The sequence below is a fragment of the Ascaphus truei genome, chromosome 14 (assembly GCF_040206685.1).
Source record: "Ascaphus truei isolate aAscTru1 chromosome 14, aAscTru1.hap1, whole genome shotgun sequence".
NCBI lineage: Eukaryota > Metazoa > Chordata > Amphibia > Anura > Ascaphidae > Ascaphus > Ascaphus truei.
The window spans coordinates 7,339,120-7,483,298 of record NC_134496.1 but is presented as its reverse complement, the minus strand read 5'-3'; the positions used below and the strand labels follow the sequence as shown (position 1 = coordinate 7,483,298).

At 46.2% G+C, this 144,179-nt stretch overlaps 4 protein-coding genes across 7 annotated transcripts; 1 reads left to right on the top strand and 3 right to left on the bottom strand.

Moving 5' to 3' along the window:
* Positions 1–14,793: 14,793 nt before the first annotated feature.
* LOC142466250 (uncharacterized) lies at positions 14,794–16,484 on the bottom strand. 2 transcript variants are annotated; one of them, XM_075571183.1, is made up of 3 exons: positions 16,360–16,484; positions 15,092–15,994; positions 14,794–15,037 (listed from the first exon to the last, which is right to left on the bottom strand). In XM_075571183.1, exons 1-3 carry the CDS (start codon positions 16,454–16,456, stop codon positions 14,886–14,888), a joined length of 1,152 nt encoding a protein of 383 aa, XP_075427298.1. In that variant the 5' UTR covers positions 16,457–16,484; the 3' UTR covers positions 14,794–14,885. The 2 variants fall into 2 exon arrangements, with proteins under 2 accessions (XP_075427298.1, XP_075427297.1); XM_075571182.1 differs by having other exon boundaries at positions 14,794–15,994.
* A 22,845-nt stretch (positions 16,485–39,329) lies between these two features.
* Positions 39,330–106,215, top strand: WDR33 (WD repeat domain 33). Of its 3 annotated transcripts, none has more exons than XM_075569638.1 (22): positions 39,330–39,525; positions 55,427–55,666; positions 57,417–57,485; positions 63,440–63,544; positions 63,691–63,786; positions 64,800–64,951; positions 82,013–82,110; positions 87,196–87,322; positions 87,757–87,911; positions 88,001–88,079; positions 88,164–88,274; positions 88,373–88,467; positions 89,320–89,406; positions 89,493–89,626; positions 89,993–90,145; positions 90,795–92,468; positions 96,662–96,776; positions 97,178–97,595; positions 100,128–100,291; positions 100,380–100,475; positions 100,899–101,105; positions 104,852–106,215. In XM_075569638.1, the coding sequence occupies exons 2-22, from the start codon at positions 55,463–55,465 to the stop codon at positions 105,061–105,063; spliced, it is 4,551 nt and encodes a 1,516-aa protein (XP_075425753.1). In that variant the 5' UTR covers positions 39,330–39,525; positions 55,427–55,462; the 3' UTR covers positions 105,064–106,215. The 3 variants fall into 3 exon arrangements, with proteins under 3 accessions (XP_075425753.1, XP_075425752.1, XP_075425751.1); XM_075569637.1 differs by having other exon boundaries at positions 89,487–89,626; positions 100,383–100,475; XM_075569636.1 differs by having other exon boundaries at positions 89,487–89,626.
* Positions 106,216–122,837: 16,622 nt separating this feature from the next.
* Positions 122,838–124,859, bottom strand: SFT2D3 (SFT2 domain containing 3). The gene has a single exon (XM_075569634.1). It carries the CDS (start codon positions 124,709–124,711, stop codon positions 124,097–124,099), a length of 615 nt encoding a protein of 204 aa, XP_075425749.1. The 5' UTR covers positions 124,712–124,859; the 3' UTR covers positions 122,838–124,096.
* An 8,828-nt stretch (positions 124,860–133,687) lies between these two features.
* Positions 133,688–140,937, bottom strand: GPR17 (G protein-coupled receptor 17). The gene is made up of 2 exons (XM_075569633.1): positions 140,834–140,937; positions 133,688–135,457 (listed from the first exon to the last, which is right to left on the bottom strand). Exon 2 carries the CDS (start codon positions 135,450–135,452, stop codon positions 134,424–134,426), a length of 1,029 nt encoding a protein of 342 aa, XP_075425748.1. The 5' UTR covers positions 135,453–135,457; positions 140,834–140,937; the 3' UTR covers positions 133,688–134,423.
* Between the last annotated feature and the right edge of the window lie 3,242 nt (positions 140,938–144,179).

Here is a 144,179-nt window from a genome sequence, read left to right as displayed (position 1 = left end):
ACGGGCCAGGGACCTCAGCCTGAAAAATGTGTCTGTAAAGCGCTGTGTACAACTAGCAGCGCTATACATGAACATGCTCATATTATAATTATTATTATTATTATTGTTACATAGTTTCGACAGTCATACGTTCCATTACACAATAGAATTCACAAATGTGTTAGCAGAGTGGGAATGGTTGTTATATATAAAACACACCATGCCATAAAATGATAGTAGTCATTAAAGAACACTCAATAAAAATTCATGAGGCACTATTTTGCAACATCATTATGTTAATTAAGTGCTTATGCAATATAGGCATAAGGGTATCACATTTTTAATTGTTTGTTAATAAGCGCTGCAAGCAATATAAAATTAGTTCCATATGTAGTATAGTAGTCGGTGGCTCCTCCTCACAATCATCTCATATAAAGGTAGACTCTTCTGAAATCATACATTGATCCGATTGTATCTTCCCCGACATCTCTGAAATACAGCAAACACATGATGGTCAAATATGGCACCTTACTATATATGTATCCGTGACAACGCATTACACAGCTCTATATGATTGTGTACATACACACGTCACTCACTTATATGTTAGAAGTACAAGTGTACATCAGTATGTAATGTTTCTTTAAATTTGTAGCAGGCATAACTATGTATATGATGTGAACGTTGCCTGTATACTGAAAAATGTGCGCGCACATCTTAGTGTGCGCACGCACTTCACGCTTGGCTGCACTAACTGTTAGCGCATGCGCAAAACAAAGCGTACGTTGTGCGTTCAATACATCTTGAAAATACCATTAAACATAAAATCTTTATTTCAAATACAATGAATACGAAACTACATTCGTTCTAAACGAGTACATCTGTATTCTTTTTAAACAGACGTGTTTGGACAGAAAGGACGGCCGATAACACAATGCGCAAATGCAATACGTGTGACGTCATGTTAAACCAGCGTGAAACGCACGCTAACTCTCCTCCCACTCAATTAACATTCTGCTAACGCCCACTTTACGGCTACAAACACTGAGCCGCACACATGACACACTGCAGTTACCGTTACTATAACAAAACATGACAGCCAATAGGCTTTGAGGCGCGCACGTCGCTTGGGGGCGGGACTTACATCCGTAATCCTTTTTAAGGACGCCTTGGGCCATGACAAGGGTCCCACGTCATACGTGGTGGACCCGCTTTTAAATGTTGCATGATAACAAAACAGGTATGTGTTAGAGTTATGTTAAAATGTTGCTACTATGGTTAAAGGGATAGGAAAGTACGTATATTTATTCCGTCAGCAATGTGTACTACTCTTTCAGGTTATACTATATTGTATTCGGCAACAAATTCTTTGTGATCGCTACATGTTATGCAGTCTGCAATGTTACGCTGTATCCACGCATTGAAAGGGAAAATGGTGGTTAAAAAAAAAAAAAAAACATTTAAACGCACAGTCAACGCATAACGGTTGTTATATTTACCATTCTTCTAGAATTAACTGTTCGTCTGGCTGCAACTGGTCGCTCCAGAAATGCAAGGCATTTTCATCCACGCTTGACCCACCCGCTGAATCCAGTATGACACACATCTCCTCCATGAAGCGCTCATAGGAATCGCCACTGCTTTCTTCAAACAATTGGTCGGGAGGTAGGTTCATTTCTTCTGGTTCCCATTCCAATGCATTTTCAGCTGAAAGGCTTGGTACATAATCATAGTACTTTTGTTGTTGTACAATGTGGGTTTCAGGAATGGAGGGTGCAGATATTGCAGCAGGTATCGATTCACACGGAACAGTAGTAGCGGATCCATTGCTATTGGCATTAGGAATAAATATGCCTTTCACAACAATATATGTGCCCTCTTTCAGGGTAAAATGCTTTTCCTTTGCAATCTTCCAGAAACCATAGGTGTGTTCTAGCTTATCCTGCACACGTTCAAAAAAGTCATTAGTTGATAAAGTGAATCTTATTGAGGAATTAAAATTCCGCGCATGCCTACGGTCTTGGTAATAAGGATATTTAGCTCGAATCAAATCATAGATTTGGCGTGTGCTTGCTTTGTGTCCGCGACTGTTTAAAATTGCTTCTGAAACCATGTACTTATACCCTAAAAGGGGATTCATATTGTTAACGAATTCATCAGCCATGTCAGAGTAGCACAAAAGATGTGTGCAGTTCTGTCTTCTTTGCTCATCAAAATGATTCTGCTCAATGGCTAACAAATTCCTGTGTTTCGTTTTCAAGGTCAACAAAAGTAACTACTTTTACTCCTTATTTCAAACGCCAATTGGATGTGTCCTTTTAATTGGGTTAAGTTTTGTGGTTAGTGATAGGCGAATGTGGGAAAAACATGTATCATTTTTTTATCTCGTTTGTGAAAATATTCCTACACTTATTTCAGTAACATTGAGTTTTCTAGAAAAATGCCCAGAAAAAAACATATACATACAGATCATGGTGTGGTATGAAAATAAATATGAGTCAGAACTCTGGAAAAACTTGGCTCTTATGAATAACCTACTTACAAGAAGTAGGATTTAAACCAGCGTTTGTATAGGTAAAGATGAGTATATTGGCTCTTCTACTTGAGATCGCAGACTGCAGCAGACTAGTAGTTTAAATGATATGCTTGCTGGAACTTTCACTTTCACAGTACAGCAGTCGCATTCGTTCAGAGAAGAGAGGAAAACATAGTGTTTTACCAGGTAACACCAATTTTTATCGTAGTAGCATAAAAGATATGTACTCACAATATATCATGTGAACACAGTCACATAAAGGTATCTTTAGGGCAACAGCGGCTCGGCAGATGGAAAAAACGAAAGGGTCCTCCACTCAAACTTCCCTCCGCGAGGGTGCCCCCTCGTCCGGTGCCGATGGATGGCGTCTGTCGTCACTTCCTGGCCTGGTGGTGACGACTTCCGGTACGGGCGGGAAGATCGGAAGGTTGGAGGGCTCGCCTGACCGTAGCTGCGCCTCTGGGGTAGGAGCAGGTTAACAGACTGCTTCCTTCCTTGACTCGGCTCAACGCGTTTCACTGCATCCGCAGCTTCCTCAGGAGCAATGATTGTGTCCCATAATGGGTGTTACTTAAATAGCATCTTCAATTAAGACACTAATTGAAAAAACACTTAATTACATTACACACAGATTCTCCCACATGGGTACATAATACTGTGGTCAAAAAAATATACGGCGCATTAAATACATATATTAGTTTTATTCACTCTCATATGAGAGGTTGTAAAAGATAAAATATAAATTAAAACATATTAAAAAGCTAAAAATCATCATTAAAACTCGGATAGTTAGTAATTATTAGAGATGGTCCATACATAGAGGGAGAGAGAGAGAACATAGATTAGCATAGTAAATGCAGTATATATAAAATCTAATAGCAGCATATTTATATTTAAAATTAATAAAATTCAATTAAATTATTTACATATATCAAGATAATTAAAGTGCAAGTGCAATAATTAGAGGAAAGGTGCAATCTCAAAATCCACATTAAGACCGTTAGGTATCAGTGTATTAAGTTTATGTACCCAGTACATCTCTCTTCTACTTAAGTCTAGATTTCTATCTCTTCCTCTCCAATGTTGTACTACATGCTCGATTGCAGTAAATTTCAATCCTGCTGTATTGGAGTTGTGAAATATAGAAAAGTGCTTAGAGACATTGTGGGACTGGATGCTTCTTCTGATATTGCTCAGGTGTTCTAAGATGCGTATCCTAATTGCTCTTGTGGTTTTACCCACATATTGTAGCCCACATGGGCATTCAAGGAGGTAGATTATGTAATTTGAAGTACAATTCATATATTGTTTTATTTTATATTCTTCATTTCTATTGTTACTCATAAATTTCTTTTTATCTTGATTTTTGTGTCCGCAGGCTTTGCATGAACTGCAACCATAGAAACCCTCCAATTTTTGGAGCCATCCATCTTTCTTTGTTTCCAGTTTTTTTAAAGCACTTGGAGCTATCATCCCCTTCAGGTTTTTTGCTTTTTTGAAGATAACCTTGGGGTGCTGTGGCATGTTATCTTTCAAAATAGGGTCATTTAATAAAACATGCCAATGTTTATTAATAATTTTCTTGATATTGTTTGACTCTTTATTAAAAGAAGTTAAAAATGCTGTGTCGAAATTTATATTCGGAGTTTTGTCTTTATTTTTAGGTACTATTAAGTCCTGTCTATTTAGACAGTTAGCCTTATCAAATGCTGCATCCAGGAGGTCTGTCTTATAGTGTTTCTCAGCAAAGCGTTCTTTTAGTATATTGCACTGATCACTGAATACTACAGTATCAGTGCAATTACGACGCATCCTCCTGAACTGATTATATGGGACATTGTCCATCCATAGATTCTGGTGACAGCTTGTGCGTAAGATGTAATTATTACTGTCCACTTCCTTGAAGTAGGACCTAGTTTTTAACGTACCATTCTCTATGTAGATAGTAAGATCTAAATAATTAAGGGAGGTTTTGCTTGTAACAGAGGTGAATTGTAAGTTATAATTGTTTATGTTTATACTTGATAAAAAGGAGTCCAAACTCTCCTGGGTACCTCCCCAAATTAAAATGACATCATCGATGTAGCGCCGCCATAGGACAAGATCCGCCCCCAGGACGCCACCGGGCCATATGTGATGTTCCTCCCAGAGTCCCATGAAGAGATTGGCGTAGCTGGGAGCAAACCTCGTACCCATGGCGGTACCACATCTCTGAATGTAGAAATTGTTGTCAAACCAAAAATAATTTTTATCAAGTATAAAGCATATACTATCAAGAATGAATTGGACTTGCTGATCATTCATATCTTGGTCTTGTTTGAGAAAGAAGTTTACTGCTTCACATCCTAGGTTTTTCTCTATAGACGTGTACAGAGATGCGACATCTATAGTAGCCATAATGAACTTATCATTCCAAATGATACTTTCTAATAAATGTAACACATCTGTGGTATCTTTCAGATATGATTTAAGATTTTTAACATGGTTTTGGAGAAAGGTATCAATATAAGCCGACAAATTTGATGTCAATGAATTAATACCGGAGATAATCGGTCTTCCGGGAGGTTGTTGCATACATTTATGGACTTTAGGCAATATATAGAATATCGGTAGTTGGGGATACTCATTGAACAAGAATTTGTACTCATTTTCATTGAGTATACCCAATTCCTTACCCCGATCTAGAAGTGTTTTTAGATCGTTTGTAAAGGTAGTAGTTGGATTGTATTTTAGAATTTCATAGGTCTTTTTGTCTCCTAAGAGGCGGTTAGCTTCCTTTAGGTAGTCATCTCTATTTTGGATCACTACCCCTCCTCCTTTATCAGCCTGTTTGATAACTATATTGGTGTTATTTGTTATTTCTTCTAAGGCAGCTCTCTCTTCTTTATTCATATTATTCCTCATTTTTGATTTATTATTTTTTGAGAGCTCTTCGAATTCTTTGACAATTAGATTATAGAAAACCTCTATGTGGTTACCCTTACAATAGGTGGGATTAAAAGTAGATTTATTTCTGAAACTCGTGTGTTTAAATGTATCACTTTCTGTCTCAATAAGTTGTTTAGGATTGCTCATTCTTGACTCAACATTTTTACTTAGGAAAAATCTTTTAACTGTTAGTTTTCTAATATATTTATTTGCGTCCACAAAAAGTTCGAAATTATTTGGGCCACAAGTTGGAGCAAAGGACAAACCCTTGGAAATGACACTTAATTGTGAGGATGTTAGTTCTACATTACTGAGATTGAAGATGTTTTTAGTTTTATCGGGGTGGGGTTTTCTCACTGTTTTCTTTCTTCCCCCCCGTTTTCCTCTCTGTCTCTTTCCCCTTTGGGATAATTGCTCCCCTCTTCTTTCTCTAAGAGGGGAGTAAATGGTTTTTTTGTTTCCCAAATGCTTATATCTAGGAGATCACTAGTCCCTGTTGTTCCAATGGGTGAACGAGATCTACTAGCTTTTGCATATTTAGCAGAATCATATCTCTCTCTTTCTCTTTTTCTATCTTCTCTGTCCTTTCTTAGATCTTTTTCTCTTCTTAGTTCTTTCTCTTTTTGATATTCACGCTCTTTCTTATCTCTCTCTTTGTCCTTCTCTTTTTGTTCCCTGTACCTTTTTAGTTCTCTCTCTTTTAAGATCTCTTTTTCTCTCTGTAATTCTTTTTCTCTATATAACTCTCTTTCTTTATATTCTCTTACTCTTCTCTGTTCTTTTTCTCTTTGTAATTCTCTTTCCTTATATTCTCTCTCTCTTCTCTGTTCTTTTTCCCTAATCATTTCTCTCTCCCTACGTCTTTCCCTTTCTAATGCCTGTTCCCTCTCTCTTTGGGGTACTCTCTCATTGAGATAATCTCTTTCTCTATAAAGGTCTCTCTCTTTTAATTCTCTTTCCTGATTAAAATGCTGTTTAGGTGTGAGATCTTTCCTGGAACTATGGTGTGACAGTTTGGAATCATAATTGTCTCTCCATGGTAACCTTGGTATAAACATGTGTTTGTTATTATCAGGGTATGATTTATTTCCATATTTCCCTGAAGTATTTTGGGGTTCTCTAACTATTCTTTCCTCAGGTCTACTCTGCGGTTTAGAAATCTTCTTTTTCTTCCAGTCTCTTTGTTCCCCTCTGAGATAATCTTCCTCATCTCTCTGAAATTTATTTGATTTGCTGGTATAAAGGTCTTGTTCTAGTCTATCAATTTTCTTTTTTAGTTCACGATCCTTAATTTTAAATTCAATGGTATCTTCCATATGTGCCAATTTTTCCTCTATTATGACAACCTCTTCATCAATTTTTTTAATATGCTTTTTATGTTGGTTTATCAAGGATGTCATAAGATTAAAGGAACAATTGTCTATTGTCTCATGCCATTTTTTCACAAAATCCTCATCATCCAAATTGGATGATGGGTTTTTTGTGAATCTTAGGCCTCTAGGGATGCGCTTGCAGTCCATGTATCTATTTAGAAATTTAAGGTCAAGCCATCTCCTAGTGTCTTTAATCAAAAGTCTTTCTAATTTGATGAATTCTTCATCTAAAAAATCATCTTTCACCGGTGTGTTTTTTACATTAGTGTCACTAAATAATAAGTGTCTATTTTGTCTTTTAGCAAAAATGTTTGGTGAAACAACTTCCATAATATCTGAACAAAAAAATAATAATATATAATAATATTAGTGTGCTTAATCAAATAATATAAATCTTATTACTGTGAAAAATATAGTTGCATATAGTGTACAGCAGCCCCTAAATCAAGTGCAGAGAAACAACGTGAAACCCAGTGATTTAGAGTGGCGCTTTAACACAGTGCAAGTGATCTAAAAAAATATAAGAGTGGTGAAACTGAAAAAACTCTCAACCTTCCAGGGAATATACACTGATTCCCTCGCAAAACGTGTGGATCCAGGGGGGGGAAGGGAGCAGGATCGTCAGGAACACCCAGAAAAAAACATATACATACAGATCATGGTGTGGTATGAAAATAAATATGAGTCAGAACTCTGGAAAAACTTGGCTCTTATGAATAACCTACTTACAAGAAGTAGGATTTAAACCAGCGTTTGTATAGGTAAAGATGAGTATATTGGCTCTTCTACTTGAGATCGCAGACTGCAGCAGACTAGTAGTTTAAATGATATGCTTGCTGGAACTTTCACTTTCACAGTACAGCAGTCGCATTCGTTCAGAGAAGAGAGGAAAACATAGTGTTTTACCAGGTAACACCAATTTTTATCGTAGTAGCATAAAAGATATGTACTCACAATATATCATGTGAACACAGTCACATAAAGGTATCTTTAGGGCAACAGCGGCTCGGCAGATGGAAAAAACGAAAGGGTCCTCCACTCAAACTTCCCTCCGCGAGGGTGCCCCCTCGTCCGGTGCCGATGGATGGCGTCTGTCGTCACTTCCTGGCCTGGTGGTGACGACTTCCGGTACGGGCGGGAAGATCGGAAGGTTGGAGGGCTCGCCTGACCGTAGCTGCGCCTCTGGGGTAGGAGCAGGTTAACAGACTGCTTCCTTCCTTGACTCGGCTCAACGCGTTTCACTGCATCCGCAGCTTCCTCAGGAGCAATGATTGTGTCCCATAATGGGTGTTACTTAAATAGCATCTTCAATTAAGACACTAATTGAAAAAACACTTAATTACATTACACACAGATTCTCCCACATGGGTACATAATACTGTGGTCAAAAAAATATACGGCGCATTAAATACATATATTAGTTTTATTCACTCTCATATGAGAGGTTGTAAAAGATAAAATATAAATTAAAACATATTAAAAAGCTAAAAATCATCATTAAAACTCGGATAGTTAGTAATTATTAGAGATGGTCCATACATAGAGGGAGAGAGAGAGAACATAGATTAGCATAGTAAATGCAGTATATATAAAATCTAATAGCAGCATATTTATATTTAAAATTAATAAAATTCAATTAAATTATTTACATATATCAAGATAATTAAAGTGCAAGTGCAATAATTAGAGGAAAGGTGCAATCTCAAAATCCACATTAAGACCGTTAGGTGTCAGTGTATTAAGTTTATGTACCCAGTACATCTCTCTTCTACTTAAGTCTAGATTTCTATCTCTTCCTCTCCAATGTTGTACTACATGCTCGATTGCAGTAAATTTCAATCCTGCTGTATTGGAGTTGTGAAATATAGAAAAGTGCTTAGAGACATTGTGGGACTGGATGCTTCTTCTGATATTGCTCAGGTGTTCTAAGATGCGTATCCTAATTGCTCTTGTGGTTTTACCCACATATTGTAGCCCACATGGGCATTCAAGGAGGTAGATTATGTAATTTGAAGTACAATTCATATATTGTTTTATTTTATATTCTTCATTTCTATTGTTACTCATAAATTTCTTTTTATCTTGATTTTTGTGTCCGCAGGCTTTGCATGAACTGCAACCATAGAAACCCTCCAATTTTTGGAGCCATCCATCTTTCTTTGTTTCCAGTTTTTTTAAAGCACTTGGAGCTATCATCCCCTTCAGGTTTTTTGCTTTTTTGAAGATAACCTTGGGGTGCTGTGGCATGTTATCTTTCAAAATAGGGTCATTTAATAAAACATGCCAATGTTTATTAATAATTTTCTTGATATTGTTTGACTCTTTATTAAAAGAAGTTAAAAATGCTGTGTCGAAATTTATATTCGGAGTTTTGTCTTTATTTTTAGGTACTATTAAGTCCTGTCTATTTAGACAGTTAGCCTTATCAAATGCTGCATCCAGGAGGTCTGTCTTATAGTGTTTCTCAGCAAAGCGTTCTTTTAGTATATTGCACTGATCACTGAATACTACAGTATCAGTGCAATTACGACGCATCCTCCTGAACTGATTATATGGGACATTGTCCATCCATAGATTCTGGTGACAGCTTGTGCGTAAGATGTAATTATTACTGTCCACTTCCTTGAAGTAGGACCTAGTTTTTAACGTACCATTCTCTATGTAGATAGTAAGATCTAAATAATTAAGGGAGGTTTTGCTTGTAACAGAGGTGAATTGTAAGTTATAATTGTTTATGTTTATACTTGATAAAAAGGAGTCCAAACTCTCCTGGGTACCTCCCCAAATTAAAATGACATCATCGATGTAGCGCCGCCATAGGACAAGATCCGCCCCCAGGACGCCACCGGGCCATATGTGATGTTCCTCCCAGAGTCCCATGAAGAGATTGGCGTAGCTGGGAGCAAACCTCGTACCCATGGCGGTACCACATCTCTGAATGTAGAAATTGTTGTCAAACCAAAAATAATTTTTATCAAGTATAAAGCATATACTATCAAGAATGAATTGGACTTGCTGATCATTCATATCTTGGTCTTGTTTGAGAAAGAAGTTTACTGCTTCACATCCTAGGTTTTTCTCTATAGACGTGTACAGAGATGCGACATCTATAGTAGCCATAATGAACTTATCATTCCAAATGATACTTTCTAATAAATGTAACACATCTGTGGTATCTTTCAGATATGATTTAAGATTTTTAACATGGTTTTGGAGAAAGGTATCAATATAAGCCGACAAATTTGATGTCAATGAATTAATACCGGAGATAATCGGTCTTCCGGGAGGTTGTTGCATACATTTATGGACTTTAGGCAATATATAGAATATCGGTAGTTGGGGATACTCATTGAACAAGAATTTGTACTCATTTTCATTGAGTATACCCAATTCCTTACCCCGATCTAGAAGTGTTTTTAGATCGTTTGTAAAGGTAGTAGTTGGATTGTATTTTAGAATTTCATAGGTCTTTTTGTCTCCTAAGAGGCGGTTAGCTTCCTTTAGGTAGTCATCTCTATTTTGGATCACTACCCCTCCTCCTTTATCAGCCTGTTTGATAACTATATTGGTGTTATTTGTTATTTCTTCTAAGGCAGCTCTCTCTTCTTTATTCATATTATTCCTCATTTTTGATTTATTATTTTTTGAGAGCTCTTCGAATTCTTTGACAATTAGATTATAGAAAACCTCTATGTGGTTACCCTTACAATAGGTGGGATTAAAAGTAGATTTATTTCTGAAACTCGTGTGTTTAAATGTATCACTTTCTGTCTCAATAAGTTGTTTAGGATTGCTCATTCTTGACTCAACATTTTTACTTAGGAAAAATCTTTTAACTGTTAGTTTTCTAATATATTTATTTGCGTCCACAAAAAGTTCGAAATTATTTGGGCCACAAGTTGGAGCAAAGGACAAACCCTTGGAAATGACACTTAATTGTGAGGATGTTAGTTCTACATTACTGAGATTGAAGATGTTTTTAGTTTTATCGGGGTGGGGTTTTCTCACTGTTTTCTTTCTTCCCCCCCGTTTTCCTCTCTGTCTCTTTCCCCTTTGGGATAATTGCTCCCCTCTTCTTTCTCTAAGAGGGGAGTAAATGGTTTTTTTGTTTCCCAAATGCTTATATCTAGGAGATCACTAGTCCCTGTTGTTCCAATGGGTGAACGAGATCTACTAGCTTTTGCATATTTAGCAGAATCATATCTCTCTCTTTCTCTTTTTCTATCTTCTCTGTCCTTTCTTAGATCTTTTTCTCTTCTTAGTTCTTTCTCTTTTTGATATTCACGCTCTTTCTTATCTCTCTCTTTGTCCTTCTCTTTTTGTTCCCTGTACCTTTTTAGTTCTCTCTCTTTTAAGATCTCTTTTTCTCTCTGTAATTCTTTTTCTCTATATAACTCTCTTTCTTTATATTCTCTTACTCTTCTCTGTTCTTTTTCTCTTTGTAATTCTCTTTCCTTATATTCTCTCTCTCTTCTCTGTTCTTTTTCCCTAATCATTTCTCTCTCCCTACGTCTTTCCCTTTCTAATGCCTGTTCCCTCTCTCTTTGGGGTACTCTCTCATTGAGATAATCTCTTTCTCTATAAAGGTCTCTCTCTTTTAATTCTCTTTCCTGATTAAAATGCTGTTTAGGTGTGAGATCTTTCCTGGAACTATGGTGTGACAGTTTGGAATCATAATTGTCTCTCCATGGTAACCTTGGTATAAACATGTGTTTGTTATTATCAGGGTATGATTTATTTCCATATTTCCCTGAAGTATTTTGGGGTTCTCTAACTATTCTTTCCTCAGGTCTACTCTGCGGTTTAGAAATCTTCTTTTTCTTCCAGTCTCTTTGTTCCCCTCTGAGATAATCTTCCTCATTGGAAGGAGTTTGGACTCCTTTTTATCAAGTATAAACATAAACAATTATAACTTACAATTCACCTCTGTTACAAGCAAAACCTCCCTTAATTATTTAGATCTTACTATCTACATAGAGAATGGTACGTTAAAAACTAGGTCCTACTTCAAGGAAGTGGACAGTAATAATTACATCTTACGCACAAGCTGTCACCAGAATCTATGGATGGACAATGTCCCATATAATCAGTTCAGGAGGATGCGTCGTAATTGCACTGATACTGTAGTATTCAGTGATCAGTGCAATATACTAAAAGAACGCTTTGCTGAGAAACACTATAAGACAGACCTCCTGGATGCAGCATTTGATAAGGCTAACTGTCTAAATAGACAGGACTTAATAGTACCTAAAAATAAAGACAAAACTCCGAATATAAATTTCGACACAGCATTTTTAACTTCTTTTAATAAAGAGTCAAACAATATCAAGAAAATTATTAATAAACATTGGCATGTTTTATTAAATGACCCTATTTTGAAAGATAACATGCCACAGCACCCCAAGGTTATCTTCAAAAAAGCAAAAAACCTGAAGGGGATGATAGCTCCAAGTGCTTTAAAAAAACTGGAAACAAAGAAAGATGGATGGCTCCAAAAATTGGAGGGTTTCTATGGTTGCAGTTCATGCAAAGCCTGCGGACACAAAAATCAAGATAAAAAGAAATTTATGAGTAACAATAGAAATGAAGAATATAAAATAAAACAATATATGAATTGTACTTCAAATTACATAATCTACCTCCTTGAATGCCCATGTGGGCTACAATATGTGGGTAAAACCACAAGAGCAATTAGGATACGCATCTTAGAACACCTGAGCAATATCAGAAGAAGCATCCAGTCCCACAATGTCTCTAAGCACTTTTCTATATTTCACAACTCCAATACAGCAGGATTGAAATTTACTGCAATCGAGCATGTAGTACAACATTGGAGAGGAAGAGATAGAAATCTAGACTTAAGTAGAAGAGAGATGTACTGGGTACATAAACTTAATACACTGACACCTAACGGTCTTAATGTGGATTTTGAGATTGCACCTTTCCTCTAATTATTGCACTTGCACTTTAATTATCTTGATATATGTAAATAATTTAATTGAATTTTATTAATTTTAAATATAAATATGCTGCTATTAGATTTTATATATACTGCATTTACTATGCTAATCTATGTTCTCTCTCTCTCCCTCTATGTATGGACCATCTCTAATAATTACTAACTATCCGAGTTTTAATGATGATTTTTAGCTTTTTAATATGTTTTAATTTATATTTTATCTTTTACAACCTCTCATATGAGAGTGAATAAAACTAATATATGTATTTAATGCGCCGTATATTTTTTTGACCACAGTATTATGTACCCATGTGGGAGAATCTGTGTGTAATGTAATTAAGTGTTTTTTCAATTAGTGTCTTAATTGAAGATGCTATTTAAGTAACACCCATTATGGGACACAATCATTGCTCCTGAGGAAGCTGCGGATGCAGTGAAACGCGTTGAGCCGAGTCAAGGAAGGAAGCAGTCTGTTAACCTGCTCCTACCCCAGAGGCGCAGCTACGGTCAGGCGAGCCCTCCAACCTTCCGATCTTCCCGCCCGTACCGGAAGTCGTCACCACCAGGCCAGGAAGTGACGACAGACGCCATCCATCGGCACCGGACGAGGGGGCACCCTCGCGGAGGGAAGTTTGAGTGGAGGACCCTTTCGTTTTTTCCATCTGCCGAGCCGCTGTTGCCCTAAAGATACCTTTATGTGACTGTGTTCACATGATATATTGTGAGTACATATCTTTTATGCTACTACGATAAAAATTGGTGTTACCTGGTAAAACACTATGTTTTCCTCTCTTCTCTGAACGAATGCGACTGCTGTACTGTGAAAGTGAAAGTTCCAGCAAGCATATCATTTAAACTACTAGTCTGCTGCAGTCTGCGATCTCAAGTAGAAGAGCCAATATACTCATCTTTACCTATACAAACGCTGGTTTAAATCCTACTTCTTGTAAGTAGGTTATTCATAAGAGCCAAGTTTTTCCAGAGTTCTGACTCATATTTATTTTCATACCACACCATGATCTGTATGTATATGTTTTTTTCTGGGTGTTCCTGACGATCCTGCTCCCTTCCCCCCCCTGGATCCACACGTTTTGCGAGGGAATCAGTGTATATTCCCTGGAAGGTTGAGAGTTTTTTCAGTTTCACCACTCTTATATTTTTTTAGATCACTTGCACTGTGTTAAAGCGCCACTCTAAATCACTGGGTTTCACGTTGTTTCTAGAAAAATAACAAAGAGCAGTGTGTGAAAATAGTGCTTAGACAGCCATATCAGTAAATACACACACCTGCAAAATGAAATGTTTTTTTCCCACATACTTTTCTGTGTGTATTTGAAAGTCTGGTTAACTACCTGTCTGCATGAGTGTAAATACGTGTGTATCTATATATATATAAATATATCTCTCTCATAAAAATATATATATATATATATATATATAAAGTGTATATTGTACTATATGTATAGTGTGTGTGTGTGTGTGTGTATATATGTATATGTATATATATATATATATATATATATATATATATATATATAACTATACCAGTTTAGATAGTACTATATATATACACACACACACACACACAGTGTGTGTCTGTGTGTGTGTGTGCATATATCAATACATACTACATATATTTTAGTATAAATTCAGAGATGTTCATTGAAACAAGAACACATAAATGATTAAAGGACAACATTACAATGGCCACCAAAGGTAAGTAATATTTAACACAAAATCCTGCTGTACACGTACAAGAAAGATGTTTGCAGTTAAATAGGTGCTTTTATAATTGCATGAAAATAATATGCACATGCAATGATTACATCAATTAACACACCCAAAGCAATGTTTTGCTGCAAAGTCAATGGCAGCTTCTCTAAACTTAGCAACTGGCTCCTGGTGGACCATTACTGAACAGACGATTAAAACATAAATATTTATAACACTATTCATTAATTAGGAGTGTTAACATTTCCAAAACTTCACGTGTACAAGAACATACTTGAAAGTTTGGAAACAACACAGTCTTCAGCATACATACAATAGTAATTAGATAATCTGAAGTCAACAAAACAAGGCCAAAGACATATTTTGTGAATTTTAAAATTTATTTTTTTTGTTCTTTTTGCGAGCGAGTAACAGGCCTGCTTGTTGTCTCTTGAATTTTCCTTTTTCTTTTGCCACCAACTTTAGGTACAACAGAGCCACTTTGAGTGGCCTCTGGCACTTCACGGGCAGGGCTTGTGGCCAGTGACTCACCTACAGGGCTTTTGGGCAGTGATTCACCTACAGGGCTTTTGGGCAGCGATTCACCTACAGGGCTTTTGGGCAGTGACTCACCTACAGGGCTTTTGGGTAGTGACTGTTCACCTACAGGGCTTGTGGCCAGTGACTCACCTACAGGGCTTGTGGCCAGTGACTCACCTACAGGGCTTTTGGGCAGCGACTCACCTACAGGGCTTTTGGGCAGTGACTCACCTACAGGGCTTTTGGGTAGTGACTGTTCACGGACAGGGCTTGTGCCCACTGACACATGTGAGCAAGTTGGTAGACACTGCACAAGTGATGGTTGGTCTGTTTCATGTGTGTCTTTTGTTGTTTTTGACCAAAAACTGGTCAGTAGTAACTGCTTGTGTTTTCTTTTTGTGGCCTCCTTTGTAGGTGTCAGCTGCTGAATTTGTACAGATGGCAGCGGTAGGATGTCGTCAGGAACCTGCACAGCAATGTCTGCTACTTGACTGGTAACATTTGGGCCTGGTGAATGAATATCAGAAGCATGTGGTGAAAACTGACCTGCATGAACAGATCCTGCCTGTGAGCTGTTGAATTGTGGTACATTAGTCATTCTCCAGTAATTAGCTTGTGTTTGCTGAACAACTAATGCTTCGAATGAGGTGTTGATTTTTTGCAACTGTTTAGGCACTTCAATGAAGACTCTGTGGAGATGTGCCAATTGTGAAACTGTTTCTTCCTGCAGTGCAATCATCCTTTCCAGCACTGTCATCAGGTCAGAATGGCGACGATTTTCTGCTTCCACAATTTTTCCCTCAGAAGCTACAATTGCATCATATGTGGTTTTTGCTGGACGATTTGGCGGTAAAACAGTTTCAATTGGAACCTCTTCATGGTCACTTGCTTGTATTTGTGTGTCTATGGCGGCGGCGGCGGCGGCATCATCATCATCATCATCATCATCAAAATCCTCTTCATCATGTTCTACAAATAAATGTACACATTATTAAATGGCATGTTAATCTCTGCTGTGTTACTATGTAATTGTACTGTGTCATAAGTAACAACTAACATGTTTCCATACGTTTTATAACCTCACATTAAAAACTACCTTGACTTAAGAATAATGTTTGGACTCAGTATGAAATATGAGTGACTGAAAACTTGCTGTAAACTCACAACTCCTACATGATAGTTAACATCACTAACACAATACAAGTTGCCTTACACTTCATTTTCACTGACACTAAGTAATCCTATTTAAAGAAGATGTGCAAAACAAATAATGAACATGACAACATAACATATAGAAGAGCACATATTATATGGCCACCAACTGATACACTCACCTTCTAGGTGTGTTGAGCTGGCTGACCCAGGTGAAGACACTTGTTCAGTCTCAGGTGACACATGTCCTTCAGGGGCAACTATATATAACAATAACATAAGTTTTACATTTACATGTGTAAATATTGAACAAACAGTTATTGTATGTTCTGTATTTATGAGTACCTAACAGCATCATTTCCTTAACCCAAAAGGTGTGTGTGAAAGTGAACATAAATAGTTGTAATAACAATGTACATGCCTGTGTACTTAGAACTTTTGAGTTCAATTACATAAAACATACTATGTTCCTGCAGTAATGCGTGAGGATAAATAGATTAAATTTGTACATAAAAATCATATGTTGTGTAGTGATATCAGTATCATAATGTACATAACTATCATGAGATGACCATTCACAATGGTTATCATGAAGGTGGTCATATTGCAAAAAGTGTTGTTTTTGGTAAAGGATATGTGTGGTACATTAATATAAGATGTGGCACACATGAATGTGGCTGTGACTAAACAAGACAACACATGCAGTGTGTGATAATGTGTCGTTGATAGTAGTAGTTCAACTATAGATATGAGTGAACTAATGTGTGACGTACGCTTTGATAAGTAATGAGTTGTTGGGGCATTTAGTAGCTAAAGTGAAGCTTTCAAATGAGTGTGATTAACTTCAGTTGTGCTAGTCAGGTTGTAAGAACGGTATTCCCTTCCCCAAAAAGCCTAATCAGCCACACCTTTCAATTACTTGAAACAGGTGAAAATGGTGTGAACTAAGTTGACCCTAAAATGAGGCTGCAATTAGTGTGTGTGCTGAACCCCACCCCCTCTGTTGAAGTGTATGCTGTGATGAGATATTAATTGCAGCTGCTTTAACACAATGGTAGATGAGCTAAATAGTCGTGTGCAGTTTTTAAGTTATGAAAACAATGACATAAAATATGATACGTGTGCCTCATTATGCTGTCTGTATATGAGTTAAAGCAAAAATGGACCTTTTCATAAACAACTATAGATGTGTTAGTGCAAGTGATGTTTGTAGGCCGTTGCATGCAATATATTTGATGCATGCTTAAAATAGGCAGTAATGTCATGTTTGTCGGAGTAAAATAAATAAAATACACAATAATATTATACATATTTCTGTTCTGTACCTGTAGCTAGTAATAATTTCTGATTAACATGTGTTACACATGTGTACTACCCTGTTGTTCCCCATCTTCGCCCACCATCAATTGCTTCCACTGCAGCAATGCATTTTGGGAATTCACATGTAAATGAGCACGCAATGGCACGTGCTATATTAGTTACTGCTTTTAGTAGGACTACAACATATATGTCTATTTTGAGATATATATATATACAGAATCAGACATATACATATATAGATGCAGGTATGCTTATATTGTGAAGACAGTATAAAAAGCAGTGTAACTATGCAAAATAACTGTAAGCAACGACACGCCTAGTACAGTAATATTTCTCACCTGGTGGAAATTGTGAGGGGTAAATTCCTATATCACGGTCACCAGGTAAGCCTTCCACGACGACGGGAAGTAATTTTGCCCGAAGCAGCTCCTCCAATGGACTTAATATGAGACGTTGTGGTGTGGGCCCACCTCCAGTGCCAGTAGCATGCACGCGTTGGTGTTGTATTTTCTTTTTCAATTTGGACCTAATATCATCAAATCTCTTGTGACAACTCCGCTTGTCCCTCACATGATTCCCACACGCATTGACACCAATGACTATTGTGTCCCACATCTCTTTTCTGCTTGCTGAACTTGTCCGCCCTTGAAAAACATATAAAATATATGAGGTAAATTAATAATAATATAAGCACCAGTTTCCTACACTGCTAGCTGTTCCAAGAGATAGCAAACATGCTGTTTTATGTGTAATATGTGAAGCACATGAGCATTCACTACTAAACCTATACATGTAAGCAAGCTTGCATTCATATTGTATGCAGTTATGGCAAATTGACCGCCTGTGTTTAGTTGTCCTTGTAAGGCATGATAAAAAGCTGTGTTTCCAGACTAATTAACATAGAAAGATATTGTGAACCCATATTTGCATATGAACAAAACTCAGATGACCTAGGATCACATGTATTTGAATAATAAATGTAAAGGTACACTTACCTAGTAAATGTCCATATATACTGTCATAGTGCTCCAGAATGCCAGTGACAAGAGCTGTATTTTCCTGGTCATTGAAGCGAGGATTACGTGGCTTCTCCACACGTTTCTTCCGAGCAGGTTTAGGGTCAGAGCTTGGCTGGTGCTGACTGGACTCTCCTTCTTCCAATGGAAGAGCCTCCAAAAGCTGCCCACCAGCAAGCACGCCACCACCATCCACCCCATCTGCAACTGCGCCACCAGCAGCACTCCCAGCACCAGCACTCCCACTCCTAGCACCAGCACTCCCACTCCTAGCACCAGCACTCCCACTCCTAGCAACAGCACTCCCACTCCTAGCAACAGCACTCACACTCCTAGCACCAGCACTCCCAGCACTCCCACTCCCAGCAACAGCACTCCCACTCCCAGCAACAGCACTCCCACTCCCAGCAACAGCACTCACACTCCTAGCAACAGCACTCACACTCCTAGCACCAGCACTCCCAGCACTCCCACTCCCAGCAACAGCACTCCCACTCCCAGCAACAGCACTCCCACTCCCAGCAACAGCACTCCCACTCCCAGCAACACCACTCGCAGCACTCCCACTCCCAGCAACACCACTCTCACTCTCAGCAACATCACTCCCCTGAACAGTACGTTCACTCCGACGCGTACTCGCACGAGTAGCACTCCCACTCCCACCGGCATCACTCTTCCCACGCTTTGCGGGCATACTTCCAGCACTCACAAAAAACAGACAATAAATGTACAGGCAATCACACGAAACACTTCCACATATAAAACAAGACAAAGATGTAAACAAAACAACAAAGGACAAAGCTCACCCAATACACAACAAGTCTCTCAGTCAATATGCAAATCTTCAATCGTCCAGCTCTGTGCGTCTCTCTCTCTCTCACTCCCAACAACACAGAGAATGATTAGCAGTACACGTTGCCTTTAAATATGGCGCGCAATCCAAAACATGCTTGTTTCGCCTGATTCAGCAAGATTTGTGATTGGGCAACCTAACAGCACCGCGCCACGCACGCCGATACACCTGTGTGTGATCGGCTAATCATCGTGAGAGTGGGCGGATTTGTTTTCGGGTTGATTTTGAATGTATTCGGCACTTACTGCATACGGAGAGGAAAAATCGCCAATAACATGACTAATCGGTAAGATTGCCGATTTCACATAATCGACGCTTACTGCATGAGGCCCATAGTGCTAAATTAGAGTCCATGGAAAAGATGGCGAGAGAAAGTTATTTGCGTAAACGCTCTGCGACTGTCGCCATACAGTCTCCCTACAAAGAGAGGATCGCCCAACCCTGTGAAATCTAATGACCACGCGGTCCATAGAAAGACTGTATTTGGAAAAAAGTCATCCTCGAGCGACTGAGGAGTGCTGATCTTAAGCACCATCTGGAGGAGACAAAAATAAACTGGAGAAAGGGCTCCAATCCCAGCGGGATTGAGGGTTTTCGTACTCCATCCACTCTCATTCGAGCCGCAAAGATATCTTGAGTGAGAGTGGAAGGATGGACTTTGGCCGTGGTAAGCCCGAGTTTCCCACAAACAGGGGAGGTATGTAACAGGGACTTATCACTGTTGAGAAAAACTGTCTCTAAATCCAGCAGTGGGCTGGTTAATTGCACAGGCAATCAACCAGACTCCACCTGGCTGATTTAAGACTGTTAGAAAAAGACTGTTCTGAGAAACATGAAGAGGATTTCCTTAGCCCACAACTAGGGCTGACCAGAGGAACAGATGTCTTGAGCTGCAGAAGGACTGTATGCTGATAGCAAGACAAGGGGACCAGACCTCTATACCAGGACACGGACATTGCATAGCACACAAGGGTGCTGACCCAGGAGAGCAGAGAGGACTTCCCCTACAGCTTCAACAAACATATAAGAGACTTTCTTCTTGGACTGTTGTATATCTATATGTATATATGTTTGAGGGTGGTAACTAAATTAGCTACCCACCCAGTTAGAAAGGGATGGAGTAAATGTGTAGATATTCTCCAAAGCGGAGTAGGCCTTTATTTTGTTATTTTGAGTGTTTTTGCCATGTTAAAGGAACAAGCGCAATAAAGCCTCATTTTAGTTTCACCTTAAAATGGTCTCCATTGCGTACCTCTGCACACATCTCTTACAATACCATACTTTTTATAAATATAGACTAGGTTTTTGGATTCACTCCGTAGTGTTCTATTACACAACATACTCTGTCTGGTCAACCAGATATCAATGAGGTTTTTGACCCTCTACTGGTCTAAATTGACATGCGCCTATTTATACCACTAGATAATATTATGGTAACAATATGTAGCTTTCCCTTTCTCAGGTGAGACACAACCAGATTTGGAGATATATATACTGTATATATATATTGGCTTCTAAACCTTTACTGACATCGTTGTGTTATATACACTTAAGTGTTAATATGCATTTAATATACATAAGAGGTTCCCGTATCTCTATTTTAAAATGCTGCCGACAGCCCAATAAATCTTTTTTTCTGCGATTCGGCGCCCATGGGTTTTCACTTACAGGCAGTGCACCGCTACTTCCTGTCCCCCACAGGAGATGATTCGGATCTTTATCACTGAGCTGCTCCTTCTCCTGGTTCATCACAGCTTCCTCGGAAGCATTTATCCTCTCACTTTAGAGCGAGTGTTCATTATTTACTGTCTCCATTTTCAGGTGACTAAAGAAATCATACATGCTGCAGACAAAGGCGGTGGCATTGTGATCCAAAACTAGGCTAAGTATAGGACACAAGTCCTTAACCAACTTAATGGTAGCACTGCGTACAAACAATTAGCTTGTGATCCTACCCTACGCTTCAAAAAACAGATTGATGCATTAATCTTGTTGGGCACACAACTAGACTGTATCAATGAGGATACCTACGGCTCAATTTCTCACACAAACACACACTGTACGACCTATTATTTACACACTTCCAAAAATGCATAAATCACTTACTAATTCCCCTGGATGCCCCATCACTTTTGCACGGGGTTTACTCTGTTAAACTCTTCCACAATTTTTAGATTTGTGGTTGCAGCCTTTGGTGTCCAAACTCATTAGCTATTTAAAGGATAATACAGATTTTCTGAACTCTATCAATCACATTTCCAAGATTACACCCCGCACTTTACTGGTCACTATGGTCAGTGCCGGGGTGATGGCGGTGCCGCCACACCGAGCCCCGCGGTTACACTTGTGTATATACTGCGGCCTTGCCGGACATTAGGCTATTATTTGTCCCAATAAGTCGGAAACACTATTTCCCAGTGAGACCCGGGAGAATCATACCGGGAACACTCTCTTCTTATCCCCCCGCAGGCCTACCCACTAGGCTTCTACTTCCCATCACTTTGGCCGGGGAATCCTTTGCGGTCAAGACGCAGGCCTTCCTGGACTCCGGGCCAAACAGCAACTTCATTGATCAGGCTTTCGTCGAGAAACACTGTATCCATTTGATCAAGAAGCAGTTCCCGGTAGGCCTGGAGGCTAACTATGGGCGGCCACTACAGCCGGCTTGCATCTCCTTGGAGATGGCACAGAAAAAATTAAAGACGGGAAAGGATCATATGAGGACATCCGATTTGACACGATCCACTCTCCAACTGTTAACATCATTCTGGGGTTGCCTTGGCTACGTCATAATCCTCACGTGGCTTAGACAGAGTCACGACTCATTTGCTGGAGCCCTCATTGCCTGGAGACCTGCTCTGTATCGATCCAGATTCTTTCAGGGATTACCATACCGCCCGAGGCGACACCGTCTGACCTGCCCACAATCTATGCCACTTTCTGAGATGTGTTTGACAAGACCCAGTCCGAGGAACTACTGCCGCACCGATCCTTTGACTACCCCATCGACCTGCTACCGGGGCTATCACTCCCAGGGGTTGCTCCTATCCGCTGTCCCTTCCAGAGACCCGTGCCATGAAGGTGTACATTCAGGAGAATCTTCTGAGGGGCTTCATCCGGAAGTTGTCTTCTTCTGCCGGGGTCGGGTTTTTCTTTGTAAAGAAAAAGGACGGTTCACTGCGGCCGTGCATCAACTACTAGGGTTTAAACAAGATCACTGTAAAAAAAAACAGTACCTGTTACCCCTTATCTCTGAACTGTTCGATTGGTTGCAGGGAGCATCCATTTTCACAAAACTATATTTACGAGGAGCCTAAAACTTGGTCCGGATTTGCCAAGGTGATGAGTGGAAAATGGCATTCAATATTCGTGATGGACACTATGAGTACCGGGTCATGCCGTTTGGACTGTGTAATGCGCCAGCAGTATTCCAGACCTACTTTAATGAAATCTTCTGGGATCTTCTAGACAAATACGTTATCGTGTATCTGGATGACATCCTGTTTTTCTCCAAATCAGTCAGGAACATCCAAGTCACGTGAAGCAAGTCCTGAGACGCCTAAGGGAGAATCACCTATTCACAAAACTTAAAAATGCCAGTTTCACCAGTCCAGCACTTCCTTCTTGGGTTACATAATTTCGGCTACTGGTTTGGCTATGGACCCAGCTAAAGTAAAGGCTGTTCTGGAGTGGCCACATCCCATCGGCTTGAAGACCATTCCTGGGTTTTGCGAACTGCTATTGTTGGTTCATACAGAACTTTTCCTCAGCCCTGGCTCCTATCACGGCCTTGACCGGCAATGGTGCGGATCCTTCACAGTGGTCTGCTGAGATTTTAATGGCCTTTGAGAAACGAAAAAAGGCATTTGCATCGGCCCGTCTTGCTGCACCCAGGTCCCACTCTACCCTTCACCCTGGAAGTGGACGCGTCTGATGTCAGGGCAGGGGCTGTGCAGCTCTCGATGAAAAACATCAAGTTGTAGGCTCCCAACATGAAACTGTCGCCAAACTTCATCGGCCCTTTTCTGATCATCACTTTCCAAGTGAGCAGTTCTTTTTCATGCAGCTGATTGGGACAGATCCAATGCGATCATTCTTCCTCTAATTATAGAGGTAAATAAGAATCAGTTAAATTAGGACCTGCAAATTTGGTCATGCCTTGATGTGGCTTGCAGGCTTAAAATGCTTTGGTCAAAGGGTTTAACTAAATGACCCTTTTTCAAGAGATATATAGGTATTTCACTGTGTAATTTTGTTATATTGGATGTAGCTTTGGGCTTCTTTGTTTTTTTGTTGTATACAGTTGTCACGTTCGACACCCAGCTAGCACGCGACCTGCATACGGGACAAGGGTTAATACTGACACTCGCAAGGGCTCCAACTTTTCATCTCCGCAAAGGTCCATCAAATGGACAATATCTCCTCTACAGGATCTAGGATCAATAACCAACCCGCAAACTGCCTCACTCTCCACCCCTGCAAAGGTCCCTCAAATGAGTTCTATCTCTCCTCAATCCGTCTCAATATAACACCGCCACGAACAGCACACAAGTGAGCATGTGACTTAGATATGCAACCAGGGTTAATACACACGGCTAATCTAGCCACCCCACCTTTCTCCTCCTCCAGGAACTAGTGAGTTAATATTAACCCCTACTCAATTGCAAATCATAAATATCCACTGGCACCACCTGAGGAATATGCAAATAAGATGTCAAATCAATATTTGCCAGGACCTCAGGTCCCTGTTTATTATAAACTATGCACTTTAACACAAAATCAGTTGTAGCTAAAGGTGCCCGAATTGTAACTATTCTCCCCAGAGCGTGCAATCAGTTCATTCAGAGCCCAAAGCATTACTTATTAAATGTTTTAATATAATATATATAATAATACAGTACTTACATTACAGAAAATGTATTCCAAAAAACATACAATTACAATATAAGGCAGAATAGCTTCTTAAAATAAATGTGGAAAACATAAACAGAAATTTTCAAACCCTGAAATACCAGCCTTACTCTAACCCCGACCCTGTCTATAGAACTTGATTGGAACAGTCGACACCTTGAGTGGGCTATACAGGATGGACCCCCGCCCCAAGTAAGTCACGTTGAAGTTCAGAGCAGCCCAAAGAAACAGTCCTGACCTGTTTCAAACTCAGCATTTTGTTAAAAGAAGTGTAGCTCATTAACCCCTCAAGCACCAAAAGGATTAACTACATCATATTCTCATGACAACTGTCCATATGGGTTACATTCTAGTACGAGGCTGAAGGTACTTTTGTCCTAGTACTTGCCAGAAACCCTGAGTAAAGGGCTTCGTGACTCAAAGTACATGGGTAACATTAAAAATTAAGACCATAAGTAGATAAAGTGCTTAAAGCTGACATTGTACTTACCAGAACTACCATTTAATGCACAATAGAACCTAAAGGTACGCGACATCCATAACACGTTATATTATACTATTACTGTTATATTAATACTCTATACTAAAGGCATACCACCATAAATGAAGGAGCTTCAGAGCAACGTATACTTAGGGAGTAACTGTTTCGTCTCGCACTTCTATGGTCTCAAGAATGTTAGATATTTTATTAATAATGATACCAAAGAGGGCATACAATTATCATGGAGGCTACAGATATGTCAACTGCAGGTAATTTATCTGTGTTTACATAACATTTTCAAGTAAATCCTGACATGGCAACATTAAGACTAATGTAGTATACCAGTAACCATTGTGAACCCCTGTGGTTTGATTGATGCTTTGATATTCCTGTTATCCAACTGTGGTGGTCTGCTATACCTTTTTCTCCCTTAACAAGACTATTTCCTTCTGTCTTTAATCTTACTATTCCTCCTTTTATTTTGTCCTTTGATTTATAGCAAAGTTGTTCAATGCCAGTTCTCAACCCCCCCCCCAACAGGTCAGGTTTTCAGGATATCCCAGCTTCAGCACAGGTTGCTCAATCAGTCCCTGCTTCAGCACAGGTGGCTCAATCAGAGGCTCAGTCTTTGACTGAGCCACCTGTGCTAAAGCTGGGATAGCCTGAAAACCTGACCTGGGAAACAGGAGGGGATGGGGAAGCTTTTTTTTTTACTGGACAGAGTGTCCACATACAGGACAGTCTGGTTCAATGGCAACCCTAGAATGAGGGTCCAGACAGAGAAAAATAAACCCTCTTTGACTGCAATCAGTGCCCACAATATGCCAGAATGATTTAAAAAAAAAAAAAAAAAAAAAACATAACTTTTAATGTTTATTAACAGAAATGACAATCTTCAAGAAGCAGTCCAAGTGGCACTTTAAAAAAAATATTAAAATATATACAGCCTTTGATTTCCTTTATTGAAAACGAATGGTTTAATCTGCTGATCGATTGGACCTCCCGTGATCGATCAGCAAAGATCCTGCTTTCCAGGGTTCACTAAATGGCTGCCTTTCAGTTTCAATCAATCTTTCATGGCAGTGTAACTCAGCAGCTACAATGTATTCTTATATAAAAAAGAAAGCACAGGAGCGCACCAAGGTGAGAACAATTGTATTGGTAAGTACAAAATAGCAAACAATTAATAACTTACATATAAGTAAAATTCAGTCCGTGTATGGGTCAATCAAACTCCTCCATGTGTCGGCATACCGTGGAATAGATGGGGAAATGCTGGTGTAATAGGAATCAGTCCCGCGCGCTGGGGCTAAGCCGGTCGCACTCTATAGCAACTCACTTCCGGGTTCATGCAAGTTCATGCGTCATAGGAATACCCGGATGAGAAAGGACCCCTTATCCTCATCACTGAAAATAGCCGTCTCATGTAAAATGTCTCAGAAGGAGAGTGAAGACCAATAGAGACCAATAAATGGAAATTTACACACTGGATGTATAAACACACTTGATGTATAAACTAGTCTGTATGTCAGTTGTTGACATTCTCCCTCCCCCTTACCCCACCCCTTTTTTTCCTATTTCTTTTCTTCTTTTCTCTTTTCTTTCTTTTCCCCCCCATCCGTCTTCTTATGTTTTTTATTATTTATTTTATTTACATCAATTTTAAATATACTGTATATTATGATGTATATTATGCATTTTTATGTATACTGCTTCACACATGTGGAGCCTGCGGGTTAAACCTTTGATGCTTACTTGTGCCATTTATTGCAGCATTTATTTATGTTATATAGAAGTAGTTTATTATATGATAATTACTACCAAATTCCCCATTATTGGGTTTTATTATCTGTTTAGTTAACTCTTTATAGGTAGTATCTCTTATAGCTTCTTTCAGAATTAACAACAATCAGTCTACTGATTGATTGCTTTCTTACTATTGGTTCGTTTTTCTGATTTACCTCACTAAGGCTGCGTCCATAAGACTGCAGCCGTGCGGAGGCGCGCGGAGGCTGAGGGAAAGCGAGTGCGGGGGCTTGTCGGGGGGGGGAGCTGTGACATCATGGAGCTGGTTCGCCCTCATTGAGCGAACCGCTCACGTGACTGGCCCTGCGCTCCCCTGAGCGCGAAAATCTAAAATTTGTCTAAGACCTATGCTTCCGCACGCTTGCGGAAGCGTGCGCGAGCCCCTGCTAAAGCCGCTCACATTGCGGCTGCAGGGGCTCACTGAGAAGCGTCAGCGCGCCTCAGCCCTGGACGCAGCCTAATGCTGCAGTATGGTTAATATATAAAGGCCTCCCGCAGGTGTCCAAAATATCACCTGACAAAGCATACAGGATATGCGAAACGAGTAGTGAAGGATTGAGAGTGAGGAACCAGGTTATACTTTGCTTGGTACCTGTGACAGGGTAAATAAAAGCCACCAGCTATATGCCTGGCAGACCTATGTTTAGTCTGCAGTGCAGCAGTCACTAGGTTAACTTCAGCTGGGAACCTCAGGACAATTAGTTGGATCCCAGCTGCTTAATCAAGGTGTGTTAAAAACCCCAGACTGTAGACACATGCTGCCTAGCTGTTCAGGAGAGAGGAGTAAACTACTGAAGAGATTACTGATAGAAGGTCTGTCTTTTTTTGTATGCTGTCTGAAGCAGGGAAATCCCCTGAAACTCTGGAGAGAGAACAGCTTGATTTAAGGTCTGTTTTGCAAAGTACATGTTTTATGGACTGTTGTGTTTACCATGCTGAAGCGAAGCTATTTTGTTTGTCATGATGAAGACAAGGAATTTTGTTTTGTCTGCTGAAGAAAAGCTATTTTTGTTTTGTGTGCTATATAATTTAAGGCTAAATAAATAAGCCTTATCAAGAAAACCCCGCGTGTGTAGTTGCATGTACCCTGCAACATATGGTGTCAGAAGTGGGATTCTCAAAAGGCTCCTGCAGTTAAAGGGCCACACACACAAGAATGGAAGAATTTTTTAAAGAGTTTCTGTGCGAGCAGACCAGACAGCAGGGACAGTTAATGCAGGAGCAGACCAAACAGCAGGGACTGTTAATGCAGGAGCAGGCCCGGCTGCAAGCGGAGAGAGATGAAAGACTACAGGCAGCACAGGATGAGCGGATTGCCAAGCTGCTGACCCATTTCCAATGGTCTGCCAGTTCAGAACTTGCAAGCAGACCCCCGATACTCCTGAGGAAAATGGCTCCGAACGAGGATCCAGAGGCTTTTTTTACTGACATTTGAAAGAGTTGCCGAAGCTCAGGGCTGGGCTACAGATCGCTGGGCAACTGCTTTGGCCCCGCTCCTCATAGGAGAGCCCAGGCCTCATATCAGGGCCTCCCAGCAGATCAGGCAATGGACTACCGACAAGTAAAAGCCGCCATACTGGATCGCTTAGGTCTGACCCCAGAGACCTACCGACAGCAGTTCCAGAACATGAAGTACACCGCTAAGATGAGACCCCGGGTCCTCGCTCAGCGGTTATTGGACTTGTGTACGCGCTGGATACAACCTGAGGAGTGCACTAAGGAGGCAATTCTTGAGCAGGTAGTTTTGGAACAATTTCTACAAATAATACACCCTTCCGCACGCTCGTGGGTAAAACGCCACGCTGCTGAAACCCTAGTTTTGGCGATCCGACTCGTGGAGAACTTCCTTGGGGCTGAGCAGCAGGCGAGTGTCCTGGACCCGACTCTACCGGCACTTGCGGACGCCCAAAGAGGGAGATCGGATTAACGGGGAACCTACGGCCCATCCATACGCAACCGCCAAGTCCAACGAAAGGAGCAGTCGTTCCAGCAAGGAGGAGTCCAAATGCTGGTCCCCGCCGAGACCCTCATCTCCTTCTTGATGTCGGCTTGTCGCAAAATGAGAGGAACTTCTGAGGACGTTGCCCACAGGACCTACCAGATGCCTGGTCTCCAGTATCCGGTCCAGCGGAGCGCTATCCACAGCCCCCTCCTGTGAGGGAACCCTCTCCATGTTCCGCCTGCGGAGAACAAGGCCACCGGTATGTGAACTGTCCACTGATGGATTGTTCATTCAGCAGGACCGTCGCCTCGGCCTTCACTGGAGAAAATTACAAGCCCTGGCTACTTCCAGCCCTGATTGGGGGAAAAAACGTCCAGGCCCTTGTAGATTCGGGCTCTGGGAAAACTCTTGTCCTCCAGGATCTGTTACCGCCTAACGTGTGTTCTTTTGACTCCCCATGGAGTACAGAATGTATACACGGCGATGTAAAACGCTATCCGACGGCCAAAATTCGGCTACAGGTAAAAGGTCAGGAGGCTTACCTCGAAGTAGGAGTCGCTCCTTGGCTCCCTGCTCCCGTTGTGCTCGGCTGGGACTGGCCTTTCTTTTCGGACCTAATGGCTCCAGTCTCTCACGAGGAGCCTCCTTCTATGGCACAGGAGAACCCTGGCAAACTGTTCCCCTTCTCGGCAGACCTTTTTTCCAGTAGACACCGGGTTCAAAAGACTCGGAAGCAAAGACGCTTTGACAAACAGGACTGGTTGCAGAAATCTGGGTCTCAAGGTGACCATTCTAGTAGTCAGAGGTCACAATTGATGGCTGGGGATGGCCAGAGGGAGGAGGATATGGGCCCTGGAGATTTACCAGACCTGTACCTCCCTGACTTTCGCCAGAAGCAAAGAGAAGACCCAGTCCTTGCTAGACAGTATGACAACAAGGTGGTTAAAATTGATGAGCAGATTTTAAATGCACAGGGGGTGATAGTATACCCCATTTTGAGCTATCAAATGATATCCTGTATAGGGTGAATAGGCAGACACAAACAGGGGAGGTCACCAGACAGATATTGGTTCCCAAGGCAATTGTTAAATCTGTGTTCACTCTAGCCCATACTGTCCCTTGGGGTGGTCACCTGGGCAGGGATAAAACATTGGACCGTATTTCATCCCGATTCTATTGGCCAGGGATGCATAGTGATATTGCTAAGTTATGTGCAGCATGTCCGGAGTGCCAGATAACTAGTCCAAAGGGACAAAAACCAGTCCCTTTGGTTCCTCTACCCTTGGTGTCAGTTCCCTTTGAGAGGATTGGGGTAGACTTGGTAGGACCTCTAGAACCTTCTGCGAAAGGACACAGGTTTATTCTTGTAATAGTTGATTATGCAACAAGATATCCTGAGGCGTTCCCCCTGAGAACAGCAACGGCGAAGCAAGGAGCCAACAAGTTGTTGGAACTGTTCTCATGGGTTGGACTTCCCCAGGTTATGTTGACAGACCAAGGTACAAATTTTATGGCTAAACTGATGCAGGATGTTTTAAAGTTACTAGAGGTCAAGTCTGTTCGGACATCGGTCTACCATCCACAGACTGACGGATTGGTGGAAAGATTTAACCGAACTCTAAAAGGGATGCTGAGGAAATTTGTAGATTCAGAGAAGAGAGCCTGGGATGAACTTCTCCCTTATCTGCTGTTCGCAGTGCGGGAAGTTCCCCAGGCCTCCACGGGATTCTCTCCATTTGAACTGCTCTATAGCCGCCAACCCCGGGGTATCCTAGACCTCCTAAAGGAGTCCACAGCGGTCCCCTTCTAAGAATACCCTGCAATATGTACTAGACCTTAGGAAGCGCCTAGATGTGGTCGGCCATTTTGCTAGGGAGAATCTTAGATCAGCCCAGGACAGTCAGGAGAGACATTACAATCAGAATGCTCACATGAGAGTGTTTCACCCGGGAGACCAGGTGATGTTATTGTTACCCAGTTGCGAGAGTAAACTCCTGGCCAAATGGCAGGGCCCATTCGAAATACTCCGCCGTACGGGTGATGTGGATTACGAGATCGCTCAACCTGGGTCCAGGAAGGGTAAACAAATTTACCATGTGAACTTGCTGAAACCCTGGAAGATGCAGCGGTCTCTATTCATCCACCCGGTGGAGGAGGAAACGGACTTGGGTCCTCAGCCACCACGGGAGAACATCGCGAGTGACAATAAAATCCCAATGGGTAAACAGTTGTCCTCTGAACAAAAACGGGACTTGTTAGCAATAATTACACAATTCCATGATGTTTTTTCTGATTTACCAGGGCAAACTAACTTGATTTCAAATGCGATCGAGACAGCACCTGGGGTAAAAGTACGTTCCTGTCCTTATAGGTTGCCTGAAAGTCGTAGGGCTCTGGTAGAGAAGGAGGTACAAGAAATTATACACTTAGGAGTGATTGCGGAATCATGCAGTGAGTGGTGTAGTCCACTAGTTATGGTCCCTAAACCCGATGGGAAGGTAAGATTTTGTGTGGACCTCCGAAAGGTCAATGCGGTATCCAAGTTTGACGCATATCCGATGCCAAGGGTGGACGAATTAATTGACGCCCTTGGTAACGCGGAATATATATCCACGCTGGACTTGACAAAAGGATAATGGCAAATACTCTTAGAGGAAAAGTCCAAGTGCAAAACAGCCTTTGCCACTCCCATGGGTTTATACCAGTTTGTGACAATACCATTTGGACTGCATGGAGCCCCAGCCACATTTCAGAGACTCATGGATAAGGTACTGAGACCCCATAGGACTTATGCCGCAGCCTACCTAGATAACATTGTCATTTATAGTAAACACTGGCGGGCCCATCTAAATAGGCTGAAAGCGGTCCTCAAATCTCTAAGAGAGGCAGGGCTCACAGCCAACCCTAAGAAATGTCCAAAATGCGAAGTGTGTGCAGCGCACAGCAATAAGTGAGGATAGCACACACCAAAACCCTAAGAAATGTGCCTTGGGTAAGGCGGAAACTAAATACTTAGGGTATGCAGTGGGAGGTGGAAAAGTAAGGCCACTAGCCGACAAGGTAGTTGCCCTGAAAGAAGTTCCGACCCCCCAAACAAAAACGCAGGTACGCTCTCTGCTGGGTTTAGCAGGGTACTACCGGCGGTTCATCCCCAACTATTCGGAAGTGGCAGCCCCTTTAACGGATCTCACAAAAAAGTGTGCCCCTACACAAGTGGTATGGTCAAGGGATTGTCAGAGAGCCTTTGAGGACATAAAAAGGTGTCTATCAAAGGGTCCCGTCCTTAGTAGCTCGGACTTCAACAGCCCTTTTGTAGTGCAAACAGATGCATCAGAGATAGGGCTAAGGGGCAGTGTTGTCACAACAGTTTGAGGGAGTTGAACACCCTATCCTTTTCCTGAGTAGGAAATTGTTCCCGAGGGAAAGAAACTACTCAGTGATTGAGAAGGAGTGCCTCACAGTAAAGTGGGCAATCGAGGCTTTGAGGCATTACCTGGCAGGAGTCCATTTTACTTTGGTGACGGACCATGCTCCACTGTAGTGGTTAAATAGTATGAATGATTCCAATGCTAGATTGACTAGGTGGTATATGGCCCTCCAACCCTTCTCATTTGAGATTCAGCACACGCAAATGCTGACTTCTTTTCTAGAGAAGGGGTGGATGGTCGGGCTTCAGCCGTGCGTAGCCCCAGCCACACACTAACAGGGGAGAAATGTGACAGGGTAAATAAAAGCCACCAGCTACTGTATATGCCTGGCAGACGTATGTTTAGTCTGTAGTGCAGCAGTCACTAGGTTAACTTCATCTGGGAACCTCAGGACAATTAGTTGGGTCCCAGCTGCCTAATCAAGGTGTGTTAAAAACCCCAGGCTGTAGACACATGCTGTCTAGCTGTTCAGGAGAGAGGAGTAAACTACTAAAGAGATTACTGATAGAAGGTCTGTCTTTTTTTGTATGCTGTCTGAAGCAGGGAAATCCCCTGAAACTCTGGAGAGAGAACAGCTTGATTTAAGGTCTGTTTTGCAAAGTACATGTTTTATGGACTGTTGTGTTTACCATGCTGAAGCGAAGCTATTTTGTTTGTCATGATGAAGACAAGGAATTTTGTTTCTCATCCGGGTATTCCTATGACGCATGAACTTGCATGAACCCGGAAGTGAGTTGCTATAGCGTGTGACCGGCTTAGCCCCAGCGCGCGGGACTGATTCCTATTACACCAGCATTTCCCCATATATTCCACTGTATGCCGACACATGGAGGAGTTTGATTGACCCATACACGGACTGAATTTTACTTATATGTAAGTTATTAATTGTTTGCTATTTTGTACTTACCACTACAATTGTTCTCACCTTGGTGCGCTCCTGTGCTTTCTTTTTTGGATTTCTGGTCCACCAACGGAGGTTTCCAGCGGTGGATGTTTTTCGGAGTGAGGGGAAGCACTTCTTGTCACATGAGCTGCAAGAAGAGAGAGAATCTACTTGATTATCATCCTAGAAAGCAAGAGCGCGGATTGAGTAACTTTTAACTGGTATTCTTATATAACTAAGGCAACATTATCTATTGTTACAGTTTGCAGCTTAAACTGATGGGAATATTGGCAACAAATGATCACAAACAGGAAAGTTTTGCACTCATATTATGTAAGGAAGATCTTGCACTGCTGGGGAGGTGTGCTAAAGGAGGGGAGCGCAATCTTTTCCCCATGCGCCCCCTGTCGGCCCTTCCCCTCTCCGTGCCCCCCCTCTTACCTTGGCTCCGGCATCATGACGTCACATGACCTGACGCCGGGTTGCCATGGCGACGCGTCTCCCGGAGCAAGGTAAGTGCAGTTTACAGAGGCCTTCACCGCTTCCCCGGCACTTAAGTGCCTTCGGGAAGCGCGCTGGGCCTCTGTAAACCCCGCGCCCCCCACAGACAATCTCGTGCCCCCCAGTTTGTGCATCGCTGTGCTAAAGCCTGCTATACATGATCTTCCCACAGCTTGTAAGGAAGCCTCAATACACATGTATGCAGATGACACAATCCTGTATGCACACAGCCATAGCCTCTCTGACCTTCAACACATACTTCAGTCTGACTTTTTGAGACTCGAAAACTGGATTTCCCAAAACAAACTGTTTTTAAACACTGACAAGACTGTAACAATGGTATTTGGGACCAAGACTAAATTTGTAAAGCTTCCATTGACTGAGCTCCTGATTAGAACCAACGCTACCACCACCCTAACACCTGTCACTAGTTTTAAATACCTGGGCTTATGGTTTGACTCCCACTTAACATTCGGGATGCACATTGATACCCTGACAACCAAGACCTATGCCAAACTAGGGGTACTTTACAGGAACAAATCCTCCCTAAGTCTCCTGGTCAGAAAGCGTATTGCACAGCAGATGCTAATGCCAATTATTGACTATGGAGACATAGTATATGGCTCGGCTCCTCAAACCCACCTTAGCAAACTTGACACCCTCTACAATTCAATTTGTCGTTTTGTTCTCCAATGCAACTACAACACACATCACTGCGAAATGCTCAAAGAACTAGATTGGTCATCACTAGAGTCTAGGCGCAAAGTTCACCTTTCCTGTCTCACCCTCAAATACTTTCTGGGCAAGCTACCCAGCTACCTGAACAAGCTCCTCACCCCTACCACATGCAGTACCTATCACCTGAGATCAGACTCCAAAAGCATATTCATGGTCCCAAGACTCAACAAAGTATCCGGACGTTCCTCCTTCTCCTTCCGTGCACCCCAAAACTGGAACAACCTACCAGAGACTCTCATATCCACCACCAGCTTAAGTTCTTTCAAATCTAAGGCTGTCTCACACTTTAATCTGGTCTGTAACTGTTTCATACGCTCATAATATATATTTTCTTTAACTGTGCATGCAATGTCTTGTATATAATGTATACCCTGTTCATTTATGTAACTGTATTTGTAACCATGTATTATTTTGTTTTACTCTGTGCCCAGGACATACTTGAAAACGAGAGGTAACTCTCAATGTATTACTTCCTGGTAAAATATTTTATCTTATACTATATTAGTGAAAGCACTGTATGTTTGCCTGCCTGCCTGCATGCATGCCTGCCTGCCTGGATGTCCGGTGTCCCTAGGGGAAATCTCATTGGTCCCTTGGGCCGCCCCCGCACACCTCTCATTGGCCTGAGGCGGAGTGACGGGCCAAAGGGGACACACACACACACACACCTCTCTGTCCTCTCCCCCCCCCCATCACACACACCTCCCTCTCCACTCACCTCCCTCCACCTCCCGCTCCACTCACCTCCCTCCCGCTCAACTCCCTCCACCTCCCGCTCCATTCACCTCCCTCTCCATTCACCTCCCTCCCGCTCAACTCCCTCCCCGGCGCAGGGACAGGCAGTGGGCAGGGCAGCCTGCCGCTGCCTCCACTCACCTCCCGCTCCCTCCACTCACCTCCCCTCACCTCCCGCTCACCTCCCTGGCGCGGGGACAGGCATTGGCCAGGGCAGCCTACCGCTGCCACGCGGCACCTAACCTCCCTCCCGCTCAACTCCCTCCCCGGCGCGGGGACAGGCAGTGGGCAGGGCAGCCTGCCGCTGCCTCCACTCACCTCCCGCTGCCTCCACTCACCTCCCGCTCCCTCCACCCACCTCCCGCTCCCTCCACCCACCTCCCGCTCCCTCCACTCACCTCCCCTCACCTCCCGCTCACCTCCCCTCACCTCCCGCTCACCTCCCTGGCGCGGGGACAGGCATTGGCCAGGGCAGCCTACCGCTGCCACGCGGCACCTAAGATGGCGGCGGAAGGAAGGACCCCTTCCTCCCTCGCGGACTAACTAACATGGCGGCGGCCAGAAGGAGAGGTGAGTGTGTGTGAGTGTGTGAGTGAGTGAGTGTGTGTCTGTGTCTATGTGTGTGTGTGTCACAGCGTGACAGTGTGTGTGTGGGACACTGTGTGTGTGTCTGTGTGCGTCTGTTACACTGTGTCTCAGACACTGTAGAGTGGGGACCGGAGCTACACATGGGGGGTGGGGGGGGGGGGGTCAGGAGCGGAGAAAGATACAGGGGGAGTGGAGAGGAGGGACCCGTCAATTTAAACCAAACCAACCCCCCTCCTGTCCACTGCCCCCCCCTCCTGTCCACTGCCCCCCCCTCCTGTCCACTGTCACCCCCCTCCTGTCCACTGTCACCCCCCTCCTGTCCACTCTCCCCCCCCCTCCTGTCCACTCTCCCCCCCTCCTGGCCACTGTCACCCCCCCTCCTGTCCACTCTCCCCCCCCTGTCCACTCTCCCCCCCCTCCTGTCCACTGTCACCCCCCCCCTCCTGTCCACTCTCCCCCCCCGTCCACTCTCCCCCCCCCGTCCACTCTCCCCCCCCGTCCACTCTCCCCCCCCCTCCTGTCCACTCTCCCCCCCCTCCTGTCCACTCTCCCCCCTGTCCACTCTCCCCCCCTCCTGTCCACTCTCCCTCCCTACCATCCCCTCCAAATAGTCACCTATTGTTCCACCATTTATAAATAACTAGCTGAGAGACCCGGCGTTGCCCGGGATGTAAATGCGTAATAGGTAGTATTATTTATAAATGGTGGAACAATAGGTGACTATTTGGAGGGGATGGGAGGGAGGGAGAGTGGACAGGAGGGGGGGAGAGTGGACAGGGGGGAGAGTGAGTGGACAGGAGGGGGGGGAGAGTGGACAGGAGGGGGGGAGAGTGGACGGGGGGGGGGAGAGTGGACGGGGGGGGAGAGTGGACGGGGGGGGGAGAGTGGACGGGGGGGGGGGAGAGTGGACGGGGGGGGGGAGAGTGGACGGGGGGGGGAGAGTGGACGGGGGGGGGGAGAGTGGACGGGGGGGGGGAGAGTGGACGGGGGGGGGGAGAGTGGACGGGGGGGGGGAGAGTGGACGGGGGGGGGGAGAGTGGACGGGGGGGGGGGAGAGTGGACGGGGGGGAGAGTGGACGGGGGGGGGAGAGTGGACAGGAGGGGGGGGGGTGACAGTGGACAGGAGGGGGGGGAGAGTGGACAGGGGGGGGAGAGTGGACAGGAGGGGGGGTGACAGTGGACAGGAGGGGGGGTGACAGTGGCCAGGAGGGGGGGGAGAGTGGACAGGAGGGGGGGGAGAGTGGACAGGAGGGGGGTGACAGTGGACAGGAGGGGGGTGACGGTGGACAGGAGGGGGGGGGCAGTGGACAGGAGGGGGGGGCAGTGGACAGGAGGGGGGGGCAGTGGACAGGAGGGGGGTTGGTTTGGTTTAAATTGACGGGTCCCTCCTCTCCACTCCCCCTGTATCTTTCTCCGCTCCTGACCCCCCCCCCCCCCACCCCCCATGTGTAGCTCCGGTCCCCACTCTACAGTGTCTGAGACACAGTGTAACAGACGCACACAGACACACACACAGTGTCCCACACACACACTGTCACGCTGTGACACACACACACATAGACACAGACACACACTCACTCACTCACTCACACACTCACCTCTCCTTCTGGCCGCCGCCATGTTAGTTAGTCCGCGAGGGAGGAAGGGGTCCTTCCTTCCGCCGCCATCTTAGGTGCCGCGTGGCAGCGGTAGGCTGCCCTGGCTAATGCCTGTCCCCGCGCCAGGGAGGTGAGCGGGAGGTGAGGGGAGGTGAGCGGGAGGTGAGGGGAGGTGAGTGGAGGGAGCGGGAGGTGGGTGGAGGGAGCGGGAGGTGGGTGGAGGGAGCGGGAGGTGAGTGGAGGGAGCGGGAGGTGAGTGGAGGCAGCGGGAGGTGAGTGGAGGCAGCGGCAGGCTGCCCTGCCCACTGCCTGTCCCCGCGCCGGGGAGGGAGTTGAGCGGGAGGGAGGTTAGGTGCCGCGTGGCAGCGGTAGGCTGCCCTGGCCCCGCGCCAGGGAGGTGAGCGGGAGGTGAGGGGAGTGGAGGGAGCGGGAGGTGGGTGGAGGGAGCGGGAGGTGAGTGGAGGCAGCGGCAGGCTGCCCTGCCCACTGCCTGTCCCTGCGCCGGGGAGGGAGTTGAGCGGGAGGGAGGTGAATGGAGAGGGAGGTGAATGGAGAGGGAGGTGAATGGAGCGGGAGGTGGAGGGAGTTGAGCGGGAGGGAGGTGAGTGGAGCGGGAGGTGGAGGGAGGTGAGTGGAGAGGGAGGTGTGTGTGATGGGGGGGGGGAGAGGACAGAGAGGTGTGTGTGTGTGTGTCCCCTTTGGCCCGTCACTCCGCCTCAGGCCAATGAGAGGTGTGCGGGGGCGGCCCAAGGGACCAATGAGATTTCCCCTAGGGACACCGGACATCCAGGCAGGCAGGCAGGCAGACATGCATGCAGGCAAACATACAGTGCTTTCACTAATATAGTATAAGATACTACCTATTACGCATTTACATCCCGGGCAACGCCGGGTCTCTCAGCTAGTAAATAAATAAATAAATACAAATCAAAGGATGCTCAGTATATTAAAACTCATTAAAAATGGCATTAAGAGTTAAATAATTTTTTTTTTTAGAAAGTATTATCTAATACAGGCGTCTCAAACTCAGTCCTCAGGGGCCACCAACAGGCCAGTTTTATGGATATCCCTGCTTCAGCACAGGTGGCTCAATCAGTGGCTCAGTTTTGGACTGATCCACCTGTGGTGCTGCAGGGATATCCATAAAAGCTTGTCTGGTGGTGGCCCCGGAGGACTGAGTTTGAGACTCCTGATCTAATACTACAGAACTTAAGACTCAATCTTATCCCAGATCAGCGCATACCACAGCCAGAGAGCTTTAGGCACGTACTATAGTGCCGCGCGCGCGGAATTTCAGTTGGCTGACGTTAGTCAGCTTTTCTATAGAAGGGCCGCGCGCACGGCGGGGAGAGGGGAGCCGACAGACAGCGGTGAAGATGAAGAAATTCATCTTTTCGTGCCGCTGCCTGCGCTCAAATGTATGTATATGTGTATATGCATGGATGTGTGTTTGTATGGATGTGTGTGTGTGTGTGTGTGTGTGTGTGTGTGGGTCAAGGATTGTAAAAGAAAAAAAAAATATTTATTAACTTTTTTTTTCTTTAAAAAAATCTATCTAGGACTTATTTTCACTCACACAACCCATGCACACACATATACACTAACCTGCAGCTCCCGGCTCTATATTCATGAAAAGCATGCGGCACGTGCACGCGCGTTCGCATAGGAACGCACGACCGTATGCTATATAGAACAGCCCTTAGGCGTGTAATATAGTGCACACGCGCGCTACCGTGCGCGCATCAATTAGAATTGGCTGTGTTAGCCAGACGTTTCTATACTAGGGACGCGTGTGCGCACGGCTGTGAGCGGTGGTGCGGCAGACCAGGGAAAATACAATAAAATTGTATTTTCGCGCTGCCGCCACGCCGCAAACCAATCACAGCGCGGCCTAACGCTGTGACATCAGTCACTCCCCCTAACCATGTGCATCACCGCTTGCACCCTAACAACTAAACGCGCAACGCTGGGTGCACGCGCAGCAGTGAGGACTATAAAACAAGCCTTAGCAGCAATGTGTGTGGAGGTGATGTCTAGATAACATTGTAGGGAAGGTTAAACTGAATGTCCATCTGTGTATTGCCCACATGTACCGCAATATACAAGGCCACTGCCAGTATTAATGAAATATCTAACCCAGGGAGTGTGATTGTATTGCACTAGCTGAACACACTTTATGGCTAAAGTTTCCCTGTGGGTGTTTCCTGCAGGTCACTGCGAGGCAGGCTGACTGAAACCCCCCATTTCCATAGGCCTTGCTATCACCATCACTACTAGCCCCACGCGCTGCCCATTCCCCAGGTTGCCCCGCGCGTGCGCAGGACGACACGCCTGGGCACTCCCTCTCGTGCGCTCTGACGTCGCTGTGCGTCAGGCAGCGCGTGCGGTGTGCGGGAGATGGCGGCCGGTTCCGAGGCCTGGAGCGGCGGATTATCCTGAAGGGGAATATCACCGAGAGCCGGGGAGGCCGCAGCAACCGGAACCTCGCAGGCGCCCGCCCCAGCCACCCAACCGGCTCTCCCGCAGGGCGGAGAGCGGGAACCGAGCGGTAAGAGCCGCGGGGAAGAGCCGCGGTGTGTAGGCCTCGGCCGGTCTGTACCCGGATGGCGTCGGTCTATGTGCGGGTCACAATAGCTCACGGGAGCCCAGGCCTGCTCCCACGGGTGTTAGTAATATATACACACAAATATATATATATATATTATATATATATATATATATATATATATACATACACATAAACACAAATATATAATATACACACACATATATATATATATATATATATATATACAAACATTCTCTCTCTCTCTCTCTCTCTCTCTCTCTCTATATATATATATAGAGAGAGAGAGATATGTGTGTATATATATATATATATATATATACACATACACACACACACACAAAAATATATTTTATATGTAGTTGTTAGTTAAAATGTCAGTTGGCACTCCTGTAGGTGCTGGTAAGCTGTAGGTGCGTGTCCCATATAAATAATATGTAGATATGATACCGTTCTGCAGTCTGGTAATCAGGAGAGTAGGAGACCCCCCCATGTCCATATTCGGAGAGAAAATCCTATTTATGGGAACCCCCCCAGTGCCCATTCAGAGAGAGAATGCTGTTTATGGAGACCCCTGTCCCCATTCAGAGAGCTAATGCTGTTTATGGGTACCTCCCATTACCCATTTAGAGAGAGAAACCTGTTTATAGGAACCCCCCAGTCAGAGAGAAATGTTTGAGAACTTCAATATTTAGGGAAAAATGTTGAGGATCCATCCACATTCAGAGAGATGAGTTGAGGGTATCCTCCCGGAGAACTGTTTATGGGATGGTAGAAGTTATTTACCCCTCCCATTTAAAGCCTTATTTAGCCGGCTTTAGAACAAATAAGACTTGCTCAGTCGAACCCTGAAATACCAGCCTAACTATAACCAGAATCCTAATAGACTAGTACAAAATTACTAATTATCAGGGAGAAGGTTATAGAGCCTGGTAAATACTTTCTTATGGGATACTGCCGTTTAGATAGTTTGATCTTTATTGTTCCCCCCATATGTCATTCAGAGATGGAGAAATGTTTAGACCCCACCGTTCAGAGAGGGGTTTGTAGGATACACCCTAGAAATAGAGGTTTGTGGGTGCCCTTTGGACACTCACCCACGCTTGGCCCTTGCGTAAACAAAAAAACCTGACTTTGATTGAACCGCGCTCTGCTTGCCTGCAACGCGACCCACCCCCCGCGTGTGCGAAATAGCGCGGACACCCGTCGCTCATGTTTGGAGTGTTGGTGACGTCACCGCTCTCCAAGCATGAGCGCGGTCAGCGAAAGAGGGGACTCAGCCTTAGACTGACCGTGTTTACCAGTCACAAGCCACAGTGCTTTGAATAATTTGAGACAATTTAAGCATTGGGTACAGAGATGTTTTTTCCCCAATACCGGATAAGTAGCATTCACAACCTGAATGGGCCAACTTCTTGAAGGCCACATGTGTTGTTGCTGGCTGTGGGTTGCCCACCATTTAGTTTAGATGATACGTAGGTTTTATGTGAGTAGAAATAGTCTCTTGCCTCCCTGTTTAGTTTGGTTTCCTGCTCATAAAATACCTTCTGACATACGCCAATGTACAATTCTCCAGTCATTTTTTTAGCTTGAGTAAATACTGTTGGGGATTAATATCATTGAGTATATTGCTGGATTGGCTTATTTAGCTATAGTAACATTCCCTCCTTGGTCTGTACTAACCAAAGCAGTGTGTGTTGTAAATGATGTAATTGTGCTCTCCGCGGGTTGGCTGTTAGGACTGAATTTGGGAAGTTATTACACAGACCTGGAATTATGCGGCATATATTACAAATGGTAGCTAATGTTGCCATGCACTTGAGTGAAAATCTATTTCCGGGTTCCCTATTCCATATTTTAGCCTTGTTGGGCAGCGTGCATGTTTTCTGAGGAGGACTTAATGTGCAATTACTCTGGGAAACAACTGGCATTACTGTGGTCCCAGGGCAAGTGCCTGCAAATCACTCTGGCAGCAAAGGGGTTACAAATGATTGCACTGTTGGATTTTCTCAGAGGTGCTTTGACTCAGCCCTGATTGCTGCTACTTTCCTTTCTCTGTTTCTGGGCAGCTAGGCAAGTAAGAGTTAAATTATTAAAAGCCCGATGTACAAACTAGTGACGAACAATATATATTTGTCCTCCTGAGAGGAAGAGGAAAAATCACTTGGATAGCTACGACTGCCATCTATCTACTGCACGTTTTCCCTTACCTACTATCTCTGTAAGTTCCCATCATACGTCTTAGATTGTAAGCTCTCCGGGGCAGGGATTTCCTTTCCTATTGTCTGATCTTATTGTATTACATTTCCTTGTACTGTATTGTCTCACTTGTAAAACGCTAAGTACAGCTGTGGGTGCTATATAAATAAAGATATGCATGCATAGTAAGCTCGCTGTGGCAGGAATTTGCTTTCCTATTGTCTATTTGTTTGCATGTATTTTTATTGTCTCTTGTAAACTGCTGCATACATGGTTGGCACTATATAAATAAAAATTATACATTCATATGGTATTCTCCACACCCATCTGTGCTGTCCTCACTCACAGGTCTCCTGGCCGCAATCCCCATAACTCTAGGTCTCTTGTTCCAAGCTTCAATGGTAGATGTGTCCTAATAGGACATGAGTAGCTGTAGATATGAGGTTTCTTGCTTACCCTGTGATTTTCATACGTACTGCTATCAATGAGAAGCGAGAAGAACTGTCTATAGCTCCTGTGTCTCCCATATCGAGTTATCACATGGGGGCACGACACAGAGCAGCATGGTAACAGTGTCAGAAGGTAGCTCGGCAGAAGTGTTTCTGCACCGCACGATTTTTCTGTGACTGGTTCTAAGTAAATAAGTCATTCACCAATAAGTTTGACCTGCTAGATAATATTTTGTTAATTTATACGCCCGACTCCACGTTCAGGACCACATCAAACCTACACTTTGAAACCTCCAGTTCAGGAATTTGTACCCAATAAAGACTGTAAATATTAGGAAGTCCCTGGGTTGGTCTAATATGACTGCTTACAGAAAGCTGACAGTAAGCCAAGATCGATCACTGTTACTGATTGGCTGTCTTGGAGAAAGATGTCCATCACCCATGTTGGGAGGAGGGCAAAAGTCATTTTTTTTCTAAGTATATACAATTTGTCAGGAGCCTGACTGGTTTCCCGATGAATTAGGTAGACCCCCAAAGAATGGGGTTGTCATTGGATTGCTACTGAATACAAATAGTCTACAACAGGGATGGACAACTCCTGTCACCACGGGCCACCCACAGGTCAGGTTTTAGGTATATCCCTGCTTCAGCACAGGTGGCTCAATCAACGATATCCTTACCCTGTAGAGAAAAAAGAGAAAAGAGAAACAGCAGTGCACTGCCAGGGAGCCAGGTGGTTAAAAAAAATAATTTATTAATCAAAATAACATCACCCACAGGGGTAGTGCCGCCCTTCTACACGTTTCGGACCTGCGGTCCTTTAACAAGGAGTTTAACTCCTTGTTAAAGGACAGCAGGTCCGAAACGCGTAGGAGGGCGGCACTACCCCTGTGGGTGATGTTATTTTGATTAATTTTTTTAACCACGTGGCTCCCTGGCAGTGCACTGCTGTTTCTCTTTTTTCTCTACGTTGGATCTTCTTATCAGTGGCTGGACACGCCATCAGGGACTCTTGGAGGCTCAGGAGTGGGTAACCAATCAACCTCATTTCTTATATTTGACAATGTGTGCAACACCAGTTTTAATTTAGTTTGACTCCAGTGCGTTAACTACAAGTGGATTTATTTTTCATCATGTTGGTTCACTTCAGGAGACACTTTATTATCAGCTGACTGATTTGTTATTTTTGCTACTCTTTAGACCCACTCCTCAATAGAGCTTCACTCCAGAGACTGTACTACATTTAAGGATTTATATATTCCGGACACTCCTGAGCACCTACATCTCTATATCTACATATCCTTACCCTGACCTGTTGGTGGCCCTTGAGGACTGGAGTTTCCCACCTCTGGTCTACAATGTGCGTTCTGGAGTAGTGTATGTCTCTGTGCTGTTTTGTAGATGAGCTTTCAGGGCGACATTTAAAAATGTATTGAACTTTCCGTGACATGAATGTTAAAATGGTGAGGTGGCCAGGTGGTGACAGTGTGACGGCGGGTACTAGACTGTACAGAGTGTTGCGTTTTTTGTGTGGAAACTAGCAGTAAAGCACTACTGCTCATTTATTTACACTGCTATTTTAATAGCTCTACTTTTTCAGGAAAATTATATTTATATTGGAAACCTGTTTCTTTGGTATAGGATAAATGTTCCATAAATCACCCTAGAACAAGGTCCAAAACCTTTGCATCAATTTAAATAAATGTACAGTAGACTTTTTTTTCTATGCATACTACTGCTGCATTTTATTTAGCTGTTGACAAGTTTTTACTCAGTATAACACAAAGTTAAATGGCAGCTAACTGCAATATTAGCACGGAAAATATAAAATACTGCAATAGATGATTTCAGTGGGGTACCTCATTTACAATAATCCTAGCGGCAATCTGGACTCTTCACCTTTTAATAAAAGTTCTTCATTATATGGCACATATACAGTACATTATATACTAATGATATAACTTATAAGAACATTCACATTTCTGGTCCCATGAAACTGTCTCATCCCATAATCCCGCGGCATAGCACGCTTCCACTGCAACCAGGGATTCTGAGTAATAACATGAAACTGAACACTAACCGTGCGTCAGTTCTTGCTACTTATCTACTTTAACATGGATCCCCAAGCGCACAGGTTGTACAGCAAAGCCCAAGTCACGGAAATGCTGCATAACAGGGAATTCAAAGCCACCCATTTTGGTTCCTGTAAAATTGTTGGGCCATTCAGCATCTCACACCTTTTTTTAACAAAGAGGCAAGGAACTAAATGCAGGAACGTATTCTAAGTGCGCTCAATTAGGGTTATACATTTAAATTTGACTGAGTATAAACTGGTGAATAAAGGTGTGTGTGTGTGTGTGTGTGTGTGTGTGTGTGTCTCGCACGTAGTCACATATCTAAAAGCTGAATCAGTCCCTTTTTTTTTTTTTTTCGTGAAGGGGAAAGGAGCAGGTCCGTTTTAGAAAGGGAAATTAATCCCTGTCGGGCCCTCCACATTCTAGTCAATATTGTTGTTCCTCATAAACGCCGTGTTCTGCTGCTAAATCCAGGTTGCTCTTAACCTGAAGGAAAGAAATAAAAAAGCGCAAAAGATGTACAATACTGTTAAAGTTTACTAGATAAGGGTGCTCATTTGCATGTCATTTCCCAGAATCCTTAGCTGCAGTGGAAGCACAAAAGATGTATTGAGCTACAGGGGGAGTGACGGGGGCGCGGTCGTGATGTCACCCAGCAGGTTCGCCCTCATTGGCTGAACCGCCGGGGGCGTGGCCTAGCGGTCCGTCGCCCGTGTCATCTCAATTTTCGGGTCTGGAAGAAAAACTCGCCACACGGTGGCTCCCCCTCGCAGCGGCCCCGGCCCCATTGAGAAGCCATAGCGAGCGCTGCAGTTGCCAGTGGGGGCCTGGCCTTAGCCATAATTGATCAAATGGAACAGAAGTAGTTGAAATACTTGAATTCAATGTTCCCTGTTCTCTTTAATGAAGTGTCCAGGAGGTGTTATGAAACCGTGTCTTGTTCTGACTCGGAGAGAGAGGTATCGTAGTGATATGACTTTCCAGGAAGGCCACGCGTCAGCAGCTGGTTGTACAGATGGCAACGCTGTTCTCCATCTTCCTGGCTTTAGTCAGGAAAACAAATGGACATTCTAATTCACTTCCTTAACTATTCTAACTGCTAAAGCAAAGATTCGTCTTCTTGTTCTGGAGATTGATTTAAAATTCCACTTTCTTACGAATTCTGGGGGGAGTGTTTTCTTTATCTGAAGCCAACCATTTCCTTATCACAGAGCCGATAAAGATAAGGGAAGGGGGAGAGAGGAGGCTTTACCTGTGCAAACGCTTGTTGAATACGCAGAGACATCAGACAAAAGGGAACAGCCAGATGAGTTGAAACCCCTCTCGGCTCACCATGCTTACAAAATAATTTTGAGGAAAAAAAAGGCATAATTCTAAGCATTGGATTTGGATTAAAAAAAGGCATTAATAACACAGATCTGACCCCGTAAAGGAGATGCAAGCCTTTGAGTGCAATTCATTTAAAAAAAATAGAAGATTGGAACAGGGGGGTCTCTGGAGCTGAACACCGTTAATTTCAGCTCCGGGGACCCCCTGCTTCCAGAGATACTTACCTCTGAAGGGGGTGCCGGTATCTCTGCAGTTTAAAGCCCCCGGTCACATGGGCCAATAGGATGGTGCGCCGGGTGACCTCACACCTTCCTTATTAGCCTACAGGGCCCGGGGAGGTTTGAAAAGCCACCATACAGTGAACCCTGGAGTGGCTACCGGCGCCCTCTGCAGGTCTGTTCCTCCGCAAGCAGGAGATCCCCCAGAGCTGAAATGAATGGGGTTCAGCTCAGAAGACCCCCGGCTTCAATCCTGTATTTACATTTTTTATTTTTATTTTAAATGGAGAAACAAACGGCTTGCATTGCCACTTTAACCTGGTCTTTGCTATTAGTGTATTTTACTTGGGATAGACAATGGCCCTTAATGCAGCAATATATTTTGAATGTGAAATGCTGTGGGGTTTTGCATTGTGGATGACTGAACCACCTGCATTGTAGGCAGGGCTGCCCCACACCTGAGTGAGGAGCAGCATCACAGTGGCAGGTTCTATGATGCCAGCGAGAAAGGGTTGGGTACCATTGTCTTCCTCAACTGAAGTATATGTGTAACAGGCACAGACAGATGTCGTAGTCTCCATTGACCCCATTGGTGCATTATGAGCGGGGAGGTGGTACGTATGTGTATATTTAGCTACACATATTAGACTTGTAATACAGACCGTACAGGAAGATAATATACAGAGTTTCACAAGTGTGTTGAACAATGGGAAATAGGGGTCCTTGCCCTACAGAGCTTTGCAACGTAAATGGCATAATGGGAGACTTACAGAATACATTAGGATCAGGTGTAGTAAAGAACATATTGTAGAGGACAGGTAAGTGCATGAAGCGTGTGAGGAGCTTCAGACCTAAATTAACCAAGTGCTTTGCCATGTAGGTGAGGTTTCAGGTGAGATTGATTATCGGGAAGGATGTGGATTGGCAAATGCTGGGATGGACAGGGAGAATCTGTGAGGTTTTGACTTATAATGGGATATGTGATGTGATCTCGTGGAACAATATCACATTATACTTCTGTATTTTATTCATTTGGAATCAGACTTTCAGTTTGAGTTTGAAACCACAACACCCCTTTAAAACAGCGTGTTTTATGAGTGCTTGCAAATTTATTGCCGCTTTGTTTTATACCGATATACCTGTTGGTTGTGACCGCTGATTCAAAGTGCTATGGGAGCGGTCCCACATAGGACCAAGTTAAACTGCCACTCTTGTATAAGTTAAAACTAAGGGCTTATTTTTCAGTACTTGAGGTGTTTTGAGACAATATTTCAAAGTCTATCCTGAATTTTTGGAGGTACTATCAGCAAATGTGTTGGGTTGGTTTCACTGCCTTCCCTCTCTCTGTCTTACCTACATTCTATCCTCTACCTCGGGGGCGCGTAAACTTTCTTTGCTGCTTCCCCCGTGCCTGCTCTCCTCCTTGGTGCACCCCCCTCGTCCTTACTTGACGCCGTTGGTCGTGTGACGTCACATGACCCGTGGCGTCATGACGTCGCATTGCCATGGTAAGGCTAAGGTCCCGTTGCACGCGTCCGCACGGCTGGCTTGCTTGCCGGTGGCGCGTGCAACTCGCTGTACCGCGATCTGCGGTCTACAGGAAACTTCAGTCGGAGCGGGGGGGCGTGGCCAAACGGGTCGGGGGGTGCGGCCATGACGTGAGGGGGCGCGGCCATGACGTGAGGGGCCGCAGCGGGAGGTGGGCGGGAGTGGGAGGATTGACAGGGAGGGGGGGGGCGTGGCTTGAGCGGAGGGACCCGCTACTCTTCCCCCCCCTCCCTCCACGGGCTGCAGGTAAGTAAAAAAAACACACACACGCAGGCACTCATACACACACACACACAGACACACAGACAGAGACAGGCACGCACGCACTCATACACACACACACACACACACACAGACAGAGACAGGCACGCACACAGACAGGCACACACATACACACACACAGGCAGGCACTCACGCACTCAGACACACACACAGACAGGCACGCACGCTGCTTTCACTCCACACTCCTCCCCGCTCCCCGAAGCCTCTCCTCCTCCCGAAGCCTCTCCTCCTCCCGCAGCCTCCCCTCCCCATTGGCTCACAGCCACACCACGTGACGCGTCAACGCTAGGAAACACCATTCTGTTGTGTCTCCTAGCGGCTGACGCGCCACAGCGTGTAGTCAGCTGTGCCGCCAGGGGGGACCGGGACCGGCTCGCGAGGATTCCCCTGCTGGTGGGGAACTCGCTACATTGCCGCCCGCGCCAACGAGCGCAGCGGGTCCCAGGCCTAATGTGTCCTGGAGCCGGCTGAACCTCGGTAAGTAGAGGTTGCAGAGGCCTCGTGTGGTCCGCTGGCATTTAATTTAAATGCCGGGGGGGGGGGGGGGGAGAGCACGGGACCTCTGCAACTGCCCGCGCCCCCCCAAAGAAATCTTGTGCCTCCCCAGTTTGCGCACAGCTGCTCTACCTAACAGGGGTACAGACAGGGCAGGGCATATATTTCTAATTACATTACTCTTTGGAGTCAACAAAGCTAGCATCACATTCCCCGCCATCCCTGAAGTCCTCCATTGGTAAATGAAGACAACAGAAAGTTGGATAATTTAAAAAAATTATGAAACAACAAAACGTTTACTTGTTGGTTTTCTTTCAATATACAGAAGGGGGATTGGAACTCTCGCTTCAGCTTAAATTAAATGTAGACAAGGTGCAATAGGGATGTGGGAATACCCATTTAAGTAAAATTTATGAATTTACTAAAACGTTAGAACTAGAGCACTAGAGACTGCCTATTAGTACTGTGGCCAACAAGATAGACTGGGTAACAGTTAAACTTGCTTTATAATGCAAAATGCATGCTTAATCAATTAAACTTGTATACTGTCACGATGCTCTATGATTCCCCTATTAGTAGATTTGACTGTATCGTAATGTATAGCCTTTTGAAGCAATCTGTTGACAGGATCGCAGTAAGGGGTACTGGTCATATGCAGATGCAGTATATTTGACTATAACCTCTTGAGCTCTGACTAGCATATTTAAATAGTCAGCCCAGTTACAGATGTGGTCTAAGGCTTGTTATATATTGTAGTGTTAGGCCGTGCGCGCGCCAGTGCGAATGCGTGTGCACGTGCCGCATGCTTTTTGTGTGTATGCTGTGAGCTGAGAAGGTTGTGTGTGTGTGTGTGTGTGTGTGTGTACAATGTTAAATATTTTTTTTTAATAAATAAATAACACACGCACACACACACACACACTATATATATATATATATATATATATATATATATATATATATATATATATTCCAAAAATAAATAGATGATACCGTTCTGTGGCTAACGAAATGCTTTTATTTGTGCGAGCTTTCGAGATACACTGATCTCTTCTTCCGGCGATGTTACAATGAATGAAGCAAGCAAAAGGTATACTTAACAACAGTAGGATTTCGTTAGCCACAGAACGGTATCATCTATTTATTTTTTGATTATTGAAGCTCGGCTAACACGGTACTGATACCTCTACGTGTGTGTGTGTATTAATATATATAATGCAGAAAATAGCTGTGTTAGTCCAGTTGCGATAGTGCAGAATAAATGAGTTCTTCAGTATTAGGTGATACCTTTTTTTATTGGACTAATATATATATATATATATATATATATATATATATATATATATATATATAAAATAGGGAACCATGTTAAACATGGTTATTGAGGCAAAAAGTGACACTGTGTGCTCATTTGCATGTCATTTCCCAGAATCCCTTGCTGCAGTGGAAGTGCTGTATGCTGGGTGATAATGGGGAAAGGCGGGGTTGCAGACCTGCCTAAGACATGCAGATGAGCATACAGCTATATTTGCATATATATATATATACACACACACACACACACACACACACACACATTTCAGTAGCGGCGCCAAGTCATTCTCTTCCCCATCTTCCCCGCTGTCGGCCTGATGCACACTCACTGCCGTGCATGCACGCGGCCCTTGTATAGAAGGGCTGACTAACCTCAGCCAATTATAAGTCCCGCGCGCACGGCCTAGCGCACGCGACCACTATATAACAGCCCCAAGTGGCTGTGATCTCTTAGGCTAAGGCTCCGCTCCCAGAGTCAACGCGCCTGCACTGCAGACAGGCGGGGCGCTGACATACACAGACCGCGATATGCGGTCTGTAGGGAGGTGGGCGGGAGTGGGAGGCTTGAGCGGGAGGGGGGCGTGGCTTGAGCGGCGGGACCCGCTACTCTCCCCCCCCCCCTCCCTCCCTCCACGGGCTCGGGCTGCTAATTGAAGGTAAGCAACACACACACACACAGAGGCAGGCACTCAGGCACACACATACACACACACAGACAGGCACGCACTCACACACACAGACAGGCACTCCCCGAAGCCTCTCCTCCTCCCGAAGCCTCCCCTCCCCAGTGGCTCACAGCCACACCACGTGACGCGTCAACGCTAGGGATCACCATTCTCTTGTATCCCATAGCGGCTGACGCGCCACAGCGTGTAGTAAGCTGTGCAGCCAGGGGGGACCGGGACCGGCTCCGCAGGATTCCCCTGCTGGTGGGGAACTCGTGTGTGGCCGCCCGCGCCAACGAGCGCAGCGGGACCGAGGCCTTAGGCTAAGGCCCCGCTCCCAGAGTCAGCGCGCCCGCACTGCAGACAGGCGGGGCGCTGACATACACAGACCGCGATATGCGGTTTGTAGGGAGCGGGAGCCGGAGCGGGAGGTGGGCGGGAGGGGGAGGTTTGACAGGGAGGGGGGCGTGGCTTGAGCGGAGGGACCCGCTACTCTCCCCCCCCCTCCCTCCCTCCACGGGCTGGAGCTGCTGATGGTAAGTAAAACACACACACACAGGCACTCATATACACACACACAGGCACACAGGCACACATACACACACACACACACACAGACAGAGGCAGGCACTCACGCACTCATACACACACATACACACACACACACACACACGCAGGCAGGCACTCAGGCACACACACAGACAGGCACTCACGCACTCAGACACACACACACACAGACAAGCACGCACGCACTCGGACACACACACAGACAGGTACTCACGCTGCTTACCCCCCACACTCCTCCCCGCTCCCCGAAGCCTCTCCTCCTCCCGAAACCTCCCCTCCCCATTGGCTCACAGCCACACCACGTGACGCGTCAACGCTAGGGATCACCATTTTCTTGTGTCCCATAGCGGCTGACGCGCCACAGCGTGTAGTGCGCTGTGCCGCCAGGGGGGACCGGGACCGGCTCGGGAGGATTCCCCTGCTGGTGGGGAACTCGCGTGTGGCCGCCCGCGCCAACGAGCGCAGCGGGACCGAGGCCTTAGACATAGGCTAATATATATCTGCAATTTTGTTAACGGGCTTATTGCCTATTTCCTCCCCAGAAGCTGTGATATGCTTAAATAGACAGCTGTACAATGTGGGGGATTCCTTATGCAAAGCCAGTATCCCTGTTGATATTGGGCTATAATAAATAGATCAATAAAAATGATTGGTAGTTAGTACCAGATTGTACATTCTTACAAAGGCTAGCTATTCTGTAGCCAGCACATAGAGGGGATCACTCCATGTGATGTAGTTTCAGTAGGGTGCAATTAGTTTTGACTGTCTTGCTAAACTCTCAGAATAGAGTAGTTGTAGGCACACAATAGCGTGTTTTTAGCCCAGAGGCACGGATCTAAGTCCGTATCAAGTTACAGACTCTTGTTTGCTATGCTCACAATGTTTATAACAGTTTAGCAAAAACCTTTTGGCTGCTTTTGTATCGGCCTACTTGTGAGAACCACCTCATCTCCATCTGTTTGCTGTGAGCTCCGAGCGCCGTGACGTCCGTATACACGCACCGCCGGACGTACGTTTCGCAATGCGCTTTCTCAAAGGCAGTCTCTAGTGCTCCAGTTCTAACTCCTAGTTCTGGAGTTTTAGTAAATTCATATAATTTTACTTAAATGTGTTACGTGGTAAAATGTATATACGCCACCATAACACTATATCAAGGGGACCACATAGGGTAATTAATTAACAGCAGTTAACATCTTGCTAATCTCTATGTATAGATCACAGATTGGCCATAGTCTTATAAAACTTTTTAGATTATTACTAATTAAAAGGATTACAATTTTCACTCACTAAACATAGATACTTAGGCCGCGCTTTTAGAGCTGGCGACGCGACCGATAACGTCACCGTCGCCACCAGCGAAAGTTATAATTTATTTATTAGTGTTGGTCGCCAGTGACGTCACTAAAGGGGGCGGACCACACGATTTGATTTGGTTTAGAGACAGTCACATGGAGACTGACTCAGAATTTTTTTTTTCTCCCAATTTAGCCGTTTTCCAAATTTTCCGTCGCGGTTACTATAAGCGCTTGCGACGGAGTCAATTGATTTGTTTTGTAGCGTCGCGTCGCCGTCGCAAGGCACTATAAGCGCAGCCTACGAGTGCATTCTAAAGGGAGTCTTTTGTTTGTTCGGTTTTCTTTCAAACAAGACATAAGTCACCATGGTTTGACCTTTTTAACCCAGCACCAGCCTGAGACCCTGCGGTGCATCGGGATCACGGCGGTCCTTGTCCGCGAGGAGACCTCTTCGGTCCCTTTGGTACTTAGATCACGTTCAGCGCTCCAGAGGAGCATCGGCGAGCAGAGGGCCCATGACGCGCTGTAGCCACTACATCATGGAGCGCCTGGAGTACCCAGTCCCATTATTTAGTGACTATCATGGCGCCCTTAAAGGGTTAAAGGGGAAATCCTGTGTAGGATGAAGGTGAACTACGGACAGTGGCATGTTAGGTTAAATAGAGCTCATTTGGCACCTTTAAAAAAAATATATATATATATTTAATGTATTAAACTTAATATTTTCTTGGTAACAAATTGCGAATGATTATTTCAATCTTTAAAGGAGCAATCCAAGGGACCATTTTCTTTCCCATTTTTGTTTATTATTTTCTACAGGATTGAAGCAGGGGGTCTCCAGAGCTGAACCGTGTTCATTTCAGCTCCGGGGCCACTGCCCCCCGAGATACTTACCTCCGTAGGGGGCGCCGGTAGCCGCTCCGACTCACTAGCCGAATTTATGTACTGACGGAGTTTCAAAGCTCTCGTGCCCTGTGGGCCAATAGCAAGTCGTGACATCATCCGATGTGGCTTCTTATTGGCCCAAGTGACGCGGGAGCTTTAAACTTTGCAGAGATACCGACGCCCCCTACAGAGGTACGTATCTAGGGAAGCAGGGGGTCTCCGGGTTGAAATGAATGGGGTTCAGTTCCAGAGATCCCCTGCTTCAGTGTATCTGCTTCCCGCGATACCTCCGTAGGGAGACGTCCGTAGCAGCTCCGGCTGGGTTAGCTCTCGTAATGGCGGCTTCAAAGCTCCGGCGTCACATGGGCCAATAGTAAGATGTGACGGCAACCCTTGCAGGCTTCCAATTGGCCCACGTGACCAGGATCTTTAAACCTCTGGAGTTGCTCCCGGCATTATCTACGGAGGTAAGTGCTTGGAGAGCAGGGGATCCCCTGAGCTGAAATTAACACGGTTCACCTCCAGAGACCCCCGGCTTCCCACCTATTTAAAAAAAAAAACAGGTTCTGCTCGTTTTAAATAATGCCTATTATGCAATTTTTGCAGTGTTGTCTCCCATCAGCTTTTTTTTTTTTTTTTATCTCCCACAATTAAACTTTTACAGTCTTCTCACAATTTGAAGTTCTCAGTAAATAAATGTCATTAGCGTTAGAGCTGTCTATACCCAATCTGCGCCCCAAAATGGTGACCCACAATACCTTGTATAGTGCTCTGCGTGGCATTGTGGTGCGTTTCTGCGGGGAGCAGAGTACGATGATTGACAGCTGTTCTGCACCCCCCTATCTTCCCAGCACTGGGCTCCACGGATGGATTGGACTTTTTTTAATTCCTGAAAAGCGCCAGTATTTTTAAGCATTGCTTGGAGTGAGTGAGCGAGCGAGCGAGCGAGTGAGGTGTTGTGTAACGTTGATAGTATAATGGTCCTGAACACATTGGGTTAGTTGTGGGATATCTTATGGCTTTTGATATTTTAACATGCAAATGATTCATAGATGCTTCAAAGACCGCACAGACCCGATCCCATGTCAAATAAAGATATTTAACAAGGCTGGAAAGTGTGTGTAATTGTTCAGTTTGTCCCAGTAAACAAATCTCTCCTTGGTCTTGCCCCCCCCCCCCCTTACCTTTCAGCATTCCTCTCGCTACACCCCTTCCGGTCCTCTTTGCTCCCTGACTGCCACAAGCCTCGCTGCCCCCCCCCCCCCACATCCCCCTGTGCCTCCTCTCGACTCCAATCATTTGCCTTGGGCTGCGGTCCCAGTGGCGTGCGCTGTGCGCACAAGCACCGCCTCCCAATCTATCCGGGCCCAGTACATGGCGTCAGCACGCATTTAGCAGCCGCGCTGTACTGCAAGTTTTCACACATGGTCACGTGGTCACGCCCCCGCCGGCGGTTCAGCCAAAGCGCCGTGCACTTGCCGCCCCCCCACCCCCCCAAGGGCACGCGTGCTACAGAACGCACTGAGACCACTGCCTAAGGCCTCGGCCATGTTACTTGCTTGCTGGCGGAAGCGCGCTGAGGCGCGCTCCCGCTCAGCACTGAGCCCCTACAGCCGCAATTAGAGCGGCTTTAGTAGGGGCTCGCCTACGCTTCCGCAAGCGCGTGCGGAAGCGTAGGTCTTAGGGGAATTTAAAATTCCCCCGCTTGCCGGCGCGACAGGCCGGTCACGTGAGCGGTTCGCCCAATGAGGGCGAACCAGCTCCGTGACGCAATTGGCCCGTCCTCTGACGGCGCGCCGGGCAAGCAACCGCAAGGCCAGGGAAAGCACCCGCTTTCCCTGAGCCTCAGCGCTTCTCAGCACGCCAGCGGTAAGCCTGGCCGAGGCCTTACTCGCCCACCTCCACTGGAACAAGCTCCCCCACCACATGCAATCTGCCCCCCCATAACTATCTTCAGAAACCAACTCAAACTCATCTCCATCACATTCCATGACCCCCCCTCCCCTTCCCCATTAACCTCCTATCCCCTCCCTCACCCCACCCTCCAACGCCCATGAGCTCCCCTACCCTAACCCTCCAAAGTCACCCACGGGCCAATAGGAAGCCGTGACGTCATTTCTTGCGGCTTCTAATTGGCCCACTTTAAATCTCTAACTGCTACCGACACCACCTACGGAGGTAGCTATCTCGGAGAGCAGGGGGTCCCCTGAGCCGAAATTAGCACGGTTCAGCTTGGGAGACCCCCTGCTTCCCACCTACTACGAATTATACACACACACACATACACACACACACACACACACACACACACACACACACACACACACACACACACACACACACACACACACTTTTAAAGGAGTGTGTGTGCATTTCACCTACTAAATATGCCACTGTGCTTGGTTCACTTTCATCCTACGAGGGACTTCCCCTTTAAAGGGACTGCATATGCTAAATGTCTGTGAGTGTGGGCATGAGTGGCAACAGTTTGTACTGTATCTTTAAACACCTGCTGTCTGCCCAGGCTTTACCTTGCTACTTGTCCAATTTCTTTATGTTCAGGGTTCTTCATCTCCCTCCCTTTTGTTGGAAGTCACCATGGCGACCGAGATCGGCTCCCCCCCTCGCTTCTTCCACATGCCGCGGTTCCAGCACCAGGCGCCCCGGCAGCTCTTCTACAAGCGGCCGGATTATGCCCAGCAGCAGGCCATGCAGCAGCTCACCTTCGACGGCAAACGCATGCGCAAGGCAGTGAACCGCAAGACCATTGACTGCAACCCTTCTGTGATTAAGTACCTGGAGGTGAGACTTCTCTCCCAGCTCAAACACACTTTAACCTGTGATCAAACTTGTGGGGAAGTAGGGTCTAGGGCAGGGGTCCTCAAACTTTGGGCTTTGGAACTTCAGTGGTCCCCAATTATTTTGGTTGTGGTCTCCAGAGCGTCTTACTTTAACATAGTCCTCTTCCATCACATTCATCGGATGTGACAGTTGTTTTGTGAGTGGCTGCTTTTCGCATGCCCGGCCGTGCAGTTTGCATTGTGTATATCTGTATCTATGGATGGAGAGAGACACATTCCAGACCTTACATTTTTATTAAGATATATCTATTTTTATCTATGATTAAAGCTCTATATCTAACATTAGACCATTCTTTTTGAAATGTAGAAAGATATGTATGTATGTGTGGGATGCTATGTACATGAATGTGTGGGATGTTTGCATGAGGTGCTGTGTACATGAGGTGCTGTGTACAGGAGGTGTGTGTGTGTGTGTGTGTGTGTGTGTGTGTGTTAGAAAAAGAACAAAAAGCACTCCGTAATAATAGTCACTGGTGTGGGTGCAAATCCTATAATGAAGAATAAGCAATACGATACCGTTTGAAAAGAAATCAGCAGGCAGCACTCCAAAATTGAACAAACAAGTGTATTGAAAAAATAAACACACAACCAACGTTTCGGTCCACGAATGGGACCTTTGTCAAGGTGGTGAGATAGCTATAGATTTCTCTCTGTCTCTGTCTCTCTCTGTCTCTCTCTGTCTCTCTCTGTCTCTCTCTGTCTCTCTCTCTCTCTCTCTCTCTCTCTCTCTTTTATATATATATATATATATATATATATATATATATATATATATATATATATATCACCTTAACCCTGGCTGTGCTCAAAGCTGTGACCATGCAGCAAGCTTAAGCCTATAGGGAACCATGTTAAAAATGGGTTTTGAAGCAAAAAGTGGCACTGTGTGCTCATTTGCATGTCATTTCCCAGAATCCCTTGCTGCAGTGGGTGTGCTGGGTGATAATGGTGAAAGGCGGGGTTGCAGACCTGCCTAAGACATGCAGATGAGCATACAGTTGTATTTACATATATATATATATATCTATATATATCTATATATATATCTATGTACATGAGGTGTGTGTATGAGATGCTATGTACGTGTGTGTGTGTGTTTTCGTGTGTGTGTGTGCATGAGGTGCAATGTACATGAGGTGTATGAGATGCTATGTACATGATGTGTGTGTGTTTGCATGAGATGCTATGTACATGTGTGTTTGCATGAGATGCTATGTACATGGTGTGTGTGTGTGTGTGATGCTATGTACATGGTGTGTGTGTGATGCTATGTACATGGTGTGTGTGTGTGAGATGCTATGTACATGGTGTGTGTGTGTGTGTGTGTGTGTGTGTGAGATGCTATGTACATGGTGTGTGTGTGTGTGTGTGTGTGTGTGTGTGTGTGTGTGTGTGTGATATGCTATGTACATGGTGTGTGTGTGTGTGATGCTATGTACATGGTGTGTGTGTGTGTGATGATATGTACATGGTGTGTGTTTGCATGAGATGATATGTACATGTGTTGCGTGTTTGCATGAGATGATATGTACATGGTGTGTGCATGTACATGAGATGCTATGTACATGGTGTGTGTTATGTATATGAGGTGCTATGTACGTGGTATGTGTGTGTTATGTACATGAGGTGCATGTGTGTGATGTTTTTAGAACAGCCTGGCTAAATCTCCAGTTTCCCGATTCCTTTCTCAGAACCGTGTGTGGCAGAGGGATCAGCGAGACATGAGAGCCATCCAGCCTGACGCCGGCTACTACAACGATGTGAGCATCAGCTTTGCGCCTCCTTTTCTGTGTGTAGTCACGTCTTATGAATCCCCTTTGTGCCTAATATACAAGGAGCTCATAATACTTGCGATAGAGGCCACGTTTTGCAGCACGATTTCCTAATGCTTTTGTTAGAGGCCGGTCTCTTCCTTTTTAGTGCTATGACTCGGATTGCATATGTTGAACGCGTTGGTTCCTGGCACATTGTGGGAGGAGTTGCAGGAGAGTATAAATATTATTTTGCCTGTTCTAATCTCAGTCCCTCCCTCCTCTCTGTGGCACTCGTGCACTTCCGCCACTTTAACCTTTGCTTGTGATGGTTATGCTCTCAAATCATCAAGGCACTTCTGTTTCATTTTATAATAACAAAATAATGTGTTTTCCCCACTAATATAGCTCTGATAATGTACACAATGCTGTACATATAATTTTGCAGGCACAACGAGTCCCTGCCCCGAAGATCTTACAATCTAATGTACTCGGAGTGCCTAAGGTCACACAGCACCAACACTGGGATTCTAGCATTGTTCACCCACTTCAAACACTGTATTCTTAGCACTCAGCTTCTCTTTACACCTCTGCTGCAATCGCCTTCCATGCCACAGCTCTCGCTGTCATCTCTTTGTTTCTCTGGTCTCTGCTGCTCTTTTTCTTGACCATTTCTCTTTTAATTCCTGCCTCGCCAATGCGCTTATCCCATCAATCACCAGGCCCTTTTTCCCCAAACTCACCCCTTGTCGCTTTCCTCAAATTCCGCTGCTCGATTTTGGAAATTCACCTTTTCAAGGAATGCTTGTGTATAGCCAGGGAACGCAATGGGCTTGACAAAGGTGCTGTAGCAATTTAACCAGGGGTGGCCAACTGCAGTCCTCAAGAACTACCAACAGGTCAGGTTTTCAGGATATCCCTGCTTCAGCACAGGTGGCTCAATCAGTGGTGCTGTAGCAATTTAACCAGGGGTGGCCAACTCCAGTCCTCAAGAACTACCAACAGGTCAGGTTTTCAGGATATCCCTGATTCAGCACAGGTGGCTCAATCAGTGGCTCAGTCAAAGACTGAGCCAACTGTGCTGAAGCTGGGACTGATTGAGCAACCTGTCCTGAAGCAGGGATATCCTGAAAACCTGACCTGTTGGTAGTTCTTGAGGATTGGAATTGGCTAGCCCGGAATTACACTAAAGCACCTTTTTTAAATCGCATTCACGCAGGACTTTCTTGCACACAGAGGGTTAATCATACAACCGTATCTGTGAAGCATTATAACATTAATAGGAGACAATACCTGCAGAGGCACGAATAAAGCAGTTAAAAGGCCACAACAAAAATATGTATTTCTCAGTCGCCCCCCATGACCGTGCACACGATAGGGGTTCGTGCCCTTCCTATCGAGGGCTTGGACTGCTTTGCCACCAATTATAAAGCCGCCTCCTCTAGGAACCTACTTAGTTGTCCTACCTGTTTGGGGTAGATGTTTCTCCCTCTCTCCTGGTGCTAGTATGTCCACACATCTGCCTTATTGATTCCCCCAGAGCCGCTAGGGGTAGTGCAGATTGGCGTCTGTAGAACATGGTACGGTGAATCGGCAGGTCGCCAACCTCCCGAATGGTCACCAGATATATTCCCGTCGTGGGAACGTGCCGGCATGGTGAAACCGGAAGTGCCGGGCTCGCTGTCTGAAAGTGCCCACCGTGCGAGGGAACATGTTCTGTGAAAGTAAGGTGTCAAAACATCAGAGACAGCAACTGGGGCTGGATTCTGACGTTTTCAGCTTATCGCAGGGGTTGGGACAGGCCCAGTTCCTTGGAAAAGACATATAAGGTACCATGGTGACCGAGTGCTCAGTCTGTCTAGGGCTTATGTGAAAAGAAGGCTGCCCAACAATATGCTGTTTCTAACACTGTGAGTAGTGTGACTATTGTTATGTGGATTAAATCCCGTGATTTCGTATGGTATAGTGGGGTTTTTTGCACTTTATTTTCTTGTCACATGTCCTATGAGATCTGTCTTCTAAATCAGGGGTGCTAAACTCCAGTCCTCAAGCCTCCCCAACAGTCCAGGTTTTCAGGATATCTGCTTCAGCACAGATGTGTCAATCCGAGGCTCCAACCTGTTGATAGGGGAATGGGGGGGGGGGGGTGTGAGGACTGGAGTTGAGCACCCTTGTTCTAAATAATGGAGCAGCATCAATGACCTCTATGAGACAGTCTGGGATTCATTTATCACCACTAGAGACTGAAACTTTATAGGACGTGTTGAACTGATTTGAGAATATGCAACATTTCTGGTACTCGAGATATATACAATGAGACGGCCATGGATATTGAACATACAGGGGATTGTCGTCTTTGAATCAGAAGAAAGCAATATCGTTTCTAGTCTATTAAGGGCAGCATCCTGGCGAGGTATCCTAGCTAAAGGAGTTTCTCAAAGATGTATCCTTTTTCAACTCAACACCAAGCAGGGGAACAATCGACCTACGGTGGATCTAGCATTGGCCAGAATTGCCTGTAGATCAGCGGCCCCATGTATAGGAGGATGGAGGGTGCACTTAAAAAGCAGTATTCTATTGGTGCATAATATAAACAGATTATGACCTTTATGTCCCGTACCTTAAGATATGGAAGATCAGAATAGAGGAACAGCTGGAATCGGGTCAGCAGACAGAATATTCTTGAAGGAGGTCATCAATTTTGGAGGCATTAAGGAGGCAGTCAGTTATGTTTGATGCAACAAAGAAAAATGATACCGGGCGCTTCTAATAGTGAACTAATTAAAGTGATCTAAATTATTAAAGTGATATAGAAATGTGAACTTCAAAGAATATATAAATAAATATAGTGAATACAATATCCTTCACCAAAAAAGTGAATAATATAAACAGCAGCTCTACACCCTTAAAGGACTGCCCAGGTCCAGAATTCTTGTGATGTCTTCCAGGTGGGGGGAGCGCTCAGATCTTGAGATAATATGCAGGGAAAAAAGTGGAAGAAATAATAGTGCAGACCAATAAATGAATGAATGTACGTGCAAACAATAGTCTCTAAATAGGTCTCACTCACAATAGTTGGAATAGTTACAGACGTGTCAGAGATCCTTCTCTCTCTGACAAGAGCCCTTTGATAATGGAAGCCCTCTGATGCTGGTATTGCTAGAGCTGTATGTCAGGTGGGCTAGATGTGTCCATACATGCTGAGTGTACCTCCCAGGGATGTAGTAAAAGAAAGAGAGCACACAATTATGTGGCACAAGGAACACACAGGTAATGCACTCACATTTGTACAAAGTATACAGGCGTTGGAGAGGACCGTTGGTGACTCGTGGGGGAGACGCTGCTGATACAGTCACGCTGAGATCCTTCCGCATGCGTAACATCCGGTGACGTCACTTCCTGTGACGCGGCGGCCAGGGCGGAAGAAGCTGTCTGCCGCTCCGATCTCTACAGCTTATTTGCCAGCACCTCCTCACACCAATTCTCCCCAAGCAATGTCCTCCAACAGGCTAAACAGATTCTACGCGTTTCGTAGCGGTTGCCACTTTTGATTCCTGAGGAGATCGGAGCGATTGATGCTGCTCCATTATTTAGAACAGGGGTGCTCAATTCAGGAGGAGGGAAAACAAGCCCAGAACCAGCACGTTTTTTCTCCTACTTCTGAAATAAGGCCGACCTCGTCCCAGATGGTATCGCATGTAGGAGGAAGAACAATTTCTCTCCAGGGAAGTGTGGTGCAAAATGACAGAATTCATGGGTATTACAAATAGTGAAAATGGCTTTTAGAATTCAACAGAATACTTTGGAGGGACACGTTCTGGATATCAAAGGCAAGAGGCAAGCTTTGTAGTAAGCCATTCAGCAAATGTGCCAGCAGAAGGAAATTCAACAAGTTCCCATGGACCAGGAAAGGAGGAGAATTTATCCGAATCTCTTTATGGTGCCAAAGGCCTCCAGGTGATGCCATTCTGTGCTGGACCTAAACTGTCCAATTCATAAGGATCCGGAAATTTAAGAGGAAATCGCCCAGATCAGTAGTCAACACCATTCAGCTGAGAAATGTTTTGACATCTGTCGACCTGAAGGATGTATATGTACATATTCCTATTAGACCATCACATCAAAACATCTATTTTGTGCAATCGTAAATCACTACCAGTTTTCCGCACTTCCTTTCTGGCTTCTTACTGCTCCAAGAATGTTTGCCATGGTTTTAGCAGTTGTAGTAGCCCATCTTCAAAAACAAGGTATCTACATCCTCATACTTAGATGATCTCTTAATTAGGACACCTTCAAATCCAGAGGCATAAATCCATGTGAAGACCATACTATGAACACTACAACAGCATGATGAGATACTGAATATGGAAAATAGCTTATAACATCCCTCTTGGAAGTTGCTTTTCTTGGATTTGGAGTTAAATACCAGTGGGCAGAGTGTTCATGCTCAAAGGGAAAGCTCTTCAGATTCAGCAAAAAGGATACAGCAATACAGCTCCGTTTCCACAAACCAAGGCAAGTGGGCCTATTTGCCTCAACCATAAAATCAGCGTCTTGGGCGCAATATAATCTCGGGCCTCTTCAGCCCAACTTTATGATGTTGGAACAAGAATTTGAAGAAGAAAAAAACCCATTCCCAAGAGCTAATCTAACACTTCCCACTGAGAGAGCTTAAGATGGCGAGACAAATCTCAGAGTAGGCAGAGAACATGCTATTCCAATGCCTCCAGTGAGGACTGGAGTGCTTTTTTCCCAGGTGTTTTTCACTTGGGAGAAGCCACCCTCCCAATAAACATTTTAGCAATTAGAGCAGTATTTCGGGCAATTTTACATTTCATCCTTCTGCAAGGAATGGCGCTCAAAATAGTTTGCCAATGCTACGGCAGTGTCTTAGTTAAACGAGCAGAGAGGTACAAAGAGTTAATAGGCAATGAGAGGTCTCAAGGATATTGAACTGGGAAGAGAAGTAGGTTCCAGATATTAAGGCGATGCATTACAGGGAATTCGAATGTCGCTGCAGATTTCTTAAGTTGCCATACTGTAGAAGACATCCAGAAAAATGGTCTCTGAAGGGAAGACCTTTTCTATTGCGTAGTATCCAGATGGGGTTGCTAGTGATTGCCATGAGGTCAATGCAAAGTGACCAGAGTTCAGCAGGAAGGCATCGTAGAAAAAAGCCATATCAAGTCAATGGGATATTTCACTGGTCTACGTTCCCCCCCATCCCGTCCACTCCCCTCTTCCTATGATCCAGAGCTGTGTTCTCCAGGCATAAAACACTCCCAACAGGTCAGGTTTTAACGATATCCCTGCTTGAGCACAGGTTGCTCAATCAGTAACTAAGTTTGACTGAACCACCTGTGCTGAAACAGGGATATCCTTGAAACCTGACCTATTGGGGGTTCTTGGACGGGAGTTGGGAACCACTGGTCCCAGGAAGTCTATGCTGGAAAAGGGGGAAGCGCTTGTCTTAGCCCCTGTCTGGCTAAAAACACCTTGGTTTGCGCAGTTGGTCAAGATGTCTGTGGACTCCCCATGGAGACTCCCGCTTTGGCCGAAGAGTTTAACTAAATGACCCATACTTATTAGAAGACAAACAGATAAGTATTTGACTATATACTTTGTCATTTGGATGTAGCTTTGGGGCTGTTTATTTTTTGTTGTATACAGTACATTTGGTCACACCCAATAGCACTACCTTTGAAACAAATGTGGGTGTTGGGTCCAGAGCTTGCAGGGATTGTGTGTTTGTTTTAGAGGAGACGCCTTTTTAATTAGTGGCATAAATCCCCATCGTGTGTACGGTTATTGAGCTACTCGGAGAGAAAAAGAACGGTAAGAAAATGTTCTCCTTTTAAAGTTGAGGGAGAGGCTGCTCCTTCCAAAAAAAATAAAAATGGCGTCAAACAATTTTCATTGAGGACTGCCGCGCTAAGTGTGATATCACTTCCTATTTCTTGTAGCTGGTTCCTCCCATCGGGATGGTTAACAATCCTCTGAACGCTGTGACCACCAAGTTTGTGCGCACCTCCACCAACAAAATGAAATGCCCGGTGTTTGTGGTCAGGGTGAGTATTAGACGGTGTTGGAGGTGGGGGGGTCCTGTTAATGTGTGGGGGGTGTAAAGGTGTGAGCTGTGTGATTGGGGGATCAGGGTCTGTGTGCCCTGGGATGGTGTGTTGTCACAGCCACTAACTTTTCCCATCTATTGCAGTGGACTCCTGAAGGCCGCCGCTTGGTGACGGGAGCCTCCAGTGGGGAGTTCACCTTGTGGAACGGGCTGACGTTTAACTTTGAGACTATCTTACAGGTCAGTCCTCCTCCTCCGACGTTACACCACTGGAAGTGTTAAGGGCAAACTTAATAGGACACAGGTCTTTGTTATCGATGTTAGCATTTGATTTGGAGAAAAACCGCATTGCTGACATGAGTTGACGCTGTGTTATTGCATTGGGGCTCAACTCCAGTTCTCAAGACCCCTGATTTTCCCCCACCCCCCAAACAGGTCAGGCTTGAACGATATCCTAGCTTCAGCACAGGTGGCTCAACCATTCTTTGATTGAGCCACTTGTGCTGAAGTTGAGATAACCTTGAAGCCTGACCTGTTGGGGGGGGAGGGGGGCCTTGAGGACGACTAGAGTTGAGCCCCCCTGATTTATTGGATGCAAGGTAAATAGATTTGTACATGTTGTACCCGAGCACCGCTGTGGCCTGCTTTTGCGTTATGGCAAAAATATGCGCTGGTCTTTGGTGTGGTCTTTATTTAACATGTATCATGTTTAGGAAGAATTATCTTGTTTTAGATAAAAGCATCAAAACCTGCTAGTGACGATAATTCCATCTTACGTTTTGTGAGCACTTCAATATGCCACATTTTATCAATTCTGTTCTTTGCTGCTCTTAGATCAATTTGGTCCCAGGTAGGAATTTACTGTTCTAATGGAGCGCTGCATGATAATAAATGCAAGGCTCCTAGCCTCCCATTCAGTAATGCTGTGACGTCCCATCCCAGTGTTAGAGAATACATCGTTTATTCAAATAAATGGGTCGCATATCTCCTCTGGCACGGGGGTGGAGGGGGGAGAGAGACAGCTTCCCACCATAAGGGCCAAAGTGAACATCCTGGGCCTTATTTACTAAGTGGTGCTATTCCACAAGACACCTGGTGCCATAAAATACCTTTCAGTCTATGCACCTCTTGGTAAAGATGCACCTTAATTTCTAGAATATCATAAGGAAAGGGCTGAGCTGCATTAGTTTGTTCATTCCTCTAGCTGATGTTTAATAACTTTCCGCCTCCCTTTCCCCCTTTCTCCCTTACAGGCTCACGACAGCCCAGTCCGAGCAATGACCTGGTCCCACAACGACATGTGGATGCTGACTGCCGACCACGGCGGCTACGTGAAGTACTGGCAGTCCAACATGAACAACGTCAAGATGTTCCAGGCGCATAAGGAGGCGATTAGAGAGGCCAGGTTTATAACCACTCTACCCTTTTCCATAGTTGCTATTGGTATCCTCCCCCCGTGCTCTGTGTGTATATCCAAGGAGGGGGGTTGTGTGTTCCTTGCTAGGCTGCGTGGAGGGACGGGCTTAACCAGGGCCGAGCAGCACCTACCGCACCTCCCATGCTGCTCTCCCTCCCGCCCTCCCGCAGCGGCGGCGTCTTGTACCGTTTCTCGCCCGCACTGTGTATGCCGAGACTTTTTCTTTATAAATAAAGAATTCCGTACCTCTAACAGTCCGGAGATGCTAAATAAAGCACACGTCCAAGTAATAAAAACTGACCGTTACATGCACCATGCCGTGAAATAAAACCACCTACTGCCAAAGTGCTAGAGGGGAGACCAAGACGTGGCGGGGGGGATGGGGAGAGTTGTGGTAGATTCTGACATTTAATACGGGGAGGGGCAGTATGATCAGAGAGGTAAGACCCCCCTATCACAGGGAGAAACTGGGGAAACTGCTACATTACCACCTCCTTGTTATTAGCTTGTGCACATAGTATACATACAATTTTTTGGTAAGCCATCAGCCCTGTGGTTCAGCAAGTAAGATGCAGCATCAAGGCGTTCTCCTAGTCTATGATCACACAGGCTTCTGGTACTAGGGCTATTGGTTATGCAAGTACCACAAAAAGAGGGCGTTGGGTCGCATCTGCTGTCTCCCAAGACGTGGCCCTGCACCACCACCATTGCTGGGTACAAATCCTTTCTGAGCCTTCACTTTCAGAGACTCGTGTTGGTGACATGCTAGAGACACCGTAGAGGTGTCTTACTGCACGTGCTGCGACAGATCTGTAAAGTGCTTTAACCATTTCAACCCCAACGGGACAAGACTTGCAAGGGATCTGCGCCTAGAGAATCTCAAGTTTTGTTTCCATTTTTAATTTAGCGTGAGTACAGTTCCCATGCTATTTGTGAGAACCTCCTTTAAACATAGGAGCGGCAGATTGCTGATGTATTTTCTTTACACCTTTCCCACTAAGTGCCCCAAGACACATGGCTTCCAATGGAAGCCAGCATTTCATGTTCCTAGTTACGACCGGAAGAAGCTTTGGACATGCCCTTTCGTCTGCCCTTCCTGAGCACCCCCTCTCCATCCAATTGTTACCCCCCTTCACTGCGTAAGGCGAGGATTTGGGGAACTCCACCAGCATTACCACCTGAACTTTAGCAGAGTCACTGTGTGTATGCAAACCCTTGTACATATACTGTGTGTATGCAAACCCTTATACATATACTGTGTGTATGCAAACCCTTATACATGTACTGTGCGTATGCAAACCCTTATACATGTACTGTGTGTATGCAAACCCTTATACATATACTGTGTGTGTGCAAACCCTTATACATGTACTGTGCGTATGCAAACCCTTATACATATACTGTGTGTATGCAAACCCTTATACATATACTGTGTGTATGCAAACCCTTATACATATACTGTGTGTATGCAAACCCTTATACATATACTGTGTGTATGCAAACCCATATACATATACTGTGTGTATGCAAACCCTTATACATATACTGTGTGTATGCAAACCCTTATACATATACTGTGTGTATGCAAACCCTTGTACATATACTGTGTGTATGCAAACCCTTATACATATACTGTGTGTATGCAAACCCTTATACATATACTGTGTGTATGCAAACCCTTATACATATACCGTGTGTATGCAAACCCTTATACATATACCGTGTGTATGCAAACCCTTATACATATACCGTGTGTATGCAAACCCTTATACATATACTGTGTGTATGCAAACCCTTATACATATACCGTGTGTATGCAAACCCTTATACATATACTGTGTGTATGCAAACCCTTATACATATACTGTGTGTATGCAAACCCTTATACATATACTGTGTGTGTGCAAACCCTTATACATATACTGTGTGTATGCAAACCCTTATACATATACTGTGTGTATGCAAACCCTTATACATATACCGTGTGTATGCAAACCCTTATACATATACCGTGTGTATGCAAACCCTTATACATATACCGTGTGTATGCAAACCCTTATACATATACCGTGTGTATGCAAACCCTTATACATATACCGTGTGTATGCAAACCCTTATACATATACCGTGTGTATGCAAACCCTTATACATATACCGTGTGTATGCAAACCCTTATACATATACCGTGTGTATGCAAACCCTTATACATATACCGTGTGCATGCAAACCCTTATACATATACCGTGTGCATGCAAACCCTTTTACATATACCGTGTGCATGCAAACCCTTATACATATACTGTGTGTATGCAAACCCTTATACATATACTGTGTGTGTGCAAACCCTTATACATATACTGTGTGTGTGCAAACCCTTATACATATACTGTGTGTGTGCAAACCCTTATACATATACTGTGTGTGTGCAAACCCTTATACATATACTGTGTGTGTGCAAACCCTTATACATATACTGTGTGTGTGCAAACCCTTATACATATACTGTGTGTATGCAAACCCTTATACATATACTGTGTGTATGCAAACCCTTATACATATACTGTGTGTATGCAAACCCTTGTACATATACTGTGTGTATGCAAACCCTTGTACATATACTGTGTGTATGCAAACCCTTATACATATACTGTGTGTATGCAAACCCTTATACATATACTGTGTGTATGCAAACCCTTATACATATACTGTGTGTGTGCAAACCCTTATACATATACTGTGTGTGTGCAAACCCTTATACATATACTGTGTGTATGCAAACCCTTGTACATATACTGTGTGTATGCAAACCCTTGTACATATACTGTGTGTATGCAAACCCTTGTACATATACTGTGTGTATGCAAACCCTTGTACATATACTGTGTGTATGCAAACCCTTATACATATACCGTGTGTATGCAAACCCTTATACATATACCGTGTGTATGCAAACCCTTATACATATACTGTGTGTATGCAAACCCTTGTACATATACTGTGTGTATGCAAACCCTTATACATATACTGTGTGTATGCAAACCCTTGTACATATACTGTGTGTATGCAAACCCTTGTACATATACTGTGTGTATGCAAACCCTTGTACATATACTGTGTGTATGCAAACCCTTATACATATACTGTGTGTGTGCAAACCCTTATACATATACTGTGTGTATGCAAACCCTTGTACATATACTGTGTGTATGCAAACCCTTGTACATATACTGTGTGTATGCAAACCCTTATACATATACCGTGTGTATGCAAACCCTTATACATATACCGTGTGTATGCAAACCCTTATACATATACTGTGTGTATGCAAACCCTTATACATACACCGTGTGTATGCAAACCCTTATACATATACCGTGTGTATGCAAACCCTTATACATATACCGTGTGTGTGCAAACCCTTATACATATACTGTGTGTGTGCAAACCCTTATACATATACTGTGTGTATGCAAACCCTTATACATATACTGTGTGTATGCAAACCCTTATACATATACTGTGTGTATGCAAACCCTTATACATATACTGTGTGTATGCAAACCCTTATACATATACTGTGTGTATGCAAACCCTTATACATATACTGTGTGTATGCAAACCCTTGTACATATACTGTGTGTATGCAAACCCATATACATATACTGTGTGTATGCAAACCCTTATACATATACTGTGTGTATGCAAACCCTTATACATATACTGTGTGTATGCAAACCCTTGTACATATACTGTGTGTATGCAAACCCATATACATATACTGTGTGTATGCAAACCCTTATACATATACTGTGTGTATGCAAACCCTTATACATATACTGTGTGTATGCAAACCCTTATACATATACTGTGTGTATGCAAACCCTTGTACATATACTGTGTGTATGCAAACCCTTATACATATACTGTGTGTGTGCAAACCCTTATACATATACTGTGTGTATGCAAACCCTTATACATATACCGTGTGTATGCAAACCCTTATACATATACCGTGTGTGTGCAAACCCTTATACATATACTGTGTGTGTGCAAACCCTTATACATATACTGTGTGTGTGCAAACCCTTATACATATACTGTGTGTATGCAAACCCTTATACATATACCGTGTGTATGCAAACCCTTATACATATACCGTGTGTATGCAAACCCTTATACATATACTGTGTGTATGCAAACCCTTATACATATACCGTGTGTATGCAAACCCTTATACATATACTGTGTGTGTGCAAACCCTTATACATATACTGTGTGTATGCAAACCCTTATACATATACCGTGTGTATGCAAACCCTTATACATATACCGTGTGTATGCAAACCCTTATACATATACTGTGTGTATGCAAACCCTTTGAGTAATGGGAGTTACAGAGGGGCCGTCCTTCCTTAGGCGAAAGGGATCCAAGGACAGTCACATGTTTAATAGGAAATATTGAGCTGGAATTTTTTTGGGTCAAATAGTATTTTTAAATGTTTTAAACGTAACATTTTTACAGTACACACCGGTTTTATAATCTGTATCTAATGTCTTGGTGATAAGACTGTTTCAGTCTTCAAAACCAGAGGTGAATCATATTCATTGTGTATGTAGTAATTATAAAGCCATTAGGAGTCACAGTTAAACATAAGTAGCTGAAATGCTTGAATTCAGCAGACCGGAAAAAAAGAAACCATTTTAATTTTAAACAAGATGCAGACTTAGTAAAAGTTACTTCAAGGGAGATTTTAAATATTTTTGTAAAAAGCCAATGGCGCACAGTTTTTTTTAAATTACATTTTTTTTCTAGAGTTTTTAAGCTGGTTTCCTGGCTCTGTTCCTTTAAACTATTGAATAAATTGTATGGCATGGTCCCTTTAAACCAGGGGTGGCCAACTCCAGTCCTCAAAGACTTTCATAATTACTGAGTCACTGATTAAGCCACCTGTGCTGAAGCAGGGATATCCTTAAAATGTGACCTGTTGGGGGCCCTTGAGGACTGGAGTTGACTGCCCCTGCTTTAAACAATTCAAGTCTTGGACCCCCATAACTTCACACTATAATTGACTTTTGGCCAACGCATTCATTTGAAAACCCTTTAGTTCCAGAGGAAGCCGCAGCGTAGCCACACAGCTGGATTTTACAGGTGTTCAAAGATACAAATCTTATTCACACAGTGACATTTTGCACCTTCCAACTTGATGCAAAGGATCAGAGCGAAACCTTACAAGTAAACGGTCTGTAGCCTTTACCTTCCGTTTTCATCTTGTTCATGCTTCATTGTAAATCCTTTATAACAGATTTTCGTTTTGGTAAAATATTGATTGAATTTTTTTTCTGACAGCCATTGTGAATTTATAAACTGCCTAGCAGCTCACCCCCAATACTCCTGCTGCATTAAGGACCTATGCCGCCTTAACAAAAATCGTATGTTATATACTCCGATAGTTCATATAGTGCTTTTCACTGGAATTTCTAGGTCTAAAAGGGCAAGAACTTGAACCTACCCTACAAATGGCAGAAATGTGTTGGCTTTCCATTTATTGGAAGCTTAATATATTGCTAAATGGAATTGAAGATGTGAAACTGCTTCCTTGCTGTGTCCCGTGTATTAGAAACGGTGTCAGACTCTGGGCGTTGAAGACATTACATTTACCGGCTTATGAAACACTGCAGCGTGTTGTGCTGTAGTACCCAGGTTAGAGCCTGGACTCCCATACAGACACTGATTAGCAGGCACTAACATGTTTGTTTAACCCAAGGCTTGGTTAGAGCACGCAACTGTTACCCAGTTTATCTTCAGCCACATAAGTTCCTGATACAAAAGTATTTGTAATTCTACATTTTTCTAAAAAAAAAATAAATGTTGTGGGTTGCAATGCTTTTCAGTGACCAACATGAGTTTTTCCTGAGATTAGATTGCACAGAGCTTTTAAAACCATGCATCTTCTCTACGTTTTCAGCACAGAACAATAGTACGGTCAGAGTTTGATTTAAACAAAAGAAAAAAATTAATGTTTCGCTCACCTGCCTCGTATGAGACCTCTCCCCTCACCTGGGGAATTACAGGCTTTAGACGGCTCTTTGTTTAATGATGGAGCAGGACAGGTTTTTTTTCCGCCATGAGTTGTATTTACTCTAATTCTATAGGACATGATGTTTTGTGAGGTTTTCAGTTTTCTGTCCCAGTGCACACCCTGCATAGGATCCATTTCTTTGCCATGAGAAAGTTCATGATGTTAACCTTGGATGAAAATAAGTCCCTAGCACCTCTCATTATGTGTACTTAGGCATAGTAGATTGTATATACATAGAACAGCAGTGGCATAACTACATGTTTGGGCCTCTGCAAAAGTTTTTTTTAAATGTCCTCTCTAACTCTCCTCATCTCTAACTCTCCCCCACCCAACTCTCCCTCTCTCCCTCCCCTCTTCTCTAACTCTCCTCATCTCTAACTATCCCCCACCCAACTCTCCCTCTCTCCCTTCTCTACTCTCTAACGCTCCTCATCTCTAACTATCCCCCACCCAACTCTCCAACTCTCCCGCCCCTCCTCTCCCGCCCCTCCTCTCCCGCCCCTCCTCTCCCGCCCCTCCTCTCCTCATCTTTAACTATCCCCATCCAACTCTCCCTCTCCATCTCTCCATCTCTCTCTCCCTCTCCAACTCTCCCTCCCCATCTCTCTAACTAGCCCTCCTCTCTAACTTTCCTCTCATCTCTAACTATCCCCCATCCAACTCTCTCTCTCTCTCCCTCCTCTCCAACTCCCCTCCTCTCCAACTCTCTCTCCCCTCCTCTCTCCCCTCTAACTCTTATCTCTAAATATCCCCCCATCCAACTCTCCCCCCCCTCCTCTCTGCCTCTGCCTCCGCTCCTCCTCTCTGACTCTGCCTCCGCTCCTCCTCTCTGACTCTGCCTCCGCTCCTTCTCTCTGACTCTCCCTCCGCACCATCTCTGACTCTCCCTCCACTCCTTCTCCTCTCTAATTCTTTTTCCCTCCTTGTACCCTAACTCTCACTCCCCCTCTCTAATTCTCTCACTCTTCCCCCTCCTCTCCAACTCGCACTCTTCCCCTTCTCCAACGCTCTCACTTTCCCTCCCTGCTCTCTAATTCTCACACTCATTTCCCCCTTCCTCTCGCACTCCATTCCCCCTTCTACAGCAAATAAAGGCCCAACCTCAGCCATGCCCATCTTCCAGTAACGCCCCCCCCTTGTTCTCGCACCCCCCCAACCATTGCAGGGTTTTGCAGTAGTGTAATTATGCCCCTGGTGGCCAGCTATGCCCATTAATAAGTATGCAATGCTCTGTAGAGAGTATATATCTGGATATGCTTATTGTTGTAAATATGTCCATGGTAGTTTCATATACAATATCTACTATTTTCCAGCCATATACATAAAAAATGATCGCTTATATGTAGATATTTGTTTGCAAAAACACCAACACACTGTTTTTGACAATTAGGGGTTTTTCATCAATCTGGGCACTGTCGGATGTAATCTCACCTTGAAGTCAGTATGAATATATACTTGATATTTTTCACATTAATGTATACATAATTTCCATGCCTATGGTTCGATATCGGCTTGTGAACATGCTCTCGTGACAGCTGAGGAAAACCCAACTGAAACTACAACAGAACACCCCGTAAAATAAACCAACTGAGCCATGCTGCATAAAATAGTCATCGCTGTGGAACCAGTTGTTCAGTCCCACCATGTTGACTTCCTGTGCTCTGGTGATGTTCACTGAACAGCCACATTTTTTGCCTTGGTGTTTATATAGTGATGTTCACTGAACAGCCACATTTTTTGCCTTGGTGTTTATATAGTGATGTTCACTGAACAGCCACATTTTTTGCCTTGGTGTTTATATAGTGATGTTCGCCTGCGGCTCTGTGTGAGATCGGACCGAAAGGATGACTTCCTGTTTCATTCCTGATCTCTGGTGCTAGACAACATGTAACCCTTGTACTGTTCCATAATGTCCCTGGCACCATAAGGTTAAAAGAGAACTTCTTGTACAACCACAGGCGTTTCCACGTATCTAGGGCAGCACATGTGTTATATCACTACCTATGTTCTCCACTTAGTTTTAGTTAAATATTTCAATTTAACTGTAAATATGGTGCTGTTTTCTTAGACTCTGTGGCTGCATCGACCCTCCACTGTCTGATTTCAGGGTACCATTTTTCAGGGGTTTATACATCCAGTGGAACCTGTACCACAAGCTGGAATACTGGGATATATTATTGGGTCAATGTATAGATCATTTAATCTTTATATTCACTGACCGTCTCTCTCCCCCATTGTCCTGTCTCTCAAGGCTTTTTCATGGTCAATGGGGGCTTGTAAAAACTCCCCCACACTTTTCTTATGAAGACTACTTTATATCCTTAAAAAGGACATCTCTTCATATGAAGAAAGTAACTGAATGACCGTAACATGTTTTATGGCTTAAATGTTACTGATCGATTTTATACAAAAAATAGACCAGTTATATATTGAAGTACTTAATGTTTCAACGGTAACCAAATGCCTTTAAGGATTTAATGTTTTTAAATTAGTCTTTACTTAATTTTTAAAAATATGCATGCGTGATCGTGTAACTACAGTCCAAATTGGTAGACCACACTTTTTTAAAACATTAATTGCGAAGCTAGGAGGTTATTGGATATCTGATGACATTAAAGCAGCCGCCCAAGATGACGTTTTCCCGCCCCACCCTCTAATATGCGCATCAATACAATCCACACAGTGATAAGTAATTAGCTAAGTTGGTCCGTTCTCCTGTGATCGATTGACGAAGACTCGACTCGGGAGTTCACTAAATTACTGCAGAGGCGCATTGATTCAGTATCTGTGACTTTGTAAATGGTTGCTATAGAAACCAAAAAGGCTTGTTACATTATAATACATTAAAAATGTAATTTAGAGTTGTTTAAAAATAGGCTACAAGTTTTTTCTCATAGTACAGAACAGATTTATTTTAAAAAAAAACACGTAGGATATTGTTTGGTCTGCAGCTTTAACAGGACAAAGATAAACACCTACACGCTTCCCCGGAAGCAAATGAGCAACTTTCACATTCAAGGGGAAAAAATTGGGGGGAAGAAAATAGAAATTTGACTTTTATATACTTAAATAGATGCTCTCTGCATATATATAGATGGCATGAATAGATACTGTACTGCAAATATAGAGGTCCACCAGTAGTTGGAAATTGAGACGATTGTCACATCTATAATGCATGTCTTTAGTTCAAAGTCATGTTCTCTTAGCACTGTCTAGATTTCGGTTTATAGGTAAAAGTTGGCATTAGATCTTTTTTTTTTACTTCTATCCTCCAAACAAGTGGTCACCAACCTTCCTGTATAACGGTAACAAATGAACACACCGTCCTGTACCACCAGCTACTTAGAGGTGTCAAACTGTCTCTATCCCATACTCAGATGTAGCTGGCTTCATTGTTCTCGCTTAGGGGTATGTTGGGGTGTACTTCAGTATCCTGCAGCAACATGGCCATTAAATCCGGTTGACACTCTGTAGTGTCCTGAGAGATATTTGGGCGTGTTGTTATCTGAGGAAATAATGCCATGCGCTACATCTGTTATACTTACATATAGCTGTTGCCCTTAATGTCAATTAATCATTGCATTACAACTCTAAATCTATCTTTACTGGTTTGAATATTCTGCTTATTCTACCTTTTCCTTCTGTTCTCTTCCAAACCAACTTGAGCCTTAAAAGTGACTGGAGCATAGATTACCACTTTTTATAGACTTGTATAGGTACCAGCAATTGTAGTTTGTAACCCAGATTGGGAATCCCTGCACTAAACCACTTCATTCTCTGCTGCTCCTGCCTTTCTCACCATGGCTGGATCCCTACCAGTGTGGAGACCTCCCATTCACCGAGTTCCCATTCTCCATACTTCATCTTCCTTTCTACGCTTCCTTTTCTTCCTCACCTAGTTTTATAGTCTGAGATCCTGTGAGGAGCTAGGCGCGCATTGAATAATAGAGATGTGCAAGACTAGACAATATGCAGTCGCAGCATTTGTTGCATTTTCCCCTCTTCCCCCTAATTTTGCTTCCTTGCAAAACGCGTTGCCAAGCTTTAAATAGCCAATAATGTTGTGAAATTAGTCTTAGATTTTGCTATTGCAAATGTATTTATTTATAAAATGTTTTACCAGGAAGTAATACATTGAGAGTTAAGGCTGCATTTATACAGCTGGCGACGCGACCAATGATGTCACCCGTCGCCATTGCGAAAGTTGTATTTCAGATTCTGGAGACGTGGCTGGCTGCAAGGCCAGTGACGTCAGCAAGGGGGAAGATAGACGGGCAGAGAAGCTCCCTGATTGGCTTAGGCCTGGGACATAGTGGTGTGAGCAAGGCTGAGCCGCGCTCACACTCGGCACTAAGCCCCTGCAGCCGCAATGAGAGCGGCTTTAGCAGGGGCTAACGCACGCTTCCGCAAGCGTGCGGAAGCGTGTGTCTCACCAAGTTTTCAGATTTTCCTGCTTGCCGGAGCGCAGGGCCGGTCACGTGAGCGGTTCGTCCAATGAGGGCGAACCAGCTCCGTGACGTCACTGTCCCGCCCCCGACACGCCCACGGACGACGCGCTGTGTAAGGCCAGGGAAAGCACCGCTTTCCCTGAGCCTCAGCGCGCCTCCACACTGTTTTAAATGACTATGTCCCAGGCCTTATAGCCAGTTACATGTGGAGACCGTCTCTCCAAAAATCACATTCCACTGAGTACCAGAATTTTGGTAGCGCTGTTGCTCCGTCTCACCGTCGCGTCCACTATAAGCAACGGCGACAATGCATTTGTTTTGATGCGTCATCGCCGGCACTATAAGCGCAACCTAACCTCGTTTTCAAGTATGTCCTGGATATATCATAAGCTTTCAGGAAAATATCACACTGTCTCAAAATTAAGCGAATATAGCAATTTTAGATCATTTTGAAAGTCAACATATTAGGCAATATTGCGATACACAGTGACTGAATGATGGCGAATCGCTTGGGTGCTCTGACTAGGTCACGGTTTATTTTTTTCATGCTTACAAAAAAGGACAAATTGTACATGGGATGCAATGTGGGGCCATAGTTTAGCACATCTCTACTGAATAACATCCAGATCCGGAAACTTAGGATAATGCATGAGTTTTGATGACCAAATTGTTTTTGCTACACAGTGAAGACCGTGTGCCGTTATTTCTCTTTCGTCTAGTGTTCAATTATCACGTGTATGTGATGTGGGCTGTCATTTCTGGCACCGGAGTGATCTAATCACAGCGCTGTCATTTCCCCCACGCCTGCAGTGTAAGCTATCAGCTATAGACATAGCAGAGGATTTACAGAAACTTCCCAACCCTCAGGATAAGTAAGGGATATCTGAACAATGCAGCCTGTACATGCAGTGTTAAAACATAACACCAAATCAAAGGACAGTACAAACGATATGCGGTCATCCCTTAAGGTTGGAGGAAAGGAGATTTCACCAGCAACAAAGGAAAGGGATCTTTATAGTAAGGGCAGTTACAGTGTGGCATTCATTACCCATGGAGACTGTGATGGCAGATACATTAGATATCGTAAAAGCTTGGACATATTTTTAGAAAGGAAAGGTATACAGGTATATAACAAATAAGTATACATGGGAAGGATGTTTATCCAGGGAGACATCTGATTGCCTTTATTTTGAGTCAGGAAGGAATTTATTTCCCCCTTTATGAGACAGCATTGAATGATGTTTCCCTGGGGTTTCTTCCTTTGTGTTCCTCTAGGTCAGGCCTGCACAGCATGCGGGTCACATACGGCCAGGCCGGACTCACTGTGCGGCCCGCTGGTTGCGGCAGGGTGCGGCGGCCTCAGTCTTCTCCCCTGAAAATTCTACTGTTTCCCCTGCCGGCTCTGAAAAAATGGCCACCGCGTTGCCATCAACGGAATGCTAATTGACGACGTGGTGCCATGTTGCGTGGCGCTGTGACGTCACGGCATCCCGTTGCCATGGCAACGCGGTGATGGCCATATTTTTCAGGGCCTGCATGGTAAACAGTAGAATTTTCAGGGGAGAAGACTGAGGCCGCCGCACTCTGCCGGAGGTAAGAGTTGTGAGGGGGGGGGGGGGTAAATCGTGATGGGGGGGGTAATTTTAATTAATGTGCTGCCCGAATCTGCTTTCCTTGGAGCAGTTTGGCCTGTTTCGCTTTATAAATTGTGCAGGAGGATAAGTATCTGTAGTCTAAATGTTAGAATAGGTTGAACTATGTAACGAATACGGCCTTTTGACAAGGTAAAGTAAGGATAGCTGGTGCGTGCGAGTGAGTTATGTTGGCATGCTAATCCCATCGCTCCAATCTTCTGTTCTCATCACAAGTAAATGGTAACAATACTAAGTGGCACAGGACTGGCTTCAATCATTCTGCCTTCACATTGTCTACAAACTTCCTGAATGCCTTCAGTCCAGTAGTTCCCAAACTTTTGTGTAACGAGACACCGCTGGTGCCAGTGACAACCCTACACTTTTCATTACCTGGATTTAAATGAGACAGCCATGATCATGTTACAGTATTGTTTTTCTTTCGCTTACTATGAACTCAAACTCAATGTTCCTCTTTATTTCTGCTTTTATTGGGTTCAGCTGTATTTTTATGTATCCCTCTAATTTCCTCTTCTTGAGCTATACACTTTCGGGACATGCTTTGCTGACGGTCGCCTTTAAGTACGATTTAGTTGTGATGTTTGCATCCTTTTCTTGACCAGGATAAAAGAAAAAAAATCAAATGTTATCATTGTTTGACCATGTAATTCCCCACGGTGCAATCTCACTTAGAACCAACGTGAACTAGGCTCCTCTTGCACTCCAGGGGTCCAAGAGCACTTTGGTGAGTTGATGCTTAACGTTTAGGATTGCCACTATGTAATCTTCTAGGGATAGCAATCGCAAGGTCGTAACTAGGCCCCATTGGCGTGAATGAAATGGGATGGGTCTCCAGTTGCGTTCACTACTCCGATGGAACAGAGAATGCAATCTCCCTAAAAAACTAGCAAGAATAGGAGGATATACCCTAAGTCATAAAGCATCTGTTGTGACATACAGGGTATGACATAGGACACTCAAAGGGTTAAAAAAGAAACCGTAGACCACTCAAACGATCATTTATAAGTAAGTGTGCGTTCTGGTAGCTGTATTACTTTCAGGTTTATTGTAGGTTTTTACTTTTTTTTTTTTTGAGCAACCAGCATTGGGGTTCTTGATGATATGTACATTGGAAGAAGAAACCTATGGGGTTTTGAAAGCTCTAATTGCGCTGTCATTTCATATGTCAAGAACACTAATGATGGTTTTATGAAAGGTATCGCAGCCTCCAACGAATCTACAAATTCATAAAAACAATGTAAGTGCCGAATGTTGTATATCTCGTCTAATGCACACCCACTGGCTTATGCATATCTTGTCATGCTAGAACCAATCAGAAAAAGGGGGAGGACATGTGTACTTAACATGCAGTAAAACAGCCAAAAGGCAGAAGATAAGGGAACAAAAATCACACGTTTTTATTTACGTTGTGTACAAACATTTAAAAGAAACCTTTAAAAATAAAAATTAATCCTTATGATGTTTTGTTTGAATTGCATCAGTCATTTAAGAATGTAATCCGGTCCTCAAGGGCCACCAACAGGTCAGGTTTTCAGGATATCACTGCTTCAGCACAAGTGGTTCAGTCTTCAACCCCTGAAGTAATCTATTTAACATGCCACTTCTGTTGGTCATTTGTATAATTCGCTATTTTTGAGATGCATGCTGTTTTTTTTTTTTTTTTTTAAAGACCGCTAAATGCTTGGACGGAGAATAATTTGGCCTTGAGTGGAACATCTATTTAAAGTAGCTTACTTGCAAAAGCACATGCTTTTTTCCATAGATTATTAATGTTTGGTTTGACCATGACTGTTTTTGAATTGGAATGTGATGGGGGGGGGGGGGGGGGGTTGGTTGCCATGTAGAAGCAGTACCGGTCACCCTATAGTTCTCATTACAAATAAAACACAAACAACCTGTGAGGACAGAGGCCTCATTTCCTATTTCTTCTGTGAGAGAGGGGGGCTCAACTCAGTCCTCAAGCCTCCCCCAACAGGTCAGGTTTTCAGGATATCCCTGCTTCATCACAGGTGTCTTTGACTGAGCCTCAGATTGAGACACCTGTGCAGAAGCTGGGATATCCTGAAAACCTGACCTGTTAAGGGGGCTTGAGGACTGGAGTTGAGCCCCCCTGTTGTAGGGGAATGGAAATCATCTTTTTATCTGGCAAACAAAAAGCAATTCTCGCCCTGAAAGATGATTAAAGAAAACAAAAAATATGATGATCCCCTTGAAAGAAAAATGGCAGCTTGAAGAAGGTTTGCGCCACTAAGGGGATCCGCCTCACACAGCCCTGTATACTGCTGGAACAATGGGCCCTTTAAAGCAGCCCAAGGGCCCCTCCTGTGTCTTCCCACAGTAGTGCCCTTATTCTAAGTAGGCCACCTCTAAAGAGTTTCCTCTCTAGCAGGAGTAAACACCGGTCTTCAAGGGCCACCAACATGTCCAGATTTAATGATAGCCCTGCTTAAATACGAGCCACTGATTGCGCCACCTGTGCTGAAGCAGGGATATCCTGAAAACCTGACCCCAACCGTACCTTTGAGGCCTGGCGTTGCCCACCCCTGCTATAGGAGAGAGGTTACTTGTAGTTAATGTTACATGGAGGACGTCCCATGTGATGCAGCCCTTCCTCTCCCCTGCTCTGTGTCTCTTCTATCCTTTGATGAAGGGTAAATTTGCACTTTGCACCACTTATATGATTTATAGGCTTACAACCTGACCTGTTGGTGGCCCTTGAGGACTGGATTTGGCCACTCCTGCTCTATAGGGTTTTACCATCTTTCCTACGGCTACTCATATCCCTTGTGTACCCTTTGAATGACTTAAGTATAGGGTCTCTACTATATTTGATGGCTTGTTACTATATGGTAAGGGAGGACCTGCCATCATCTCCCTTGCAATCTGTTTTTAAAAACCTGTAGACACCGCACATCAAATTGCATGAGTGAAATCTTGCATAACAAAAATCCCATATGATTTGTCTATTGGCCTTTGGAAGAGACCATTACATTTAAAAGAAATGCACTTTCAGCACAAAAAAATGTATCCTTTCACAAACCCACAAGAGGACATGCGTTATATGCTGACTATCTCTGATCCCTATCTTGTTGCTGCTGTACACACTAATTTAGGCGTGTAATATAGTGCGCTACCGTGCGCTCGTCCATTAGAATTGGCTGGGTCCGGGCCTGACGTTCTATACTTCAGTCGCGCGCGCACGGCAGTGAGCGTTGACCCGGCAGATCGGAGGAAAGACATGAAAAGAGTCTTTTCCCGCTGCTGCCGGTGCACATCACGCTCTATTATCCAATCACAGTGAGGCTGCAATTACTTTGTATTTTGCGCAGAAGGGAAAGGCTTTTTATGGGAGAAAAATGTTGTTAAAGTTGCATTATTTTCAAGGCCTTTATAACCACGGTGCATTCATATCTGAATTCCATTATACTGAGTTACTTAGATATACATATATATGTATGTGTGTTTATTAATATCATTAAATGTTTATATCTTTATATATATTTATTTACACACTCACCTATCTCTTTCTCTCATCGCTCTCATATATAATACTGTGTGTAATGAATGCAGGTTGAGCTTTTTGTGGTTGTGTGTAAAGCCGGGTGTGACGACATAGCCACGCCCACCTGTCACTCACGGCACAGACCTGTACACACAAAGTGTGATTCACGTGCACGAGCATTAGCACGCGCGCATGCGCCAAGTATAAAACAGGACTTAGTCATGAGCAAGACGCCTTTAGTGACCGTTTACAAAGATTGTTGAAAGCCCTTCAGAAGATACACCAGATCCATCTTAAACTACAGTATGAAACACCACTTTCTGTAATGATTATGCCCAATACTAATGTATTAAACTCGGTCTTCATTTGTAAAATTATCGATTTTGTTAAATCTTACGTTGTATCAATGTTACCCAAATGTTTTCTGGATGTATATTTTGTCCTGAATAACTTTCAATAACGGAATTCATAAAAAAAAATTACATTTTCAGTTTCCTGTCCTTTGAATCTGTGTTTACTACTGAAACGTGAACAAATTTGGTTTCCCTTGATTTTCTTTAGACGAGTCCCATTTTTAGATGATTTACACAATAGCTCAGCATGTTGCAATCTTATTTACGTTTGTTTCAAATACTTATCACACTTCTGCCTGTCTGTCTCAGGACTAAAATATGATTATATATATTTTTACAACTTGCCTTCAGTTCACACCAACTATTGTTTAATTCAGAACTCTCTGTTTGGAGATTACCTAGATTGGCCACCATTGGGAATCTTTTTAACTGCACTGTGTGATATTCTTGATCACACTAAATTTGAATTGTCTGTCATTAATGAAGCCGTACAAATCTGTCTCACTCATGTTTAGCATCAATGGTCTCGCGAGTCTCACTGTTGAAAGTGAATCATTTTTCATTCATTCCTAACACCCACCCCCCCTTTTTTTAGTTTTTTAAAGTTATTGAAAGCTGATATAGCTGCATTTTTCCCCAGTTGGGTATGGAAGATATTGCGTATTTTATAATCCATTGTATGTATCCTACTTAACATAGTTGGGCGTTTTCCGCGAGAGAGGGCACCCTGATCGACAGCATTGCAGTTTAACGAATAACCTCCCATGTGTTCATGCCTATTTTATTACAACTGATGTGTTTTAGTGGGGCTGTGAATTGATCTAGGTTTGTGTAACGAGCTAATGGAGCCGCCATATAGAATGCCATCCAAGATCTATGCCACTCATGGCAGTGCGCGAACCCCTCTTGTCAAGACACGAGAAGCCTTCGTTGTAATGTTGCCATAATGGGGGAGAATGGCCTGCTGTGTGTATCTCTGACCTCTCTCCCATGCTGCTTGTCTCCACGTAACAGTTTCTCCCCTACGGATAATAAATTTGCCACCTGTTCAGACGACGGCACAGTTAGGATCTGGGACTTTATGCGTTGCCACGAGGAGAGAATACTACGAGGTATGTGATTTATGGGGGAGAAGTGACAGATGCTCCGATTGTGTGTTTTTTTAAGTCAAGTGGGCAACAGCATCAATATAGCATTGTATATCGGGGAACACTGATCAGCATCCATGCTGTAGTGTGAAGAGTTGCAGGAAATATGCCAATTTTGCACTTCTATAGGGTGCGTTATGTACAAAATACATACAGTATGTGTGAATATATATATATATATATGTGTGTATGTATATATGCAGTGTTCGACAAACCTATACATTTGCACGCCCCGGGCGAGTGGATTTAACATCGTGGCGAGCTCCTATTGGCCCAAGCAGCACACATGTGGTACTAGGTGGCGAGTAGATTTTTTTGTTCGGCGAGTAGATTTTTTGGTGATTTATCGACCACTGTATATATGTGTGTATATATATATATAGATATATTGTATGTATATATGAGCTGCATTGCACACCCCCTCTACAAACACATGATTTTCCCCCCCTTATAAAGTCTGACAAATATTCCTCTTGGATTTATATACAGCACACAATGATTCACACAGCAATTCTTACCCTATACACACAGTTGGACTACACTTGAAATCCCTACTCTTTCTATATATAACCCACTGCTGTACACGGTTCTCCAAGAAACCCTTCCTATAAATACATCTGATAAGACACTGTCATTGGAAAACTGCCCCCTCCCCACTCAAAGCGTGTGTGTGTGTGTGTGTGTGTGTGTGTGTGTGTGTGTGTGTGTGTGTGTGTGTGTGTGTGTGTGTGTGTGTGTGTGTGTGTGTGTGTGTGTGTGTGTGTGTGTGTGGCGCGTTGATGGGGGCGTGTGAATATATATAGCCGTGTTAGTCTAGTTGCGATAGTGCAGAATAAATGAGTTCTTTTATATATATATATATATATATATATATATATATTCTGCACTATCGCAACTAGACTAACACGGCTATTTTCGTTATATATATATATATATATATATATATATATATATCAGGTAATAAAGAACCATAGGCACTCCGTCTGAATAGAAAGAATGGGTGCAAATCATCACCTTGACAAAGGTCCCGTTTGAGGACCGAAACGTTGGATATGATGTTTTGTTCAATAAATACAGGATTTTTGATATTCATTTGGAGTGCTGCCTCTGATATTCGTCCACGTGCGGTATCGTATTGCCTATATATACACACACACACACACACACACACACACACACACACACACACACACACACACACACACACACACACACACACACACACACACACACACACACACACACACACACACACACACACACACCTTCCCCCCCCCCCCCCATTCATCAACGCTGTTTTGTATGCACCACAGGCATGGTCAGTGTAAACCACCCGACTACATATAAAAACAAATAGCCTGTGGACCGCCCCCCCCCCCTTTTCTGTTTGTCTACCCCCCCCCCCCCCATCTCCTGCCCCTCCCCCCCCCACACTTCCCCCTCCCCTCTACCCTTACCCTCAACTTCCAAAAAAAGGAAAAAACTATGTTGGCCAGTATTCACTCAGTGCTATCAAAGTTAAAAAGTTATATGTTGTTGTCCATAATGTAACCATGCCTGTAAATGACAATGCCAATAAAAAAGATTGATACAAAAAAAACCACACAGCCTGTAAATCTCTGCTTATATAGAGCTACACACATGAAGCACCAATGCAAAAACCTTGCACCACACAATTTCCTGCCAAACCCTGTGTTTACATAACAAGTAGAGCACATACAGAAGAAGCGTTAATAACCCCCAACAAACTCACTGCTCTGCATATCCTTGCATTTATATAGAGGTCACATAGAGCACAAGCAGTAAATGGGCCCCCTTCCACACACAGGAACAGCACGGGCACTGGAAGCCATACCGATACCTATAGCTTTTCCTGTCACCGTTTATACAGAGATAAGCACGGTTACTATTGTCTTTGCTAAAGTACTGTGCAGGTTGCTGCAGTATAGGACTTGGCAAGTACTCAATAATGCACATACTGACCAGTTAACATATGTTTGTATACAGTTGGTGTCATTGTCCTTGAAATAGATGCTGCACCCTCTATGCATAATAGTAACTAAGAGCATCGGCCATAAAAACTTTCCTTGGAGCATACACTGCCCTGTTTATACCTTCCATTCATATACTGTACACAGAGCAGATTGCCTCGACTGTGGCAGCATAAGTGTCCCATCTACACTTATTCATAAAGGCCTTCCAATTCATGAAACCTTTTTAGTAGTGGCAGCGCATGCTCCCCATCGGCACGTCCAGCCTTTTAATTATGCTAGTTATAGAGCCAGTGCAGTGCAAACCTCACGGATATTGCATATTTTATTCCTATACTGGTATGCTCTCCATTTACACACTGAGAATTGACAATCCAAGTCACCGCTTCAGACTGTTTTGTCGATCGCTTTATTTAAACACAGCACCTGTTTAGTACCAGTTTCCCACTTTTCCACCTTTAATATTCTTGTATGGTTTTCTGCAAGCGCATCAACTGAATACCATGCAGCTGTGCTTATTTTTGCTCCTTTTAAAAGACTTGTCTTTGTGACTAGGGACTCCATTAGACACAGCTATTATTTCATTGAGGGCACAGTAAACGGAGCTCGCTCCCCTTGGTGTCTAGGTTTTCTATATATAACCATGGTCCCCTTGGTGTCTAGTCACCAAGTCGGTATTTATCAAATCTCGGCAAACGCACAGGGATACACACAGTTTGAGGATGGAACTAATGTTTAGTCAACTTGGAACTATGGCAAAGCTAGGATCTGCTAAAGATATATATGAGGAGCATTGAACCAAGATAAAGTTGTATCAACATTTCATAGGAGAAATAATTCTGTGCTATGTTTTTTGTGCTACAGCACTTTATAAAGTTTAAACAAGTGGGAGAATTATCTTTCAGGCTTTCGCTCACTTCACCAATATGTGCCAACTCCATAACCTGCAGAACATAAACCCAGAATTGCTACACAACTCCCCTTGAGCCCCTGAACCCATCAGTTGTGCAACTGTGCACCAATTCTCCAGTCCACAGTGCACCCTCCTCTTAATAGAGCAGGCCATGAGCCCCAGCATGTCTATCGTTCTGGTGTCAGGTCTGGTTTGATGATTGATTGCTAACATGTCAAACTAGAAGGGGTGATACATTGCTGCTAATCTCCCAGATAGCTAATGAGATAAACCTTGCAGACTAGAAAAATAATGGAGTGGCTGCCTGCCCTGAAGGCTTAGAGAGGGGCTTCTAAACATTCATGTCCGAGGTACTACCAGCTTTGTATGCTGGGATGGCTAAGGGTTAACTGGCCTCCTTGTCTTCCAAGTGAGGGGAGCGCAGGACGTTCACAGCTTGGATATGAAAAAATACGATGAAAAGAAAACAATAGTGCGACCAATATGGTGATGAATTCATATAAGTGAATGTAAATCCGTTCCATTCTCACATTCTCCTTAGGGATATGGCTGATCAGAGATACAGTCTCTCTGATTGGAGCTGTGATGAAAGGACCTCGGTGTGGGTCTCAGATACTGCCGCGGTCTTCCCGTTTGTCACAAGGAATGAGGAAAGAAACACACATAGTGAAATGACTGAGGTCCTTGTGACAAACGGGAAGACCGCGGCAGTATCTGAGACCCACACCGAGGTCCTTTCATCACAGCTCCAATCAGAGAGACTGTATCTCTGATCAGCCATATCCCTAAGGAGAATGTGAGAGTGGAACGGATTTACATTCACTTATATGAATTCATCACCATATTGGTCGCACTATTGTTTTCTTTTCATCGTATTTTTTCATATCCACGCTGTGAACGTCCTGTGCTCCCCTCACTTGGAAGACATCGAGATTTGTATAGACCCAGGAATGGTCCACAGTTTTTCGAGGTGCTTCACATTTCTTATTACACGAAATTTACACACTATTGGTGGTGGTCAAATAATTTACTATATTCACAATTTTTGTGCATCACTGTTGTGTTTTAATAATCCACATTTTAATATCTATTCACGTGCACAATTGTCCTGTTGCACTGTTTGCATTATTTGCACTATTATATTGTGTGCACTAGCACAGTAAACTCTCCATTCACTCAGCTGACTAGGAGCGCCTGATTACACACCCTCCAGTTTACTGGCCTCCGATGGGGATCAGTGCAGGGATAAATGACTCCCAAGAATCAGGGAGTGGTTTAGAAGCCACTGGCCTTGTAGAATGTAACGTGATTATAGATTTAATGATAGGAAATTGAGGTGATTGACCACAGACCGGTGAATGGCAAAATGGTTACTGCCCATGTACATTAGGGAGTTATGAAAGGGTTACTTCCCTCAGACTTAAATGGTCTGGCTTCGAAGACTGGTTGAGTGTTTCGAGGGTTACATAGCTTCACAGATGAAAGGAGGGATTAAAGCAGTGTCTCCCAATTCTTAAGGGAGGTCCCCATTAAGGTGTCCCAGAAGACTTACAAGAATTGGGGGGGGGGGGGGGGGTTGGCTTAGTGACAGAAGGGAATACAGAAAATGACAAAGAAATAGAAGGGTAACACGAGAAATTTTAAAATCTTGCATTAAATACACAAGTGCGGTTCCTGACAAAATGAATCCTTTTGTTGTAGGAATGCAGTTCAAAAAGATTAAGGCTTCATAGGGGATCTGTTAGGAGCTTATATGTCCTGCAAAATGAGGCATTTGTTAAAAGGTGACTTTCCTCCCAGTTAGGCAAAGAGGTTAGAAAATTGCTAGGATTTATGGGGCACGTGCATTAAGCGCCTGTACAGGTTGTCACACTTCTTCCAGCGTTCCCGCCCATTGATTTGAATGGGAATTAACACCGGAACTGGTGCGATAACCTGTATCGACACTTCATGCATGTGCCTCTACAAGCTTTGGGCTTGGTACAGAACAAAGTTTTACATACCTCAAACAATGGCGTACTAACCTCAGAGATGTGGCAGAGCTGCAGAAGTAATTTGTACTTTTGGATAAAGTACTCTTCCCAAATGATGGAAGAGTATGTTGTTCCACATTAATCGGTAACAACACTATTCTTTCCCCTTCAGGACATGGTGCTGATGTGAAGTGTGTTGACTGGCACCCAACCAAGGGACTTCTTGTCTCGGGAAGCAAGGACAGCCAACAGCCAATCAAATTCTGGGACCCCAAGAATGGGCAGAGTCTTGCTACACTGTAAGAACTGATTTGAACTATCTAACCTTGGAACTGAAGGGAGAGGTTGAGGTGGGACACTGTCCTGTATTCAGATGCATTTCTTGTTATTAGGGTCTCTTGGTTAAAGACTTCTACAGAGAAGAGGAAGAAAAGCATTCCACTCCTTGTATCCCTACTCCCATCACATATTTTTCCTGGCAGATATGAGCTTTACATTCCTGAACCTGTCCCATAAGCCATTCAGGTTCTTTGTTTGTGCTCTCACCTCTGAGTGTGCTGGGAAGTACTTGGCTGGGTTTCTGCACAGATCCTGAATCATTCATCCATAGTGGTAGAATAGTTTATGCCTATGATCCTAGATAAGTTGCTCATTTCAACCTGCTGTGATGCATCATTCCTGAGCCATGTATTAGGATAGCGTGGACCACTAATTCTTCTCCCTCCCAAACTAGACATGCTCACAAGAACACCGTGATGGAGGTAAAATGGAACTTGAACGGGAACTGGCTGCTCACTGCATCACGAGATCACCTCTGCAAGCTCTTTGATATCCGCAACCTTCGCGAGGAGTTTCAGGTCTTCCGAGGCCACAAAAAAGAGGCCACAGGTCAGAGTAGTTTGCCATGTGTGACATTTGTGAATTAATTTGTTGGTCTTGAGAGCTGTGTGGCCTGATGTAGGCTCTATCTTTTCCAGCTGTTGCCTGGCATCCAGTACATGAGGGTCTCTTTGCCAGCGGTGGATCTGACGGCTCTTTGTTGTTCTGGCATGTTGGGTACGTATTGGAGTCCTAATAGACAATCCATATACATTGGAGCTTCTAGTCTTGTTTGAGTTAACCTCCATTTATTCTTCTCAGGATTGAGAAAGAGGTCGGTGGTATGGACATTGCCCATGAAGGAATGATCTGGAGTCTGGCCTGGCATCCACTGGGGCATATTCTATGCTCAGGATCCAATGACCACACTAGGTAATGGAAGGAAGAGTCTCCACGACTTGTGTTTACTTAAGAGCCAGGTTGTTGGTTAATTTTGGGTAACTCCAATTTTTATTTATGTATTTTTATAGCAAATTCTGGACCAGAAATCGACCTGGTGATAAAATGCGAGACCGTTACAACTTGAACCTGCTCCCTGGCATGTCAGAGGATGGTGTGGAATATGGTAAGTGTCTCTCTACACAAGGCACTGATTTTCTCCTTGGAGCATTGGCTTCACTTCACCACTACAGCATTGGAGGTTTGTGTGCTCATCCCATTTGAGGTCCTAGGAACACATGGTTTCCTACCCTTCTCAGGGTTTTCCAACCCATCTGGTGCCTGCAGCTTTCCATGGCATCTGGAGTCTTTTGGTTTCCTTTTCCTCCTGATGTTATGGCTTTGCCCCTCCACTTTAGGGACCGGACGGTCCCCTGGAGGGGTAGGGTTGCGGGGGCATAGCTATTTGTCCTTCACTTACTCACCTGTACAACTAAATGTTTAAACAGTCCTAGATAACCACCACTTGCTAAACAACAGTATGCTCTTATACACACACTAACCAATGCATTTAAATGTACTTCTAGTTCTGTTGGCCTCCCCACAGGCTAACTAGATTGTAAGCTCTTTGGGACAGGGCTGCCTTTATCACAAAGTCACATTTAAGTCTTGATGCACTTATTCTGTATGATTAGATTCCTTGTATTGTAATTATAAAGTGATTTATACCTGATTGGCTGTTTAAATAAATATACATACATACACTCCAGAGACCATGGTTTACCCCTCAAACTTCCCTTCATATGTAACCTGTCTGCCTTGCCTAGGTCTTTTCCCTGTCTGCTCCACCTCATTGTCCTACGTCTTTCTCCCTCTCCATAGTCTTTGACACCCCCCACCCCCTTCTCTTTTTATCATAACTGTCGTAACCCATTACATTATCTGATCTCAAATGTTTCTGCCATGGAACACGCTCAGTCGATCCCGTCTCTTTGTTCTACTGTGATCTCTTCATGTAACGGAATTCATCCCTCTTTAGATGATATTGAACCCAACAACCTGGCAATTATCCCTGGGATGGGGATCCCAGAACAGCTGAAGATGGCAATGGAACAGGAACAGATGGGTAAGGATGTTGCAGACCTCTCTCTCACTCTCCCCAACCTTTTTTCCTCTGGTCAATGTTCTTTTTTCCTTAACTGTCAGGTACAGAAGAGGCGAACGCGGTGGAGATGACCATCCCAGGTTTGGACTGGGGGGTGGATGAGGTCATGCAGAAAGATCAGAAGAAAGTACCTCAGAAAAAAGTTCCTTATGCCAAGCCCATCCCAGCCCAATTCCAACAGGTCAGTACCAATATAAGCCTTGCCCCAGGCCATTTCTGTCAGGTCAAACTGACAGGTTAGTGCCAATATAAGTGTTTCTCAATGCCAATATGAGTGTCCCAACCCAATTCCCAAAGGTCAGTATCCATATAAGACTGGTCTGCCCTAACTTGAGCAGATTGTCTAGCTAAATTCTAGCAGATTTTTGCTAATGCTATACCATACCTGATCAATTCTAACTAGTCCATGCCCATGCAAGTCCAACATGGTCTATATCGCAGCAAATCAACTTCTAGGTCACTGCCCATGTCAGCCTTTCCTGGTGTCAGACCCCATGTCCAAAATCCTGCAATGACCGTACCCACCTCTTTCTCACTGTCCTCTCAGGCATGGATGCAGAATAAAGTTCCCCTTATGCCACCATCGGAAGCAGTTCCTGACCGGAAGGAAGAGACCAAGCTGGATGAAAAGAAGAAAAACCAGTCTGATATTGAACAGGAAATGGCATCTCTGCAGTACACCAACCCTCAGCTGCTAGAGGTACAGACATGTCCACACGAGAAAGGAGGTGCAAGATCAATGGGCAGAATGGTCAGACCCTTGTAGAGGAAGAGAAATATACAATCATTATAATTTAAACCGGTATAATGTGGAACACATTCACGTTGCTGTATAGAGTATGATCTTGCAGGCACTCTGAATCCATGCCATAAAGACGTTACAATCCTACATTTTAGCATCTGGTACATCGAGCTGACGTGCGTGCAATGTACACATGGGACCAATAATTGTCAAGTTTTCTAGCAAATGGGGTCGATTGTCTGTGGGTTATCCATACCTGTTGGAGGGGAGCAGCAAGGTGTTCCTTACCCCTGTTTTAGAAACCTAGCAGTAGATGGCAGATAAACTACTTGGCCCGTCCAGTCTGCCATTTTCCTATCTGTGATGAATCCTCAGACCCTATTAGCTTTGTAGGTTTTTCATATGTAGCATATCTTTGTATCTATCCCACGTACTTTTGAATTCCTTTGCCTCTACCACCGTTTCTGTGAAGTCCTTCCCAATATTTCCACCATCCCTCCTGCTTAAGAGCAGGACCTTTTGTTCTAGAACTTGTTTATCTCAACTGTTTCCTTCTTGTACATTGTTGATAGCGCTCTCACACACCTTCCTCTCCTTCCTTCCCCAGCAACTGAAGATAGAAAGAATAGCCCAGAAGCAAACAGACGGTCAAGTTCCTGTGCAACCTCAGAGCCTCCCTTCTCCTTTGGGAGGACCTCCACATGGGCCTCCAGCTTTTCAGGGTCAAGGACCACATTCCCAGCCACCCCAAGGATTCCAGCAACCGCACCCCCCACAACAGATGTCGATGAATATGCCACATGGTCCTCAAGGGCAGTTTAGACCTCAGGGGCCCTCAGGTCCACAGGGTTTCATGGGCCAAGGGCCACAAGGGATGAGACCTCAAGATATGCATCCTGGGATGCCCAGGCTTTCGGGTCCACATGGGCCAATGGGTTCTCAAGGTCCAGCTAATCCTGGGCCACAGGGGCACATGGGCCCTCAGGTGCCACCAGGACCTAGAGGGATGCAGGGAATGGCCCCTCACCATGGCATGCAGGGGGCACCTGGCCCACAGGGGCCACTTATGGGGGTTACTCCACGAGGAGTACAGATGCCACACGGACTCCGGGATAATCAGGGCCCCAACCAAGGTATGCTAATGGGACACCCAGCGCAAGACATGCGAGGCCCTTCGGGAGCGATGATGGGACATGGACCAGATAATAGGGGCCCCATGGAGATGAGGGGTCCTCCAGATATGCGTGGCCCACAGGACATGAGGGGACCTCCAGACATGCGTGGGCCTCAGGACATGAGGGTACCACCTGATTTACGTGGCCCTCAGGACATGCGGGGACCCCATGACATGCGTGGTCCTCAAGATATGAGAGGTCCCCAAGACCTCCGTGGCCCTCAGGATATGAGGGGACCCCCAGAGATGCGTGGCCCTCAGGATATGAGGGGACCACCAGACATGCGTTGCCCACCAGATATGAGGGGACCACAAGACATGCGTGGCCCTCAGGATATGCGGGGTCCCCCTGATATGCGTGGCCCTCAGGATATGCGTGTCCCCCAGGATATGAGGGGTCTTCCTGACATGCGTGTCCCCCAGGATATGAGGGGTCTCCCTGACATGCGTGGCCCCCAGGATATGAGGGGTCCTGACATGCGTGGCCCCCAGGATATGAGGGGTCCTGACATGCGTGGCCCCCCGGATATGAGAGGTCCGTCTGACATGCGTGGTCCCCAGGATATGAGGGGTCCCTCTGACATGCGTGGGCCCCAGGATATGAGAGGTCCCTCTGATATGCGTGGCCCCCAAGACATGAGGCGACCAACTGATATGAGGGGTCCCCATGACATGCGTAGCCCTCAGGAAAGGGGGCCTCTTGATATGCGTGGCCCCCCAGATATAAGGGGGCCCCCTGACTTGCGTGGTCCCCAGGACATGAGAGGACCATCCGATATGCACGGGCCACAGGATATGAGGGGGCCCCCGGACCTGCGAAGTCCTCAAGATAGAGGCCCTCAAGATATGCGGAATCCACAAGATATGAGGGGACCCCCTGATATGCGTGGCTCCCATGAAATTAGGGGTCCCCAGGACATAAGAGGATCCCAAAACAGAGGGGGGCCACCTAAAGATATCCGTGGACCTGCAGGAGCACAGGGGCAGCTGGGACATTCTCAAGGAAGCACCCAAGGACCTCACGGGCAACAGAACCCACCAAGGGGACCCCACCCAGCACCGCAAAAAGCCCCATTACTGGGAGATGGTCCCAGAGCATTTAACCAGGTAACTGTCTTTGGAGCAGACAGGAGATACACAGAAAAAAGGCAACGGCTTTAGGTTCAAATGAGTAATCAGCATTAAAACCTGATGTCTGGCAGCACAGGGGTTAATAGTGGGTTCCAGTCGAGTAAGACAAAATAAAATGTGGGAACCAACTTTTTGGTAGTGATGTTTGAAAATGTGCATCTCATCAGCGTGGGAAGAGACCCGTTTATTGTTACAATAAAGCATTGCTAAGAAAAGCAGTGCAGAAAAATACAGGAGACTGTTTTTTTTATAGTAGGTTTTCCTTGCCCCCAATCAGCAGACAATGTAATTATCGATGCCCGAGGTAGATAGGAGGGTGGTGAAGATCACACACAATGTAAATGGCAGTGTCTCTCAGTCTCTTCTGGACACCCCAGCCAGACCGTGTTTTAGGAATAACCCTCTAATCACACATTCACATGGAAGAGACGTACATACAGTACATGTATGTCTGGATGGGGTGAGAGAACAGGTAAACCCTACACGGGACCCATTTTGCTAAATGGTGATACCTTTTTCAAGGGACTCTTCTATGACCAAAGTACATTTGTGGCAGTAACAATTTAAGGGTAGATGATGGTTTTGACGTTGACAATCAGACACGGATCAGTATTTTTAAATAAATAAACAATTTTTTGAAGCTTGTAACGTTTCCCTGGTAAATTTCTACAGGTTATAATGTTTTCCTGATCTCTCGGTGCTAAATCTTTGGCAATCATCCAATCTATGGGTCATTTAAAAAAAAAAACAATTCTGTCTGTCATTACAAGGCCATCATTTGTCAAAAACATAAGTATGTGGTTAGCATGAATTCACTGGAATTGAAGAAGAAAACATTTATTTTGGACAGAATACAAAAAGGAAAATAATTACTTTTATGGTGATTGAATCTTTCTAAAGATGCTGCAGAGTTGCTAATTTCCGCTTGTCCTGTTATGTGGGACTACCCTTTTAATCTTTTATTAGTATGTGGAGCGCAGGGACGGGCAACTCCAGTCCTCAAGGGCAACCAATAGGTCAGGTTTTCAGGATATCCCTGCTTCAGCACAGGTGGCTCAATCAGTCCCTGTTTCAGCACAGGTGGCTGCTCATTTCTCTGTGACCAATATGTTTTTGTTTTGTTTATTTCTTTGCACACAAAGTTTTGTTACAAAGTAAAGGGCCTATATCTTTAACCAGGATCAGAGTTCAGTTCTCATGATACCATGGATTAGTATACATTTGGCCCCAACTTTCTAATCACCAGTGACTTCATTGGCGGATGGCGATAATGAGACATGGAAATGCGCTAATTTATGTTTTTTTTCCCCCTTAATTATATCTATATATTGTGTGTGTATATAAAGATACATATATCTGCAGACATTTTCCTTACATAGTAAAAAGAAAAGCTAATACACAACCAAATTAACAAGGTAACGTCACTGCGCGTCCATAAAATTTTTAAACGCCAATACTGAAGGTACAAATTCACCATCCGACATTTCTCCAAGGAATGAAATGGCTGTTATTGGGCCTCAACATTGGGTAATGGATCAATAAATTCAGAATTGGTGTTTAAAAGCGCAGTTCTATTCTCTCCCCCACACCCCCCCCCACCCACCCACCCCCACACCCCCTCTTTACTCCCGTTAAGAGATCTCCTCTTTACCTTTCCACCGCTGTCTCCATTCAGGAGATCTAAGCATTTGAAATATTCAGGGGCTTATTCTATATCCTCAAATTGGGCTGTTTTCAGGCGAAATATTGTCTTTTTCGGCCGATATACAATGAGCCCCTGTGTGTGGGAGGTCACCCTTGAGATGTCTCCTGCAGTGCCCAGATTACGATGTGTGTGAGAGCTCCTAAAACGCGAAGAGGGAGGATCTGCAGAGGTCTCCGTGAATACATAAATAAGCAGAATATCTGGTGTAGGAAATTGTGAGTCAGTCACATAGTAGATGAGGTCGTAGAAAAGACCTGTCCATAGAGTTCATCTGGGTGCCGTGGGGTTTTTCACCAAAGTCTGATGCCTATAAGAATTTTTGAATTATTTTTAATTATTGTGGAATAATGAGACTTGGGAGGTGTTTTTTTTTCTCTCTTCTTTCTATCTACTCCCAATTTGTCTGATGTGCAAGAAGGTGAAGGAGCGGCTCAGTGAGTAAAGACACAGACTGTAAACCATGACATTGAATTTCAATCAGGAGAGTCTGGTTCAATTCCCGGCTCCTTGTGACCTTGGCAAGTCACTTTGTCTCCCTGTGCCTCAGGCACCAAAATCATAGATTGTAAGCTTATCTGCCTGTAAACAATTCCCGAGTACTGTGCACTATACTGCATTGTAACGTGCCATTGGGAGAAAGGCGCTATATGAAATAAAGTTATATATATTTCACAGGCAGAGCCCCCCATATCTTTATTGGCACTCTGATAAATAGGGGTAAAGAAAACGCTTGATAGACGAACACTCCTCCATTTAGGCAATTTCAACTTGCAATGAATTTACTATTAAAATTAGCACTATTCCGGAAGCCAATTAAATTTTTAAATTCTTCACAAAAGTTGGTTTTCTGGGCAGCTGTGTGTGATAGATACATAGTAGATGAAGTTGAAAAAAGACTTCCCTTCATCAAGTTCAACCTACTGTATGCTAAAAAGATGATGACATCTTTTAATAATTTCCACCCCTTATAACAATTGTTGCGTACCAAAGCTTTCTATTGGAAGAAGCCGTGCATTCGCTGTGTAAATATTTGCTAAAGCAACGTCAGCTGGCCCAGTTTTAACATGGACTTATTTGGCATTGGAACTAAAAGCTCTCTAAATGTAATTCTGTGAATGGTTTGAATGCATTGCCTTGTGTCAACTTTTATCGTGGGTGTTACAGCAGCAATCTGCGCTATGCACCCTAAAAAATAAAGGTTTTCTTTCTCTTTTTCTCTTTGTGAAGTCTGTTTTCTGCAGTTTTTAGAAGCCGCCCTTTTTTTTTTTTTATCCTGTTCTGGAAATAAGTTACTAAGAATGTGACTCCCGGGGAAGTTAAAATGGCCTCTTCCATCCACGTATACCTTAAAACAACAAAAGATTTGATGCCAGTGAAATAAATAGCCAGTGGAAAAAATAAATAAATAACGGTTTGGGAAAAATGAAACAGCAAGGGGGAACGACACAACACGAACATTGGATTGGGCTTTTATATGGTGATCTCTTATCGGCTTCATATAAGTTGCAAATCACATTTAAAGTGCTTTCAAAATATCATTCAATGGTAATGTGGTCACTACCCAAGGAGTGAGGAATCCAGAGCATGGTGACGGAAATAGCGGGAAATCTTGCCTCTGTATTTGTTAAAACAACTTATGAATGCAACAGGCTTCTTTAGAAAGATTCAATCCCCTCTGTAGTAAAATGTTCACACATTTGCTTTTTGTGTAACAATGATTCTTTGTTTCAATAGTTTTTGATTGGTATAAAAAAGATGATGTCACTTACATTTAATCGATAAATCGCACCACTGCCATAAATTCACTCTGGTCCTCGAAGACATATCCAGGCTACTCCCCAACATTTTGAGTATTCTCTTGTTTTTCTTCTGGTTGGAAAAACATTGCTTATTGTTTAAAATATATATATTTTTTTTAAAGTGCATATACAAGTTATGAACAAGACCTCAAGATATCAATGACATTTCAATGACGTTTAGCTCGATAGATGGCAGGAAGATACCATGTTGTAACTAAATTATCTAGAATAAATACTACCAACACTGAGGATACATCACTGTTAAAGAAACTGCCTCAAATCAAAACGTTCAAGTGTAACTTCAAAACCCCAACCTACTTTTACCAAATGGTCCCATCACACGCAGAGTCAAGTGACCTCACAGGAGGTGACCGTTGGACTGCAGAGAGTTGCAGAACACTGAACATGACGGCACCCAGAGCAAAACCAGGGATTTAATCTAGCAGGATTATTTGACCTTTCTTGATTTATTTAATGCACAAGGTTCTTTGTCTTATATAAAAATGTAATTAGTTTTTTTCTCATGCGTTTAATTGGGGTGCAGCCAGCCATTGAAGTGCATTGCTGACGTACTGTTTTAGATTGGAGACTGTAAAGAGTCTTGTTCCTGATTTGAAGTCTTGTTGATGAACCTCAGTTTTCTCATTACTTTTCTTCCCCTGCAGGGTGGGAAAGGCCAGGGCCCCCCTCCTCTGATCCCTGGTCTAGGAGGGCCGCAGGCGTCACAAGGACGCATCCCACCATTGAGCCAAGGTCTTCAAGGGCCGAGTCCCAACAAAGGTACATTCTGATAGTGCTTCCTGAAGGTACTCTTCTCAGGCTTTTAGTGGAAGGCTGGGGATATAACCTTGTCATACATATAAACATGCATAGGTGTATTTATTTTGTTTTTCATACTTCTAAACACAGATGTGTATAGATATACACACAAATAACCTTTTACACAAATATAAGTATATATTTTGGTCTGTCCTACATACAAACATAGGTTGCAGTATAGTAAATGCATACTTGAATAGCAGTTATGTTCTAATATAGCATTATTTTTGCAATGTGGTATATGATGTTCTTACGCTGTAATACTCAGCCCATACTTTTGTGAAGCAGGAGTAATAATGTTCAGATGACAAGTATACAGTACCCCGCCTCTAATCCTTCAGTAATGCACTTTCTTCCCCCAGGTGACATCCGCGGGCCCCCAAACCACCAGTTAGGGTCACAGCCGGAGCGGAGACGCGAGCCAAGCCCTGAGCGGGGCCCATTCCGGGGCGGGCAGGAGTGGAGTGACTCCCGAGATAACAGGGGGCCTCCTGAAAGACGGGGCTCTCACTCTGACACGCATGAGCGGGCAGAGGATTACCACCCGGATGACAAGTTTGGGCAGCGGATACGGGAGTTTGATGGTAGAGGCGCCGGCCCCCCATCACAGGACGAGAAGTGGAGGCGTGGAGGAGCCTCCCCACAGTTCCCCCCTAACCACAGAGAGCTCCCGGACAGAGAGAACAGGGGGTCCAATCGCTGGGAAGGAAGGAGACACTCAGAAGAGAGGTATCCCAGAGACACAGAGGATGTAAGGTTTCGCGGACAAAGGGACGAAAGGTGAGGACAGCTGCAGTGTCCAGATTACGATTTGTGTGAAAACTGCTAAAACAAGAAGAGAGAAAAAAACATGTCCGTAGAGTTCAACTGATGTTTATATTGATCCTGAGGAAGGCAAACAAAAACCCTAGTGAAATATTAGCCAATTATGTCTGATAAGAGAGGTAAATTCCTTCCTGACCGTAATGACCATTGGATTACTCACTGGATCAACGTCTTTCCTATGTTTAACGTATTTGGTATATCCATGTATACCTTTCCTTTCTAAAATGAGGTCTAACCTTTTCTTAGATATTTCCTGAATCTGCCATCAGTCTCCATCATAGTAAATGCCAAATGTTTGAACTATCCTTACCGTAAAGAGCCCTTGTCGCTGGTGAGATCTATTTTCCTCTATACTCCAGGGATGCCCCCATGTCATTTGGGATGAAAAGTTCCCCTGGAAGGTTCCCTGTATTGACCTTGAATATATTTGTAAATAGTTATCATATCTTCTATTTCAACTGATCAAACAGCATGTAAGAGATGAGCCGTTTCCAACATGCTGACTGGTGTAGATATTCCAATATACCAGGTTCAAAGAAGGAAGAAACTGGTTGATATTATGGTGGCAGCTTACAAAGCTGACATCGTAGCCATAATTTTTGTAGTAGTAGAAAAGTAGAACCATCTGTGGACAATAGGAATAGGTGGGTTGGGTTTTTTGCCAAGATAAGATTTAAAAGTCTTAGTCAAACAATTCTGTTTGTGCTTTGGAGAAAGGGGAAAGATGTCACTGATGGCCAAAGTTACCCAGGAAGAGAGATGGTCATTTCTGTGAAGCCGTTTCTCTGGCAGTGTTGCCATTACCAGTCACATTCAGTGTCTCATATACATGGTTATTGCTAGAGAGTAGGTGTATGTATTTTTGTCTTGAGTCCTATTTCTGACATGGTGTAATGCAAAGATTCTGGATTCGGCCAATAACTTGCGCGCTCTGAGTCAGTAAACAGTCTTAGAGATGTAATCAAAAAGGCATTTTACTTAGCTTCGATTTATGTTCTCAGTTACAGCTTGCACAGCTTAAAAGCATACAACAGAAAAAACGCTCCAAACACCCGGGGAAGCCCCAATCAGTCTAGTCTGATGTTGAGAGAGTTAGGGGAATTCTTGGCCGGGGCACCTGCACGGTCTGTGGAGAAGCTTCTGGCCCTATCCCCAACCTAGGCTTTTATTTATAGCATATTTTGTGTTAGCCTTCATCCAATCAGTGCTAAGTGTTGTAGCAAAATGCATACATAAACTGAGTCACACTACCTTTGCAGTAAACAACTCTATAAATGGTAAACCTGACAGAGAGAGAGAGCTCTGCTAACTCAAAGCGTGATATGGTCTTTCTAAAGCGCGGAGTACACTTTGGGTGGTATATACATAAACACATACATACAATACCCCCTACATTTTTTTTTTTTTTTCCAACTTTCTGTTTATTATTTTCAAGTATAAGTCATGCCAACATATTACATTACATTGACCTGGTGGACAGACTCATCATCAGACATACCACATTTAACAGACAGGGGGAAGGGAAGACGACAGGACATAGACAGGTAGAGGGGTAAGGGGAGGGGGGGAGGGAGGGGGGTCGAGAAGGCTCTCCCATTCGCTTCCTGGATCTCTCTGTCGGACGGTCACCACCGGCCCTTGGTGTTGTGGCTCTCCCGCATATTGGGGTTTAGAAGCGTCAGCTGAGACCTAGCTCCCTATAGGGGGGGGCCTACTGTTAGTCCTCTGTGTTTGTCCTGTCGCCTTGTCTGTGCATCCAAGGAGAACTCATTTTGTCCTATTAAAGCCAGATGGTGGCATTGCTCAGCCCCAGGATATCCGTCTGGGCAAGCCAAGGCAGCCAAACTTTTTGAAATTTTTCGCCAGTATCGTTAACCAGACTCGTTAACTTTTCCATCTGGCATACAAACCAAATTCGATTTCTAATTTTGTCTATTGATGGAATTGCGTTCTGGTTCCACAATGCTGCGGTCTCGCACCGCATAGCTGTTATTTTTTCTTTTTCTACAGCATGGGAACCTTGTGGTCCCCAGGACCCGAACCCTGCTGTTTTGGTTACATAGATTGAAAAAAGCAGTAGCCGTTGAGTTCAACCTATGTCCAATGCAAATGACAGAGATACTCCTCCTATATTGCACTTACAGTACCAGTTGCCGGGCTTCAATCTCCCTCCAGGGGGAAATAAAATTGCTGCCAAATCTCGGGCCAATTGGACGCCCTTTAAAATCCTCTTTAAAAACCAGGGAGTGATATGGGTAACTTCACCGGTAAGTCTCTCGGAAACCATGGGGCGTTTCGTAGCTGAAAATAGAGAGGATCGTTCCCAGAAGACACCTGATTCCATTACTAAAAAAAAAAACAATACGTAAGGAGGAATTGCTGCCTTATATGATTCTTAGCCTAGCATCTAAAGGACTTCCTCGGGTGTGTCTTAGCAAGGGTTTGGGAGCAGTCTGCCCTTCTGATGGCACGTTTTCTTCTCGTTAGTTTCCGCAGAGGAGGTCCGCAGAGACACGAGGAGCGTGGCTCCCGGGGGAGGGAGAGATTCCCCAATTCTGAGGAATTTGGCCCCGATGAGAACTTCGACCCGAAGGATGAATCCATGAGAGGGCGAGATGGGGGCAGGGGGCGTGGGCGCGGACCCCAAAGAGGTGAGACTTTTGGCCCCCGCTTCCCACTTTAAGGGGGTAGGGTGAGATAGTAAGACCGGCTCTGATATTCTCTGTATGTGTTGTCTAGCAGAAGGAAGGAAGGGGCTCCTCCCCACCCCAGAACAGTTCTCTGGTTCTGACCGTGGGCCTAACCACCAATCCCGAGATGCAGGGAGAGATACTGGTAAGTAGTTACCTCCCTGTGGGTCCGGTCTTGTGCCCCGTCCACCATACGGACAACTCCTGGGACTGTGCTTACATTCAGACTTTTCCCTTGCATCACTCCAATCACCTGTGCACCGTTCTGTTCTCTCAGCACTTCTGCTGCCCAAGGTCACACACTGCGATTTGAAATGGGTTCAACCAATTCAAAGGCAGTTACGTTGCCAGTAAGCTTCTTCTTCTCCTCTTCAATAAGCTGGTTGTCTGTCTCTCTGGTATGTGATTGATGGTTAATATTTTAGCTACATTTGCTTCCCATAGGTTCTGCATCTCTCCCAATGTCACCATTCCTTTCTCAAGTCTTCCCTCGCCTGCCTCATTATCCCTTTCCACATTGTCCTTGAGGCCTTTATACCTTCCTTTCTTTTTGTCCATCTTCTCTCAGGACCTGATCACTTTCAGGACAGCCCTCGTCCAGACGTTCCCACCCCAGATGGTCACTCCCCAGCCAGCAGGGAGCGCTCATCCTCATTGCAGGGGATGGACATGGCTTCCCTGCCACCACGCAAAAGACCCTGGCATGACGGGCCTGGGACCCCCGACCACAGGGACATGGACACACCAGGGGGACCAGCCGAGGAGATTGGTAAAGGTGAGCGAGCATCTGGGAAAGTGTGAATGTGGGATGCAAAGGTTGCGCTTAACCATATACATACATTTAATACCCCTTAAATTTGTCTTGCGTCAAAATAGTCAAGTCGTATGTCTATGCACTGGAGGCACTGCATGTAAGAACCAAATCAGAGACGGAGCTGCTTGCTGCTTTTGCGATCCCAGAATGCCTTGTATAGCACCATACAAGGCATTGTGGGGCGCAACTTTGGCAAGTATAGAGGTTGACAGCTATGCCTCCAGCTCTTCAGCAGCCGTGGTCTCTGCACCCCTGAAGATAGAGCTGCCAATGTATTCCCTTCTCTTCGGATAAAATACTCTCTCCAAATTTGGAAAGGAGTATTTTTACACCACAGGAATTACATTTAACGCAACTTCCCAGCGTGTTTAAAAGGATCTGCCGTCTGGCCTTAGGGCGATGGCCAGGCTATGAATGAAAAGTTGCTGCCGGTGGCGCATTACAGAAGGAAACCATCACCATTGTCCGTATTGGCAGGACTAGGAATGTGTGTAGCCCAGAGTGTGGCTGTTTATAAAATACCAATTAGATGTATGAGCCCGCTTACACCACGTATGTCCTAATAGTATATACAGAAATTCAAGCAGGTGCTCGGGGGATGGTATGGCTGTTTTTACAGAGTTGATCTAAGAAAGATCAGAAAGGTTCCCCCTATTTCTAGCACTCAATGCTGGATAATAATAAACAGACAACAGTGGTCTAACAGATAATTGCTGTAAATCGGTTTATTGACCCAGGAGACCCAGAAAGATCAATGGAAAATAATAAAGTTTTATTTCATTTCATCAAATTAGAAAATTCATATAAAGATTAAAAACATATATGTAACGATAAAAATCCCCATAATAAAGTGACGTATAGAGAGGCTCACCTCTATGGGATTAATTAGATACAGACAACTCTATATTGACATCAAGGTACACCATATTGGTTTCCGCTCAGGAATAGCAGCTTATCTATAATACAATATATCAGTATAAAGGAGTATCAGAGGCTATTGAGGTAACAGGTGTATTGTTAGTATATCCCAAAATAAATATCTTGATATACGTATACCACCCTATACACAGAGTCGCTGTTGCAATATGTTCTCAAATGAAGTTGGTCGCAAACCAATACATGAGTCCCATAATCATCTAATAGACTTGATATTACCTCAAGATAACAACATCCAATGTCACATTCAAAGTTAAACACTGCATGTCCAATGACATAGCAGCTGCAGGGTAGTAATATCCGTTAGTCTAGCCACCTGCAGCATGCACAGGCAATGTGTAAATTCAAGAGGTAGGTATCAGTGATATGGGGGTATTCACATTAGTACACACTGTCCATACATTCTCAGGTTCATATTAGGAAACAGTGGAGTAGAATGTGCAGTTCCAGTGGTAAATCATAGCAGTCTGTCTTTATGAGTATTAGCCCGTCATAGTAGTAAGGTATCTCTAAATTAAAACAAACAAGCTCAATGCCACACTAGAGTTTAGAGATGGAAACCCCAGATCAGTATGAATACAGGAAGATTTCCCAAACACAGATCACTTGCACAAGCATGTACACGCGAAACGTGTGTCGGGATACGTAGGACGCCACGCATGTGACGTCATCTGAAGTGGCGACATCCTCCGGCTCAGGCAGCAATTGGGCTTGTATCGGCGGCTGCTGTTTTTCTCCGCGTATGATCCGCTGTGGTCATTTTTTGCAAACACACACACACCATACTTTTGACAGCCATATCTATTGTGTAAGTGATCTGTGTTTGGGAAATCTTCCTGCATTTACACTGAGCTGGGTTTTCAATCTCTAAACTCTAGTGTGGCATTGAGCTTGTTTGTTTTAATTTAGAGATACCTTACTACTATGACGGGCTGAGAGTTTTAAGCGTGTATATCCAATATGACTCGTGAGATTCTTTTAACGAAGTCGTCTCCCCGCCAATTTGGCGTTACTTTTTTTCTATACCTTTGAACTTCAGATTTTTTGGATCACAGTTGTGGGTTGTTTTGAAATGATTTGAGACACTGTGTCTCCAAACCATTTTCATTGTTCCTCATACGTTCAGATATTATTTTTAATGTTCTAATAGTGCGTCCCACATACTGTGTGCCGCAATCGCATTCAAGTGAATATATAACCCCTTTACTATTACAGGAGATGTTCTTTGATGATAAAGGTTTCACCAGTATGTTTAGATGTAAATTCTAGTGATTGTTTCCTGCTGTTTGGGATTACAGCGACCTGTTTTACAATTCGGGCATCTCGAGAAACCTTTGGATCCTTTATCCAGCAATGTCTCAATTCTTTGTTCTTTCAAGAAACTGGGAACCAGCCGTTTTTAAGTTTGGTGCCCTTGAAAACAATACTCTGGGTTTGTTAGATATAGCAGTTTTGAGGAGATCATCTTTTTTCAGAATATTGCAATATTTTTTTAATAATATTACCTTCACTCCTATAATTAGTGACAAACGCACAAAGGTCTCTTGTTCATTTGATTCTCGACTTTCTTTTCTCTTATAAGTGAGCATGTCCATTCTGTCTGTTCTACTCTTGACATAGCCTTATCTATGATGTTAATGTCATATTTTCTTTCCAGAAATGTTTGTTTTAAAGAATTGGATTGGACTATGTAGTCCTCATTTCTGCTACAATTTATTTTCAAACGCCTACATTTCCCATGCGGGATATTGTTGAGCCATTGTCGGTTATGGCTACTAGTTGCCATTAGGAAGTTATTACAATTGACCTCTTTGAAAAAGGTTTGAGTAATTATTTGGTTATTCACAATTTTGAACTATATTTGATTTTTGCTGTATTTATGGGTGAACTTTAGATTACATTAATTCTTTTTGATTTCTTGTAAGAAATCTTTAAGTTTACCTTCAGGGCCTCGCTAAACGATAATCATGTCATCGATATATTGTTTCCAGAGTACCAGGTTCGACCCATAGGTGGTGTTCGACCAGATGTGGTGATCTTCCCACCAAAACATAAAAAGGTTGGCATAGCTAGGCGCGAACCTGGTACCCATTGTGGTTCCCTGAATTTGGAGATAATACATTCTGGAACGAGGGAGACTATTTATGTTCTAATATGAACTGAATTCCTTTGATGAATCAAATTTGTTCCTCTTCAAAACTTTTCTTACCTCCTAAAGAAACAAATAAGGTTAGTTTGGCATGATCTATCCCTCATACATCCATGCTGAGTATTACTAATAATTTTGTTTTTTCTTTAGGTATTCCTGAATATTATCCCGTATTAAACCATTAAGTAGCTTCCCCACTATTGAAGTCAGGCTTACAGGTCTGGAAATCCCCGGTTGTGATCTAGCTCCCTTTTTAAATATAGGCACCACATCTGCTTTACGCCAATCTTGTGGGACATTCAATGGAGTCCTTGAATATTAAATGTAATGGTTTGGCTATTACTGAGCTTAACTCCTTGAGAACTCTTGGATGTATGCCATCGGGGCCAGGTGCCTTACTTACTTTAATTTTATCAAGCCGCCTATGAACTTCTTCCTCAGTTAACCAATTGTTCATTAATATAGAGGTTGTGCCTGAATATCTCACAGTATAACATTGTAGAGTGAAATTATTCTTTGTATGCACAAACAAATCCACACAGAGACCCCTAAGAGTTATCTGTAGAGACTGGGATGTTTTGGGTGTATTTTAACACACTTCCCATCTCTTTCCTCATGGCAGGCCGCGATAGCTCAGGCCCCCCGCCAAGGCCTCACAAACCAAGCCGCTCCGTCTCACAGGAACGGGAGGAGAACTCCTCTAGGGGAGGCAGAGGATCCGGGAGCTGGGGCCGCGGGGGCTCTGGAACAAACAGCAGCATGAACTCCAACCAGTCCTGGAGGGGAGGCCCCAGGGGGAGCAGCAGCAGCAGCACAGGAGGGAGGAGTCGGTAGAAAAACCCTAAAACAGCCTCAGACCCTCCCTCCTCCCCTATCCCCGAGTCCATATTGGACCAAATGTAATGGAACTGTTAGCGGGGGCTCAGTAAGTATCAGTGCTGAAGAGGACTCCTGTGTTGGTGGCTCTGAGCTTCTATACTTGAGTTGGAGTATTGAAACCATCGTCCATTCATCTTACGAAGACCGAATCCTTCACAGGGAACAAAAAAGAAACATTTTTGTTTTCCTCTTTTCTATTACGTTCTATCCCACTGGTGTTAGTCAAGGTGCCCTCTCCTCCCGGCCTCCTCAACAATGGGGAGGTATAAAAATATCTTTCTATATGTCATGTTTGTCAAGAAATGTTGAGGTGTTTTTTTTGTTTGTTTTTTTTTTGTTTGTATCCAATACCGAATGTAATTTGCGCAAGAAATAACAAAGGAAAAAAAACGAAAAAAAAACACATATAGGTTATTTCACATTCTGTATATGAACGATCCCAATGTATATAGGAAGTTTCCTGGATTTTAGGGCAGGATTTGCAGCCGATGCACCTGAAAATGAACACACTGCGATATAATGCAATGCCGAGTATGACTACTTATTTCCAACCCCAATGTATAAAGTCCTCCCACCCTATGAGCCGCCTTTACTAATACCCTTTAACCCCCTCCAAACACCAATAGAGAAATCTACTGTTGTGTAAAAGTTGCTCCCTTTATTGGGCACACAGAGAACAAGCTTGGGAGGTCTGCCAGGGCTCTGTATGTGTTAGGTGATTACAGTACTGGACAGTAGGTTCCCCATTACACAGCATCAGTGAGTAAAAATACTCATCGCCTTTTCATTACGAAAGCACCAAGAGGGAGATGTCTTGTATTTGCTCTGTAGTTGGGTCACTGCGTGCATCAGATATTACAAAGGATTCTGGGTTATCCATTGACTGAACAAACAAGTTGTCTACTTTTTTCTTTTAACATTTCCACAGGTACTTCTCTGATAAATATGGCATAATGTACATCACAGCAGGATTTACTTGCCATCAGGAAACAACCCTTCAAGGTCCTTTTAAACCCTCCCCCCCCCCCCGTGGGTTTACTTCCTATTAACCAGAGTCCTGTTAACCTAGACCGAAATGCTGAGGTGGAATAAAGTTGAACTCCCTGGCTCCTGTTACACCTTCTTTTCCATTTGTAAGTACTTAGGAACCAGAGTAAGAGAGACTCTAAACAGCACAACCTCAAATGCAACCACTAGATGTCACCAGTGGCACTGGTAGATGAATGATACAATGCAATGCAATGCAATGCAGGGCCGTGCGGAGGGAGATATGCAGGCCTATACAACATTACAATAGGCGGTAAATATAATACAAGGGTTAGTGCCACAGGTTAAGAACATGAGGCTAAAGAGGCCCTTTCCCACAAAGCTTACAATCTACGATATGAAGTCATTCTTGCAAAGAAAAATATATATATTGGTGACACTTTTTTATTATTTGACACTTTTCCATCTAGTTTTACTCCCATAGCTGATGATTCAGGGATTGCGAACCTATAGGTGCGAACCTATAGGAACAGTAAAATTATGCAGTGAAAAATCTAGAAAAAAACATTTATTATGAAGGAGGTGGGATTATTACTTTAAATTTACAGGCAATCCAAATTGGCTATGTCTTGATAATTTTTTTAACATAGGAGTGTAGCAAGGGCTCTCGGAGCTGAACCTCATTAAATTCAGCTCTGGGGACCCCCCTGCTTCCGGAGATAATTATCACCGTAGGGGGTGCCGGTAGCCGCTCCACTTGCCTAGCAGGGATCACGTAATGGGCACTTTTCAAAGCTCCTGCTGACCAATAGGAAGCTGTGACATCATCCAGTGTGACTTTCTATTGGCCCGCCTGACACAGGAGCTTTAAACTTGCAGGAGATACTGTCACCCCCGATGGAGGTCTGTATCTCTGGAAGCAGGGGGTCACTGGAGCTGAAATGAATGGGGTTCAGCCCCGGAGACCCCCTGCTTCAATCCTGTGTAAAAAAAAAAGTGCAAATTGTTCCATTAAAGGGTTGTCATCCCACATAAGTGACACTGCGTCCTGGGACTAACCCCGTGAGATAGTGACACTGCGTCCTGGGACTACCCCGTGAGATAGTGACACCGCGCCCTGGGACTACCCCGTGAGATAGTGACACCGCGCCCTGGGACTACCCCGTGAGATAGTGACACTGCGTCCTGGGACTAACCAATGAGATAGTGACACCGCGTCCTGGGACTACCCCGTGAGATAGTGACACTGCGTCCTGGGACTACCCCGTGAGATAGTGACACCGCGTCCTGGGACTACCCCGTGAGATAGTGACACCGCGTCCTGGGACTACCCCGTGAGATAGTGACACTGCGTCCTGGGACTACCCCGTGAGATAGTGACACCGCGTCCTGGGACTACCCCGTGAGATAGTGACACTGCGTCCTGGGACTACCCCGTGAGATAGTGACACCGCGTCCTGGGACTACCCCGTGAGATAGTGACACCGCGTCCTGGGACTACCCCGTGAGACAGTGACACCGCGTCCTGGGACTACCCCGTGAGATAGTGACACCGCGTCCTGGGACTACCCCGTGAGATAGTGACACCGCGTCCTGGGACTACCCCGTGAGATAGTGACACCGCGTCCTGGGACTACCCCGTGAGATAGTGACACCGCGCCCTGGGACTACCCCGTGAGATAGTGACACCGCGTCCTGGGACTACCCCGTGAGATAGTGACACCGCGTCCTGGGACTACCCCGTGAGATAGTGACACCGCGTCCTGGGACTACCCCGTGAGATAGTGACACTGCGTCCTGGGACTAACCAATGAGATAGTGACACCGCGTCCTGGGACTACCCCGTGAGATAGTGACACCGCGTCCTGGGACTACCCCGTGAGATAGTGACACCGCGTCCTGGGACTACCCCGTGAGATAGTGACACCGCGTCCTGGGACTACCCCGTGAGATAGTGACACCGCGTCCTGGGACTACCACGTGAGATAGTGACACTGCGACCTGGGACTACCCCGTGAGATAGTGACACTGCGTCCTGGGACTAACCAATGAGATAGTGACACCGCGTCCTGGGACTACCCCGTGAGATAGTGACACTGCGACCTGGGACTACCCCGTGAGATAGTGACACCGCGTCCTGGGACTACCCCGTGAGATAGTGACACCGCGTCCTGGGACTACCCCGTGAGATAGTGACACTGCGTCCTGGGACTACCCCGTGAGATAGTGACACCGCGTCCTGGGACTACCCCGTGAGATAGTGACACCGCGTCCTGGGACTACCCCGTGAGATAGTGACACTGCGTCCTGGGACTACCCCGTGAGATAGTGACACCGCGTCCTGGGACTACCCCGTGAGATAGTGACACCGCGCCCTGGGACTACCCCGTGAGATAGTGACACCGCGTCCTGGGACTACCCCGTGAGATAGTGACACCGCGTCTTGGGACTACCCCGTGAGATAGTGACACCGCGTCCTGGGACTACCACGTGAGATAGTGACACTGCGACCTGGGACTACCCCGTGAGATAGTGACACTGCGTCCTGGGACTAACCAATGAGATAGTGACACCGCGTCCTGGGACTAACCCGTGAGATAGTGACACCGCGTCCTGGGACTACCCCGTGAGATAGTGACACCGCGTCCTGGGACTAACCAATGAGATAGTGACACCGCGTCCTGGGACTACCCCGTGAGATAGTGACACCGCGCCCTGGGACTACCCCGTGAGATAGTGACACCGCGTCCTGGGACTACCCCGTGAGATAGTGACACCGCGTCCTGGGACTACCCCGTGAGATAGTGACACCGCGTCCTGGGACTAACCAATGAGATAGTGACACCGCGTCCTGGGACTACCCCGTGAGATAGTGACACCGCGCCCTGGGACTACCCCGTGAGATAGTGACACCGCGTCCTGGGACTACCCCGTGAGATAGTGACACCGCGTCCTGGGACTACCCCGTGAGATAGTGACACCGCGTCCTGGGACTACCCCGTGAGATAGTGACACCGCGTCCTGGGACTACCCCGTGAGATAGTGACACCGCGCCCTGGGACTACCCCGTGAGATAGTGACACCGCGTCCTGGGACTACCCCGTGAGATAGTGACACCGCGTCCTGGGACTACCCCGTGAGATAGTGACACCGCGTCCTGGGACTACCCCGTGAGATAGTGACACCGCGTCCTGGGACTACCCCGTGAGACAGTGACACCGCGTCCTGGGACTACCCCGTGAGATAGTGACACCGCGTCCTGGGACTACCCCGTGAGATAGTGACACCGCGTCCTGGGACTACCCCGTGAGATAGTGACACCGCGACCTGGGACTACCCCGTGAGATAGTGACACCGCGTCCTGGGACTACCCCGTGAGATAGTGACACCGCGTCCTGGGACTACCCCGTGAGATAGTGACACCGCGTCCTGGGACTACCCCGTGAGATAGTGACACCGCGTCCTGGGACTACCCCGTGAGATAGTGACACCGCGTCCTGGGACTACCCCGTGAGATAGTGACACCGCGTCCTGGGACTAACCAATGAGATAGTGACACCGCGTCCTGGGACTACCCCGTGAGATAGTGACACCGCGTCCTGGGACTAACCAATGAGATAGTGACACCGCTTCCTGGGACTACCCCGTGAGATAGTGACACCGCGTCCTGGGACTACCCCGTGAGATAGTGACACTGCGACCTGGGACTACCCCGTGAGATAGTGACACTGCGACCTGGGACTACCCCGTGAGATAGTGACACCGCGTCCTGGGACTAACCAATGAGATAGTGACACCGCGTCCTGGGACTACCCCGTGAGATAGTGACACCGCGTCCTGGGACTACCCCGTGAGACAGTGACACCGCGTCCTGGGACTACCCCGTGAGATAGTGACACCGCGTCCTGGGACTACCACGTGAGATAGTGACACCGCGTCCTGGGACTACCCCGTGAGATAGTGACACCGCGTCCTGGGACTACCCCGTGAGATAGTGACACCGCGTCCTGGGACTACCCCGTGAGATAGTGACACCGCGCCCGGGGACTACCCCGTGAGATAGTGACACCGCGTCCTGGGACTACCCCGTGAGATAGTGACACCGCGTCCTGGGACTACCCCGTGAGATAGTGACACCGCGTCCTGGGACTACCCCGTGAGATAGTGACACTGCGACCTGGGACTACCCCGTGAGATAGTGACACCGCGTCCTGGGACTACCCCGTGAGATAGTGACACCGCGTCCTGGGACTACCCCGTGAGATAGTGACACCGCGTCCTGGGACTACCCCGTGAGATAGTGACACCGCGTCCTGGGACTACCCCGTGAGATAGCGACACCGCGTCCTGGGACTACCCCGTGAGATAGTGACACCGCGTCCTGGGACTACCCCGTGAGATAGTGACACCGCGTCCTGGGACTACCCCGTGAGATAGTGACACCGCGTCCTGGGACTACCCCGTGAGATAGTGACACCGCGTCCTGGGACTACCCCGTGAGATAGTGACACCGCTTCCTGGGACTACCCGTGAGATAGTAACACCGCGTCCTGGGACTACCCCGTGAGATAGTGACACCGCGTCCTGGGACTACCACGTGAGATAGTAACACCGCGTCCTGGGACTACCCCGTGAGATAGTGACACCGCGTCCTGGGACTACCCCGTGAGATAGTGACACCGCGCCCTGGGACTACCCCGTGAGATAGTGACACCGCGTCCTGGGACTACCCCGTGAGATAGTGACACCGCGTCCTGGGACTACCCCGTGAGATAGCGACACCGCGTCCTGGGACTACCCCGTGAGATAGTGACACCGCGTCCTGGGACTACCCCGTGAGATAGTGACACCGCGCCCTGGGACTACCCCGTGAGATAGTGACACCGCGTCCTGGGACTACCCCGTGAGATAGTGACACCGCGTCCTGGGACTACCCCGTGAGATAGTGACACCGCGCCCTGGGACTACCCCGTGAGATAGTGACACCGCGTCCTGGGACTACCCCGTGAGATAGTGACACCGCGTCCTGGGACTACCCCGTGAGATAGTGACACCGCGTCCTGGGACTACCCCGTGAGATAGTGACACTGCGTCCTGGGACTAACCAATGAGATAGTGACACCGCGTCCTGGGACTAACCAATGAGATAGTGACACCGCGTCCTGGGACTACCCCGTGAGACAGTGACACCGCGTCCTGGGACTACCCCGTGAGATAGTGACACCGCGCCCTGGGACTACCCCGTGAGATAGTGACACCGCGTCCTGGGACTACCCCGTGAGATAGTGACACCGCGTCCTGGGACTACCCCGTGAGATAGTGACACCGCGTCCTGGGACTACCCCGTGAGATAGTGACACCGCGTCCTGGGACTACCCCGTGAGATAGCGACACCGCGTCCTGGGACTACCCCGTGAGATAGTGACACCGCGTCCTGGGACTACCCCGTGAGATAGTGACACCGCGTCCTGGGACTACCCCGTGAGATAGTGACACCGCGTCCTGGGACTACCCCGTGAGATAGTGACACCGCGACCTGGGACTACCCCGTGAGATAGTGACACCGCGTCCTGGGACTACCCCGTGAGATAGTGACACCGCGTCCTGGGACTACCCCGTGAGATAGTGACACCGCGTCCTGGGACTACCCCGTGAGATAGTGACACCGCGTCCTGGGACTACCCCGTGAGATAGCGACACCGCGTCCTGGGACTACCCCGTGAGACAGTGACACCGCGTCCTGGGACTACCCCGTGAGATAGTGACACCGCGTCCTGGGACTACCCCGTGAGATAGTGACACCGCGTCCTGGGACTACCCCGTGAGATAGTGACACCGCGACCTGGGACTACCCCGTGAGATAGTGACACCGCGTCCTGGGACTACCCCGTGAGATAGTGACACCGCGTCCTGGGACTACCCCGTGAGATAGTGACACCGCGTCCTGGGACTACCCCGTGAGATAGTGACACCGCGTCCTGGGACTACCCCGTGAGATAGTGACACCGCGTCCTGGGACTACCCCGTGAGATAGTGACACCGCGTCCTGGGACTAACCAATGAGATAGTGACACCGCGTCCTGGGACTACCCCGTGAGATAGTGACACCGCGTCCTGGGACTAACCAATGAGATAGTGACACCGCTTCCTGGGACTACCCCGTGAGATAGTGACACCGCGTCCTGGGACTACCCCGTGAGATAGTGACACTGCGACCTGGGACTACCCCGTGAGATAGTGACACTGCGACCTGGGACTACCCCGTGAGATAGTGACACCGCGTCCTGGGACTAACCAATGAGATAGTGACACCGCGTCCTGGGACTACCCCGTGAGATAGTGACACCGCGTCCTGGGACTACCCCGTGAGACAGTGACACCGCGTCCTGGGACTACCCCGTGAGACAGTGACACCGCGTCCTGGGACTACCCCGTGAGATAGTGACACCGCGTCCTGGGACTACCACGTGAGATAGTGACACCGCGTCCTGGGACTACCCCGTGAGATAGTGACACCGCGTCCTGGGACTACCCCGTGAGATAGTGACACCGCGTCCTGGGACTACCCCGTGAGATAGTGACACCGCGCCCGGGGACTACCCCGTGAGATAGTGACACCGCGTCCTGGGACTACCCCGTGAGATAGTGACACCGCGTCCTGGGACTACCCCGTGAGATAGTGACACCGCGTCCTGGGACTACCCCGTGAGATAGTGACACTGCGACCTGGGACTACCCCGTGAGATAGTGACACCGCGTCCTGGGACTACCCCGTGAGATAGTGACACCGCGTCCTGGGACTACCCCGTGAGATAGTGACACCGCGTCCTGGGACTACCCCGTGAGATAGTGACACCGCGTCCTGGGACTACCCCGTGAGATAGCGACACCGCGTCCTGGGACTACCCCGTGAGATAGTGACACCGCGTCCTGGGACTACCCCGTGAGATAGTGACACCGCGTCCTGGGACTACCCCGTGAGATAGTGACACCGCGTCCTGGGACTACCCCGTGAGATAGTGACACCGCGTCCTGGGACTACCCCGTGAGATAGTGACACCGCTTCCTGGGACTACCCGTGAGATAGTAACACCGCGTCCTGGGACTACCCCGTGAGATAGTGACACCGCGTCCTGGGACTACCACGTGAGATAGTAACACCGCGTCCTGGGACTACCCCGTGAGATAGTGACACCGCGTCCTGGGACTACCCCGTGAGATAGTGACACCGCGCCCTGGGACTACCCCGTGAGATAGTGACACCGCGTCCTGGGACTACCCCGTGAGATAGTGACACCGCGTCCTGGGACTACCCCGTGAGATAGCGACACCGCGTCCTGGGACTACCCCGTGAGATAGTGACACCGCGTCCTGGGACTACCCCGTGAGATAGTGACACCGCGCCCTGGGACTACCCCGTGAGATAGTGACACCGCGTCCTGGGACTACCCCGTGAGATAGTGACACCGCGTCCTGGGACTACCCCGTGAGATAGTGACACCGCGCCCTGGGACTACCCCGTGAGATAGTGACACCGCGTCCTGGGACTACCCCGTGAGATAGTGACACCGCGTCCTGGGACTACCCCGTGAGATAGTGACACCGCGTCCTGGGACTACCCCGTGAGATAGTGACACTGCGTCCTGGGACTAACCAATGAGATAGTGACACCGCGTCCTGGGACTAACCAATGAGATAGTGACACCGCGTCCTGGGACTACCCCGTGAGACAGTGACACCGCGTCCTGGGACTACCCCGTGAGATAGTGACACCGCGCCCTGGGACTACCCCGTGAGATAGTGACACCGCGTCCTGGGACTACCCCGTGAGATAGTGACACCGCGTCCTGGGACTACCCCGTGAGATAGTGACACCGCGTCCTGGGACTACCCCGTGAGATAGTGACACCGCGTCCTGGGACTACCCCGTGAGATAGCGACACCGCGTCCTGGGACTACCCCGTGAGATAGTGACACCGCGTCCTGGGACTACCCCGTGAGATAGTGACACCGCGTCCTGGGACTACCCCGTGAGATAGTGACACCGCGTCCTGGGACTACCCCGTGAGATAGTGACACCGCGACCTGGGACTACCCCGTGAGATAGTGACACCGCGTCCTGGGACTACCCCGTGAGATAGTGACACCGCGTCCTGGGACTACCCCGTGAGATAGTGACACCGCGTCCTGGGACTACCCCGTGAGATAGTGACACCGCGTCCTGGGACTACCCCGTGAGATAGCGACACCGCGTCCTGGGACTACCCCGTGAGACAGTGACACCGCGTCCTGGGACTACCCCGTGAGATAGTGACACCGCGTCCTGGGACTACCCCGTGAGATAGTGACACCGCGTCCTGGGACTACCCCGTGAGATAGTGACACCGCGACCTGGGACTACCCCGTGAGATAGTGACACCGCGTCCTGGGACTACCCCGTGAGATAGTGACACCGCGTCCTGGGACTACCCCGTGAGATAGTGACACCGCGTCCTGGGACTACCCCGTGAGATAGTGACACCGCGTCCTGGGACTACCCCGTGAGATAGTGACACCGCGTCCTGGGACTACCCCGTGAGATAGTGACACCGCGTCCTGGGACTAACCAATGAGATAGTGACACCGCGTCCTGGGACTACCCCGTGAGATAGTGACACCGCGTCCTGGGACTAACCAATGAGATAGTGACACCGCTTCCTGGGACTACCCCGTGAGATAGTGACACCGCGTCCTGGGACTACCCCGTGAGATAGTGACACTGCGACCTGGGACTACCCCGTGAGATAGTGACACTGCGACCTGGGACTACCCCGTGAGATAGTGACACCGCGTCCTGGGACTAACCAATGAGATAGTGACACCGCGTCCTGGGACTACCCCGTGAGATAGTGACACCGCGTCCTGGGACTACCCCGTGAGACAGTGACACCGCGTCCTGGGACTACCCCGTGAGATAGTGACACCGCGTCCTGGGACTACCACGTGAGATAGTGACACCGCGTCCTGGGACTACCCCGTGAGATAGTGACACCGCGTCCTGGGACTACCCCGTGAGATAGTGACACCGCGTCCTGGGACTACCCCGTGAGATAGTGACACCGCGCCCGGGGACTACCCCGTGAGATAGTGACACCGCGTCCTGGGACTACCCCGTGAGATAGTGACACCGCGTCCTGGGACTACCCCGTGAGATAGTGACACCGCGTCCTGGGACTACCCCGTGAGATAGTGACACTGCGACCTGGGACTACCCCGTGAGATAGTGACACCGCGTCCTGGGACTACCCCGTGAGATAGTGACACCGCGTCCTGGGACTACCCCGTGAGATAGTGACACCGCGTCCTGGGACTACCCCGTGAGATAGTGACACCGCGTCCTGGGACTACCCCGTGAGATAGCGACACCGCGTCCTGGGACTACCCCGTGAGATAGTGACACCGCGTCCTGGGACTACCCCGTGAGATAGTGACACCGCGTCCTGGGACTACCCCGTGAGATAGTGACACCGCGTCCTGGGACTACCCCGTGAGATAGTGACACCGCGTCCTGGGACTACCCCGTGAGATAGTGACACCGCTTCCTGGGACTACCCGTGAGATAGTAACACCGCGTCCTGGGACTACCCCGTGAGATAGTGACACCGCGTCCTGGGACTACCACGTGAGATAGTAACACCGCGTCCTGGGACTACCCCGTGAGATAGTGACACCGCGTCCTGGGACTACCCCGTGAGATAGTGACACCGCGCCCTGGGACTACCCCGTGAGATAGTGACACCGCGTCCTGGGACTACCCCGTGAGATAGTGACACCGCGTCCTGGGACTACCCCGTGAGATAGCGACACCGCGTCCTGGGACTACCCCGTGAGATAGTGACACCGCGTCCTGGGACTACCCCGTGAGATAGTGACACCGCGCCCTGGGACTACCCCGTGAGATAGTGACACCGCGTCCTGGGACTACCCCGTGAGATAGTGACACCGCGTCCTGGGACTACCCCGTGAGATAGTGACACCGCGCCCTGGGACTACCCCGTGAGATAGTGACACCGCGTCCTGGGACTACCCCGTGAGATAGTGACACCGCGTCCTGGGACTACCCCGTGAGATAGTGACACCGCGTCCTGGGACTACCCCGTGAGATAGTGACACTGCGTCCTGGGACTAACCAATGAGATAGTGACACCGCGTCCTGGGACTAACCAATGAGATAGTGACACCGCGTCCTGGGACTACCCCGTGAGACAGTGACACCGCGTCCTGGGACTACCCCGTGAGATAGTGACACCGCGCCCTGGGACTACCCCGTGAGATAGTGACACCGCGTCCTGGGACTACCCCGTGAGATAGTGACACCGCGTCCTGGGACTACCCCGTGAGATAGTGACACCGCGTCCTGGGACTACCCCGTGAGATAGTGACACCGCGTCCTGGGACTACCCCGTGAGATAGCGACACCGCGTCCTGGGACTACCCCGTGAGATAGTGACACCGCGTCCTGGGACTACCCCGTGAGATAGTGACACCGCGTCCTGGGACTACCCCGTGAGATAGTGACACCGCGTCCTGGGACTACCCCGTGAGATAGTGACACCGCGACCTGGGACTACCCCGTGAGATAGTGACACCGCGTCCTGGGACTACCCCGTGAGATAGTGACACCGCGTCCTGGGACTACCCCGTGAGATAGTGACACCGCGTCCTGGGACTACCCCGTGAGATAGTGACACCGCGTCCTGGGACTACCCCGTGAGATAGCGACACCGCGTCCTGGGACTACCCCGTGAGATAGCGACACCGCGTCCTGGGACTACCCCGTGAGATAGTGACACCGCGTCCTGGGACTACCCCGTGAGATAGTGACACCGCGTCCTGGGACTACCCCGTGAGATAGTGACACCGCGTCCTGGGACTACCCCGTGAGATAGTGACACCGCGTCCTGGGACTACCACGTGAGATAGTAACACCGCGTCCTGGGACTACCCCGTGAGATAGTGACACCGCGTCCTGGGACTACCCCGTGAGATAGTGACACCGCGCCCTGGGACTACCCCGTGAGATAGTGACACCGCGTCCTGGGACTACCCCGTGAGATAGTGACACCGCGTCCTGGGACTACCCCGTGAGATAGCGACACCGCGTCCTGGGACTACCCCGTGAGATAGTGACACCGCGTCCTGGGACTACCCCGTGAGATAGTGACACCGCGTCCTGGGACTACCCCGTGAGATAGTGACACCGCGTCCTGGGACTAACCAATGAGATAGTGACACCGCGTCCTGGGACTACCCCGTGAGACAGTGACACCGCGTCCTGGGACTACCCCGTGAGATAGTGACACTGCGCCCTGGGACTACCCCGTGAGATAGTGACACCGCGTCCTGGGACTACCCCGTGAGATAGTGACACCGCGTCCTGGGACTACCCCGTGAGATAGTGACACCGCGTCCTGGGACTACCCCGTGAGATAGTGACACCGCGTCCTGGGACTACCCCGTGAGATAGTGACACCGCGTCCTGGGACTACCCCGTGAGATAGTGACACTGCGTCCTGGGACTAACCAATGAGATAGTGACACCGCGTCCTGGGACTAACCAATGAGATAGTGACACCGCGTCCTGGGACTACCCCGTGAGACAGTGACACCGCGTCCTGGGACTACCCCGTGAGATAGTGACACCGCGCCCTGGGACTACCCCGTGAGATAGTGACACCGCGTCCTGGGACTACCCCGTGAGATAGTGACACCGCGTCCTGGGACTAACCAATGAGATAGTGACACTGCGTCCTGGGACTACCCCGTGAGATAGTGACACCGCGTCCTGGGACTACCCCGTGAGATAGTGACACCGCGTCCTGGGACTACCCCGTGAGATAGTGACACCGCTTCCTGGGACTACCCCGTGAGATAGTGACACCGCTTCCTGGGACTACCCCGTGAGATAGTGACACCGCTTCCTGGGACTACCCCGTGAGATAGTGACACTGCGTCCTGGGACTAACCAATGAGATAGTGACACTGCGTCCTGGGACTAACCAATGAGATAGTGACACCGCGTCCTGGGACTACCCCGTGAGACAGTGACACCGCGTCCTGGGACTACCCCGTGAGATAGTGACACCGCGTCCTGGGACTACCCCGTGAGATAGTGACACCGCGTCCTGGGACTACCCCGTGAGATAGTGACACCGCGTCCTGGGACTACCCCGTGAGATAGTGACACCGCGTCCTGGGACTACCACGTGAGATAGTAACACCGCGTCCTGGGACTACCCCGTGAGATAGTGACACCGCGTCCTGGGACTACCCCGTGAGATAGTAACACCGCGTCCTGGGACTACCCCGTGAGATAGTGACACTGCGTCCTGGGACTACCCCGTGAGATAGTAACACCGCGTCCTGGGACTACCCCGTGAGATAGTGACACCGCGTCCTGGGACTACCCCGTGAGATAGTGACACCGCGCCCTGGGACTACCCCGTGAGATAGTGACACCGCGCCCGGGGACTACCCCGTGAGATAGTGACACCGCGCCCTGGGACTACCCCGTGAGATAGTGACACCGCGTCCTGGGACTACCCCGTGAGATAGTGACACCGCGTCCTGGGACTACCCCGTGAGATAGCGACACCGCGTCCTGGGACTACCCCGTGAGATAGTGACACCGCGTCCTGGGACTACCCCGTGAGATAGTGACACCGCGTCCTGGGACTACCCCGTGAGATAGTGACACCGCGTCCTGGGACTAACCAATGAGATAGTGACACCGCGTCCTGGGACTACCCCGTGAGATAGTAACACCGCGTCCTGGGACTACCCCGTGAGATAGTAACACCGCGTCCTGGGACTACCCCGTGAGATAGTGACACCGCTTCCTGGGACTACCCCGTGAGATAGTGACACCGCGTCCTGGGACTACCCCGTGAGATAGTGACACCGCGTCCTGGGACTACCCCGTGAGATAGTGACACCGCGTCCTGGGACTACCCCGTGAGATAGTGACACCGCGTCCTGGGACTACCCGTGAGATAGTGACACCGCTTCCTGGGACTACCCCGTGAGATAGTGACACCGCGTCCTGGGACTACCCCGTGAGATAGTGACACCGCGTCCTGGGACTACCCCGTGAGATAGTAACACCGCGTCCTGGGACTACCCCGTGAGATAGTGACACCGCGTCCTGGGACTAACCAATGAGATAGTGACACCGCGTCCTGGGACTACCCCGTGAGATAGTGACACCGCGTCCTGGGACTACCCCGTGAGATAGTGACACCGCGTCCTGGGACTACCCCGTGAGATAGTGACACCGCGTCCTGGGACTACCCCGTGAGATAGTGACACCGCGTCCTGGGACTACCCCGTGAGAAAGTGACACCGCGTCCTGGGACTAACCAATGAGATAGTGACACCGCGTCCTGGGACTACCCCGTGAGATAGTGACACCGCGTCCTGGGACTAACCAATGAGATAGTGACACCGCGTCCTGGGACTACCCCGTGAGATAGTGACACTGCGTCCTGGGCCTACCCCGTGAGATAGTAACACCGCGTCCTGGGACTACCCCGTGAGATAGTGACACCGCGTCCTGGGACTACCCCGTGAGATAGTGACACTGCGTCCTGGGACTACCCCGTGAGATAGTGACACTGCGTCCTGGGCCTACCCCGTAAGATAGTGACACCGCTTCCTGGGACTAACCAATGAGATAGTGACACCGCGTCCTGGGACTAACCAATGAGATAGTGACACCGCGTCCTGGGACTACCCCGTGAGATAGTGACACTGCGACCTGGGACTACCCCGTGAGATATAAACAGATGATGGGTCATGCACCCACCACTGTTAATATTCTGAAGCTGATTGTATAGAGCAGGGGTCTCACACTGTCCTCCAGGGACACCACCAACAGGCCGGCTTTTACAGATATCCCAGCCAAAGACTGAGCCACTGATTGAGTCACCTGTGCTGAAGCAGGGGTATCCATAAAACTGGCCTACTGGTGGCCATTGAGAACTGAGTTTGAGACCCTTGCTATAGCCCTATTCCCAGAATCTTTTGCTCGTCAAGTGGCGGATGTCCAATGTCATTCTACTAGCAAACATCAATCAACCGAGTCAATGCTAATTGTGTGTGAGGTTCAGAACAGGTAATAAGGAACACTCTCTCTCTCGCGCACATTTGAAAACTGGAATGGACACAATAGGCCTCCCTTATGTATTTATAATAAGCTAACTCTGGCAGAGACCGAGTGACTGAGTCCATGGTGAAGGCGTGCGACGGAGCGCATGGCCCACGCACGCACCTGTCAGCCAAGCAATCTGTGGACTACAGATCCTCGCGATGGGGAGGCGTGGCCGATGACATCACAGAACTGAGGGCAAACCGCTCACATGACCTGGACATAGGGAGACAGACAAAAACGTGGGCTTGCGAAAAACCAGCCGTGCCGACGCGCACTTGCGTGCCCCGTCCACATGAGCATAAACCTCGTTGTGTTTGGTCGCGCTCAGCATGCACTTGGCCCAATGCATTGCAGGTCTGTCAGCACAGAAATGTATTTTGGGGGGAAGGGGAGCTGAGACCCTGTTGAGCATGGGAGGGGGTCCCATCTGTCTGTTGCGCTTTGCGGTTCTGGCTGATCTTGGAAGTCGGGGCAGGGTGTGTTGCAATCATTTGATCGCTAAAGGGCTTTGTTTCATTCTGACTTGTGTGAATCCCTTTGTGTAATATCACCCACTTAACACCTGCTGGGAATATGCATACAATCCCAGTAACTTGTAAGAGATTTCCGCAACTACACATTTCCTCCCCTACCCAAAAGCCTTTAGTTTCCCTTCCATGAGTAGCAGAAACAGTGAACTATTGCATCTCCTCCAAATTGCCTTATCCTGAAAAAAATATCTTAATGGGAAGCGACTCCTTTGAATACATCTGTTGTGAAATGGGCGGATTTGCTTTGGATATTTAGAGATGTGAGAACCTGGCCTGGATTTCAGACTTCGAAAAGTGGCGCCTGTACTCTGTAGCAGAGCGCCGATGGATTTATACACCTCCAAAAACACTATACAATTTAAATATGCAAATATAATTATTTCTCAGGCATCGCTCCACGTGTAGTATATTGATTTTGGGTGGTATACAAGTAAGTAGATACTCAACTAAATAGGCACTCGCTACCACACCCATATTCCAGGTTATTGTTCTCTGGTAAAATTTGAAAACCGTTTTGAATTTCGCTTCAACTTGTCAATTTGGGTCATTTTACACTTTTTTTAATGTTCAAGTGAATTTAAACAACTTTGCTTAGCCATATTCATAAAAAAGTAATAGATTCCCACCATAGACTGAGGACCTGTCTACAGGCATACCCCGCATTAACGTACGCAATGGGTCCAGAGTGTGTATGTAAAGCGAAAATGTACTTAAAGTGAGGCACTACCTTTTTTCCACTTGGGTAGAGGTAGGGAGCCGGTCTTGCTGTTCAGAACGTGCCTATGTCCTACTCACAGGCGCATACACGAGCTGCAGTTTTCCAATTGGGCGAGGGGAATCGGCACGTCACACAACTACTGCGGTCTGTAGAGCTGAATTGTCCGCACTTGCGAAGCGAGCGTACGGACACGGGGGAATGGTGCTATTGTAAATATGTCCGTACTCGCGAGTGTCTGTAAAGTGAAGGTTTGTATAGCTGGGTTTGCCTGTATAATACCAGTGTTAGTGCAGTACTATGCATTTGGATTACCTGGGACTACATTGTTTGACACTTTGGACCACTTTGACTACCCCTTCTCATTACTGGAAATCCTGTCTCTTGCCACGTTGTTTATCCCAAATACTTTTGAATTCCTTCACAATGTTTCCTCTAGCTGGGAACCGTTCCATGTAGAGGCGCTTTATGTTAAAACCATTATTGATAAAAGTACCAGTACAAAATAATAATAATAATGGCTTCCTACTTTTATAAATCACACCGTTATATGAATTAGATCAGTGGTTGAAGGGTTTTAATTAAAGTAGTGGCAGTGTGACAGATTTATAACAGATCTCCATTCATTGAACACTGGGGTTCAGGTATTAGTGTTTTAGAAAGAGTAGGCAATATATCTGCTGTGGAAAAACAGTGCTGCAGAGCCAAACTCGGAAAGGACAGAATGACAGAGGAAGAAGAGGGTAGTACTGAACGAAGAGACAAGGGGGAGCAGCACCCAATGGGGGGGGGGGGGGGGGGGGTGATGGGTTGAAGGCAGCAGCATGAAACCAGGAAGTGCTGGAACAAGGTATGACGGGGAGATATAGAAAAGTGAAATTGGAAGTTTCTCAGAAATAAGGTCAGCGCTGTGGGTTTGGAAATAGAAAGAAAAAGGGTGCTTCAACTGGCGGCCCAAATATGGCCCTTTGACTCGGCTCCTGCTAATTTCCTACTAGTTGCTTAGGCAGCCAAGTGCATCACACACACACACACAGTTTTGGGATATATATAGTACCGACGTTAAATGCCTGCAAATGGTTGAAATATAATCATTTAAGTATTTAAATTGACATTACGATAAGCCCCTCTACACCTAGTGGATCCTGATCTGGCCCTTTTGGAGAACTAGTTGAAGTGCCGAAGCTGTACATAATTAGTGAAAGGTTGATTCTTTGTAGATGTGCCCATATTCCTTTGTGTGTGAACATGCCATCATGTATGTTATTGCTATCCCATCAACATGTTATTACAGTACGCCAGACACAGCTGATCCAAAACTATTTTATTAGAAAACTATACTAAAAACATTCACAGCGAAGACAATGTTCAAGATACCTTCACCATGTTTATTTTTAAGCCCTTTTCAGCAAAACTAAAAGATACAAATGATGATATCTCCACCATTTATTGTATCGTTATCCTGTAATCAAACCCAAGGAATCTCTCCCCAACCTCGGATACAGTGACTTAATATATTGGCTTCTAATTGTGGCTTACTACATAAATCAATTTAAAAGTGACTCCTTTTAACAATACCTTTTATCCAGGGCTCCATCTGTGGCCCACACGGGACCTTGATGTGCCCCTCAGATTGTGCTGCTAATTTCATAATAGTTGCTTCAGCAGCTAAGTGCCATTTTTGACACATGCTCACTTGTAATACAGATGTTATAAATACTATAGTAAAATGTTCAAGTCTTTTAATGTATCCAAGATTACTACCTATGGACCCACCAGGATAAATACCAACACTAGAGCAACCATTGCGAATCTACTATACCACGCCAGATAAGCTCTAATCTTTTGATACTGGGGGGGGGGGGGAGGCAAAGGGAGGAGAAAGGATCCTAATAAAGCTTGTGCACACCAAGCTAAACCACTGGCAAAAGCTGCTCTGAATCCCACGTCTTGTATCTTCAACCGTGCTTAATAGACATGACCCCATGACTCAAATTAGAGCAATACAGATGTGGGAGCCAGAAGACATTGTAATGGATTTTTGATGGATTTATACAAACAATATTTGAGTACTAGAGGCAATTTATGCTGCGGAAGAGCAACATTCAACAGGCACATAGCTATGAAGTCAGTAGCATCAATGTGTAACTAGATATGATCAAGGACAGGATCCAGTACCCAGGAGCTGCTCATTAAGGTGCCCAATTTAAAACAGGTATAAAGTGCTGGTCCAGGTTTAAAAAAAAAAAAAAGGTGCCAGGCTAGGTCATGGATTCCAGGTCAACCTCCGGACATGGGCAGGCTGGATAAATGAATCAGGCACTGGTTGGGGTGAATCATATTGAAGTCCAAGGTTCACGATCAAAGTCTTGCTTCAGATCTTCAGCCACTACTAATCCAATAGGACCATCTCTAGAGATGAACTGAGATCAAGCCACAGCCATACTTCACTTCCACTTGGGAGGTTCATCATACAGCTTCCTCAATGTCTGATCAGCCATAAGCAGGCTGTGGGTTTAAGGCAATCCCGGTTCTGAACACAAGGCAAAGTCCTCGGATCCAGCTCCCTCACACAGGCAAGGCCTTGGACACTCCTTTCCGCATCATGCTCCCGCACAGGCCGGTGATGTACCGTCTCCCCGCCGGTCCCCCTGGCAACATCCCCAGGAGGAGCCCGGCGGCTGCCACCACCTGCGCGGATGCCCCCAGCACTGTGAGCCCGGTGCTGCGGATCCCCAGGGCCGCGTACAGCGTCCCACCCACCGCGGCCACGTACATCAGCGTCCACGGGTCAAGTTCCCGCATCATGCGACACGGACCCCGCAGCAAAGCCGCGGCGGCCAGGCCCAGCACGGAGCCCAGCGACCAGAGCATAGCGAACTTCCGGGCCCGAAGCAGCAGCAGCGGCACGTACAGCCCGGCTAAACCGAAGCACAGAGCCGCCAGCGCCACGCACACCCCGGCAGCCATCAGCCGCTGCGTCCCGGACATCCCGGGCAGGAGAGGGTCCGATTCCACGGGGCTCCAGGACCAGGACAGGCCGCTGCTGGGAGGGAGAGCTCGGCCCAGCCACTCCCGCCAGCCCGTCTGCTCCCCGGAGGACGGGCACTCCCTGGAGGCCGCGCCGCCGCTCCCAGCCTTGTTCTGCGCCACGTATTCCTGCAACTGCCGGCCATCAGCCATGTCCGCTCGGCTCCACTTCCGGGTTCCGTGACACGCACGGCGCTCCGCGACGTCACTGCCGAGCGCTTGTGTTCTGGAGTTAATAATGCTTGTTGAGGCGCCCGGCTTTCCTATTGGATGTCCGGCAATGCAACGGCTTTGTGTTCGCGCGAAATAAAGTTTGTTGAAATAATGACCCGCGCACACTTCATGTCAATAAAGTTTGTTGAAATAATGACCCGCGCACACTTCATGTCAATAAAGTTTGTTGAAATAATGACCCGCGCACACTTCATGTCAATAAAGTTTGTTGAAATAATGACCCGCGCACACTGTGTTCATTTCAAAACGGTTTGTTGTGTCTGTGCACATGGTGAACCCTGTTTGTATGTATGTCTGTATTCACAAGCACACACCGTGTGTGGCCCCTTCCCTGGTTTTTGCTCACCCATCCCACTTTTATTTAAATAGAGGGGACTTGCCTAACAAGACCTGCTATCTCCTTTCCCCCATAAGTGGGAGGCAGGGGGTCTTCGGAGCTGAACCATGTTAATTGCAGTGTGACTGGGGCTTTAAACTTGCAGGAGATACCAGCACCCCTCGGGAAGCAGCGGTTCTCGGGAGCTGAAATGAACATGATTCAGTGCTGAAGACCCCCTGCTTCCCACCTTGGGGGGAACTATTTTTCTTGGGGGGGAGGGGGGTTGCACACTTGCTCCTTAACCACTTTTCCTCTCCATTTTGCCACCCCCTGAGGCATGCTGCTCTTAGGCTGTGGTCCCAGTCATAATTGTGACGCGGGCCAGGCGGGGGGCGGCGCGTGCACAGCGCTAACCGCGGTCTGACAGGGAGAGAGGGAGCTTGTGACGGGAGGGGGCATGGTCTGGGATTTGCGGGGGTGTGGCCATCACGTCACGCGTCAGGTTCGCCCTCATTGGGTGTACTGCCGGTGGGGGCGTGGCCACCCAGCCGTCGCAAGTTTTAAACTCAATTTCATTGAGTTTAAAAAATCTTGCTGCACCTTCAGCGTGACGGTGCGTACTGGCCCTTCTCATTGTATTGTATTGTATGTCTTTATTTATATAGCACCATTAATGTACATAGTGCTTCACAGTAGTAATACATGTGGTAATAAAATAAATAACAGATAATATAAATAACAGATCATGGGAATAAGTGCTTTAGACATAGAAGTAACATTAAGGAAGAGGAGTCCCTGCCCCGAGGAGCTTACAGTCTAATTGGTAGGTAGGGAGAACGTACAGAGACAGTAGGAGGGAGTTCTGGTAAGTGCGTCTGCAGGGGGCCAAGCTTTATGTATCGTGTTCAGAATATCCACAGTGCTATTCATATGCTTCTTTAAGCAAGTGTGTCTTAAAGGTGGATAGAGAGGGTGCTAGTCGGGTACTGAGGGGAAGGGCATTCCAGAGGTGTGGGGCAGTCAGTGAGAAAGGTTTAAGGCGGGAGAGGGCTTTAGATACAAAGGAGGTAGAAAGAAGACATCCTTGAGAAGAACGCAAGAGTCTGGATGGTGCATAGCGAGAAATTAGGGCTGAGATGTAAGGAGGGGCAGAAGAGTAAAGTTTTAGAAGTGAGGAGAAGAATGGAGTGTGAGATGCGGGATTTGATCGGAAGCCAGGAGGGGAAATGCTGAGACAGATCTAGGAAAGAGTAGAGTGATTCTGGCAGCATTGAGGGGCGGTGCTTACACGCACAGCGCACGCCGAGCCGTGCGCTGTGGCAGTGACTGGGACCGCAGCCTTAGGCTGTGCTTTACCTGCTTACTGCCTTGGTACGGGCCTGCTTGTTATATACCTGTGAATGATCGGCCTATTGAGACATTTCTCCCTCCATTACAGATGTGAGGCGAGCGTTTGCAGGTAGTGATAGGGCTTGTAGAAAAGGGGATACCTTTGCGTGGTTACAAGCTTAAAACACTTTAGCCAAAGACTTTAACTAAATGACCCTTGCTTACGAGAAGATATACAAATCAAATCAAGCTTTATTGGCATGGCGAAAGAACATTACAGTATTGCCAAAGCATGAATAGGGGGTAGGGTACAATGATTACACAGTACATGAATAATGGCGTAGGGTATTATGGTTACACAGTACATGGGTAACCGTTACACACACAACTATATAATTTGTCATATTGGATGTAGCACTGAGGCTTGTCTTGTGTTGTATATCTGTATTTATCCTAATGTTATTTTTATATCTGAAGCGATTATTCCCATTATGTGTTCTACCTGGGGGTTCGGGGTGGGAGGATGGCGCGTGTCTCTCATATGCTGGGGATCGTGCAAGGCCTCTGTAACTTTACTTACCTTAAGTGGCAACCTGGCATCAATTGATGCTGGAGCCGAGCAGGCAGGGAGAAGAGTTTGCGCACTCCTGTGTTATATTATGTCCCGTGTGATCTATCGGAGACTCACAGCCGCCACCAGTCTAAGGTTTTTCAAAACTAATGCTGTCTCACACTGTAATCTGGTCTGTAACGGTTACATACGCCTATAATATATATTATCTCTAACAGTGCATGCAATGTCTTGTATATAATGTGTAACCCTTTTCACTCATTGTAACCATGTATTTGTCATCATAACTCTGTGCCCAGGACATGCGTGAGAACGAGAGGTAACTCTCACTATTACTTCCAGGTAAAACATTTTTATTAATAAATGAATAAGTATTACTGCTCTAAAGAGCTGTGTACATAGATGGCGCTCTGTAAATAAAGATATACTGTACATAAATTTATATTGCACCCCAGTGTACTCATCCCTTTACAAAAGTGACAATACAGGGAATTATAATTAGGGTGACCATACAGTATGTCCCGGTTTATCCGAGACAGTCCAAGATTTTCATTAAACATCCCTCAGCGTCCTGACAATTTTCTCAAAACCGTTCAAAGGTCCTTGTTTTTAGCTTTTCCCTTATTTGACTCCCTTAAAACTGTACAACCCGGATCCTGCATGTTTGTATGTGATCGATCATATCAAAGACTGAGCATTTGAAATATATTGGTAAACTAATTCAATGATTTATTACTATAAGCCAAACTGTCACTTTGCTGCACTCGAGAAATCAATAATGCAGCATAAATGGGGACACGGGTAGACAAATGCCATTATAATATTTATTTTAAGCGATGTCATATTTTTTTTTGTAAATCATTTTTTAATGTGTCCAAGTTTCTACTTTTGAAAATCTGGTCACGCAAATTATAATACAATAAGCGCAACAACCACAATCAGACAGTAGGAAGGGAAATCCCTGCCCCGGAGAGCTTACAATCTTAAGTGGTATGTTGGGAGAGTTACAGACACAGCAGGTGAGGGAATACGTGCAGTAGATGGCAGTGCTTGGCCACGATGGTGGGTAGAAGCGACTGGGTGTCGGACAGGCTTTTGAAATGCTTCATTTAGGAGGTGAGTTTTAAGGTTTGATTAAAGGTGGGGAGAGAAGGTGCTTGGTGTATACCGAGGGTGAAGGAGTTCTACAGGTAAGGGGCAGTGAGGGGAAAAGGTTTAAGGAGAGAGAGCAGTAGAAGTGAAAGTGTGGAGAGGAGACAGTTATGGGTAGAGAGCAGGAGATGAGCAGGGGCACAGTGAGAGATCAAAGACAATATGTATGGAGGAGCATATGAGTGTAAAGCAGGGGTGGGAAACTCCAGTTCCCGAGGGCCACTAACAGGTAAGGTTTTAAAGATATGACTGTCTTGACTGAGCCACCTGTGCTGAAGCAGGGATATTCTTAAAACCTGACCTGTTGTTGGCCCTTGAGGACTGGAGTTGCCCACCCCTGGTGTAAAGCCTTGAAGGTAAGGAGGAGAATTTTGTGGGTGATGTGAAACTTGATGGGAAGCCAGGAGAGGAATTTAAGGAGGAGATGAGCAGAAACTGCTTTGGGAGAACGTGAAATTATTCTAGCAGCAGATTTTTGGATAGATTATAAAGGAGAAAGATGTGAAACAGGGAGACCTGTTAGCGGTACGTTACAGTAATCCAGACGGGAGAGGATAAGAGCATTTTTCTGCCAGAAGGGAATTCAGTGCATTGCTGGCGTAAATTAGGCCATTTCGCCGCAGACTTTTAGCTGCTACCGCAGCCACTGGCTGTTTCAGCCCCAAGGTAGGTAATTAGCATCGGGGTAAGAGGTTTTTAGGGTAAGGGGGTCGGGATAAGGTTTTTAGGGTCAGAGTTTTTTAGGCTAATATGCATTTTAATATTGTATTGTTTAGGAAATTGATGTGAGCTGTTTGAAGGACTCTTTTGGCGCTGTTTAGTGGACAATCAGGTCTATAAATTCACAACTGAGGGCCATGTTGGTAGAACCGCAGAGGAAGCCATCGACTAAAGACAGACGAAACGCGAAGTTTTTTTGACCCTAAGGATTCCGTAACTGCCTGCCTGACTCCAGTGGGACACCGTACTGCGTGCGCGCACAGATATACGGAAGTTCCCACGCCGACAGCCAGGGAAACCACAAGATCCATGTTGTGAGTGCCATTTGTACTCTCCCAGGTCTGTCACTGTGCATTAAAACGTTCTTATGCTAGGTCTTTCCTCATGTCCATCTTTTGAGGAGACACGTGGTTTGCGGATATTGACCAACATTGACCACTGTTATTGTTTTTTTCAACCACCACATCCCCTGTGAGCGCTTTATTTCACTTTTTAGCAAGGCACACACTATTTTTATTTTAACTGTTTACATTCACTCAATTGCACCTTTATTTTTGTGATCACTGGTTTTGCGGTACTAAAGACCCTTTATTTAGGCAGCACTGGGGGGCAGCACTGGGGGGCAGCACTAGCATTTGCTTTGACACTCATTTGGTGTATTTATTCAGTTTGTGCTTCTTTGTTTGTGATGGTGCTTTTAGGCTAAGGGCTTACCTTGACGGCGAAGCGGGCAGCGGTTAGATGTCCCTGCTGTGAGGTGAGTGGCGGCTAGACGCCGGTGGTGACTTTGCCGCAACCAAACGTCCTAGGCCGTCAGTGGGAAGTGTGAGGGGATTGTAACTTGCTCTACAATATGAAAGCTTTTCGTGAGTATAATAAGCCTGGATCCTGCTATATCGCTGTATCATGATGTGTTTCTATGTCTTTATTTATATAGCGCTTCACAGCAGTAATACACGTGTCTATCATATAAATAACACATAATGGGGAGAAGCGCTTCAGACATAAAAGTAACATTTAGTAAAATGAGTCCCTGCTCCGAAGAGCTTACAATCTAATCGGTAAGTTGGAAGAATGTACAGAGATAGTAGGAGGGTGATCTGGTAAGTGCGTCTGCAGGGGGCTCAGGTTTATGTATGAGATATAAAGTATTAGTCACAGAGCTACTCGTATGCTTTGTAAAGGAGGTGTGTTTTAAGATGGGTCTTAAATGTGGATAGAGAGGGTGCTAGTCGGGTACTGAGGGGAAGGGTATTCCAGAGGTGTGGGGCAGTCAGTGAGAAAGGTTTAAGGCATGAGAGGGCTTTAGATACAAAGGGGGTAGAAAGAAGACATCCTTGAGCAGAACGCAAGAGTCGGGATGGTGCATAACGAGAAATTAGGGCAGAGACGTAAGGAGGGGCAGAAGTGTGTAAAGCTTTAAAAGTGAGGAGAAGAATGGAGTGTGAGATGCGGGATTTGATCGGAAGCCAGGAGAGTGATTTCAGGAGGGGAGATGCTGAGACAGATCTAGGAAAGAGTAGAGTGATTCTGGCAGCAGCATTTAGGATAGATTGTATGGGAGACAGGTGAGAGGCAGGAAGGCCGGACAGTAGAAGGTTACAGTAGTCGAGACGGGAGAGAATGAGGGCCTGAGTAGACTTTTAGCAGTCGAGTAACAGAGGAAAGGGCGAATCTTAGTAATATTACGGAGGAATATTTTAGCTACTTTTTGAATGTGAGAGAGGAGTCGAGTGTGACCCCTAGGCAGCGTGCTTGGGCTACTGGGTGAATGATGGTACTTCCAACAGTAATGTGGAAGAAGGTAGTAGGGCCAGGTTTCGGAGGAAGTATGAGGAGCTGTTAAGTTTAAGGCGGCAGAGGGCCATCCAGGATGATATCGCAGAGAGACATTCAGAAACTTTGGTCTGAACAGCAGCTGTAAGGTCAGGGGTTGAGAAGTAAATTTGTGTATCGTCAGCATAGAGGTGATATTTGAACAGTTCCCACGGTTGGTGTAACAGTTGCTTGTTAGCAGCAAGACAAAGTATAGAACCCAGTTCAGCACCCAACCCCAAGACAGAGAAGGGCCACAAGGCCCAGTAGTTAGGGAGTGACCCAGTTGAGTGTAGTACGAGTGACCAAGCCTGACGTTCCAGTTAGGGCTCTCCACCCTTGGCTGCCCCGGCGCTTTCAACAGTCTATCCAAATTTGGAGATGACCTTCCGCCTGCGCAGGAATTACCCTCAGGGAGGCAGTTACATGGGGCAACGTGGGAGTACAGATATGTCGATGTTCACAAGTTAGGAAATTGAGTCTCAGGCCACAAGTAATGGAAGTAAAAGATGCCCCATGGGGACCGAGTCTTACAGTTGGACGGTTAAAGTTATAGCAGGTCCGAGAGCTTGGTATGTTTACAACATGTGTGCACAATAAAGCAAGTTCTTTAACGTGTAACGTTTTCCTACATTCATACCCGGGGTGTAATCCCTTTTTCTATTGTGGTCAAAAACAGTGCAGTGCCAGGTCTACCATAAGGGAACTGGTACAACATATTATTTATGCCGTGTATAGTGTTTTTCTGGCATTTCAGCACCCGTTAGTAAAGATGGCATCTAACACAAATATTTTCTTTTTGCAATAACTCCTCCAGATAAGAATACCTATTTATTTTTTAAACTAGGAAAGTAACAAAATACAGAAACATATCAATTGTATTTATATTTATATAGTACCACCATCTACACAGTGCCCCACACACATAATGAAAAGTTCAGTCCGCGCTCTGGCTCTTTAAGCTTGGATTGTTGGTCCCTCTCAGTTCTCTTGCTGCTTCTGTGTTTATGAGGTGTCTCCCCCACCTCCAAATGTGGTCTCCACCGGAACCCCGATGGTGATACCAATATCAGCAAAACAAGAAAAAACACAAAAGCGCACCAAGATGAGAGATAGATATTGTATTAGCAACAAATAATAAAATTAGTAACTTACATATAAAATTTCTTTAATAATCCCCGATCTGGTGTCTATCACAGGAGTAGGGCATCACATAGGAAATATGAAGGGTAATCTCAGTTCTGAGAGATCAGACCCGCGCGCTGGGGCTGTCTCTGTTTCCTCTCCTGTCCTCCACGTGTGGTAGCGTGGTGCAGAGTGTAGCACACATGTGCAGGAACCGGGGCCTTCAATAGGTGTCCTTAGGATGCCTGTCCGTTTTTGATAGCATAAAAACGATCGGAAAAAAGCAGGAACGGTACACTTGAGTGTGTACTGATGGTGGGTAATAAAACCGCCAGCCACAACAGTCGCGACGCGTTTCGTTTACCTAAGTAAACTTCTTCAGGCGATGTCTCATCTGAGATTACCCTTCATATTTCCTATGTGATGCCCTACTCCTGTGATAGACACCAGATCGGGGATTATTAAAGAAATTTTATATGTAAGTTACTAATTTTATTATTTGTTGCTAATACAATATCTATCTCTCATCTTGGTGCGCTTTTGTGTTTTTTCTTGTTTTCCCCACACACATAATGTACAAGAAATAATACAGGCAATGGTAATACAAAGAGAGATACTCGCAACTACTACATAAAAGTCAAGCAAAGGAGCCCCCCCCAAACAGCTTCCAATCTTCCAATGTGATCTGATATAAGCAATGTTCCTATATAAAGAGTGGTCAATCCTCAAGGGCCACTAACAGGCCAGGTTTTAGAGATATCCCTGCTTCAGCACAGTGTGACGGTTCAGGGGATTCCTGCTTCCCAATGTGTCCCCGTCACCCCTGTTCTCCCTGCCTCTGGCCCTTTTCCTCTGCCTCCTCGTTCATCTCTCCCTCCTCCCGCACCCGTTCCTCTGCGCCCTGTCCGGACGCACGTCCAGCTGTCACGCGCGTTCCCCGCACTCCCGATCCTCCCGCGGCACTCAGCGCTCGCCTCTCTATTCCCTATCCCATTACGTTACCTCCTTCAGCTGCGCCTCCTGTCCCCTCGCCGTCCGTGGCGAGCGCCCCCGCGGCGCGACGCTCCTCACGCTCCCTGGCACACACTGTGCGCGCGCATCCAGAAGGCGCGTGCACACAGAAGGCGCGTGCACACGCTGCACTTGTAGGTCTTCCCTGAGTTCTGGTTCCGCCCCCCATAGTGTGCAAGCTATATCCCTGTCTGATCTACCTGTCTCCTCCCTCACTCCTTCTGACCTATCCCTGCAACCCCTCACTTTACCCTCTGCTCCTCCTCTCTCTCCCATTGGTGCTCCCTCCTTTATAACCCCTGTCTGTCCTCTCACTCATTGCTCTGCATAGCTTCTTGTGACCCCTGTGTGTGCAGTCTCTATGCTTGGCTCTCCTGTCTCTTTCAGCGCTGGTTCCTGTCCCTGTTTACCTTTGGATCTCCCTGGCTTGAACTCTGCTTTGTATTGGATTACCCTGCTTTCTCCTGCCCTTGGACCCTGCATTCGGATACGTTTACGCTGCCTTCTCCTATCCTCGAACCCTGGCTTATGGACTTGATTACGCTGCTCTCTATTACCCCTGAACTCTGGCACACGGACATTACTATCCAAACTCTCATACCCTGGACATTGCAAGTATCTGCTAACCGTTTCTCAACAGGACCGGCTACGCACTACCACACTCCGGGCACGCCCTCTCTGCTGTGGGTGCATGTTATAACCCTTACCCACCTCAGTACTGGGGACTGGCCAGGTCTGCGGGCATACAGGCGTTACACACAGGTGGCTCAATCTGTGGCTCAGTCAATGACTGAGCCACCTGTGCTGAAGCAGGGATATATCTAAAACCTGACCTGTTGGTGGCCCTTGAGGACTAAGTTGGCCGCCCCAGGCTTATATTAAGGAAATAAAACTGTGCTTATATAGTATATAAAGTTAACACAAAATACATATACCAAGTGACAGTAGGGGTAACAATATGCCATCTTTAAAAAGCAGTGTTCTACCATAAGACACCTTCCAGCGCTGGAAGTCACTTAATACCCCATTCAAGTCAGTGGGCATCCAGCGTCGGGAGCTGCCTTATGGTCAAAGACGGCTTAGTACATATGGCCCTAAATACGTGATCATTAGGGAATTGGAAGTTGTACATATGAGACCATTAGCGTTTTGTAGACTTCATTATCAGACGGCCCAACTCTCCTTGTTTATAATGGAGACTATCCCCGACTGGGATAGGTTTTGCACATCTCCGCTTGCACCATAACTGGTCCTGAATGTTCCAGGCTCTGTTTATCTCAGCCCTGCTTGTTACCCTCCTGTGTACGTCGGAGCAGGAAGGATAAACTCACAACATGTTTATTAAAGTGTTTTATTCATTTCAGCAGCTCCGTTGTGCTGCTCCAGAGACGTGGAGATCATTGGAGAAGATGCAAACGTCAGAATGAAGGAGTGTGTAAGATCAGGGGTTTGTAATCAAGTCCGTGTCCGATGCTCAGAAAACAGGCTGTGGTCACCAGAAAGGGCCTTCATTGCTACCTCCTGCACCAATGTTACCCAACGCTTGCTCCTGGCCTTTCCCGGCTTCACCGTCTCATTTCGCCGGACTCTCACACCTCCGTCTTGGCACTCAATGAGCTGCTCTCTGTCCTGCCCTCTTCCCGGCTTTTCCCTCTCCCAGCTCTCTTACATCGGCATGGCAGCCGCGCCAGCGTTTCCCGGAATTTCTTAACCGCGAAGAAATAAACCAGCGGATCCAGAGCCGCGTTTAATGTGCTGAGGCAAGAGGTGAAGCGATTGGCCCGTGCCAGCCCTCGCTGCAGGTCACAGGATGACTCTGCGGTCGCAAACTCGCCCCCTGGCATGAGCACGTGGTAGAGTGCCCGGCTGAGGTGGTAAGGCACAAAGCAGACCAGGAATAGTGTAAGGACCAGCAGCACCATCTTTACCGCCCGCTCCTTGGGCTTCCGGTCACCACCTTGCCTGAGACGCCTCAGAATGAGCCCATAACAGGTGACTGTGCCCAGGAAGGGGATGGCAAACGCAGCAATGAGTGACGACAGCGCTCGGAGAGACGGGGTCTCACGGTACAGCAACCGGCAAACTCCTTCCTCTGTCAATGTCTCACGGCCCAAGAGCAACGGTGCCGTGGCAAGAGAGACTATCGCCCAGAGGATGCCGCAAGCCACATGAGCGTGCAGAGGCCTGCGGAGCTTGACAGAGCTTAGTGGGTGCACGATAGCCAGGTACCTGTCGATGCTTATCCCCGCCAGGAAGTAGAGGCTGGCATACATGTTGAGATAGAAGACAAACCCAGCCAGGCGGCAGGGCATAGAACCGAAGGGCCAGCGATTGCCCGACAAGTGGTAGAAGAGCCGGGTGGGCAAGCTGAGGAGCAGGAAGAGGTCGGAAAGTGCCAGGTGTAGGAGGAAGATGTCAGAGGGTGAGCGAGGCTGGCGGTCCCGCACAAAGAGGGAGAGGGCCAGGGTGTTCCCCAGGCCTCCCAGAAGCAGGCCCAGCAGGTAAAATAACGACAGCAGAGCGTTCTCCATCCATGTTTCATGCACACAAGAGTCTAGCCAATCCATGCTGGAGGAGTTTATGAACATCGTGTCAGGGGTGTCGCCAGCATCACTCATTGCACCTAATGTACAGGCAATCAGAAAGAGAGAGGAGCAGGGTTACGGGGGGCACATGTGGTACATCAGTGTCCTCAAACAGTGTAGTTTCATTTACATACATGCAGCTGGTCACCACCTTCTCTACCAGAGGAGAATAAGTGGCTGAAGGAGCGGCTCAGTGAGTACAGACACTGACTGGCACTGAGTGTGAAGCAGGGGAGCCTGGGAGAAGGAGCGGCTCAGTGAGTACAGACACCGACTGGCACTGAGTGTGAAGCAGGGGAACCTGGGAGAAGGAGCGGCTCAGTGAGTAAAGACACTGACTGGCACTGAGTGTGAAGCAGGGGAACCTGGGAGAAGGAGCGGCTCAGTGAGTACAGACACTGACTGGCACTGAGTGTGAAGCAGGGGAACCTGGGAGAAGGAGCGGCTCAGTGAGTAAAGACACTGACTGGCACTGAGTGTGAAGCAGGGGATCCTGGGAGAAGGAGCGGCTCAGTGAGTAAAGACACTGACTGGCACTGAGTGTGAAGCAGGGGATCCTGGGAGAAGGAGCGGCTCAGTGAGTACAGACACTGACTGGCACTGAGTGTGAAGCAGGGGATCCTGGGAGAAGGAGCGGCTCAGTGAGTACAGACACTGACTGGCACTGAGTGTGAAGCAGGGGATCCTGGGAGAAGGAGCGGCTCAGTGAGTAAAGACACTGACTGGCACTGAGTGTGAAGCAGGGGAACCTGGGAGAAGGAGCGGCTCAGTGAGTAAAGACACTGACTGGCACTGAGTGTGAAGCAGGGGAGCCTGGGAGAAGGAGCGGCTCAGTGAGTAAAGACATTGACTGGCACTGAGTGTGAAGCAGGGGATCCTGGGAGAAGGAGCGGCTCAGTGAGTACAGACACTGACTGGCACTGAGTGTGAAGCAGGGGATCCTGGGAGAAGGAGCGGCTCAGTGAGTACAGACACTGACTGGCACTGAGTGTGAAGCAGGGGATCCTGGGAGAAGGAGCGGCTCAGTGAGTACAGACACTGACTGGCACTGAGTGTGAAGCAGGGGAACCTGGTTCAATTCCCAGTGTCAGCTCCTTGTGACCTTGGGCAAATCATTTTATCTCCCTGTGCCTCAGGCATCAAACACATAGATTGTAAGCTCTGCGGGGCAGGGACGTGTGTCTGCAAAATGTCTCTGTAAAGCGCTATGTAAAACTAGCAGCACTATACAAGAACATGCTATTATTATTATTAAGCTTAGCCTCCCAAAACCTAACTCACATATGCCCCACTTTGAGTATCCCTACTTTAGGGCACATAGCTTTATACAGCCTCACTCAACAGCAGCACTTGTTATTGTATACTGCTTTACTTACATACTCTTACACAGCATAATACACACACAGAGCCTCACTCACGCACATGGAATATCACTCTGAATATTTACATAAACCATATAATATACCTGCACACAGCCTCATCCACCTATACACACAGCCTCACCCACATATATGCAACCTCACCCACCTACACACAGCCTTACCCACCTATACACACAGCCTCACCCACATATATGCAACCATACCCACCTACACAGAGCCTTACCCACCTATACACACAGCCTCACCCACATATATGCAACCATACCCACCTACACAGAGCCTTACCCACCTACACAGAGCCTTACCCACCTATACACACAGCTTCACCCACATATATGCAACCTTACCCACCTACACAGAGCCTTACCCACCTACACACAGCCTCACCCACCTATACACACAGCCTCACCCACATATATGCAACCTTACCCACCTACACAGAGCCTTACCCACCTATACACACAGCCTCACCCACATATATGCAACCTTACCCACCTACACAGAGCCTTACCCACCTATACACACAGCCTCACCCACCTAAACGCAACCTCACCCACCTACACACAGCCTCACCCACCTGCACACAGCCTCACCCACCAACACACAGCCTCACCCACCAACACACAGCCTCACCCACCTACACACAGCCTCACCCACCTACACACAGCCTCACCCACCTACACACAGCCTCACCCACCTAAACGCAACCTCACCCACCTACACACAGCCTCACCCACCTACACACAGCCTCACCCACCAACACACAGCCTCACCCACCTACACACAGCCTCACCCACCTGCACACAGCCTCACCCACCCGCACACAGCCTCACCCACCCACACACAGCCTCACCCACCCACACACAGCCTCACCCACCCACACACAGCCTCACCCACCTACACACAGCCTCACCCACCTACACACAGCCTCACCCACCCACACACAGCCTCACCCACCTACACACAGCCTCACCCACACACACACAGCCTCACCCACCTATACACAGCCTCACCCACCTATACACAGCCTCACCCACCTATACACAGCCTCACCCACCTACGCACAACCTCACCCACCTACGCACAGCCTCACCCACCTACGCACAGCCTCATCCAGCTATACGCAACCTCATCCACCTATACGCAACCTCACCCACCTACACGCAACCTCACCCACCTACACGCAACCTCACCCACCTATACACAGCCTCACCCACCTGCACACAGCCTATCCCACCTATACACAGCCTCACCCACCTGCACACAGCCTCGCCCACCTATAAGCAAACTCACCCACCTACACACAGCCTCACCCACCTGCACACAGCCTCACCAACCTACACACAGCCTCACCCACCTGCACACAGCCTCACCAACTTACATACAGAAAAGACTCACTCACATACATCACACTCATGGACATATTACACAGCCCCACTTGCATACAATCGTGCATACAACTGACTTGTGGATGTACATACAACACCCTTACTCACATAGTTCACACTCACTGACAAACACACATGCTCACTCACATACAACCTCAAACACACACACTCCACTTACATACAACTCACTGATATGCACCAAACAGCCTCGCTCAATCTCAACTCCAGACTCACTGACATACATCACACAGACTCATTCATATTAATCACTCACTGACATATTGCACAGCTCACTCACTTACATACTGAGAGAGAGAGAAAACTGGCGCACAGCCAATGGAGTGGGTCACCAAAATATTACAAAGTGTATATTTGATACACGAAACGCGTAGGAGGGTGTCTATCTCCATTTTTTATATGAACCAATAAAGGAATATTTTTTATTCAGTATTTTGGTGACCCGCTCCATTGGCTGTGTGCCAGTTTTCTCTCTTTCTCATTACACCAGCAACTATACTTGGCTGCACGCTAACCAAGACACAAGGATTGGGGCGTATGTGAGTACCATTGACTTTATATTTCTGCATTGTTGTATGCTGAGAATCCAGGGACCACTCCAATGAGGATCTGACAGGGGTCATCACCACCAGCCTTATCTTCAGGGATCATTTGGCCCTTCAGGGGACTTTACACCATGATATACCTCACTAGACCCAATCCCAACACCTTCCTGAATCATTTCATAATTTGAATGACATGGATCCAGCGCTGAAGCGCATTAATCACTAACTGCTCCACTCACTTACATACAACTGATATACATTACATATCCTCACTTATTTACAAACAGCCTCAGACTCACAGACGTACATCAAACACCCTAGCTCAGATTCACTCTCACACATACATTACACAGCCTCACTCACTTCCATACAGTTTAATATTCACTGACGTGGCTACACCACAAAGCCACACTCATTTACATACAGCCGCAGGCTCACGTACACCACACAGCCTCATTCATTTACAACCTCCAACTCACTAACAAACATAACATAGGCTCACTCATTTTCAACCTCCAACTCACTAACATACATACCATAGGCTCACTCATTTTCAACCTCCAACTCACTAACAAACATAACATAGGCTCACTCATTTTCAACCTCCAACTCACTAACATACATACCATAGGCTCACTCATTTACATACAGCCTCAGACTTGCTCACATAGATTACACACCCTCACTCACAAGCAGCCACAGATGTACTGACATATCATATATATTTTCATTCACTTACATACAACCTCAGACTCACAGACATATATTAAACTTTCTCACTCACAAACATACAACCTCAGACTTACTGATATATATCAAACAGGCCATCACTCACATACAAACAAACATATGTCATCATTCACATACAAACAAACATACAACCTCAGACTTACTGATATACATCACACACGCACTCACTCACATACAAACATACCACCTCAGACTTGCTGATATACATCACACAGGCACTCACTCACATACAAACAAACATATGCCATCACTCACATACAAACAAACAAACATATGCCATCTCTCACATACAAACAAACATACAACCTCAGACTTACTGATATACATCACACACGCACTCACTCACATAAAAACATACCACCTCAGACTTGCTGATATACATCACACACGCACTCACTCACATACAAACGTACAACCTCAGACTTACTGATATACATCACACACGCACTCACTCACATAAAAACATACAACCTCAGACTTACTGATATACATCACACACGCACTCACTCACATACAAACGTACAACCTCAGACTTGCTGATATACATCACACAGGCCATCACTCACTAACATACAAACAAACATACAACCTCAGACTTGCTGATATACATCACACAGGCACTCACTCACATACAAACATACAACCTCAGACTTGCTGATATACATCACACAGGCACTCACTCACATACAAACATACAACCTCAGACTTGCTGATATACATCACACAGGCACTCACTCACATACAACCTCAGACTTGCTGATATACATCACACAGGCACTCACTCACATACAACCTCAGACTTGCTGATATACATCACACAGGCACTCACTCACATACAAACATACAACCTCAGACTTGCTGATATACATCACACAGGCACTCACTCACATACAACCTCAGACTTGCTGATATACATCACACAGGCACTCACTCACATACAACCTCAGACTTGCTGATATACATCACACAGGCACTCACTCACATACAGTACTACATTTTTATGCAGCTTCACGCACATGCCTCGAATAAATTGAGCTGAGCTGTTTTCAAATTTTACATTTCTAATAATGCTAATATATATATAGCATTTATACATTATTATTATTATAAGCCTTACTCACATATATTACATACTGTACAGCCTTGCACACGTATATATTACATGCATACAGCCTCACTCACTTATATAGTATATGCATACACCCTCCCTCACATATGACATGCATATTTCCTCGCTCACGTGTAACATATACATACAGCCTCCCTCACATACAGTATATAACTTGCATACAGTATATAACTTGCATACAGTCTCCCTTTGGCAAGCTCACCTGCTTTAACCCAACTCTGCTCCCCTTACTGTGTCTGCCCGCTGCCGTCTCCTCTGTGTGTGTTGGACCCAAGTTTAAGTAGTGGTGGTCTGCCTGTGTTGGGGGAGCCTTGTCTGGACTTGTCTACAGAAGGGTCCCCTACATCCCCATTTGTCTGTCCTTTCTTTCACCCCCCTCCCCCCCAAGCAGAAAGACACAGCATATTTCATAGTTGGACAAAGAGGGGAGTGTGCATGTGGGGAGGCAGAGTGTGCGGTTTCCATGGTAGCTTGGGGTTCATGTTAGAGGGGGTTATGCCTTCTTGTGAAGAGAGACTATCATCTCTTGTTTGCTATAAGGAATACCAATGTCCCCTATCGCAGAGCCCCCACCATCCACTGGGCACAAACATGCTCATCTTCTGCTGTCCAGCACAGCTGCAGATACATTGTAAGAGAGGATTCTGGGAGCATAGTAGGAAGCGGTCTTTTGGGTGTACAACTGGGTTAATAGGGAGATGTCTCTTCAAAAGGCAGCCTGCAGTTATTATGAAGTTGTATCTTTAGTATATACACACAAACACACAAGTATGAGACATGCAAGATACAATAGAATAGAGACATTACATGGACACACTCTTGATGATGATTAACAATATACAAGTGCAAACTTCTCCATCCACATACAAACCCACAGTCACGGAGTCATCAATGTGCGATAAATGCTGGATATAGCCCATCAGTTTGCCTCCGAATCGTTACAGAGGCAAACGGATACATCCCATTATAACACGGACCCCAGCAGCTCCTCTGCACCTGTATAACCGCTGCACCAGGTGGCAGTCTGCATGGCAAGCGCAGCACAGCTGACACAAAGCTCTCTTCGCGTTACCTTAGCGTCATAATGGCCATGTGCCACTCTGGACACATAACCCCCATACGTCTATGTATACCCAACAGGCAGAGCGGAGGCAGCAGATGCAGAAACCTTAACACTAGACCCACCAGCCTGGTCAGCACATCCAATCTCCTTTCGGAAACGAGGAATATATTGAACAGCAGAACACGGAGCTTTCAGAGGTACTTAGTGTCCCGAGGAGCGCGGCAGGACGCAGGTTCATCCCTGGAGACTAGTGGGAAGGAGATTTCACCAGCAGCAAAGGAAAGCGTTATTAACAGCAGGGGCGCAAACTGGGGGGGACGCTAGATTTTCCAAGGGGGGAGCAGCGGTTACAGAGGCCCCGCGCGCTTCACCAAGGCATTTACAGTAAATGCCGAGGATCGCGCGAGGCCTCGGCAACTCCCCTTACCTTGTCTTGGGCGACGCATCGCCATGGCAACGTGACGTCAAATGAACCAGCGGTGTAATTTAACGCCACAAACAAGATGAGGGGGGTGTGAGCAGTGGGGGGGGGGAGGGGGAGAGCAGACAGGGGGCCCACCCCGGGGGGGGGGAGAGCAGACAGGGGGCCCACCCCTTCTTTACAGGAAGGGCAGTGACAATATGGAGAGTATTACATATGGAGACTGTGATGGAAGATACAGAGAATTTCTTTACAAGAATAGGTTAGACCAGGGGTGCTCAATACAGTCCTCAGAACCCTCCAACAGGTCAGGTTTTCAAGATATTCATAGGTAGCTCAATCAGTCCCAGCTTCAGCAGTTTGTTCAATCAGAGGCTCAGTCGGACCTGTGCTGAAGCTGGGATATCCTGAAAACCTGACCTGTTGGACGGGGGCTTGAGGACTGGAGTTGAGCACCCCTGAGTAAGGCTGTGTCCCCGTTGGCGCAGAGCGTGCTGTGCGCTCGGCGCTTGCCGCTTTTACTTCTTGTACTCGTTATATAGACGTCCCCGCTCTCCCAAGCTTGGCGCTTGAGACAAAAAATGTGACTTTGATGTGCGCACATCTTGCCCTCAATGCCCCCCCCCTCCCTGCTCGCGAAATAGCCAGGGCACCCGGCGCTCATGCTTAGAGAGTTGGTGACGTCACCGCTCTTAGCATGAGCGCGCTCAGCGCCAGCAGCGACGCAGGCTTAGACATCTTCGTTTTTTGTAGGAGGAGTATACCAGGGAATATACCAAATAAGTTAAACATAGGGTGTTGATCCAGGGAGAAATGTGATTGCCAATTCCAGAAGTGATGGAGATCCCTTATGGGATATAGGGGGGGGATTTACTTACCTTAGAGGAAATGCTCTCTCCCAGGCACGGATTGCTTCCTTTTTCATGCTGCCGGCGCGATGTCGCAACGTGGTCTGGGCCTGCTGCACAACCTCATTGTAAGTCAGCAACAACCGGCGCTGGAGGCGTGTGCCGGGTATATACATAAAGGCCAAGAACGCGGGTTTGTGGGTGTTACTAATGAAATCAGGAAGCGATAAAAAGGTTAATAAATTCCATCGCAAAGCTCTACGTCTTCCCGCGCCATGACAGAGATGGCGTTAGGCTGGGCAAAACTGGCTCAAATTCCTGCGGCAAAACACAATTAACCCTTTAACTGCCGTGGGCAATGTTTTGCCGGCTCTGGGGCAGCGATGAGTAAATACATATATGTTACTAATATCTGTACTACTGGTTCTCATGTTCCGGTGACGGGATGTACACAACGAGAGTAAATACATATGTGTTACTAATATCTGTACTACTGGTTCTCATGTTCCGGTGACGGGATGTACACAACGAGAGTAAATACATATGTGTTACTAATATCTGTACTACTGGTTCTCCTGTTCCGGTGACGGGATGTACACAACGAGAGTAAATACATATATGTTACTAATATCTGTACTACTGGTTCTCCTGTTCCGGTGACGGGATGTACACAACGAGAGTAAATACATATATGTTACTAATATCTGTACTACTGGTTCTCCTGTTCCGGTGACGGGATGTACACAACGAGAGTAAATAAAAGTGCAGGAAAGTGATTTCGAGGCTCTTACAGGGCCACTCGTACATCTTGTCTTCAGCAACAACTTCCCTAATTCTCTAGTTGGTAAACTCCGTTCATAGCGTTACTTTGTCTACAACAAGGAACACCCCCCACTATGCCAATCATTCATTTCCTACAGACCTAATGTTAGTAACTGCCCACAATTGTCAAATGTTTTACTGCATAAATAGAAATATAGGGTGAGTATCTTGTCCAATTAAAATGGAAGAAAAGTTAAACTCGATGGGCCTAATGTACCGCATGTTACTAATGTGTCTCATCTTCTTTTGACGTGGAAAGGAATAATAGGACCAGTTGGCCAGATGCACGCAGGCACACGCATGCACACACAGGCACACGCATGCACACACATGCTCAATGCTGGCCCTACACATAGCTCATTTAAATACAGTTTGGGCCTCACAATATGAGGGG

Bases quoted from the DNA above. Each gene is read 5' to 3' on its own strand.
- SFT2D3 (XM_075569634.1), bottom strand. From the start codon at position 124,711: ATGGCTGATGGCCGGCAGTTGCAGGAATACGTGGCGCAGAACAAGGCT.
- WDR33 (XM_075569636.1), top strand. From the start codon at position 55,463: ATGGCGACCGAGATCGGCTCCCCCCCTCGCTTCTTCCACATGCCGCGG. The intron at 63,545-63,690 runs GTGAGTATTAGA...CATCTATTGCAG, and splicing joins GCCCGGTGTTTGTGGTCAGG to TGGACTCCTGAAGGCCGCCG. The intron at 82,111-87,195 runs GTATGTGATTTA...TTTCCCCTTCAG, and splicing joins CGAGGAGAGAATACTACGAG to GACATGGTGCTGATGTGAAG.
- GPR17 (XM_075569633.1), bottom strand. From the start codon at position 135,452: ATGAGTGATGCTGGCGACACCCCTGACACGATGTTCATAAACTCCTCC.
- LOC142466250 (XM_075571182.1), bottom strand. From the start codon at position 16,456: ATGTTATTGTTATATATAGTTGCCCCTGAAGGACATGTGTCACCTGAG. The intron at 15,995-16,359 runs GTGAGTGTATCA...ATTTATTTGTAG, and splicing joins CAGCTCAACACACCTAGAAG to AACATGATGAAGAGGATTTT.